The following is a 116,919-nucleotide window of genomic DNA, read 5'->3' as shown; positions in this document are numbered from 1 at the left end:
CGAAGCCCTGCAGCCCTGTGCCTGAGGCAGACGCCCACTCGCCCAACACGAGGCACCCTTGTCTCTTGTTTCAGGCCTGTGGGTGACACCCACAGACTGAAAAACCTGGGTTGGGGTGGGCTGACCTCACTTAGATCATATATATATGTGAACAGCTTTGAGAAATCCAAGCACAGTAACCAGTTGGACTTAAGGGAGAGAGTGAGCAGGCGAGGAAGGAACAGGAAAGTGAAGAGGAGGCGTGAAGGAGGACGCCAGACAACTCACTGATGGTAAAACGTGCTCATGACGTTAATAGTCAACCTTGTTATATTTAGCACTCCTACACCTTCCTTTCAGGATTGCAATAGCATAGATTCAGTTATTTCTGCATCAAATGCAAATGCTATTTTGCATTTCCATAATGGAAATGTAATACCAGTCATGAAACCCACTGAGTCTGGGATGTGGGGAGACGCCAGGAAGGTACCAGGAGCTGTGGCCTTGCAGGTGACCCTGCAGGGGTCTCATAGCAGGAACAGCTGCGACCCTCAAATTAACCTCCAGAGCCCATAATCGATTAAAATGAATCACACTGAAACTTAAACCAAATATTAAGTCAATCTTCTGAATACCAAGGCTCATCTTAAAAATAAGCAGGAAAGAGAAGCAGGATATATCCAAGGCTTGGGGTGAAAGGCAGGGGAAGAGAAAAGGGAAAACATCCCAGGTTGGAGTGTGAGAGGTTCTGTGAAAGCACAATCATTTCAGGGGATCCCAAGGAGGGGAGGGAAGGAGGCCACAATCAGGAGAGCTCTGATCTGAATGATTTTTCTGGCCAGATTTGTCTTAAAACTCAGCTCTGGGCGTACGGACACTCCCATTAGCCTCAAACACTACCCCAAGACCTTTCAGGAAATTCTTAGAATACGAGTTAAACCCACCCTCTGCAGTCTGTATTTTAAGGCCCACCAACATCGGCTTCAATCTCCTGTACAGACTCATTTCCTATGACACCCCTGCAGTGAAGTTCCCTGGGATCAAGTCAAGCGGGTGGCCCCAGATCTGCCCGAACAAGCCCAGCGCTTGACAGACCTACTTAACACACATGCCCGTTCTCACCTCTCTGCCTCTGCGGTTGCTGTTCTACCTGCCTAGATGCCCTCACCACCTGGCACACTGCTCCTTTTCAAAACGGCATACATCCTTTCAGATTGGTCCACAGCTAACATGGCCTTCAAGACATGATGCCGCCCCCCTCCCCCCCCCCCCGAGCTTCATTGATTAAGCAAAATGCATTTTTGGAAAACCTGTTACAAAACCCTCTCCCTGCCGTGGCAGCTGTGTGTGCCTCCTGCGTGCACCCAGCACTTTGTTCATCATTCTGCAGCAAGCTCATGACTTTTTGAAGTTGGTGGGGTTGTCTTCTGACCGCCCCCATCCCAAACTAGATTTCAAATTCCTTGAAGGAGGGACTTCATTTTTATTCTTTTCTCTGTTACCTGCATGGCACATTAGCTGGTCCTCAACCCATGACTTGCTGCCATGGGAAACGGGCTTGAGCTGCAGGCTGGGGCGTTGAGGGGCTTCCTGACAAAGGAGAAAGTTAGGGGATTCTCCCCTGGGTGTTTTCCAGTGGATAAAACTTCCATCTGGGCAGAGTGGCCCAGGACGGGGGAAGATGGGGCAACAGAAGGCTCCCAAACGACCTGGTCACTTCGAGAAGCCTGTGGGGCAGGCAGCCTGTGGTGGTCACGGTAACAGTGCGCCTCCTGCTTCCCAAGTTCTCTCTGGGGAGCTGCCTGCAGCTCCCAGGGCTCTGAGAGCAGGGGCTCAGGCAAGGGGTCCAGGGAGGAATGTCCTTTTCGTGGCCTTGGGGTTCAGGTTCCCCTGTCCTCCTATTCCTCACAGAAGTGTTTGTGTTCCTGTTTCTGTCCCTCTCCCTCACCCCCCAACATTCCAGCCTGGGGCAGGGGGAGGCCAGCAGACACAAAGCCCTCTGTGTATGGGGTGGCATGTGTCCCCCCACCCTCCACCCAGAGGACACAATGCCCCTTCTGCTCCCTGCACTCTGCCCCCCTCCCTACCACCTCTCAACTGCACATGCCAGGCTCCAATTGGTTACTGGCTCAGGACAGCCCCCTCATACTGGGGCCCCGGGGGATTTTAAGCAGGTTCCAGGAACCCCCGCTCAGTTCCTGGTCCCCCACTCTCCCAGCCCCGCAGACCCTGCCCCAGCCATGGCTCCCGGGGCTCCCTCGTCCAGCCCTAGTCCTGTCCTGGCCTTGCTGCTCTTCTCTTTGGGTAAGTGGAACCACCTGGCCTGGGGGCCTGGGACTCGGGTTCTCTGAGCAACTGCCTACTGTTCGCCCTGCACTGCTCACTGCAACCAAAGAAAGGATGAGAAGGAGCAGGAAGATATTCTATTCAGAGAAAAAATAGATAGTTTGGAGAGAGGCATCAAGGTATTCTGTGAAGGGAAAAGGGAAAAGAGAATGTAGGCAGCTTCCCTGAGGTGGCCCAGCCTGGATCCAGGTTGGAAACCAATCACATGCCCCGAGGCACTCTGAGGGCCTGGGGGAAGCACTGTGAGGCCAAGAGAAGGATGAGGATCAGATGCCTGGCTTCCGGCCTGGACTCATTGTCCAGTAAGGAGGTGCCAACCCTTAGTTTCCCTGAAAGCACATCCCAGGGATTGCGATCTCAGGAAGGGTCCCGGTTTGTGATCCCAGCTCCTTGGGTCCTGTGTCTCCTGGCTCCTCAGTTTCTCTTCGGGGCCTGATCATCTATTACATGGGTGAAAATGAAGGAGAAAGAGTCTGTAAGATTTTAGGATTTTGTTCATCAAAAGCTGTCTTCCTTCGTAAGTTGATTGACCCCTGCCTTGCCCTGTGGTAGATGTTCAGTGAGCAAGAGAAGGTCAAAGCGGGTTGTTTGAATGGATCCTGCCCTTCTCTGAACGGACCTGGAGCAGTAGGCAAATGTGTGCAGGCGGGCAGGGGTGGGGGCACCACTCAGCTCGTCCAAGGATGTTCTCTTCTGTGAGCTTCTTGAGTCCTCAACCCAAACCTAGACTCTTCGGGGCTGTGCTGAACTCTCCCAAGAAAACGTTGGAGAAGGGCATGGGGAGGGACTGGGGAGAGGGGGTCTTGAAGCACAGGGCAGGAGAGCTCTGTCCCACTCGTTGAGCCGAGCTGAAGGGCAGAGGCCAAACTTAGAACAGGAAAACTAGGAGGTAGACCCAATGAATAACTTCCCTTGTTACATTTGGGATTCCCAAGAAGGCTGTAAGGCAGAGGACCCAGACAGCGAGTCAATGATGTTGCATGCCGAGGTGGGAGATTCAGGACTATGAGGGCGTGGCACGAACCCCCTACATTGCTCAGACAATGGGTCTCCCTGTTTGGCTGCTTGCTCCCCCTCCCGCTGAACAAAAGGGTCTACAGTTGCCCCTGCCCAGGGATGGCCCCCACACATAATCTTTCTGGAATGGCCTTCCTTGTGTGGGTGAGTCCTGGGCGTGGTACTGACCCAGAATGGCCAAAGGGAGGGTGAGGAGGGTCGAAGCCCAAAGTGCTCACATGCAGTCATCGAGCTGGGCTCGGGGTCTGCTCCGCATCCAGCCACCTCCCGCCGAGAGCAGGGTGCGTTGCAGCGGAGACTCCCCCGCAGTGAGAACAGTCAGGACAGGGAAGAAGACTTACATTTTCTAGTTACCTTCATTTATGTTCCATAGGAAAGTTGAGTTTGCTGTACTGTGAAATATGATGTAGCTGTTAAAAATGAGATTGCCTCACCCTGGCTGGTGTGGTTCAGTGGATTGAGCACCAGCCTTCAAACTGAAAGGTTTCTGGTTTGATTCCCGGTCAGGGCCCAGGCCTGGGTTTCGGGCCAGGTCCCCAGCTGGGGGTGCGCAAAAGGGTAGCCGGTCCAATGTGTCTTGCACATTGCCGTTCCTCTCCTTCTCTTTCTCCCTCCTTTCTCCTCTGTCTAAAAGTAACTAAATAAAATCTTTTTAAAAAAAAAACAAGATTGTCTCTATGAATAAACATGGAAACCCCTTCCAGATACATATATTCTTTATATATATAAAGAATGTGTGTGTATACATATACATATGTATATAAGCATATATACCTGCATACCTTGAGTTTATTAAGTTTATATTGAGTTTGACTCATAGAAAAAAGCCACATTAAACTGATGACAGCGGTTACGTCTGGGAGGGGACGACAGGAGAGGAATTGGTGGAGTGGTGTCAGAGAGACTTCAGCTTTATCGCTATTGCTTGAATAGTATGAAAGAAGAACATGATATGTGTTCCCTGTATAATTTATAACAAATTTAAAAACTTGCAGGGCCTGCATCTGAGGGACAGTTTCAGAGTTAGATACTAAGCCAAAGGGACAGTGAGACATGCAGACAAATCACCGCTCCTGGGTGTCCTCGAGGGGCCAGTGGCTACCCCATTCCGTTGCCTCTTCAACACACTGACCAGCCGGGACCAGCACAGCGTTTCCCCCTGGCTGTTCAGTGAGTCCAGAGACTTGGGTTCAGGACGAATCATTGCTGCCTCCACCTCTGCTGTGGCCCCACTGTGGTGGCCTGGACCTCCCCTGACCTCGCCTCCTCATGTGCCTGCTGGGCCCAGGTGGACGTCTGACTCCCCTCTGTGCCCGTAGTGCTGGCCCCGGCCCAGGCCATCGTGGTTTACACGGACAGGGAGGTCCATGGCGCTGTGGGCTCCCGAGTGACCCTGCACTGCTCCTTCTGGTCCAGCGAGTGGGTGTCCGATGATATCTCCTTCACCTGGCGCTACCAGCCCGAAGGGGGCCGCGATGCCATCTCGGTGAGTTCCCCAGCGGGGGCCCTGGGACTGGGTAATGGAAAAGGTGCTTCCGAGATATCGGAAAAGATATCTTTATGAGCCATAATCCCAGCTTGGGGGAACTAAGTGTCAATATGTGCCACCACCACTAGGGCCTCACTGCACTGCACCCGCCCCCAGCAGCACCTCCTGTGGCGAGAGCTACACGCACCCCCTCATTCCTCACAGATCTTCCACTACGCCAAGGGGCAGCCCTACATCGACGAGGTGGGGACCTTCAAAGAGCGCATCCAGTGGGTAGGGGACCCTCGCTGGAAGGATGGCTCCATCGTCATACACAACCTGGACTACAGTGACAACGGCACATTCACCTGCGACGTGAAAAACCCACCAGACATAGTGGGCAAGACCTCCCAGGTCACACTCTACGTCTTTGAAAAAGGTGTGAGAGGAGACCGGCCGGAGTCTGGGGAAACTGGGAAGCAGGGGGACAGGCCGGTGCTGGTCAGGCTCTGGACGGTGGGCAGCAGGCAGTTTGGGCCCCTTCCTCCGCACCTCCCCGGGGCCCGGGAAGAGGTACGCGGCCGGGTCCACGCCCCTGCTAGGTCCCTCACTGGCCTCCCTCCTCTCCCAGTGCCGACGCGCTACGGGGTGGTGCTGGGCGCCGTCATCGGGGCCGTCCTGGGCGGCGTGCTGCTGCTGCTGCTGCTCTTCTACCTGGTGCGGTACTGCTGGCTGCGCAGGCAGGCGGCCCTGCAGCGGAGGCTCAGGTAGGGCCCGGGCCGCCGCGGGGCGGGGCTCCGGGAAGAGGGCCTCCGGCGGGGCCCCGCCCACAGCCTTTCTCGTCCCCTGCAGCGCCATGGAGAAGGGGAAGCTGCACAAGCTCGGGAAGGACTCGTCCAAGCGCGGCCGGCAGGTTAGCGGGGCTCGGGGCCTGGACCGCTGGGGAGGAGAGCCCTGGGCGCCGCCGGGCACAGCGAGGGGGGGCCCTGGTGACTGACCTGCGCCCCTCCCCCAGACGCCCGTGCTGTATGCCATGCTGGACCACAGCAGGAGCGCCAAGGCTGCCAGTGAGAAGAAGTCCAAGGGGCTGGGGGAGTCTCGCAAGGATAAGAAATAGCGGTTAGCGGGCCGGGCGGGGGCTCGGGGGCCAGGGGCGGAGCCCTCCAAAGGCGCTCAGGTGGTGGTCATCGAGATGGAGCTTCGGAAGGACGAGCAGAGCTCGGAGCTCCGGCCTGCTGTCAAGTCCCCCAGCAGAACCAGCCTCAAGAACGCCCTCAAGAACATGATGGGCCTGGACTCGGACAAGTGACCGGCCCAGGCCCCGCCAGAGCTGGGGACCTAGGCTCCTCTGACCCCGTCCAGGGGCTTTCCTCCTTAGCGCCCAGCCCTGCCCCGCCCTGCCCTCACCAACCTGTGAGATGTAAGTTTCGTTCCAAAATTCATTCCCCAGGCACGTCATTTCCTCCCCTACCTTCACCCCCTGGCTTTCTGGGAGCCCAGGGCCTGATCCTAGCCTGCACCGCCCCCAAGGACTGTGTGTTTGGTGCCTGTCCCTCCGGCACCGAGAAGAAAGGGACCTTGCTACCCCGCGCCTCGACTCCAGGCCACCTGCACCCCCACCCCCTGTGCTGCCCAGCCTGCCCCTGGGCCTCTTCCCCCGCTGGCCCTCCCGGCCCCAGGTCAGGCCGTCCAGCTCCACACCCTGTCCTCCTAGCTAACACCTGGGTCATCCAGATCAGACTCTCCTCCAGGGTTTCTTCCAGCTGTTATTTTTGTTTTTCCAATCGTGTTTGTTTGTGCACCTGTGCCCTGCTCTGCCCCCCCCATGACTGAGTACCAATGACGTCATGCGGATTTTGCAGTTCCCCACCCCCACAAAATCCTTCTCGGAGAGCCAGCAGAGGGGCCCCTCACCCTCAAACCCCAGCTGCAGGATTGGTGCCCTGACCACCCAAGGGCCCTGTTCTGAGACTCCAGGTCGCCTTCACGGGGAAGGAGGGGGACAGTAGATCCTCACAGGTCAGGAGGTGAGGAAAGGGGGCCAAGGGGCCTCAAGAAATGGCTTGAAAACAGCCACACGGAAAGGAGGAACAACAAATGGGAAGTAGGGAGAAAGGGAAGAGGCTGCACTCCCAGCCACAGGGGATTTTAGGATTTTTCTACATTCTGTATATTTCTTCTCAAACCCCCAAATGCCCTAATATGTTTAATAAACACTGACATTTCCAGAAGCTGCGGCTTCATCTCCAGTTGCCTCATTCCCCGGGAATCACCCCTGCCTTCTCCTGTCCCTCCCCTCCCCCACTCCCCGTCCCCCTCAGCTGGTGTCAGTGAAGAACTTGGCTTTGGGCTACTTATGGGCTCACATAGTATAACAAACTGAACTCTGAAACAGGCTCACAAGACACGTTCCAACATCTAACAAACACCCAGTAGGCTCATACTATGTGCAAAGCTGTGTGTCAAGCTCTGCGTTTACTCTTGGGGAGAAGATGGTGAAGGTGCGGAGGCAGCAGCTCCCTGGGGTGCTTCCAGGGAGATGTGGGGCTTGGGGGTCCAGCAGGAATGAGGAAGCTGCCAGGGCCAAACAACTCTTGCAAGGGCAAGAGGGTTGAGAGAGAGACAGAGGAGGGTGAGAGGGCATTTCAGCAAATGGATGTGAGGGCAGAGGTGAAGGCAAGAGTAGGAGATGGAAAAGAGCCAGGTGGGAGACGCCGATCCCGCACTGGGGCAGGACTAAGAGGCCAACACCCCGTCCCTGGCAGCAGGTCGTCAGGGAAACAGGATCCTTGTCCCTTTAGCGGCCTGACTTTCTCCCAAGGTCACCTCCCACTTTGGACTTTGGGAACGTATCCCAGAGCACCCGCCTGCACAGACGCCCAGGCCACTCCACCTTTGTGGGGATTGCAGCCCAGCTCTGGACACGACACAGCTGGGAAATCACAAAAGAGTGATCAGGGACACAGATGTGACAACTGCATTTGCTTTCTTCTGTGCTGTTTCTAGCACCTGTCTCTTCTGCTGAGCACTTAGTCTAAGAGCGCTCACACCCAGGACGTGGAGGTTCTGCTCACAGAACAAAGTGCTGAGCCCGCCCCTGGTGACCAGTGTTCAGGATGCTGTCCCCAGCCATAGGACCTAGAGGCACGGGGGACACAAACGTGTGCCAGGGCTGCAGGAGGAGTTGTGGGCTGTAGAGGGGAGGCTCTGTTCGAGTGCCCTGGGGCAGGAAGAAGTGAGCAGCAGGCAGAGAGGCCAGGCTGGCTCAGAATCATCGCTGAGAATGATTCTGAGAATGGTTCTGCCGAAGGGGTCTAACCTTTGCTACCCACCTTAAAATATGAATGAGGAGGTGGGAGGTGGGAGGGTGGGGTGGGGAGAGGAAACTTCTAGAGCAGGAAATGGGAAAGGGAAGGAATCATTTCAGCACCAGGGCCCAGATCATCCCCCCAAAGCACGGAAGCCTGCAGGAGAGGACCTTACACCAGCCAGCTCCCCGCAGCCCACTTCTCCAGGAGCCAGGAACCCTGCTTTACCTTCCAGAGAACGAGGGGACAGGGACTGCTCCTGTTGTACCCGCACATGCTGGTCTCACAGCAGGTGTGGCAATGAGATTACCCTTTTCCGTGCCCATGAGGCCAGGACTGAAAGCCACCATCGATGCTGCGCTGCACTGAGAACAGATTCCAAACGCAAAACTTCCTTCTTTGCTCTGCACAGGAGAAGGTACTTCCAGGAACAGAGGGCCTTCCTGTGCTTCTGCGCTCAGTGCTCCTAGTGCCCTGCAGCGGGGGCACCTGTAGGTGCGGGTCAGCTTCGTGCTGTGGGCAGGTTCTCGTCCAGGGGTAGTGCCCCTCATTTCCTATTCACAGCTGTGACATGGTTTCAACTTCTGCATTATTGAATCAGCAGAGGAAAGAACAGGAGGACAGTGGGGAAGACAGAGCATTCCTCGCTTGATCTTCAAGCATTTGGTTCCTGTTTCAATGTATAGAAGCCATTTTTCAACAATGTAAAGTCACTTGAAAGCCATCATTTTATTAAATTCATGGTTTAAAGTCTTCATTGTGACCCAGAGTCATCTTCTGCCACTACATTTGATAAACAGGTATGTGAGGGGTAGGGGGAGGCAACATAGCAGCAGGTGCTGAGGTGGTGAGGCTGCAGATGAAGACCATGTGGGTGGGGGAGCAAGGTGAGGGCCTAGCCAGGGGGCTACAGGGAGGGGTGGCTTCGATGTGAAAGTGCTCAGGCCCCTGTTCTCTGTGTCTTCACACCATGACCCTCTCCCGGGCCAGCCCTGGACAACGTTCACAATCCTCCCAAGAAAAAACAGAAGAGATCAAATGACTCCACTTGAGGGTTTTAAAAATATTTTAATATAATTATGAACCATGCTAAAATCACACAGAGTGGCTATTCCACTTCAGTCTTGACCACACAGTAGGGCAGGTGGGGGCTACGGGTCACTTGGTCTGTGTGAGGGCCGGACGTGGGGCTTAGAGGAGGCAAGTCAGCAATGCCCTACGGATCTTCCACAGAGCATACTTTCACCCCGTCGCTCCTTTTCCTCCCCAAACCTTCCCGAGTCCCCATGTCCTTGCCTCAGCCCCTCGGGTCCCGGCCTTGAGGTGAGGGGCCATCCCTGGCCTCTCCCAGCCCTACTGCCTTCTTGGGACTCAGCACAAGCTCATGTGGGAGGTGCTGGGCACAGGTCTGTACTGGGACAGACCAGTCCCCACTGTGGGGCAGCATGGAGGGGCGGGGTAGTGGAGAGGGTGTGAGGGGGACAACGTGACCTGAAGTGAGACTGTGGTGACGACAGGCGGACTGGTGCCTAGGTCCTGCCCTGGGGCACCCTACTTGGAAGGCTTTCTTCTACCTCCCCCATTCAGGGGTCCCCCCGACCCCATCAGCCTCAAAGCCCCTTCCACTTGCACCTCACGGGACAGCACAGGTACTGGTCAAGGAGGCTTGTCCCAAGCAGAAGCCAGTCTACCCTCAGATGAGGGGCTGCCAACTAGAGTCTTCACCTTCCCTCCGTTCCTGGTGCCTCTCCTGCCATGATGGCATGAGCGGGGCCACAGAAAATAACATACAAGGGTCGAACTCGCCTGCACAAAAGGCTAGCGGGACAGAGAGACGCAGGGGTGTGGGAGTCAGAGCAGCAGGGTGGGGACAGAGGGAGCAGGGTGAGGGCAAAGCTGCTGCTTCACGAGCTGGGGTCCTTTTTCCTCTTTTGGAACCTCCGGAACTTGCCCTGAATGGCCAGGGCGGCCTTCTCTGTCTCCGGGGCCGTCAGGTCGATGTCAATCTCCTCCTCTTCCTCGGCCTTCTTGGCAGGGCCGGCCTTTCCTGCCAGGCGTCAGAGATGCAGGAGTGAGGAAACCCAGATGGCCCAGCCACTGGCTCCAGGGCCCCCTGTCTGCTGGGCTCTGGGAGGTCTTCCTATCTCTGCTGACTCCCTCGAGTCCAGAAGCCCTGGCCATGTAGCTCAGTTGGTTAGAGCACGCACCAAGGCTGCAGGTTCGATCCCCGGTCAGGGCACATATAGGAATTAACCAATGAATGCATAAATATGTGGAACAACAAATTTCTCTCTCTCTCTCTCTCTCTCTCTATCCTTCCTTCTCTCTCTCTAAAAATCAATCAATAAAAATTTTTTAAAGGAAATTTGAACCTGGGAACCTAGGCTGAGAGTCAGTTATAGTTACTTGGGGGTTTTGCTACTCTTGGGCCAACAGAATAAATATCTACTCTCACAACTTGTTCCTGAGTCCTACAATTCAGAGTCTAGGGCTCATGCACAGTCCCCAGTTGCCCCTCCATTTCTGATGGAGACACTGGCTGGACCATCTGATGAGTAGTTTCCTACGGTTGTGCCTGTCTCCTGCCACTCCAGAGTCGGTTTCTGGAGTCTAAGAGTAAATATTGCTAGATGGACTTCCCAGGAAAGAGTGTAAGGAAGCCTGTGGAAACAGTAGACCTACCCTGGTGCCTTGTTGCACTCATCCACATTGCTGTGACATCTGACTTCAGGTGCTCCAGACCTATAGCCCTACCTGTCTTCACATCCCCATGTCATCCACGTGCTCTGCAAACTGCCACCCCAACCCCACTCACCCTTTTCCTCTGGGCTGGGTGCCTGGTTGGTTGCTGGGGATGTTTTGGTGTTAAGCTGGAAAAGAAAAAATCGGAATATTAGATATTCATGGAAGTATTAAGGTGCCACTGCCTTAGACTGACTGTCATCACTTCCAAGCCCTCCAATTATCAGGTGCACTCTCTGGTTTTCTGAGAAAGTGGGTATTGAGATTAGAGAGAGGTGGAAAGGTCATCAAGACCCACAGAACCAGTTTTTAATTGGTACCAGGGAAACTGTGGAGGACAAAACAGATGAAAACCTTGTCCTCATGGAGTTTACATTCTAGTATATAGACAAATGAATAAACAAAACGATCCTATGTTAGATGACAATAAGCGCTACAGAGAAAAGCCAGGGAGGGAAGGAGAGGTAAGTGCTGGGGTGGAAATGAAGAAACACTTTTCTACACAGAGGGGTCAGGAAAAGCCCCTCTGGAAGCTGACATTGGATCCAGGGCTGAGGGAAGGGAAGGAGCAAGGGGCCCTTGGGGTGGGGGTGTGACTGGCCCATGTGAGGAACAGCAGAAACCAATGCAGCTGGAGTGGAGACGGGGAAGAGGGAAGGTGGGTGGAGGTGTGCAGTGATAACTGGGGGTGGGCAGATTACGTAGGGCCTTTCGAGTCTCTCTAAGGAGTTTGACTCTTACTACAAGTGAGACGGGAGGAGATTTCATTTGCGTAAAAGGGGTTCAAGAGAGGAAGTAGAAAACCCTGTTGGGAGGTTATTGCAGAAAACCAGGCAAGGCTGACAGTAGCTAGATTGGCATGGCGGCAGCAGACTGGTGAGAAGTGGCTTGATCCTGGGTATATTTTCGAACTATGAGCCATGTGATTGATTGATTGGACAAGCAACATTGTGAGAGGAGTCAAGGGTGACACCCAAAGGATGACTTCATTTAGCCCGAGGAACTTAAAAACACGGAGTTTCCCTGTCCTGAGATGGAGGAGACAGCAGGAGGAGCTGAGAGGGCCAGGAACTTGCTTTGGACAAGTCTGCACTGCCCATTGACTATGGAAGGGGAGACGTTTCCATAGGCTGCTGGACATTCAAGATGAATGAGAGAGAAGAGTCTGCCCTACAGATAGAGATGAGGAATTATTCGCACACAGACAGCATTTAAAGCCATGAGACTGGGTGAGATCACTGAGGGGTGAGCTCAAATGGAGCCGAAAGAGAGGAGAAAAGGGTCAAGTCCTGGGATACTTAGTGAGTAGAAGTTATAGAAATGAGGGGAATACTCAATAAATAAAATTAAAAAGAAGTCAGGTGGAGAAAAGCTGAACGATGGTGGCGACTGCACCCCAAGTGAAGAAACATCTCATGGAGAAGAGCGTGGCTGTGTCTCACCCAGAGGTATGTACGGTGGTCCCAGGAGCCTGGGGATGCAGAGCACTGGCCACTGGGTTTTGCCACATGAGAGCCCTGCTGATGCCAACGAGAGGTGTGACAGTGGAGGAGGCATCATGAAAGACAAGGAGGGGAGCACTGAAGCAGCACACAGAGAAAGGCCCCAAGAAGCTGACAGAACCCAGCTTGCATTGTGCAGATTTTGCCATTTCTACCCTATGTTTGATAAATACGTATCAAGCACTTGCCTGTGTTCAGCACAGTTCTAGGCACTAATAGGGCATAGAAAAAACACAAGATTCATTCATTCAACAAATATGCCAGCATCCAATACATACCAAAAATTGTTCTAGACATTGGGGATACAGCAGTGCACAAAATAAAGTCCCTGAACTCATTAAACAATTGTGACAGTTAGTGACAAGTGCCCAGAAGGGAAATAAACCAGAGTACTCGAGGAAGGCCTCTCTGATGAGTGACATCAGAGCGGAGGGTTGAGTGACACATAAGGGTGAGCCACGTGGGTGTCTGGGAAAGAGACCTCTAGGCAGAGGAGGCACGGAGGGGAAAGTCCTGAGGTGGGCTTGGAGCCCACTAAGTTCCAGGAAGAGCAAGAACATGGAGGCTGAGCTGAGCATGGAAGGGAGAGAGCATAGGAGTGCAGCTGGTGGGGAGCCAGAACAGGCATCTCTTAAGACTTTGGGTTCTTTTCTGGGTTGATGGCATTACAGTTAGAGGCAGAGGGAAACATTGGCTGATAGTTTTAAAGGGTCACTTTGGCTGCTGGGTGGTGAATAAACTATAGAGAGGCAGAAGAAAAATAAGGGGCAGTTGTACCAGCCGCACCATGGGGTTTGGCCCACAGTGGTTGTGATGGAGGCGATGGGGGAAAGAGTCAAACTTGAGACCAAGTTCATGGTGGAATAAGTTGGAGTTTTTGATGGATGTGTGAGTAAAGATGGCTCTGTCAAAGAGCTTTGCCTTAAGGAGCAGCAAAGAAATTTGAGAACAGCAGAGGAAGAATGTGGGGTCGTGAGAAGGAGTTTTGGTAATATTTGGGAGTGATTTACCAGAGAAGGAGAGAGTGATGCCCTGAAGAGGCAAAAGGAGATGAATCTAGTGCAGAACCAGAGGGCTGGCCTCAGAGATGGGACCAGGCCACTGACAATGTAGGCGTGAAGGCCCAGAATGTGGGTACAGATGCAAGAGAGGTGGCAGAAGTGATGGGAATGTGTGAGAGTCCTCTTCTGATGGCTTCTGTTCTCCCCACGAGGCTAGAGGCAGGTTGTCAGCTTAGAGGGAAGGTGGGGCAGGAAGTATAATCAACCCCTGTATCCACGGAGGCTGCACTCGAAGAGCCCCAGTGGATGCCTGAAACAGCAGATAGAGCCAAATCCTATATGTACTGTATATATTTCTATACCTATACACCTATGATACTGTTTAATGTCTCAATTAGGTACAGTAAGAGATTAATAATAATAACTAATAATAAGATAAAATAATTACAACAATATACTATAAGTTCAGTGAATGGGGTCTCTCTCTCTCTCAAAATATCTTACTGTGCTGGACTCATCCTTGTGATGATGTGAGACAACCCAGCATCCATGTGACAAGATGAAGTGGGTGGGTCACAGAGCCACAGGGGCACCGTGTCAGGCCACAGAGTGACATGAACACAAGCAGTGCCACACCACGACTGTGGATCTGGTGACACAGGCAGCTCCTGAGTGACTAATGGGCAGTCAGTATATGAAGTGTAGATGCACTGGACACAGGGACAGGCTCTGTCCTGGGTGGAACAGGGCAGGACAGTACAAGATTCCATTGCACCACTCAGCACAGCATGCAAGTTAAAACTTAGTGATGTTTGTTTCTGGAATTTTCTAGTTCATTTTTCCTGACTGTGGCTAACCATGGTGACTGAAACTGTGGAAAGTGAAACCATGCATAAAGGGGCTACTGTATCACAGGTCCAAGGAGAGAGGAGGGACAAAAAGACATCTTGGTGAGCCAGAGGGAGAACAACAAGTGGTACTGGAGGTTCATGGGCATGAATGTGGAGAGAGACCAGTCCAGACACTGTCCCTGTCTTCCAGGCTGAATGTGGAAGGAGGCGAGTAGTACAGAAATAACACTTGCCAAGCAGTTATGTGCCAAACACCATCCCATGGATTTCAGGATTCCCAGAAATCTCCGAGACATCAGCCCATCTCGTAGTTGAGGACATGGCTAAGAGATGGTAAAGGTCGAGCCCCAGATCCAGCCAGCAGACTCCACGCTGTTAACCACCAGGCTGCGTTGTCTGTTGCCAGACAGGAGGCAAAGATGCTAGTGCGCACACAACACCTGAATCGGGTGGGAAGCAGTCGGATGTGCTGTCAACTATTCTCTCCTCTCTAATAAATTTTTCTTGTAAAGAGTTAAGGGGAAATTAAAAGAAAATAATAATTTAAAGTAAAGTGAAAATTATTAAGATAAAAATGCTGATGCAGTGCTGTATTTGACAGGGAAAGTGTCCTTAAAGTAGGTTTCAAATTTAAAAATTGTTATGTGGGCCTGGCTGGTGTAGCTCAGCGGATTGAACGTGTACCTGCAATCACAGGATCGCGGTTTGATTCCCAGTCAGGGCACATGCCTGGGTTGCAGGCCAGTTCCCAGCAGGGGACTCATGAGAGGCAACCATACATTGATATTTCTTTCTTTCTCTCCTTCCCTTCCCCTCTAAAGATAAATAAATAAAATCTTTAATAAAATTGTTAGGTGGATAGACAATCCCATCCTTTTGGATGTTACTGTGAAAACTGGGGCCGAACTAGGACGGCTTCATTGATCACATATGATTTTCAAAGGACAGGCTATGTTGGTCACATTTATATCACCTTTTCAAGTTTTGTGATTTATTTGTATATTCCTAGCATTCTTCAAATACTGGAGGTAGCAGGTAGTTATAAAATAATTACCTAATATTTTTCAAAGTAGGCTATAAATGGATATGGTCCAATGTTTATAAAAGACATAGATTGCTCATCTGTACCTATACATTTTTACTTAAAAATCTGGAAGAACATGCACAAAAGTGTTTCTGAAACACTGTGAATATCCTGCTCATCCCCCTCCGACCAGAAGACACATTCCGTGCCATGAGGGGCTGTTCCTCAGACTCAGGACAGTCATGACTCTTTCCCTCCCCACGACCTTCCTGTGATCCAAACACTATTTCCCCCCACACAATCAATGTAATGGCCCAGCAGTTGACTAGGTGACACCTCCCACTCTGGGGGCCATCACCATTAGGGGTTGGTCCGTACTGCAAAAGCGTGACATGGATGGGTGTTTGGTGACAAGGTGACAGTCATTGTCCAGACAAGAGGTCATGACCATGAGGCCAGCTCTTTAGTGCCATGACCTCTGACTACAAGTCAGTCCTACTTTCTCTGTTGCCAGCAAGCCCCTGATTCTCCCCTTGCTCAGAGCATTTTCCCTCTCTCTGACTCAGAGCCTGTGCCCTTAACCCACCAGTTCTTTCCTCTGACCGCAGCCCTGCCCTTGGAAAAAAAGTAGTAGCCCTGACTCTCAACGCCTCCCCTCTCTTCAGCTCTGCTTTCCTTCCACCAGCTAACTCTAAGAGGCCACTGAGCAGGCCACCCCTTTTCTTCCGCCCTGCCACCTGCCCCGTTCCTGAGTCTCTCCTGAGGTTACTGACCCCGGAATGGAGCCATGGCTCAGCCACTGTTGGGCCCCCAGGGGTTCACAACTCCATTTGGCTTCAATTTATGAGAGATCACTGTGGAGGTAAAAAAAAATAGTCATTTAGCTCTGGCTGGTGTGGCTCAGTGGATTGAGCGCAGGCCTGTGAACCAAATAACCGCGGTTCAATTCTCAGTTGGGGCACATGCCTGGGTTGCAGGCCAGTGCCCAGCAGGGGACACATGAGAGGCAGCCATACATTGATGTTTCTCTCCCCTCTCTCCCTTCCCATCTAAAGATAAATAAATAAAGCCTTTTAAAAAAACAGTCCTTTAAATATAAGAAAACTCCTATTACCCATAATACCCCTTGAAATCTACCATGTACCTTCTGCTGAAGAATAGGATGTTAGGGCTCCTACCTCCTGTCCCTCCTGCCTCCACCCTGTCCAGCCCATTCTCAAAGCAGCCACTCTCCACACTGGGTTTCTGGACTTCATTGTTTGTGGTTTGCTGAGGTTGTCAGCTTCCATCCTCTGTCTCGTGCCTAGCCCTTTCCTGGTCCCTGGTCTATGCTCCAACTCTCCTGTGTGTCTTCCAGAAACTCAACAATTTTAAATGAATCAAGTCCTCTGGCACACCCATCTGCAAGCCACCAGACAAATCATACTTCAGGGAAATCTAGGAGGCATGGAAGTCCACTCTTGGTGAACAAAACCCACATGCCCTATTAAGAGGGTCTTTTATAAAACTCATACCTCCAGGGTGTCATGCTAACCCCCAAGAGCTGCAGCACATGAGTGTCTCTCAGTCTGTCTCTCTCAGACTCTTGCTCTAGCCAGGTATGGATGACAAACCCTTAGGTGCTCATCTGCTTTTTTGATACTGAGCTATTCTGACCAGAACCAACAGCTGAGAAATGGTTTGGCAAGTCCACTTCCCCTCAGCTCATCAATCACATGCTTCATTCTTACTCTGGGCCAACCACTTTCCCAGCACTTTATAGCATTAACACAATGAAGCCTTACAACAGCCCTAGAAGCAAGGCCCTGTTACTATTCTCATTTTACAGATGGGACATTGAGGTCAAGGTTAACTTGCCCAAGGTCATGCAGCTAAGAAGTAGCAAAGCCAGGACTGAACCCAGACAGCAAGAGGCCAGATTCCCTGTTCTTGAACATTATGCTATGTCCCAACCCCCAGCCAAGACGTGGGCATGTGCATGCATGTACACGTGTGTGCAGACACTGGAGGAGGATGTTCGGTGTGAGACTAAGTTAATGACAGGAGCTCACCCCCAGAGCAGAGTGATCCCCAGGTTGGAAGGAAAGTCCAGAGGGTCACAATCTTCTCCTGTGCCCAGCCAGGCAGCTGTACTTAAAGGACCAGTCTCTCTGGCACAGTCCCCAACTTTTTCTTCACCTCCACTCTCCCAGAACATGGGGAACAGGGTCCTGTCCTCCCATGACGTGGAAATCTCACATCGGAGAACCTGATCCTAGACTATTCCTGCTCTGCCCATTGAGCTAACCACCCTGATTCTGGCTTCACCTTGGCGGTTGGTCATTTGGCCTCATGACACACCCCAGGCTGGCTTCCGGAGGGAGAGCTATGGCTGCATGTGTGTCCTTCACTCCCAGGGCCAGAGGCCACAGGGAGGGATGCGACACAGCAGTAGCCCCCTGCCCTGTCCCATTAGAGTCTGCGAATTCCATTCGCAGGATCACCCCACTGGTTTCCATTTCAAATGACTCCCTTGCTTACGTTCAAGCCTGTCATTCCTCCTTTCTAGCGAGCTTGGAGATTGATTCGGTTCTGCCTCACTGCCCACACAGGACTAAATGTCTCACTTCTCAACATACACCCAACACTAATTAGCAGCTGTGAGGCCCATCAACTCCTGTCCTCCCCAGAGGGCCCTAGTTTCTTTCCCTTCCTGTGTTCCTCTCCCCCTGCCCTCTGGGCCTGAGGTGGCGTCAGTGTTCCATTTCATCCTCCCAGTGGTATCTGCCAGTTCCCCCTGAGTACAGTTCTGTTTCCTCTCCATTTCACAGTGTAGGTTCTCTCTTCCCAAGGGAAAGGAGACACAGGAGGGGCCCGCTGGCTCAGAGGCTGTTTTCTTCAGATTTTGAGACTGCAGAGGGGCCCTAACACAGCAGTACCCCTTTCCCTCTCGAGGCCAACTCCAGTTCTTTGTCAGCATTCAGAGGATGCCTTATTTCCATCTGAGCTTCAGGTCTCATTCCCCTTTTGTCTTTCTCAGGAATCTTTACAATCAATTCCCTTCACTCTCTTATACATAAAACCTGTCCCTCTCAAAAAAAAAAAAAAAAAAGCCTTCCTCACCCTGGCCAGGTGGCTCAGTTGGTTGGAGCATTGTCCTGTGCACCACAGGGTTGTGGATTCGATCCACAGTGAGGGTAAATAAAGGAGGCAACTGACCGGTCTCTCTCTCTGTCTTTCCCTTCCTCTCTCTAAAATCAATAAAAAACATACCTTTGGGTGAAGAAAAGAACAAAGGGGAAGGGGGAATTTCTGGATGATGGAACCGCTCTATATCTTGATTGTATAGAGATATATGTTACATAACTGTATATGTTTATCAAAATTCATAGAACTATACACTGATAAGGGTATGTTTTACTGCATGTATATTGTGCCTGAATTTTTTTAAATGGGGCAAAAAGGTTAAGGAGAGGTCAACAAGCCAAGGAAGAGTAAGAAAGAGCAGCTGGAAAGGTGAGTGGGGTGGCTGTGGGGGCGGGAGTGGGGGAGGGGCCAGGGCCTCTTCTGTCTCTCTCCTTTTCATGGCTAGACTTTCCAGAACACTGTGTCTCCACCTCCTCACCTCCCACCCTCTCTGCCACCTGACTTCTTCACCCTGGCTTCCACTCCTACTCCACAGAAATGGCTCCTCTTCAGGAGCCAACTCTCTCCATGACAGCAAGCCGGTGCAAAAGTTGCAGGCCCACGTGGCCCCAGCCCTCGAAGTGTTCAGCACTCTGACTCAGCTCACTTCTCCATGGCTCCTGGGACATCAAGGCTGTTTCTGGATTTTCTCTGGCCTTTCTGNAGGGGCCAGGGCCTCTTCTGTCTCTCTCCTTTTCATGGCTAGACTTTCCAGAACACTGTGTCTCCACCTCCTCACCTCCCACCCTCTCTGCCACCTGACTTCTTCACCCTGGCTTCCACTCCTACTCCACAGAAATGGCTCCTCTTCAGGAGCCAACTCTCTCCATGACAGCAAGCCGGTGCAAAAGTTGCAGGCCCACGTGGCCCCAGCCCTCGAAGTGTTCAGCACTCTCACTCAGCTCACTTCTCCATGGCTCCTGGGACATCAAGGCTGTTTCTGGGTTTTCTCTGGCCTTTCTGGACACTCCTGCCCAACACTGAATATTAGAAACTGTCAAGGTTTAGGGATGGGCTCTCCTCTGTTCTCTCTTCCTAGATGATTTAATCTGTACCTGTGACTCTGGTTATCATTTATACCTGCACCATCCAATAGAACAGGGGTCAGCTAATTACAGCCACTGCCAAGTCTGGTGTGCAGCCCATTTTTGTGAATAAAGCTTTGCAGGAACACAGCCATGCCCATTGTTTACCTGTTATCTGTGGCTGCTTTGGCACTACAAGAGCAGAGCTTAGTGTTTGCAACAGAGACCATGTGACTCACAAAGCCAAAAATATTTATTATCTGTCTCATTCCAGAAAGAGTTGGCAGACCCCTGCAACAGGACTCTCTGTAATGATGGACATGTTGTATATCTGTGCTGTCCAACGTACAGCATCCACACGGTGCATGTGGCTATTGAGTACTTTGAAATGTGGCTGCTGAAACTGAGGAATAAAACTTATAATTTTATTTAATTGTAACTGATACGCTGGTAGTAATGAATAACTTAAATGGTGGGTGCCATCGTGAACAGCATGGATGCCCCTGAGGATGCAAATGCACATCTCCTCCCCAGATCTCTCCCCTGGGCTTCAACACACTTTCACGTGGATGTGTTACAGAAACCTCAAACTCGACACATCTCAACCTGAGTTCTCAGTTCTACCTGCCCAAGCTAGTCCTCTGCAAGTGTTCTCTATCTCATCCAGTTGCACAAGCCAGAAACCTAGAAATTGCTCGACACCTTTCTTTCCTTCCCATTGCCCATCCAATTCAATATGAAGTGCTCTTGACGTTCTCCCCCAGATTATCTCTAACCCATTCGCTTCTCTCCACTGCTCTCACCTAACACAGCAGACCACCACAGCAGACCAGGTGGTCCCTGTGCTCTAAGGATGAAGAACAAAATTCTCAATGCAGTCAAAGCATCTGACATTATGCAGCCTCTGATCCCCTCAGGAACTCACCTCCAGAACATACCATGTGACTTCCCACCTCATGGTTCTTATCCCTGCAGCCTTTTTATCTAGCTCATTTCTAGCCCTGGCTGGTGTGGACTGGAGTATCCTCCATACACCAAAAGGTTGCAGGTTTGATGCCCAGTCAGGGAGCATACAGGAGGCAACCAATCTATGTTTCTATCTCATACCGACATTTCTCTTTCTTTCTCTCGTTCTCTCCCATCCTCTAAAAGCAAGGACAAAATGTCCTCAGGTGAGGGGAAAAAATTTGTACTTGTCCTTCAGAGCTCTCCTCAAGGGTTCCTTCTTCCAGGAAGCTCTTCCTAGCTCACCAGATGAGGCGAGGCCTCACTGTAAGTTTCATTGCACTGGTATTGCTCCTGGGTCACATTCACTGATAACATCATTAAATGATAACTTTGTGGTTAGAGACTGAAGACTGTCTGCCTCCTCCCTCGAGAAGAAAATCCCAGCGAGGGCAGGTGCCACTGTGCTCAGGCCTCACACAGGCCTTGTACTCAAGTCTGGGAGCAAAGAGTGCTGCCACCAATTTCCTTTGCTGCCTCATCTGAAACCTGTCTGTTTTCAGACAGCAAAGGAGCTCCATTGTGAGACTAGTTCAGACTACAAAGGGTATCAGAAACCTGGTTGTTTCCCTGGCTGGTATGGCTCAGTGGATGGAGCACTGGCCTGTGAACCAAAGGGTCGCTGGTTTGATTCCCACTCAGGGCACATGCCTGGGTTGCAGGCCAGGTCTCCAGTACAGAGGCAACCACATATTGTTTCTCCACCTCTCTTTCTTCTTCCCTTTACCTCACTCTAAAAATAAATAAAATCTTAAAAAAAAAAATAAACCTGGTTGTTGCTTTACCTCCCTTCAGCATATCTGCTTGAAAAAGAGCTGGGATGTAGGGGAAAAACTACTCTCAAGGTGTGTAGGTATGTTTCATGTTACCTGTTTAATAGGTACATGCATCGGTCCAACCTCCCTGTCCCCACCTGCACCACCCAGATTCCATCTCCCACTTCCCACTTGTGTGTCACTTATAGCAATTGCAACCTATATATCACACATAGTAGGTAGTCAGTAGATGCTTGTTTACGTGAATTAAAAGTTTCTCAAGCCTCTAGTTCCTGAAAGTAGCAATATGCAAAGTGGGTGGAGTCAAACAGGTTTGGATTCGGCTCTGTACTGACTATCTATTCAGATCCCAGCTCCAACACTCCTCACCATGACACATGGGGTAAGTCACTTAGCTTTGCTGTGCTCAGACCTCTCATCTGCAGGAAGTATCTATCCTGAAGGGTGAAAAGAACTACAGAAAGTGTCTATAAACACCTAGCATGTATTAAAATAAATAATTAACAGCCCTGGCTGGGGTGGCTCAGTGGGTTGAGCACTGGCCTGCGAACTAAAGTGTCACTGGTTTGATTCCTGGTCAGGGCACAAGTCTGGGTTCTGGGCCAGGTCCCCAGGTTGGGATGTGCAACCGGTGGCTAATCAATGTTTCTCTCTCCCTTCCCTTCTCTATAAAAATAAATAAAATATTTTTAAAATAAATACTTATCATTGTAACGTAATGGAACTTGGGTTGAATACAAGAAAGGTCAAGTTCCTGGAGTGTTGCTTGGTGACATTCCGAAGGTCAGAGAGTACAGCTCCACAGGGCACACATCTCCACTAGGTGAAACCTGACACCTAGGATTGCTCGAAGGGCCCTTGAGGCTCATTCTGTGACCACAGGAGCTTCATAACTGATCTCTTTTTACCCTAAACCAAACCTCCTAGTCTTCCCAATGTCTAGCTCCAAAAGTGCTGACAGTGGCTCTAGACCTCTGGTAAAGGACCCAACAATAGTTTGCTTGGACAGAAGCTGTATTCTGCACAGCAGCCATGCACATCTGTAGTCCTGGACGCCTCCCAGGTTAGGAGAGGCAGAAGAGGACCCCCGCCCCCAGTACAGGAGCTCCACAAATGTTCACATTTCACTTGCAAGAGCCCTGAGACACAGAGCACGGGGAAGCAGATCAGCCCTTGGAGCAAATAAACCACACGTCCTTGATCAAGTTCTTTCATCCACCTTCACATCATGATGACTCTGTAAATTTGCTCCTTGCCTCATAAGGGTAGTTTGTGAGTATTGTCTTGGCAAAGCATCTAAAAATAGTCAAAGCAGTGGCAACTAAAATGTTGCTTCCCTATCGCCACTACTGGCAGATAGGTACCTGCTACTCCAGGCCTACTCACCCTGCCCCCTTCTCTAGCTGTGCTTCTCACTCTTTGTCTATTTCATCTTTAGGGGTGTTGCCACAGCAACCACTGTCACCAGAAGAGGCAAGATAGTGTCACCCACACTGCTCCAAGCAGCAAGGTAGAGCTAACCTTGGGAAAGGTGACCTAACAAGATTTCCCCCTACTTCTCAGCCTGCTGGGCTCTTTAAAGGGAGATCCCAGACCTTTAACTGCAGCAGCAGCAGACAGGAACGAAGCAGCACGTCACCCTACCTGGACAGCACAGGCCCTATATCTGCAGAGTACAGCGGGGATGCCGTGTGACAAAAACACATCATGTGCACACCACAGCGGCACTGCTAGAATCACTTTGTTCACATGAACAGCCACAGGTACTCAGAATCCCTGGAGTCCATACTCCAGGGCAGGGAAACCTAAAAAGAGCCTGAATCCTAAAGACCCTAAATATGAACCCAAAAGGACCCCATTCTTGCCTTTGTACAGGCATGAATCCTAGGCTTTGTAAACCCCCCGCTTGCTTTAGAGGCACAGAAAGTGAAGGGAGACAGGAGTTAGTGCATCTGCTTCCAAGTGGAGACGAAGAGGCCTCTGATCCCTGGGGGCCCTCCTATCCCTGCTGATAGGTTCTCCCCCAATGTTAAATGACAGTCACTGCCAAAGGACCTTTGAGGCGTCTCTGTATGCCCCAGTGCCCCTGACAGACCCTGCCCTGCTGCTTTGGGAGCACTGCTGGAACCGGTTCAAGTCTTTCAGTGCAGCAGCCGGCTGCAGTCAAACAGCTTCAGAAACTCGTTCAAGGTCACCCTCAAGATCATAGCAGAAATAGAACTAGGAATCCTTCCTCCAGGTTCTACAGACACACATTCTTCTCCTAATACATGGGACACAACCCACAGATACCTTCCATCTCATATGCCTCCTAAAAGGAATTGACCCCCCAGGCCCCTGGTGTGTCCCTCTCCCCATTTCCTAGAATAGCAGTCCCCCCACTGGAATCACAGGCAGATCCCATAGCCTTGCCAGTTCACAGTGAGTCAACAGCCTCAGCCAGTTCCCCGCCAGCAGGGGCTGCCACAGTTTAATGAGTGGTTATTTGTGGTGTTCTGCACACAGCTTGGAGCTGAGCCTTCACCCCATACTGAGGGGAGTGGGTGGGGGAGAGAGCACTGCCAAGGCATTATTTATTACTATAATCTTCAATGTGCATTCCCCCTGCCCCCCGGCGTTAACATTCCAAAATAAATGGATTCAGCCCCCAGCAGCCTTTGAAGCAAACACCCAGCTGGAGGCCTCTTTGTGGGAGGGAGGCAGCACCAAGGACAGCAAGTTGGTAACCCACCCCTTCTCCTCCCTGGGTCGGGACTGGGAGACTCAGTTAGGCATGCCTGCAGGAGACAGCCAGATGGAAGCGGTAACCAATTCAGGGAGAATGGGACAAGGTCTAGGTTTCGAGTGAGGCACTTGTTTCTGGGCACCTGTAAGGATCCAGATCTCTTTGAAAAAGTGGTTTGGTTCTGATTCTGACTTGGCTTACTCATGCAGGTAAAATATGCTGGGGCAAACTGAGCCATTCTGAGCATCAGTTCTGGAGGACAGACTTAGAAAATCATGCACTTAGGATTCCAAAATCCCAGCAGGCTCTCACCACTTACTTAGCCAGTCTAACACATCCTTCTTCCCCCCTTTCTAGTTTTCTCCTCCCAGTGCCTTTGTACTCTCCTTGGAAGTCAAGTGGCCAAATACAAAAGGACTTTATGTGTCCAGCACGCTTGCTCATCAGGTACACTAATCTTACTTAGACAACTGCTTGACTGCTCTGGGTCCTGTAGGTCAGACACTTCGGAGTAAAGAAATTGCTCTCATTTCTTTCTTTTCAGAAAAAAGGCCTGTGATCTGGTCCTGGATACTCAGTGGTTATGGGAATCAATGATGGACACCAGAAACGAAGGATACAGAAAAGGAGGCCTCCAGCTCCCTCTTCTTTCACTCCTATTCAGTTATCCCCTGGGGCACATTCACTGTACCCGCTGTGTGGGGGACCAGGCATCCTGTAAGGATGCACTTGCCTGCCCTGCCCAGTATTCTACCCAAACTTACCCCATTGATAAATATCATGCTGGATTGGCCTCTCTTCTCTGTCATCTTGCTCAGCATTTATTAAATCACACTGCTTAGCTTTCCTATAGAAAGTCTTTGTAATATATTCCTTAAAAGTTGCATATTAATTAAATCATTCTATATTCACTGGGGTAACATAATAAAGAAGTCTTATGACAAATTCTTCAAGTCAGCAGTTCTGTGCCTGAGGCAGTGAGCTACATCTTTTGATGAAGATTGCCGGAAAAAACCTCAGGGACTGAATGCATCTCCCCTTCCCATCCTTCACTGAAACCAGTGAAAAGTTATTCAACTGGAGGAGTTAGACTGTGATTCACGGCAATCGAGTTCTGCCTGCAGCTGTGAATACAGACAAGCTAGCGAGGAGTCCCTGCAGCTCTTCTGCGATATGAAAATGCTCGGCTGCAGTGCTGAGGGACAGCAAGGAGCCACCAAAGCAAAGTGGAGCCAAGACCCTCTCAGCAGCCCCAACAGAATCTCTACACTTTTAGTTGTTTGGGGTCTAGAGACTACTTCTTCAGTTGAAAGGACTCTTTAAAGAGATCCCAAATCCTCTCATTTCGTGCAGTTTCTCTGAAGCAAGAAAATAAGCTGGTGAGGGATGTGAAGCTTATATAAGATTCAGGTGCATAAGGCTTTCCTGGGCTGGACACTTCAGCTTGAGCGAGGAGATCCCAGGGCTGCGCTGAAAGGACCGAAGTGGGATGGAGTCTCCCTGGGGCTGCAGAGCTCTGGGCAACACTTCCGCTTTCCATCCTACTTTACAAGAGGAAGAAAACAGGCTGGGTCCTGGCCTCTAAGGAAGCAGAGACCCTCTGGGGATCTGGTTCAGAGTCAGCTGGCCTCTGTGTACAGTCTGGTGGCTGCTTCTGGATTTTACAAACACTCATCCCCAAAGCCAGGTTCAGCTCTGTACTAGGGGGCAGCCTCCATGGTAAATTGCTGATTAGAACCAGTTCCTCCCGCCCGGGGGAGGCCGATGAGTGCTGACAGCTCATCTCCATCCGAGGGTCCCACTCTCCTTTAACTGAGCTCCCGACTGAGGTTAGCCGAGTGTGGCTGCTGGGTGGGGACTTCACTCTCCCTTCAAACACCGCTGTAACAGCTTTGTCACTCCACCAGACATCACCCTAAATGTCAGCCCCTGGAGGGAGTCCTGCAGGGAGGCTGGGCACTTCCCCAAAAAGGCTCAGGCCAACCACACTGCTGCGTGTTGGCATGGCCTTCGGATCACACACTCCCAGGGGACGGCTGGAAATGCGGCTCTCAGATTTAGAAACACTCGAGGGGCTGCCGAACTCCAGAGCTCAGTGACAAGAGGCCAAAGAAAACCTCTCTTCTCATATTAGGGCCGAAAGAAGCGAGGGAACAGAGCGCCGGGCCACGTGTTCGTTTCTCTGTGGAAGGCCGCGTGGTCGCAGCCACAGCCAGCCACTTCCGTCCTTCCTCAGCCCCCAGACCCGCCGCGCTTTCCAGGGCAGACCCCGTGGACATGGCAACCAGGACAACGCAGTGCTGGCCCCGACCGCTCCCGGCAACGGCTGCCAGCAGAGCTCCTGCTGAGGACGTGACCTGGGCCCCAGGGTGCTGCTGTCCCCGCACGCCCCGACCCCCGGAAGCCTCGAGCCCGCCTCCTGCAGCCTCCGACGTGGGCGGCAGGACCAGGGGGCGCCTGCCTCGTGCCAGGTGCCGCTCCCGTGTCCGCGTCCGTGCTCGCGGGGAACCCGGAGCGACGGGCACCGCCGTCCCTTTACAGACGAAACGGCGAGAATGAGGCTCCGAGCCCGGGCCAGCCGGGCGGCAGAGCGGGCGGCCGAGGGGGTGGCACGCGAGGTCCGGGTGCCAGGAGGGGCTGCGCGGCCGCCCCGCCGAGTTCGCCGGCTGGGGGCGCCCCCGCTCCTGCCCCGACGCCCCCCGCGCCCCGGCAGTGCTCCCAGGACTCGGGGCGGCCGGGTGGGCCGCAGGGGGCCGCGGGCGTGGCCGGCAGGGGCGGGTCTGCTCTCCAGGGCACCTTCCCCGGGCCCTGACGGCCGGGCCGGACGCCGCCCGCGGCCGTGGAGGGGCGGCCCGGGACGGGGACTCGGACTCGCCGGCGGTCTCCTCAGAGCTCCGGGAGAAGGGAGGCCGGCGGCCCGGGCGCGAGGCGGGGCGGCGGGCGGCTCGCGAGGACCTCCGACCGCAGCGCGCCGCCCGCCCCGTCGCCGCCCGGAGCCCCGGGTGGGAGGGTCCCGCGGCCGGGGTGCGCCCCCTCGCCCCTCCGAGGCACGCCCTCGACCCCCGACTCCCGGGGCCGCGGCCGGGGGCGCCCGTCCCGCAGCGCCGCTCACCTCGCTCATCGCGGCGGCGGCGGCGGCTGACGGAGCGGGCGGCACGTGCGGTGAGGTGCGACCCGGACGGTGGCGAGTCGCGGCTGGGCTGCCGGCACGGCTGCCGGCCGCCGGCGGGGCGAGGAGAGTCCGTGCGGGGCCCGGGCTCCGTGCAGGCTCTCGGCTCACTCGGCGCCGGGCGTCCGCTCGCGCCCCGGCAGTCCTGTCAGAGCCGCTCCGCCGGGCGCGCCGCGGGTCCCGCCTTTTATAGTCAGCTCGGGACCCGCCTCCAGTCCGACCAATAGGAGCGCCCCCTGCCGAAGAGTGACAGCGCCTCGCACCCAATGAAGGCAGGCTCGGAGGCCTCCTGCATTTCCAACTAGGGTAAGCGTCGGAGCGCGGGAAGGAGGGGGGACCGGAGCGGACGCGAGCGCGGAAAACAGAGCGGGGGAGCGAAGGCGGCGGGGAAGGGGCAGCACTCGACGCAGGCAGAGCGAAGGAGCGGCGAGTGCGCCGGAGGAGGCGAGGAGAGAGGGCGCTTGGGAAGCCGGAAGCAGTGAACGAAGGGGGTGTGGCCGAGAGACGTCGCGGATTAAGACTTGGTGAGAGGACGGCGGGGAAATCGCAAAGTGTCTGTGATTGAGAATATTGTAGACCCTAGGAGTAGAAAGACATTTAGGGTCCATCAATCCTACGTCCTACGTAAGGAAAAAAGAAAAAAAAAACCCTCTCCAACCAAATGGTGATCCCCTGATGTTCACCGCCCCTCCCGAAAGCTTATGCTACTGAGTCCAGCCTGGCCACGTGCCGGGCGCTGGGAGCGCGCTGCAGAAAAGGGACACGCACCGATGGCCTTGCACCGACTGCTGCCGTTAGAATAGGTTTCGACGGGCAGGTTCTATCTCCCAGAGTCTCGTTCGTTTCTTCCGGCAAGTCAGGTAGCCACCCACCGGTGGCCCGCGTTCCAGGGCCAAAGCCAGCCCCCGCAGACTCGGCCCAGGTGTGGGGAACAGGTGTGAAAGTCCAACCTACGTGGATTATTTCTCAATAAGATGGAGCTTTACTGAATAATCAGTGTGATGTATAAGTTTTAAGGGAAAAATATGGATAAAGCAAGAAGAAAAGGAAGAGAACGTCTGAGTAAATGTCATGAATATCTAACCTTCCTTTCTGCTTCAAGGAAAGCCTTCCAATTCTCTTGCCCGTGGCACTTCTAGGCACTGTAAAATCTCTTCGCCTACGTACAGCTACTGTCACCCAAAGCCAAACACTTTCCTGTTGATAGTTTCTTTCCCGGCCTGTAATAGCTGAGTCGTTCGTAGCTGAGCTTCTCCCAGCCAGCGACCACGGCTCTTTTCTCAGCAGCAGATTCAGGGGAGACCTCAACAGCCTCCCTCCAGCTCCACCCTCTGTGCCTGCACGTTCCCTGTGCCAGGTCGGAAACAGAGAAGATGAAAAAAGGCCGTGTCTTCCCCGTCCACGTGGATCCTCTGACTCTCACTTTCTAGTGGGAATCTGGTACCTAAGTGACTAGTTTCTGGTGGGGGGAGGGGGACACTCCTACGCAGTCTCTGCAGTCCACTTCTCTGGCTTCCCTCACCTTTCTGATGAATGGCCAATTAGCATGGAAAAGGTTGTCCTTAGTGCAACAGACCTCCCCAAAGTTGTTAAACAGCTATGCAAAGACTATAAAGGGAATTCAAGATCCTACATCAGAGGTCAGCAAGCTTTTTCTGTAACAGCCAGAGAGTAAATGCTGATGGTCTCTGTTGAAACTCCAAGTCTTTCCTTATAGTTTGAAAGCAGTCATAAACATGTAAGCAAGCAGGTGAGGCTATATTCTAGTAAAACTTTATTTTTGCACACCAAAGTGTGCAGTTTATATAGTTTCATGTGTTATGAGGTATTCTTTTTCTTCTTTTAACAATTTAAAGACTTTATCTGTTTCTTTATTTTTTTAGAGAGAGGGGAAGGAAGAGAGAAAGAGAGGGAGAGAAACATCAATGAGTAGTTGCCTCTCATGCACCCCCTACTGGGGACCTGGCCTGCAACCCAGGCATGTGCCCTGACTGGGAATTGAACTGAAAACAATTTGCTTAGCAGTCTGGGTGCTCAATCCAGTGAGCCACACCAGCCAGGGCTTCTTTTAAAATTTTAATTTGAAAAAACAGCCCTGGCTGGTATGTCTTAGTTGACTGAATGTCAGTCAGCCTGAGAACCAAAGGGTCACCGGTTTGATTCCCAGTCAGGGCACCTGCCTGGCTTGCAGGCTGGGTTCCTAGTAGGGAGCATGCAAGAGGCAACCACACATTGATGTTTCTTTCCCCCTCTGTTCCTTCCCCTCTAAATAAATAAATAAATAAAATATTTAAAAGAAAAACATTCTTAGCTCAAAGGCTGTGTAAAGCAGGCTGCAGGTCACATTTGACTAACAGGCCACAGACTGCCCACCCCTGCCATAGGTGATTAAGTGCCCAAGTACACTGCAACAGTAAGTTATAGAACACTAAACAGTAGTAGGTCCAAGAAGAAAGACATTGTTCAGGGCCTGAAGATTCAAAAGCTTTCTGGGGAAAATGGGGTTGGGTTGGACCTTAAAAGAAGGTAGAACTTAGACCAACGATGGAAGGGAAGGAGGAGGAAAAGACGAATCTATCTGGCATCTGCCTATAAGAGAAAAATGATGAAAGAAGACTGAGGTTGAGGATGGGGAAATTGTGGGGGACATATCAGAATGAGGAACTTAAAGCTGACCCTCATAGAAATAGCATGTTCAGATTATTGTTGTTCCAGTCCCATGTTCAGGGAAACATAGGACTTCTCTGACCATAGAAACAGAGCAGGAAGACGAGACAGGGATGTGTCACTGTACAAAGTGTGAGAGTCTGGGTGAGGGCAGTGATGACAGCAGAAGAGAAGGGACTTGGAGAAATACAAGACGCAAAGGACCTCTTGGTCACTAACAAGAGGTAGGAGAGGACTCAAAGTGACTTTTGGAATTCAGGACCAGAGAGTTTGGAAGGTCTATACTCATGCATTGACTGTGGAGCATACAGTACGGGCAGGATCCATGCTGGGCACTGGGAAGAGGAGACTCACAGGACACAGAGCACACGGCCTAGGAGGAGACAGTCACGTGACTGCGAAGGCACGGTGCGGCTACAGGTGCTGAGGCAGAAGTCTGGGCAAGTGCAGTCAGTGTCCAGAAAAAGGAATCGAATGAGATTCACCCCTACCAGGCACCAGAAGAAACTACTAAGAATAGCAACGTCCCCCGGAACCGGGGTTGTAGGTTTTGGAGACGTTCACAATCCAAAATGACGACAACTGAAATCAGGAATGTAAAGGTGTACTGTAAGCTGTGCTGTTACAATGTCAGTTATTTTTACGTTTTACCAGAGCCTTGTGAATAGACAAACTGTCAGGGAGGAACATAGAAGAAGAAAGGCAGGGCGGTAGAAATGGAGCCTTAGAGAAAAGCTTATAGTTTTTCCTAACTGGTAGGCTTAGGAAAATGGGAGACTCCATAATGGAGAAAGAGAAAAAGAGTTGGTAGAAATAAAAGTGGAGAACCAGGCATGCATAACATCATAGAGGCTAACGAGAAAGATTTTCAAAGAAGACAACCTTATTAGTGAGTCGAAGCAGTAGGGAGGTGGATTGCACCTGGAATTTAACAGGCTGTGGGAGAGCACTAGTAAATGTAGACAAAGAAGACTGGGACCGGGTTATAAAGGGCAAAGGGAAGGAGGAAGCCTGAACACTGCAAGGAAGTGACTGTGCCAGGCCCTGGGGGTGGGCAAACAGGGCCGAGCAGACCCGGACTGCAAATTCCAATTCGTGGACACCCGAGCGAGGTCGCTGCGTGTCAATGCAAACATGGCAGGTAGGAGCAGTAGGTAGGAGCAAGTCACAAGTCGGAGAGGAGTCAGGAATCAGACTAGAAGACAAACGAGTATCTGGTCAGAGTCAGGGCAGCAAAGGATAATCAACTAGGAGAGAAAGCCCCTGAAGGGAACAGGAATGTATCCAGGTGACAGCCAGCAGCCAGGACCCCACTCCTCTGGGACAGGCCTGGCACAAAGCAGATAGCTGTTAGACATTTGCTGAATGAATGAATAACTGCAACACAGGTAATAACATAATGCCACATGGAAAGAGCATGAATTTGGAATCAGACCTTAATTCATACCCTTGCCCATTAATTTATAAATTCCATAAACAGCCCTGGCTGGTGTGACTCGGTGGATTGAGTGCCGGCCTACGAACCAAAGGGTTGCTGGTTCCATTCCCAGTCAGGGCACATGCCTGGGTTGTGGGCCAGGTCCCCGGTGAGGGGTGTGCAAGAAGCAACCACACACTGATGTTTCTCTCCCTCCTTTCCCTCTGTCTAAAAATAAATAAATAAAATATTTTAAAAAAATAAATTGCATAAACGCTCACTATATGTGCCAGGAGTACACAGACCCTAAGGATCCAAAATAAAAGCCTTAAACAACTCACAGGTGATTGATACTGCTCTGCAATGTGTGGGTGCTGTGGCAAGTGCGTGTACAGAGGCACAGCTCTGCTGCCAGCCCCCACCCTACCCACCCTCCCTCCCCCAGCCCCAGAGGTGACTCTGCTCAGGCCTGAAGGGCAAGCAGGTCAGATCAGGAGACGCAAGGGAGGGCCCAGGTGAAGATTCCCACTAGACAGAATAACGAAGGCAGATGTTTGGAGGTCAGTGGGCACAGCACGTTTAGGAAGCTCTAAGGCTTAAGCACATCTACAGCCAAAGCGTGAGGCATCAGGTCGGGCAGGGAAGTGGGGTTGGAGAGATAAATAGGGGCCCAAGCACAAAGGACTTTGCATGTCATGCTGAAGAGATTGGATTTTATCCTGAAGGTGACGGGAAGCCAATGAAGAATTTTAAGCAGGGAAAAGACATGATTAAATTTGCATTTTAGAAATAGCGAGAGCATGGAGGATGGGTTGCAGGAGAGGAGGCTGGTAATGGGGAGAATGATGAATAGGCGACCGCATAATGAGTGGGAAGTGATGGGCACCCAGACTAGCTAAGAGGCAGCGGGCAGGCATGGGTCAGGAGACAGAAAGGACAGGGGGTGACGGAAAGAAAATGGGCCCTGCCCACCCCCAGACCTCTCTCCTGCCGACCACTCCCTGCCTTAAATGCTACCCTCCAGCAAGAAAGGCCTGCTTGTGGTTCTGAAAGAGAAAATCCACTTTTCTCCGACTGGCTTCTGGGACTTCTCTGATTGCAACCTCTTCCTGAACAAGCCCAGTCCTCATTATCCTTATAAAAGTCAACTCAGCTCTGGCTGGTGTGGCTCAGCGGATTGAATTCCAGCCCGAGAACTAAAGGGTCACTGGTTCAATTCCCAGTGGGAGCACATGCCTGGAGTAAGGGCTAGCTTCCCCAGTAGGGGGCGCATGAGAGACAACCACACATTAATGCATGGTTTCTCTCCCCTTCTTTCTCTCTCCCTTCCCCTCTCTCTAAAAATAAATAAATAAAATCTTAAAAAAAAAGAATCTCAAGACAGCAATATCCATTAAATTGAGCCCAAGACCCCTCTCAGCGCAGGGTGTGACGCAGGGGTGTGACACTCTGGCACAGGAGTCCCAGACCAACCCAGCTGCCTCTGATTTATTAGAGACCAGCATGTCCTCAGCCCTCCCTACTTAGGAAGTGGGACCTCGGCCTAGGGTGGTCCTCATTAGACCCCAGTCTCTCAGAACTTCCCTTCGGGGAGCCTTGTGTAACTGTCCCACCTGTCCATTAGACACCACGTATGAAAAAAAGCTTGCTGTCTCCCCTCTCTGCCTGGCATGCCCAGCACCCACATACAGACTGCTGATCTGGCCTGAAGCTCGGCAGTAGCAAAAATCTCCACAGTCTGATTAGAAGCAGCTCGGAATGAGTCATGAGTTCCCCACACACCAGGGCCCCTCCCCATGTACCAGCAAGCAGCACCACAGGCATGCTGGGAAAACCGCCCCAGGCCTTTGCCCTGGGTCCAGAGTCTGCGCCCTTCCCAGGCCGTCTGAGAGGAGGCCACACACAGCAGCAGTTCCTTGTTTTCCAGGTACTGAGGGCCATAGCCCTAATTCTTACACAGGAAGCTCCTGAGATCAAGGGGAACACAGGGCAGAGTGGGAGTTTCAGGAGACGAATCCCGGGCCAGATTCCACGGCCTGCAGGTGACATGACGCCTAAGAGAAGGCAGAAACTCTTCTGGGGGCCAGAGACCGGAAACAATAAAATACAGATTAGGCAGGGGTTGGGCCCAGGGCATGCCCAGGAAGGTGGTCTGCAGCAGGGGGAAGGTCAAGGGAGTGGCCCGAGCAGACGAAATGGCCACTCTTCCCACATTCAGGGGTTGTGACAGTCACCTCAACGCCAGCAGTCATGGGCAGTGGGGACGCTGTGCCGAGGGACTGTTTGGTGCGGGCACTAGGCCATGGGCTATCACTTCTAAGCCCTGGCCGTGGGGGTGAGTCTCCTCCCCAGTGGAAACAGCCCTGCCACCTGCCTGAACTTGTCCAGCTGTATCCCTCCTGCATCTGGGGCCTGACACCGCGGTTAGCTCTTGACAAGTCGCCGCACTCCACACTACAGGTGGCGTGATAACGGAAAGAAGGCCGATGTTTGTCCCATGGACACGACTGCTCAGTCAGGAGCACCAGGCTTTCCTGAGTGGCCCTGTGCCTCCATGCCAGTGCTACAGGGCAGGTGCCATGTCCACCCAGAAAGGCCTGTGGGCACAGCTCAGAGTAGCAAGCACCAGTCTCAGTTGCCTTTCCATCGGGAGCTGCAGGGTCTCCCAGGCCTAGAGGTGCCTCTGCCCAGCCTGCAGGGGGCGAAAGAGCCTGGAGGCCAGAAGGAAGCAGAGCAGTGAGTTGGCCCCTCCTGTCCGTGCCAGGAATCCCCAGACCACGTTTCTCTCTTCTCCCTGTCCCCACAGAGCAATCAGCATGAGCTCCTGGCACATGCAAGACGAGGTCGCCACTCTGCTCGAAACCTCCAAAGGAACCATCTCCCTTCTGGGCCGTGATCCCACATCCAGCTCCTCCATGCTGCCTCCTGTGACTCTGTCACCCTCGCTCAGCGTACCCCAGCCTCTGGTGGGCCCTCGGCCACCCCTGGGACTCTCCTCGGTGCCTCTGTGCTTGCCCTGGCCATTCCCTCTCCCGGAACGCTCTCCTGGAATGAGTGCGGCTTTCGTTTGCTCTTCTGTCTCACGTATGGTGCCTGTCACTTAGAAGGTACTTGATAATTGAATTAATTACTTATGGCTCTTTCTATGCACCAGGTGATGAGGCAATGCTCCCAACAGATGGCGCAACCGGGTTCCACACGTCAATCCGCCCAAGTTCACTCAACTTCAGGGCTGCAGCCAGCATTCACACCTGCCCCTCTGCCACCCAAATGTTTGCCGTTTCCATGACCTTGGACCTGTCGCTGGAATCTCAGCTTGTTTACACTTCCAAGAAACGAGACTCACACCTACGAATAACAAATCCTGTGTCTACCCATAGGATTGCTTCATCCTATCAGATTCGGCCAGACAGCTTTTGAAATCACAACGCTGTTGGAACAGAAGGTGGTGCTGAACCAGGTATCAAGAGCCCACCTTCTTCAATGATCCCGTGGAAGCCAGGCCTCTGCACACCACCCCCAGCACAGCGCCTTGCCCTCTGCCGCTGGGCTCGGGAATGTGGGCAGGACCCCCAACATCTGGAGCCTCGGGACTCCCTCCCTGCACCCTTCACTGGGCAGGCTGTTTGGGGTCAAGACCAGAGGCCGGCAGCCCTCGGCTGGTGTCCATAGCTTTGTCACATATCTTGCCTGGGCACAGTGACCCTGCCTGCAGCAGCCCTGGCCCTGCAAAGGCATGAAGCAGGCCCAGGACTTCTCGAGAACCCAGCTGAGGCAGGCTCCTCAGCCCCGGGCCCTTCCAAGGCTGGGGACACCAAAGGGACAGCCCCGACCCTGGGCCTCGCTTGGCTCTGTCCTCCCACCCTCCGCACCGCTATCTATGCCCACCCTGACCCCCACACTGCTCCACTTTGCAGCACAGCATGTCCCCCAGCTCACCAAGGACCTGCCCCACTTCCGGCGTGTGATCTCTCCCTACCTTTCAGGAAGAACACACTGCAGTAAATTATAACCCCCACCCCCACCAACAGAAACAAAACAAAATGAGCCACTGACCCAGCTAACCCACCCCTTAGCCTCCCCAGGCACCAGACCTTGAATTGCCAACTTTGTTTTTGTGTCTCAGTCAAAAGCAGGAGGTCCTGGTGCCCTGCCCATGCAGGACCAGGTCTCCCTTCTCAGGCCAGCAGAGGCTGAGATCTGTTGAATTCACTCAGCACAACTTTCCGTCTCCAGGCACAGCTTCCTCTGTGCATCTCTTGGCTACATGGCAGGACATGGAGCCCAAGGTGAGACGGTGCTGAAACAGCACGAGATGTGTGTCCTCGTGGTGTGGTTCCAGGCAAGGGGCCCGAAGGCTCCTAAGCCCCGTCTCTCTCCAGGGGGCTTCTAGAAAGGGTCTTGAGAGCTCCTCTTTCACTTCCACAGAGTATCAAGGAGACCACAGCTCCGGGAGCCTGAGTGTGTGCTCCTAGCTGCACAGCCCTCTCCTCTCCTGTTGAGACGCCCCCAATTCAGAAAGTTCCTCTCAACACCTCTGCCCAACTCCCAGCTCTTTGTATCCATCCACCCTAGGCCCATTCCTCCTCCAACCTGCCCCTCAAGCCTCTCCCAGACTCAGCCCCCTGGGGCGCTGTGCAGGCCCACCCAGCCCCACCTGCCTCCCTCTTGCAGACTGGCCAGGTCACCCAGAGAGGAGATTGACCAACTGCAGGAGAGGCACTGGCTCCGCAGAGCTACATGCAAGGCCAGCAGCCTGGCCCCAGGGTCCAGGTCCATATGAGGGATTGGGGGCTTGGAGGCTGCCCCAGGTGAGGAAGGGGCTGGGCAGACACTCAGCTCAGCATGGGTGCTTCTCTGCCTTTTCCTTTGGGAACCGAGATCCCCTGGGGTCTCCTCCTTCCCTCCTGTCCACGCACTCCAGCACCCACACGGCTGCTGCCGCCGTTCTGGCTCGCTGTTTCCAGGTTTTTTATTCAGTAGAGATGCGAAGTAGTTGCTCAGTCTGTATCGCAGCATTCCTGAGGCTGATGGCACCCTTCCCCTGCCCCATCCAGCCTCCCCAGACAAGCAGCGCTTCCGGAGGTCTCAGCTCTCTCCTGGGCCTCTGCCCTCCTCTTCACTGGGCCAGTCCTCCCACTTCTCATGCCCTTGAGGGGATGCTCATTCACAGCTTCACAGCCAAAGCCGCTGGCTCAGCATCCATCTCTCCAGCCTCTGAGTACCCTGCCCCCACTCCTGCCCACCCCTCCACAAGCCAGTCTGCCCAGAGAAGGATGCTTTAGATGGCAGGACACACCCACCTTCTAGAACCTGCTCTAGAAGGCCAGACCCTCAGATTCCACACAGTCGAAGTTCTCACCAAGTCTGGGGCTTTCTCCTCAATGGGCCCTCAGAGCTCTGGGTTCAAGAAAGACAGCACAGTGAGTGAAGACAGTGCCAGAGGCCCCTTTGGGACCTTTGGAACCTCTGAGAAACCTGTCGCCCCAGAACATGGCTTTCTCTAGTGGTCAGACCCAGCTTCACTGAGGGGCAGTCTGGAGGATTTGGGGGGTGAGGGGCAGGATAACACTCTCAGTTGCTGCATGTCCTTCCTTTCCCTGCGACCCCGCTATTTCCTCCTCCAAAGGGTTCTGAATGCAAAGCTGCTGGGCCCAGCGGCTGTGCTCGAGAGCACCAACAGCACCAATGGACACCAGGCCCAGCACAGCCAGGGATGTCTGCCAGGATCGCCTGCTCCAGATCTGCAGCTGGACACACGGGGCTGGGAAGGGCCAACATGGAGGCTGGGGCCTGGAGAAGGGGAGCCCCATGGTTCCCAGGAACGACTACGGCAATGACTGCCTCTTCACACAGTCGTGGGGGTGCAGGGTGTGGCCATGGGGGTGAAGTCGTTCTCTGGAAGCACAAAAGAAAGGGAAGGAGGTAGCTCCTTCTCGAGTGCGCGGCTCCACTTTCTGAGGTCAAGTTGGATCCTGGCCTTGGAAGGCCAGGGACAGGGAACAGGGTGGGCGCTGGTCCCATGCAGAGTGGTTTGCTCTGAAGGGGAAGAGGGGAGGAGCTTTAATCCACAGGGACATGAAGAAGGGGGAGTGTGAGCGAGACAACTGAGCTGGACTGAGGCTGATGGACCCCTTAACCCTTCTCCCTCAGTCCAGAGCCACAGTGTGGACAGAGGGCACACGCTGGGGGCAGGGGGGTCCTCAAATCGCTGCCTCCTCAGCTCCCTTGTGGCAGCTCCAGTTCTGAGGAGGGCATGGTCCTGTCCCGTTTTCACCCCTGGGACCTGTGGGTCGCCCAGCAAGGTGGGCTCTGGAGAGGGGCTCGGTCTCCGGCCTGGGGCACCTGACTCAGCGGCGGCTGCGGCAGCCACTGCCTCAGCCCACAGTGACGCTGAAGCCGCAGTGGAACCTGTTTCGCCAGTGGTTGAGGAAGGCTCCGAGGGCGAGGGTGACGGGCAGCGGGGGCATCTTCTTCTCCAGCACCGCCCCCACACACCAGTTACTGTCCACCAAGCCTGTGGGGGAGGGAACGCAGACGAGGTCACTGAGCCGGCTCAGGGAAGAGAAGGGGTCAGTGGAAGTAAGGCGGGGCTTCCCGCCCCCCACCGGCCACCCCTCGGGCATTGTCTCAGGCACCCTCACCTCTAAACACCATGTTGGCCTGGGGCAGACTCAGGTGGTAACCAAAGGAGAAGGTCGTGTCTTGTAGCCTGGTGTTGGCCTCAAACTCCACTCCGACCTGAACCTGAGGACCACCAGAGGGCAAGGATGGGAGAGGGACGTCTGTCGGGAAAGACTGCAGGGGCCTGACAGAGGTCAGCAGGAGGAAGCGCGTGTGAACTAGGTGTGAAGCGCGGACAGGAGGGACAGGGGGTAGGCAGGGCCAATGGAGGTCCAGGGTGGGCCATGCTGGGTGGCCGGGGGGCCCACCATCTCACCTGTTCATTTGCCCTGTGGTAGTAACTGGCATGGGCCCCACCGGATCCCACATTCAATGTAGCCACCCAGTGCACAGCTGTGAAAACCAAGGGCATGAGGAAAGGAGCATTGCAACAGCAGGGCGCCAGCCGGGAAGCCCAGCCACACACCCCATACCCCTCCCACACGCCCCATACCCGAGTACTTCCCAGCCAGAGTCAGGATGGCCCCCTCCTCGCCTGGCCGCCGGTGATAAACGAGCTCTCCTCCCAACACCAGCCGACGAGTGAGGCTCTGCAGGAAGTGCGCCACCACGATCACTGGGCGGGGGACACGGAGTCAGCCCCGGACACAACAGCGGCCCCCCTCTGCCCCAGGAACCCCACCCCAGCCTGCCCCCGAGGTTTCTTTTCTAATCCCTGAGCTGTACGGATGATGAAGGGGCATCGCCAACACGAGCAAGTGGGCAGCCAAGACCAAACGAGCCCTGACCCAAGTTCTCACCCGACTCCCCGATCAAGTCAGGATTCCCCAGGGTCAGTGTGGCCGTGTAGTCATCACCCCGGTACTCGCCGTCAAACTGCCATGTCAGGAACTTGGACTGCTGCGTCTGGGTGGCAAGAGCAAGCAGTAAGGTCCCCCTGTCTCTGGATCACCATTGCTTCTGCTCTGCCCTGGAACCCTCCAGCAGGACATTCACGGAGCAAGGAAACCCTTGGCTGGGGTGGACACCACGGGTCACCTGGAAGACAGCCTTGGCTCGGAGCCGTTCTGCCAGGAGGAGCAGGACCTGGGCGTTGAGACTGCCGCTGCTGTCCAAGTCCCCTACCACAGTGGGGAAGACCTGTTGAAGAGCACACACAGCTGGGGTCCCCTTGGCCCAAGTCCTGAATGGCTCCGAGCGCCCCCTGGGGACACCGCAGAGAAACACTCCTGCTCAGCAACCCAGTCCCTACCCTCTGCCATTCAGAAGAAACCCAGCCAAGCAGGTAGGCGCCCTGCGCCTTCTTCCCCATAACTACACACTCCCTCCTCCTCTAGGTGGGCTTTTAGGGAAGTGGCCCAGGTGTGTGGAACCCTCACCTCAGTGGGGCTAAGTTGCCAGTCCCCTGCATAGGCTGTGTGGAGGTGATAGCCAGGCAGGCCCAGAGCACTCAGGTGCACAGTGTGAGCCACCTGAGGAAAAAGGAGCCGGTGGGAGACAGTGTCTCCATCCCTCATCTTGCCCTTCAACCTCTACCCATCCAGGCCTTTTAAGAATCCCAAATATTCCAGGCCCTGGCTGGTGTAGCTCAGTGGACTGAGCACAGGCCTGTGAACCAGAGGATCGCGGTTCAATTCCCAGTCAGGGCACATGCCTGGGTTGCAGGCCGGTTCCCTGCATGCCAACTCCCAGAAGGAGATGTACAAAAGGCAACCATACATTGATGTTTCTCTTTTCTCTCTCTCTCCTTCCCCTCTAAAGGTAAATAAACAAATAAAATCTTTTTAAAAAAAAGAATCCCAAATATTCCCACATATACAGAGGGTCACCTGGGTAAAGGCAACAAGTCCCAGGCCAAGGAAGTTAAAAACGTCCCCTCCTTGCTCCTCTACCCCGTGAGGCCTGGCCAAGGCAGGGGTACAAAGGGCGAAAGAAGAGGAGGGGACAAGCAGTGAGGAACAAAGTGGGAGCACCTGGAAATGGCTGCTCAGAACCTTGTTGACCACGAGCTTCACTCCCTCCATCTGTCCTGGGAATACATCTGTGGGGGTGGAAGTGGGGGGCTAGTAAGCAGAGACAAGGAACCCCTCCCCCAAGAAGTAGTCCCCGTTCCATCCGTTCCATCCCACAGAAAGAGCTTTGGAGGAACTGACCTCCTTTCAGATCCTGCAACGAAACGCTCCACTCCAAGTGCTGGGCCCCGCTGGGGCACCCGGCCCAACCTCAGCAGCTGTGATCTCCCCTTTCCCGCACACCCAGCACTCAAGACCCTGCCCTCCGCCACGCCTCCAGCTTGAGACACCAAATGCCAAGTTCTCACCTTTGCACAGGCGGTGCAGCTCATCGAAGCTCCCGGGGTTGGGCAGAGGTTCCTCTCGACGGGGGCCGCGGCGGGGCAAAGCCCCCAGCGGGGCCAGGCCCAAGGTGTTCCCCATTTCAGCCCAGAGGACAGGGAGGGGCCGGGCTGAGCCCGGGAAGGGATGCTCTTCCTCCCTCTACCCGGCACGGGCCCCACCCCCCATCACCCAGCTTCCCAGGCCCCGAATCTTCCACATGATCCGACACTAGCCCTGGAATGAGAAGGTGGCGGGAAGGGCACCGGTGGGGTGAGTGAATCCCAGGCACAGCCCCGTCACATCTTTGATCCCTCACCCCGACCTGTCACCCCATCCCTTCCCCCACTGTCTAGCCTTAGCCCCACCACAGAGCCCACCCGGCTCCCTAGTCTTTCTACTCTTCATCCTTAGGCCCCAGGGCGAGGCTTGCAACGAAGCAGCAGTCCTTACCGTCTCAGACCCTCAGGCTGCCCCTTTCCCCCCGGCACACCCCGGTCATCTTGATGGGGGCAGCCATCTTGAGTGATGGCAGAACTGCGGCTTCACGCTGCTTTCTCGGCGTGGTCACGGACGCCATCTTGGAGCCGGGCAAAAGAAGCCTTTAAAGACCCACCCTCCCTTGATTGGGCCCCGCCCAATCTATTAAACATAAGCCGCCTTGATCTCCCTGGGGCCAATGGGAGAGGCGGAAGCAGGAGAGTGGCAGGCCCCGCGTCCAAAGACCTCTAGCCCGGCGAGGCGGGGGGCTGAGGGTCTTGAGGTCCGCTCCCGAACCTGACTCAGGCGATGATGGCCTCTGTCACCCCGCCTGTCAGAGGTCCAGGGACCTGGGAGCGTGCAGGGCTCTGGAGGGAGCATCTTGGAGCTTGGGTCGCTGAAGCTCCCTCCGCCATACAGCTTGGAGGCTTAGCCCTTGAAGAGTGGCGGAGGGAACGACAGGAGGGCTTCCTGCGAGCCTGGGTTCAGTTGCCCCTCCGCGCCCCCACCGCGTGAACCCCTGGGCCCCCTCCCCTAGCCTTGCACCGTGCGCTGCGTGGGCGCTGCCCGCCTGCCCGGCCGCCCTGGGACACGGACCCTCAACCCTCCTGCAGGTCCACGGCTCCCCAGCTTCTCTGATCCTCTCGCAGTAGAACTCGGGGTAAGAGCTTGGGCTGGAGGAGCAGGGGCTACAGCCTCGCTCCTGACAGAACTGAGCCCTGACCCAGCCGCCCCGGTAGCTGATCCCCGATTCTCCAGACAGAGCCAGCAGATAAGACCCAGATCCATGGACCCCGCCCCAAAGTGCGCCCCATGCCAGGGCCAGGCAGGAGTCAGAGGATGCCTTCCAGTGCCAGGGGCTCTGCGGGGAAGTCAGGGGCTCTGGTCACCATCCTCACTGGTCCTCACATCTCCAACCCATCTCTCAGGAATGTCCTACCTACACTTTAAGGGCCAAAGGATGAAAGATGCAAATGCTGACCACCCGAATGCCTTGGGCCTGAGAATGTACTCCCCTTCCTCTCAGTGGGGGCTGGGCTGGGGCCTTGGTCAGAGGGACACTGTGGCCCCTGCTAACTCGTGTCGGCTGGCTACCACCTAAAACTGATAAGGTGATACAGCAACCAGGGACCTTCAATCTTTATCCTTTAACCTTGACCTCCTTTCCTACCAGAGACTCCCTGTAGGGTGGGGGGAAGAGCAGAGGCTGCTTTCTGACTTTGACTGAGGGGAGGGTATGCTCATTGGTCAAAACACAGGTCATTCTGGGCTCTCATGTTTCCTGCCCCCGCCTACGCGGTCTCACTATACATTAACTCAAAAAGGGACAGAATCGATCACCTGCCCTCTGACCCTACCTCACACTTCATACCCTTTCTTCTGGTCCCCAAAGCCTCTCTGCCAAGTGGCCATGAAGGGGGTCTGGCTAAGGAGATGAAATCCACCCATAATGGGACAAACTTACTGAGGGCTGAGGGCTTGATGTGTCAGAGCTCTCTAGAGAAAACCCAGCACTCCAAAGTCCTGCAACCCTCAGAGCCAAGACTGCTGCCCCACTCCCCAAAAGCAAACCTGTAATGTGCCCAAAGGATCCCCCCTGGGCCTCCACAAAGGCCGGCCTGCCTGCCTCCCACACTGTCACCACGCATCCCCACCCACCGTACTTGTCCTCTCCTCCCTCATTTCTCCCACTTGTTTACTCTAACTTGGCCCCTGCCCCATGCCTCTCCATGGTCTTTGTCACCTGACAAGGGGGTGGGGAGGCAGGCAGGTATATAGGCCCTGCCTCCCCTGCTAGGCCAGCCCCAGACGCAAGGACTGAGGCACTGACCAGGTAGGAAGCAGTGGCTGTGAGGAGCCTGCCAAGAGGACTAGGTTTTCATCTGGGGAGGGATGATGCCAGGTTGGAGCTGGCACCTAGGTAGGGGTCCCTGGGGAGGGGCGGGGACCCACTGAGCTTCAGTGTCCTCCCCCACTGCCAGGTCTGTGCAGGCCGCCCTCCCACCGCTCCACCATGAAGCTGCTGGCACTCACGGCACTGCTCCTCACTGTCTGCAGCCTCGAAGGTGAGTGTGCTCTGGAGCACGGTCCCTGCTGCCCATCTGCCCGCCCTCTGTGCCCAGGTGGAGCAACCACAGGGCTCAAGAAGAAGACCGTTCCCTCCCTAAAGCCTGGAAGTCCCCTGCAAAGGCCTGGCAGAGGGGTAGCCAGAGGCCAGGACTCCTGGCTGGGGGCCATCTGAGAAGAGGCCCCTGTGTTTCTGTGTGTGCGCAGGGGCTTTGGTGCGGAGGCAGGCGGAGGAGCCGGGTCTGCCGAGCCTGTTCTCACAGTACTTTCAGACCATGACCCAATATGGCAGGGAGCTGGCAGGGAAGGTCAATGCCCAGCAGCTTCAGGCCCAGGCCAGGTGAGTCTCAGCAAGCAGGGTTCAGGGCCCAGGGGCCCTGGGGAGAAAGATGGGAGGGTGGGTAGTCCCACAGATGATGGAACTCGGGGTGTGGGTTAGGGAGGATGAGCTGTGAATTGGAGAGAAGAGTTGCCTGGTCCGCCCAGCCCCCGCCCCCCAGTCTTGTGGGCAGCTGGGCCCAGCAGCTGGGCTGTGGGTTTCTATCTCCGGGGTGTGCTCCTCTGCCCCTCGGAGGGCTTGCCTCTGCTCCTAGGAGCTGCCAGCATGGACCAGGCACGGAAGTTTGGGGTCTTGGGTCTCACCTCCACCACCACCCAGGCCCCTGCCAGTGCCACAGGTCCCTCACACTGACCTCTAACCCTCACAATCCAGGGGTTACTTGGAGGAGACACAGGAGAAGCTGACACCCCTGGTCAAGAAGGCTCAAAGTGACCTGTTGAAGTTGCTGGATTACTTCATGGAGTTCACACCGCAGGTGGATGCCCAGCCAACTGCAGCTGGCCCCTAGAGTACCCCCTGGCTAGGCCCCCTCCCTCCCCACTCCTTGTTTCTACAATAAATAGGAAAGGGAGCCAGTCTGTGGTGAGGCTGGCATTTTTGAAGAAGGAGGAGGAAGACGGAGAGAAACCCAGTGAGGGGGCTTGGGTGTGAAGGGTGGAGAAAGGGTCCAAGAGACAAAAATCAGAAATGATGGAATGGGGTGTGGAGGAGCCTTCTGCGGGCTGGGGGCGGCTTCGAGTGGAGACTGAGGAGGCTTTGTACAGACGAGGAATGGGGAAAGGAGACGTGAGAGAGTCACACACTGTGTCCCTGGCAGGGGACGGGGAATGAGGACTTCCTCAGGATTTCCTCTAGATCGGTCAATGGAGAGGAGAAGGCTTCCAAAAAGTGAACCCAGATGGGTCATCCAGAGTCCTCCCTTCCCTCCCACCCCCCATCCTGCGGGAAAAGGTGGGGCTCACTCTCCCCTGGGGCCTGCTCTCACCTGGACCGCTGTCTGGGGACACCTTTCCACACCCCTCCCACACGCATCTGGGTGCTGATGTAGCCCTGGCCCCCTGGGAGCCTGGAACCAGCAGACAGGAGTCAGTCCAAGGCCTGGCAGTCCTCCAGCATGGTGGGCACGTGGGGTGTGAGAGGCTGGGAGCCCCAACGCTGGGTCCAATCAAGGTGGACCTGAAAGCAGGCTGGGTGGGCATGCGGGGCTCACGATCCCAGAATTAGGGTAAGGGAAGCTGAGGCACTTTCAAGAAAAGTCGTTCTCACTTAACCTCTGAAACAGTTGCTTCCCTTCCCGGACTCACTTCTCTTTTCACATCTCATCTCAAACGACCTTCAGATGAGGCTCCAGTTTCTCCTGTGTCTTGATCGACCTTCAGTCTGGCCTCCACGACCCTCACCCTGCATGACCACCTTCCTCCCCTTCTATCCCAGTATCTGCTTTTCTCTCATGGGCTGATGCATGAGGGGACAGTTCTCAGTCTGTCACTGGCAGGATGATCTTGGGCAGGTTAAACTTGAAAGAACCCGAACCCTCCCAGGGTTAGTGAGGGTCACACTTTGACAGGTGTGACTCACTGTGACAGGTTTGACTCACTGTGAGAGCAAAGCGCTGCTTGGCGAGGTGTGGCCAGGGCTGATCTGAGAGAGTCCCCTGCAGGACTGGCACTCGGATGGGATTCAAAGACTCACAGGGTGTCCTGCCCCCTGGTGGAGCTGGACACGGGCCAGGCCCTGACCCGGGGGATTCCTTTGCCACCCACCCCTGTGCTTGAGGAGCTTGCCCCCACCCAATCCTCACCTGGCTGGCTAAGGTGCCTCTCTCCCCAGAGCCTACTGAAGACCACTGTTCCCATACGACCTTCCTTTAGGAGTGTCCCACAAGCCTCCATCACACCGTTCCTTCCTGAGTATCTGACTTTTTGGTCAGGCTAATGCCCATGGACACGGGGAACTGTCCCACAGGACTCCGTGATATCCACTGCAATCAGACTGGTCACTCTTAGAGGCTGGACAGCCAGGCTGCCCCACAACCCGGAACTCATTTTAGGTTTGAATGTCTCTGAATGTGCCTGGAGCCCCGACATAAAAGTCCCTGCTCCTGCTCCATGCCAGAGAGCCTGGGGTCAGGGGTCGAGTCAGTGCTCCTCACAGGCCATTTACCCCTTAAGCCAGCAAAACAGCCTGGTGTCTGACCCTGGGCTCTGTCAGGTCAGGAGTGGGGTCTGTCTCACTCCCAACGGCCTCGTCTTCAGTGTCCAGCTTAGTGCCTCACAGAGGCCAAGTATGTGACTGATGAATGAACGAAGGACTGGAGTCCATTCCACGGCTTTATTGGTGTTGTCCCTTTTCCATTGTTCGGCGGGCGCTGAGGGTGGGGAAGCAGGGAGGGCACAGTCACAGGGAGACTAGGACGTGAACATTAACGAGGAGCGTCTGCCCACAGGCCTTTGGCAGGGAGGACGAACCAGGGGGCCCATTCACAGGGGCACAGCATCATCACGGGGGCAGGTCCGAGGGCATTGGTGGCAGGAGGCATACTTGGTGCCACTGGTGGGGCTGGGCGGGGAGCCAGGAGCAGGAGGAGGAAATGACCAAGGGTGTCTGTCTGCAGTTACTGTGGTGGTTTCTCATGCTTCAGAGTCTCATATGTCTCCTGGCTCCGGGGGCTCAGGCCCTGGAGGTGGAGGTCAGAGGACAGTCAGGAGCTTGGGTCTAGCCCAGGGCCCATTCCACCCATCCCTACAGATGGTGCCCTTCCAAAAGCCACCCAAAGTCCACCCTCTTCTGCTGACTTTGTGGGACAGCCTGGGACTCACCGTGTAAATGCCTTCTGACTTCTGTGGAGGCAAAGGAGCAAGGTGTCAAGAGACCCACCCCTCCTTCAGGAACCGCACCCCCCCCTCGTCTTTCTCTGCACCCAGCAGTGGTCACATGTCACCTGTGATTTGGTTGGGTGGTGGGGTGGGCAGGCTGAGATGGGAGGGGGGTCTCTGGAGCTTCTGCAAGTCAGCACCTGAGACTCATGGGGGCCACAGACCCCGAGGCCACAGCCCTAGAAGGGCTGGGTCAGCAACCCGTTGACACCCAGGTGTGGGGGGGACGGGGGCGGGGTAGGGGTCCATACCTGATAGGCTGTAGCTGCCTTTCGCACCTGGATCTGGAGCAAAGGAGAGGTCGTCAGCAAAAGTTATGCCAGTGGCCCATCCCCCTCCCCTCCAAACTCTGTGGGTCTCTCAAGCCACGCCCCCACCCGCCCCCACCCACCTTGAGTCGACAGTAGAGCAAGGTGAGGATGATGCCGTAGAGAAACAGGATGGCGTCCAGGATGTAGCAGAGCTGCGGCTCTCCCAGGGCCTCTGAGGGGCGAGAGGGAGCCCACGGTGCAGGGGTGGGGGTGGGGCGTCAGGACGGGCAGAGGTCTAGGGGCTCGAGCTCACGGCGGGCGGAGGGAGCTCCCCGGAGAAGATGGTATCTTCCCGCCTGGATTCCTTTCTCTAGCCCTCCCTCTCCGCCTTCGCCCTGGGCTGGGGGCCCCAACTCCGAGCCTAGGGCTTGGCGGACTCGGAACGCAGGCACACGCACAGGAAGCCGGGGACCTTCCTTCAGCCCCCAGCCCTCGCCTTGCAGCCCTGCTGCGGGCGCCTCAGGCCCCACTGAGCACCTAATAGCCCTCAGGGGACGCTTCTGGGTGCGCTGGGCGAAGACCAAAACCTCAGACGAGGAGGGGCAGGGTGAGGGGAAGGCAGTGAGAAATTTCAGAGAAGAAACCACAGGGGTGTCTCTGCTCAGTCCTGTGACCTGTGGCTGAGAGCTGGACAGGAAGGATGTGAGCTGGGGCAGGGAGGGAAGGGAATTACTCTATTATTGGTCATCCCCCCCGCTGCCCGGCCTTCTGCACCCCCACCTCCACACTCAGATATGTCCGAACAGGGCTGCTGCCTTCCCAGGCCAAGGGATGCCCAGGCCTCTGCCCCAGCACTCCAGGAAGGACCCCCAGCTCGGGGCCCCTGCGGGGACTGTGTGGGGACTCTACCCTGTTCCCACACCCAGTGCCCAAGAGGAAGTTTGCGCAATTTAGAAAATCAAATAGGGTCTGAGCTCCTGCCTGCCCCATCCGCCCTGGCCCACAGGACACGGGCTCCGGGCCTCTGACTAGTGACTGTCTACAACTCCGTGTTCAGAGACGGTCTTTCGCACATGTTGCACAAATCTCAAAACTACCCTGGGCGAGAAATGTCGTCGCCATCTTACAGATGACGAAACCGAGGCCCAAGGAAGACAAGACACATTTAGGGGCACAGTTGAGCAACAGTTGGCAGGCAAATCCAGGTTTTCTGCCTTCAAAGCCTACGTGTCTCAGCCCAGCTCCCTCCTCCACTCTGATCCTTCCACCTCCCCCACTGGGCCGGTGCAACCTCCCATCCCTTTCAATTCCCCTGATTTCCCTTCAGTTTCACTAACCCCCATCCTCCCCAAACCCCAACCCCCAGCCGCAACCATCCTTCCTGAAAACATTCACACATGACACCCAGGGAGCAAGGGGAGCAAGTGAGAGTGGATCCACCGACTGCTGGGACCGTCCGCTTCTGCCTCAGTTTCCCCGTGGATGCTCAGGTCCCTGGAACTGGGCACTGCCTGCTGCCCACCCACCTCCTGTTGGCAGCTGACAGGAGGGGAGACCCTCAGCGACAGCCCACAGAAGCAGCAATCATGCCTGTTTGTCCACCCTGGCCTCCCCAAAGGGACTTTGTAAATATGACAACTAGCTAGAGGTCATCTCCTAACGGACAAGGCCAGAGGCACCCACAGGAAATTCGGCCTTTCCCAGAACAGCTTCTTATGTCACACACACTCCTCCCCACCAGCTGAAGGCTTGGGTGCATCTGGATCCCAAAAAGCTGAGACTGGCACGAGAAAGGAGGCAACTGACCCCAGACAGGGACTAGGGACCAGGGACAGCACAGGCCCTGTCTCAGGGTCTCCGGGCCCTGCTGCCCGCACCAGCCGCACTCCATGGGCCCTGCCTCACCTGCCCACCACACACACCCTCCACCCACACCTGGGGGCTCAGCTCACTGTCCCTCTCCGAACCCTCTCACCTGCTGGTTCCACCAAAAGGAGTAAGAGCAGGACCGCTGCCGGGACCATGTTGGCCAGGGCTGAGGGGCAGCAAGCGGGATCGCGGCTCCGAGGGCGCAGCTGTGCTGGGTGAGCAGCTCCCTGACCACAGAGTTCCCCCCTTCCTGCCACGCCTCCCCCAGTGCTGGCCCCTTCCCCTTCCTGCGAGAGACCAGGCAGCTCCCGGAAGGGCCAACTAAGGGAGACAGTGATCTGGGCTCTTCCGCCTCGGTCATCCAGTGCCCGAGGCTCTGCCACCACAGACAGAGGGGACTTGCCCGGCTTGGGAGAGGCTGCTGAACCCGCCTCCTCACCACAGCCCCACTCAGAGACACGTCTGTGACCAACTGACACCTGAAGTTCCCCAGGACCCATGACAGTTCTTTCGCTCCCACCTTGAACATTACCCCCAGCCCTGATTTGAGGGGTTTACCAGTATGGGGGGGTGCTGCAGGGTCTGGGTATGGCGGGGGGAGTACTAAGGAAAAGAGGAAATGGGGAATGGAGAAGTGGGAAGGACAAGAGTCAGGCAGGGGTGGAGACGAACAGGAAATAGTGCTAAGAACGGAGTTGGAGGAGTCGGTGCCAGGTTAGCAAACAGTGAAGTTTCCCATGAAAATTAGGGACAGTGAGATATTGAGAAAGACATACCAGATGTCTTGGCAGAGGGGCCAGAAGGTGGCTAATTTATTATAGTTTCCCCTTTTCTAGCACACACACAGAGACCCTGACAGCTGAGTGTCATGCCCACACACAGCCCCATCTGCGGTGACGACAGGCTCCGCACAGAAAGCAGGCGGCGGGGGGATGAGCGTGGCTGTCCGCTCACCGGTCGACCTCACCAAACACGATATCCTGAGTCCCTAGGGGGTGGGCGAGAGGAGAGGGTGGTGTGGTCCAGGGTCCAGACTCATTTCTGCGCACAGAGCAGAAGGTCTGAATCCATGCCCAGGGTTTACGTGGAAGAGGAAGTGTCCAGACTCTGTCCCCACACAGACAGCGCCCCCGCCCCACTGCAGGCCTCGTACCTATGATGGCGACGACGTCTGCCAGCATGTGTCCCTTGGACATCTTGTCCAGGCCAGCCTGCGGGCCAAGAGCAGCAGTGTCAGAGGGCAGTGTCAGGCAGGCTTGTCGAGGCCAAGGGACATTCGGGGCAGTCTCAGTCACAGTCAGGCTCGACTGCACTAACCGGCAGCAGGACCCCTGGGACTGGCTCTTACCAGGTGGGCGAAGCCAGGAGCTTTGATCTTGCACCGGTAGGGGCGGCTGCTGCCGTCAGACACCAGGTACACCCCGAACTCGCCCTGTCGGGGAGAGGGGAGACTGCCGCTGCTGCAGGAGGAGGTGCCCCTCTGCCCCACGCCCTCCCTCACTGAACTGTCTGCAGCCAGGCAGCCCTCGCTGCCATTTCCTTCCCCTCCCCCTCACCTTGGGGGCCTCGATGGCGGTGTAGGTGGCGCCTGGAGGGACCTGGTAGCCCTCAGTGTACAACTTAAAGTGATGAATCAGGGACTCCATCGACGTCTGGAGAGGGAGAGGGCGCTTCAGTAAACCAGCTCCCAGCTGTCTCGCTGGCCGCCCCGGCACAGGAGCTCCCGCCACCCGCCGGGAGACTCGGAGTAAGAGAGGACACGGGGGGCGAGCCCCTCGCACAGGAGGCCTCTGCACTCAGACCGCAGCCAAGGACACCCCTCCCCAGCCTCTCGCTGCAGCCACCTTCATCTCGGCTCTCTTGGGTGGAGACACCTTGGCGTCATCAACCTTGATCTCCCCAGGAGGCATCTTGTTCAGACACTGTTCCATGATCCGAAGGGACTGGCGCATCTCCTCCACCCGGCACAGGTACCTGAAGCAGACCCGTCGGGATTCCAGCAGAGTCACCATCGGAGGGCCAGGCGCACACCCTCGGCATACCTGGAAGGTGCTAGGCATCGCCCTCACCTCCCCGGCTGGGCGCCAGCCGCCACAGACAGCCAGAGTCTGCTAGTTCTCGTCTTGGGCCGTCCCCAAGCCCTCTCCTGCCTTGAGTAGGCCTGGCCCCGTGGCAGGCCCCTCTGTTACCACCCTCTGAGACACCTCCTGGGCTGTGGAACAGGTGGGAGTCAAACAGACTCAAAACCAAAACAGCAGCAAGTCTTATTCAAGGTCAGCAAACAGGGATGGGATCTAAAGCTTAGGAGGTAGGGGGAAGAGCCTGCTCTGGTCTCAACTCCCAGGGAATAATCAGGGGGCTACTCTCTGACCTTCCTGGCTCCGCCTCCTTGGTGATACCACACAGCCCCAACTAGTTCTACCCAAACCACGAGGACGCCCTGAGGGGAAACTCAGGTGTCAGCCATGTGGACCTGCTGTGAGAAGCACCAGTTTCACACACACAAGAAGGAAAGTAGCTAAAAGGAACATTCCAGGCCCCCCGCTGGACCAGGAGCGAAGGGGGGGTTTGGGCCTCACCTGTCGTAGCAGTCGCCGCGGGAGCCGATCGGAACATCGAAGTCTACCTGGTCATAGACGTCATAGGGCTGGGTCTTCCGCAGATCCCACTGGATGCCGGAGCCTCGCAGCATCACCCCGCTGCGCAGAGCGCACGGTGGCAGAGGTCACTCCAGGCACACCAGGAGAGGCACCTCCCCGCTCAGTCTCCCGATCCCTCCTCCCCCGGGAGAGACGCCTGTTGCCCAACCTGAAGCCGTAATTCAGTGCGTCCTCTGCAGTTACGACCCCAATGTCCACTGTGCGGTTTCGCCAGATCCTGTTGTTGGTCAGCATCTGTCAGTCAAGAAAACGCCCTCAAACTTCACACACAAATGTCTCTTTAGAACTCGGGCCCAAAACCCCACAAGTCCTTTCTGGGGAGAAAGGAGGGACTTTTCCCAACAACACCCATCTTACCTCCTCCACCTCATCGATCCGAATAGAAAAGTTCTTAGAAAATTGATAGATGTCGTCCATAAGCCCCAAGGGCAGGTCCTGGAAGCCCGACAGAAGGCGACACTGAGCAAAGCATGGGCCTATGGCCAGGGCAGTGTTCCCATCTGCCGGTGCTGCCCCCCAGTGGCCGCGGAGAACAGGGCAGGGACTGCAGCCGAGGGGCAGGCACTCACCTGGTGCACACCACCTGGGCGGATATAAGCTGCATGCATCCGGGCCCCTGACACGCGCTCATAGAACTCGAACATCTGTACAGGACACCCAGGGAGCTGTGGACACAGGCCTGGGCCCCTGCGTCCGACCGCGTGGTGGTGCACCCCTGCCCCTCCCAACAGAGGCCCTTAGACTAGAACCAGGTTAAAGACCCCTCCCCCTCAAATGTTCTGGCCGTGTCCTTTCTCTTTCCAACCGTGTTTCTTTCGCCTACCTTCTCCATTGCCTCATCACATCTTCATTCCCACTCTCCCCTCATACCTTCTCCCTTTCTTCAAACATCCAAAAGAATGGGGTCATGGCCCCAATGTCCAGAGCATGTGTGGTCACAGCCATGATGTGGTTCAAAAGCCGTGTGATTTCCCCAAACAGCACTGCAGAGAGGGGGAGACAGGGACAGGGACCCCTGCTGAGACCAGCCCCAGGAGAGTCCAGAGTCTCCTGCTCTGAGCCGAGACTGTGGGGGGGGGGGGGGAGGGAGAGGGGGTGGGCACGGGGGAGGGCCCAGCACACCTCGGATCCACTGCGCCCGTGGCGGGGGCTGAATGTTCAGCAGTTTCTCCACAGCCAGTGAGTAGGCCTGCTCGTTGCACATCATGGACACGTAGTCCAGCCGGTCGAAGTACGGGAGGGCCTGGGAAGATGGAGGGGTTGGGTCCCCCTCAGAGCCAAGCAGATGCCCAAGCAGCAGCAGTGTGTGGGGAAGGGACCCTGAGTTGCCTGCCAGCCTCCTTGGCAGAAAACTCCCACCAGGAGCAGTTTTCAGCTACCGAAGGCACCTGACCCAGCAGAGCACAGCCACGCACGGCGCTTCCAGCGCAGATGTAAGACAAGACACCCCCAGACGCGGCAAAGCAAGATGGAGTGACTGTTGAGTATTTCTTCCCTTGGTTTTTAACAGAACACGTTAAACAGTAAACTGATTTAATTTAAACAATGTAGCTGCTACTGGCTCACTGAAAATTTAACAACTGTCCCATGACCCAGGTGACCTGGGTCCAAGCACCATACTGCCAACCATCCTCCAGGGGTCACTGTACCTAGAAGTGGGGACCTAAGGAAGCTGGGATTTGCTTCTGGTAGGGACGGCTCCTCCCCCGGAATGCCAAGACACCAAGTCCCCACTGTCAGCTTCCAGGAAGGAGGCAGAGCCGAGACACACCTACTCCTGCTCCTGGGGACAGCCAGTTCCTGTCCTGACGTCACTGTGACGTGGGACAGCACTACAGGGTTAACTCCATTGACTCCTGGGCCGGAAGCCACTGCTGCCAGGAGTCTCCCTGGAGAACCGCAGTCAATCTGGTCAGCTGGCTGTTCATCCCAACCCACCATCCTCTTAAGGCCTTTCTTCACGGCAGAGAAAAAAAAAAAAAAACACTTTGAATTCCTATCCTGATCCAACTTCTTCAACTCCAACATGATTCTCCAAAAAACGACTCGGTCACAAACTCCCTCCCGGTCACTCTGACTCACTGGGTATTTCGACAACAAACTTAGATGGCTAGACAATACAAGAATCAGCTATTAATCCTGGGGAGCTGACGTCTCTCTCTTGTGTCCCTGCCCCCAGGGACCCCGGCTTTGACGTCTGACAGCGATATAAGAGCAGGGAAACTGAGGCACTACAGGAAGGGCAAAGGGGCAGCCAAGTCAGACAGAGAAAAGCTGGGTGTGTAGCTCTGGCTGCAAAGCATTTCTGCCAGATAAACCAAGTCCAGATGTCCCAAGTCACGCATTCCCTGCAACATCCCTTCCTCCTCCCAACCAAGACCGCCCTGATAGCTGAAACAGGCTCCTGTCCTCAAAACCCCCACTCCCAGGAGTCCCGCAGACAGCAAGCTGGTGACGCCCAGGTCTTGTGCCCAGGGCCCCACATGCCCTCACCTGCAGGTAGGTCTTGTACTCAATGAGCTTCTCGGTGCCTCGGTGCAGCAGCCCAATGTGGGGGTCGCACTTGCGCACCATCTCCCCGCTCAGCTCCATCACCAGGCGCAGCACGCCGTGGGCTGCCGGGTGCTGGGGCCCGAAGTTCAGGGTCAGGTTCGACACTATTGTGTCCTTTGGAGGGTCCACATCTGACAGTGGGAGAGAGTTCAGAGCCAAGTGGCAATTCCCTTGAGAGCGCCCAAGAGGCCGCAAGGCTCAGCCTATCCCTGTCCCTGTTCTCTACCCTGTGGGCTTCCTCATCTTCGGGAGGACCATTGGTAGGAAAAGGGAAGGAAGCTTGAAGCTTTCTGAGGACAGGGACTACAAACCCACTCTTCCCACCTTGCCCAGAATACCCTTTTAAAAATAATAACAATGTGCTCTGGCTGGTGTGGCTCAGTGCATTGAGCTCCGGACTGTGAACCAAAGGATCGCCAGTTCAATTCCCAGACAGGGCACATGCCTGGGTTTTGGGCCAGGTCCCCAGTAGGGGGCACATGAGAAGCAACTACACACTGATGTTTCTCTCCCTTCCCATTTCTTCCCCCCTCTAAAAATAAAATCCTAAAAAGTAACATTAATTATAAATGACATTGACATGGCTCTCATCATGTGGCCAGCACTACTCTAAGCACTTTACTTATTTTAATTAATTCTCATGACAACCATGTATTAGGGGCTACAGTTACCCCCACTGTACTAGTGAAACTGAGGCCAGAAAGGATAAATGACTTTGCATTAAGTGTGTTGGTGGCACAGCTGGGACTACTAGCTCGGCCTGTCCAGCCCCAGGGCCCCGTTCTTATCCACGAGGACGTACTGACCTCCCAACACACCTGATCATGGCCTAGACACACGAGTCTCGCTACTAGTAAAATATAGGCCTGACCCTCAAGAAGGCTACAATTTGATGTGGGAAATAAGTACATGTGAGAAACTAGTAACACAGCTCAAACTGTTAAGTTACTGATTGAGTGGCTCAGCCATTCAGCACTTAAAGGGAAGAAAGAGCACTGTGGGGACTTGAAGGACCAGAGCTGGCTCTTACATTCAAATGACTCGGGGAGGCAGAGAGGCCTCCCAGCTGTGGAATCAGCAATGCCAGGTACCAGGAAGGAAGAACCTGGATCAGCGTTGGCAGGCAGCCTTACAGAGGACTTGCCATATACCAGTCACCACACTGAGGGGCTCACGTAACTGCTACCTCATTTAATCCTAATTTTGTAAGGCTGCGAAGCAGGCACTTTATTCACTGATAAATGGAGAACTGAGATTTGAAACTAGAGCCGAACTTTTGAAATTCTTCACTGTAGGCTTTGGAGTCAGGCAGACCTGGGTACAGTTCCACTTGGGTACAGTGTGTCCCTGATCCAGCTCCCACCTCCCTGGGACGCACCAGCTTCCCTCTGGGATCTGTCATGAGGGCTATGTGAGAGGATGTACACAGAGCACGTAGTCCATGTGAGCACCCAGCTACTGTGACTGTTTTCAACAAGTAGCTGGAAGTGCCTTCAGTGGTTCTTGGGCATGAGAATGACTGATGTGGTAAAACAATGTGCGGGGACGATGAAGGCAAGATAGCTGGACAGGAAAGAGGGTGGGGGCAGGGATCCAGAGAAGAGACTCTTGAAACAATCAAGGTCTGAGAGAAAATAAACGTGAACAAGGGAGAGAGGCCCAGATGTAAAACATGAAAGATGTAATGGACACACTGGCTCAGAGGGCAAGAGATAAAACAGAGCAAAGGCAACTGAAAAGTTTCGATTTTGAGCCACAGGGAGACTGGCAGTCCACTGGCCAGACTCAGAAAGTCCAAGTGAAAGGCTGGCTTTGACGGAGGAAGCATGTGTGCTCAGGAAGGTTCCCTGAGTGCAACAGCAGGAAAAGCCCCTTGTCCAGCCAGGGAGATGGACACACGCTGAAGATGGAATTTGGTGGGGACGTTCCAGGGTTGGCTGGAACCTACTCTTCCTTTTCTCCTGGAAAGTTCTTCCGTTCCTTCTCCACTTGTCAAATACCTGCTATGACCACCATTATCATGTCTGTAGAACTGCGTGGTGAAAAGATCAGAAAGGCTGGGGGCTGGGCACTCACCATTCCAAGGTGGAGGCTTCCAGTGGGCTGTCTCCTTGGTGGGATACATGATCGCTCCCCCAAACTGCTCTGCCCACTGCACATCTGGCTGCCACTGCCGGGCACCCCTAAGGAGGTAAAGACACAGGGCTGAATAGCGCCTGGCTCCTGTCCCCACTCGCTCTGGAGGGGTGGGGGGTGCAGAAACCCAGGCTAGGTCACCTGCACGGCGTAGTGTACCTTTGGCAGTACCAGCCGGACCCCTAGACGTTCCATCCCCCTTTCTACTTCCAGAATAGCTCCATCCACGACCCCGTGCACGAAGGCCGGGACCCCAGCTCCTTCAACGTCCCTTCTCATTCAGACGCCCGTCCAGCTGAGCTTGAGTGCGAGAAAGCCTCTCTTTCAAGGTCAGCGGGTGACACAGAGGACCTGTGCCGGCTCTGCGGCTTGGCTCAAGTGTGACCAGAGCGACGCACAGGGCCGGCGCGGGGTCACCATTTGGGTTTCTCCTACGGGACACTATTTCCACGGTGAGGGGCAGGGTCTCCCCGCCCCTGATTTCACCGCTGACCCAAAGAGCTTGAGAGCCTCCTCCCTCTTCCAGGGCCGGCGCCGCGGCACCTGGAGCCGGAGACTGCGAGGGGTCACAGGCCCGGGTCACCCCTTATTAAACGACCTCAGTGGCCGTGGAGACCCCAGTCTTGGAGACAGCGCGACGGGGGGCTGCCCTGGGTCTCACCTGCTGGGCTGCACCGGCAGCCGGCCCCCAGCCCCCGGCCGCAGCACCTGGGCGGCGGTGCCCCCGATGCCCCGCAGAGCTCTTAGCGCCGCCATCTTGCCCACTGCGGACGGCGGGAGGAGGGCCGGGCGGAAGCCCCGCCCACGCACCTCTGGGCGGGCTTCGCGTCTATCTGCACAACGCGGCCACCATCTTGGAAGCTGGCAGGATCGCCGACCTGCACTGGGAAACATCATGTTCTGCGCTTCAGCCTCCCTGTGGCTTGAATAAAGCGGAGGGGGGAGGCTATTTCCTCTGCTCTCCACCGGCTTTCTAGACGGGAGCCCAGGGAACCTTGCACTCCCGCCTGCGCCGCCCCTGCTCTCTTGGGGTAGCCCCAGGGTTTACCAATTACCCCGCACCTGAAAGCCAACTCTTTTGCATATGTGGCACGTGGCTTAGGCAGAAGGGCCCCGAGTTAGGGCTGGGCGGCCCGAGGGCTCCGCCAAACCCACTGGAAGGAAGAGCAGGATGCCAAGGCCACCAGCATTGGAGCTCTGAGGGGGTGATGGAAGGGGCGGTTTCCTAGAGCGACCTGCTGTCTTCAGACCCAGACCCAGACTCAGACCCAGCCAGCAGCCTAAGGGGTGCCTCACACCCCACTTCCAGCCTGGGTCGGTCTGTACCCCCTCTCTTCCAGACCCTGACTCGGTCCTGGACAAAGCCACAGAAATGTGATCACCACCAGGCCTCCGACCCCCATGCTGTGCTGAGGAGACAAAAAAGAGCCTTTCAGCCCTGGAGGCGGGTTCTGTTCTCTCCATCTGCCCCCAAGCCCAGCTCCAGCTGGGCCACCCCTGAGTTTGCACATCCCCCCACCCACTCACCCTGAGCCCCGAGGGGTCCGTGGCCACAGCCCATCAGCACTGCAGCAGGGTGGGGCGGACAGAGCAGGAGGGAGACAGAGACAGGATTCTTAGCTGCAGAGAAATTAGGGCAAGCCGACACCTAGCCTGGGAGTTGACCTAATGGGAACCGTACCAAAGGCTGCGGTCATATCCCTGACTGTAGGAAATGCCTGGGACCTGGGCAGGCTGGACTGCCCCCCCAGAGCCAGGCAGAGGCCTTGCCCACCCATTCCCTCATGCCCCAGCCTTTCTCTGGGCCTCCTCTCCTTGTTGACTTAGAACGGTGTGTGTGGGGATGGGGCAACTGCATCTACTTGCCCTAATCCAACCTGGCAGAAGTCAGGGTGGACTCTGGGCTGTTTGGCCCTAAAGGCAACTTGAGCTGGAGCTGGGACTAGGGATCCTGGGGGGCTGCCTAGGACACTGCATCTTTTGTACCTTCTCCCCGCTGCGGGCACCCCCCACACACTGCCTGTGACTCTAAGGCCCTTTGTCTCTCACTGCTTAGTCACCCGCTTTGTCCTCCTCTAAGAGTGGGGGGGTGGAAAGGGGCAGTAGGAGTCCTCTGGTGATAGCGCCTCCTGCCCCTGCCCCTTCTGGTCTTCCAGCCTTTGTTTGACTCCGGCAGCCCCAACCCCCTCCACTTAGGACCAGGGTCAGGGCCTGTGGTGGGTCAAGGGTGGGTCTGGTAATTACAGGACCGTGGGTGATACAGGAAGCAGTGGGAACCAGGGCAGGTATTAGTGACCTGAGTGGGAAGGGAGGGGGAGGAAGTACTCTGGCGGATATGGTGTGGGGACAGGAGGTGACAAGGCAGAGAGTGAATGGACGAATGGCGGCAGGTGGTCATCTCTGGGAAAGGGAAGGAGCTGCTGACTGCGCCCTTCTTCCTGGGGATATCCTGGGGAAAGGAGTGGACACCGAAAGGGGTGGGCAGGCGTGGCCTGACTTTGGTACCCCTTGCTCCTTGCCAGGAGAGCCCACTCCCAAGACCTGATGCTGAGTGTTCTCCAGACCAGGACCAAGGCCTCCTTTGCTTCCTCTCCCTGAGGCTGCCTCTTCCTCCCTGCGGCACTCTCCCCACCTCGGGCATCCTCGCCTAATTTCCCTCTGCAAGTGGCCTCCACCCTCTCCCTGTCCCACTGGAATGAGAAATAAAAGATGACTGGGTATTCCAGGAAAATTGGGTTCTCAGGGCAAAGTGAGGCCAGAAGAGAGAGAGCCAGGTGGGGGTTCCCTCAGACAGCCCACTCTGGGGTGCCCCTGGGTTTCTGAGACTGGAGGCTGGGGAAGCAGGAGAGGGGCCAAAGTCTGGGAGGGCCACTAGGAGTCAGGCCAGGGAGTGGGGAGTCAGGAAGTGAGGAGGGGGAGCCCGGGTGGAGTGGAGGCAGATGGAATGGCTGTTCCAGGCCTTGGAGGGGGTGGGCGGTGGTAACTCAGGATGGGGGACCCTGAGGGAGAGAAGGGAGTTGAAGAAGAGGAGGTGCCATCCCGGGTCTTCTTCCTATAAAAGGACAAGTGGTGACCCTCCCACCTTGTTCTCGGCCCCTGCCGTGCGCCCGTTCCAGGCAGACTCGTCCTACCCTGGGCAGTAAATTCCTTTCAAAAAAGGTTTTATTTATTTATTTTTAGAGAGGGGGGAAGGGAGGGAGAAAGAGAGGGAGAGAAACATCAATGTGTGGTTGCCTCTTGTGCACCCCCTGCTGGGGACCTGGCCTGCAACCCAGGCATGTGCCCTGACTGGGAATCAAACTGGCAACTTTTTGGCTGGCACTCAGTCCACTGAGCCACACCAGCCAGGGCAAGGCAGTATATTTCTTAATCACTGTTTTCTCAGCCCCATCCCCGTGCTGGACCCTGGCTGGACCATGTGAAGCTACCTCTGTCTTTGCTCAGCTCCTGACGCTTCCTTAACTGTTCCCTCCCCTCCCCCTTGGTCATTCGGGCTCCCTACCCCGGAAACCTGCCTCCAGGGGCCTGCAGGACCCCTGAGAAAAGGGAGGCCAGGCCAGCATAGTCAGTGGGAGCCAGAGTCCTCCTGGGACCTGGTCCTTTCTGTGTGTGTTGGCCGGTCCTTTCCCAGACTTCCCTCTTGGGGTTTGTCCACCAAATAGGGAAAGAGACAGCTGAGTGCCGTTGGTTTTGGGAAAAGGCGATGTCATCAGCTGGCCCAGTGCCTGTGACCCATCCTCCATCTGGCTGCATCTGGCTGCTCGGGTCCCCCTCCCCCAGGGCAAGTCCCTTTTTTTTTTTTAAAGGAAAACAAAAACTAGTTTTTTGAAGAATGAGACACCCATCTGAGTCCCACCAAAGGAGCTGAATGGCTTGCAGCTCAGCCAATCGCAGAAGCTGGGGGTGCTTAAAAGAGCTGGTGGGGTGAGTCTGGGAAGGACCCTCAGGGAGACCCACAGACACAGAGGCGGGAGAGAGGGCGGGAGAGAGACAGAGACAAGGGCCCAGAGGTGAAGCCAGCATCTGGGGGCTCAGAGAGGGGCCAGAGACACTGGGGGAGGCAGAGGCAGGGGAAGACAAAGACCCAGGACAGAAGGGTTTGCAGGAGCTCGGCCACTAGGCACCTCTCCCAAGCCAGGGGGCAAGTTTTCTCCATCTCTCTAAGGGTCCTCAGCCTTCTGACCCTGGCCCTGGTCCAAGCCCAGGCTGCAGAGGGGCACTTTCCACAAAGCCAGGGTGTGAAGGGTGAAGGACTCAGTCCCTGCCAGCTGCAGTACTGTGTGCCATGTCCCAGACAGACCCGAGTCCGGGGAGGGGCTGGGCTGGCTGCTGGCTGAGGGGAGCCGGCACCAGTCCTCTGCTCCTGCTCCCATGGCTGCTGCTGACCTCCCTCCTGCCCTCCGCCTGGCCGGCCAGCCTCCTCCCCTGGGAAGAAGAGATCGTGTTTCCAGAGAAGCTCAACGGCAGCCTCCCGCCTGGTCCCGGTGTCCCTGCCAGGCTGTGGTACCGCCTGCCCGCCTTCGGGGAGACACTACTGCTAGAGCTGGAGCAAGACCCGGGCGTGCAGGTCGAGGGGCTGACAGTGCAATACCTGGGCCAGGCCCCGGAGCTGCTGGGTGGGGCGGAGCCAGGCACCTACCTCACCGGCACCGTCAACAGAGATCCGGAGTCGGTGGCATCTTTGCACTGGGACGGGGGAGCCCTGTTAGGCGTGCTGCAGTATCGGGGCACCGAACTCCACCTCCAGCCCCTGGAGGGGGGCACCCCTAACTCCGCTGGGGGGCCTGGGGCTCACATCCTACGCCGGAAGAGTCCTGCCAGCAGCCAGGGACCCATGTGCAATGTCAAGGCCCCTCCAGAGAACCCCAGGCCCACCCCGCGAAGAGCCAAGGTAGGACGCCCCGGAGTCTGTTCTGCAGCTACTTCCCGCCATGTCTGTCCCACTGACCTCTGTGTTCCCTCTCTCCACCCACTTCCACTTCTGGTCATTCTGCTTCTCCCCTCCTATGGCCTGCCTTTCCGCTTCCCATGAGGCTTTCTTGGGAAGAGGCTGGCTTCTCCCTGCCCTGACCCTTCTGCTGGCCAGACCCTGATCCCCAGGAGGGTCTCCAGAGGTGGTCAGAGGCCCTATGCTGGGAGTATCCCCCTCCCCACCCAGCCCCACCTGGCATCCAGCTGCTACCACCCCCAGGGAGAGGACTCTCCTCACAGTCCCTGTTGGCTCTTTTCTGCGCCCCAGTTTTGATTCTCTCCCCCACCCCCCACACACCAGCTGAAGGAGCGAGCTTTGCAGCCCAAGGGCTTGGCTTCTTTGCAAAGAAGCTTTGCAATGCTGCTTTGCAAAGTATCCTGGCAAACTGCACCCCAGGGCAGGAGTGGACCTGAGGAAAGGCATCCCACGCCTGGTCCACACTGGCTGACTGCAAGGCGGACTGAGGCTCCGTCCTTTCCTTTCGTCCCTCCCACTCCAAGTCTCCCTCCCTCCCTCCCTCTCAAGCGTTAATCCAGACCAGACGCTCCCCCCACACCCGCCACGCTGAGATCTGGCCCCAGCCCTAGATGCTGACTGAATTGTTCCTGTAACCACACGGGACAGACACGTCAGCGCAGCCCCCCAGCCACAGCCAGCCCAGTGGCTTTCACCTCTGGGGCCCAGGCGGGCCTGGGGGGTGGCCCACCCCCTCCCCTCTCCATGTCTGCACTCACAGCTGATTACTCAGAGTCATCAAAGAAGCCTGGGGCTGGGGGTCAGGAATCTGGGGGGCAGGGTAGGCACAGCCCAGCCCTGCGGAGCTCCAAGTCCAGGAGGTGCTGGGGTGGAGACACTTCCCAAGGTGTTGGGGGCTCCTTCAGGGTCCTCCTCTCTTCCTCTGCAGCGCTTTGCTTCCCTGAATCGATTCGTGGAGACCCTGGTGGTGGCGGACGACAAGATGGCAGCGTTCCACGGCACGGGGCTGAAGCGCTACCTGCTCACGGTCATGGCGGTGGCGGCCAAGGCCTTCAGGCACCCAAGCATCCGCAACCCCGTCAGCTTGGTGGTGACCCGGCTGGTGATCCTGGGGCCTGGCCAGGAAGGGCCGCGGGTGGGGCCCAATGCCGCCGAGACCCTGCACAGCTTCTGCGCCTGGCAGCGAGGCCTCAACCCCCCTGAGGACTCTGACCCGGCCCACTTCGACACAGCCATTCTGTTCACCCGTCAGGTGAGGCCTTGCAGGCTCTGGGAGGCCCCACTGTGTGGAGCAGGGTAGAGACCATGCCCCACAGGTGTGCGAGGGACCCCAGCCCCTGCTAACCTGGGTCCGGTACAGTGGGCCTGGTGTCTCAGTTCCTCATGTATCTTCTGTGACCCCTCCGCAGGACCTGTGTGGGGTCTCCACCTGTGACACCCTGGGCATGGCTGACGTAGGCACCGTGTGTGACCCGGCTCGGAGCTGTGCTGTTGTGGAGGACGACGGGCTGCAGTCAGCCTTTACTGCTGCCCATGAGCTGGGTATGGGAGCATTGGGGACTCACGAGAGTTATCGGGGGTGTGGGAGGCAGGGAGGAGACAGTGAGCGCCCTGAGGTGCAGATGGGGGTGTCTCAAGGTATTTCCTCTTCCTCTCCAGGCCTAGGCCCGGGGCCAGAGTCCTCTGCTCTGAGTGTGGACAAAGCCTTAGGTTTTCCTGTTAAGTGAGATAGCGTGTTAACCTGTTGCTGCTCTGTGTGTGAGAGTGTGAGTGTGTCTGTGTGTGAGAGTGTGCGTGGAGGGGATAGCACATACTGAGAGTCAGGGCTGGAATGGGTGGATTCAGGGCTGGGAACATTGGCTACAGGGAAAGTGGGTCAGGAGGGGCCCTGGGTGCATTCTGGCAGGAGGGGAGGCGGCCCTTTGGTGGGGCTACATACTGAGGAGACCTCGGAGCACCAGTGGGGATGGGGCGGGGTGGGACCATCCACAGTGGTACCAGGTTCAGGGGGCCCTGCAGCCCCCAGCGGCACAGGGCAGGGACTCGGGACTCCAGCAGGGCCTCTACTGTCACAGGCCACGTCTTCAACATGCTCCATGACAACTCAAAGCCCTGTGTCGGTGTGAACGGGCCCGGGAGCACCTCCCGCCACGTCATGGCTCCTGTGATGGCCCACGTGGACCCTGAGGAACCCTGGTCCCCCTGCAGTGCCCGCTTCATCACAGACTTCCTGGACAATGGCCATGGTAGGCAGGTGTCGGCAGGGGCACTCCCCTTTCCTGGGCTGGACGCAGCAGTTTCTGCCCCCAACGCACAGGGGCCCAGCGGCCCACCCTGCAGCGTGGGATGGAGTGAGGAACGCTGCTGTCTCTGTGTGGTTCCCACTTCCTCCCAGATTCAACGGCGCACTAAGGGAGGCAGGTTTTGGCTCAACAGAATTAGAACTGACCTTCTGAGGGTCCTAGCTGTCCACCACTGGTCCTGGAGACAGCTGCCTTGTCACTTGAAGTATGCCAGCCCAGTAGGGTGACCGCCCACCCCACCAGTCAGCAGGCTGTTGGAGCGACACAGACTCAGCAGCTCTGTCCTTGGTCAGAGTAGGGAGGAGGGTGAGCACCTTGCCGCTCTCCTGATTCTGTTCTTCGGACAAGTGTGGGTGCGCGCCTGGACGTGTTCCTCGGCCTGCGTGGCTGATCTCTGACAGGCATGATAATGGTCACTGCCTTATGGGCGCTGGGTGAGCTGCTGGCCGACACTCATCACATAGCATGTCCTGTAGACTGTAGCTGCTATTGAAAGCTTCCTGCAGGCCTAGGATTGGGGTCCTAGGGTCCATGGGGCCCCAGGGAGCCCGAGCTCTCAGAGGGCACCCTTGAGGGCTGCCTTGGCCCCTCTGACCCCACCCCCCAACTCCTCCCAGGCCACTGTCTCTTAGACAAGCCAGAGGCTCCCTTGCACCTGCCTGCGACTTTCCCTGGCAAAGACTATGACGCTGATCGCCAGTGCCAGCTGACCTTCGGGCCTGACTCCCACCACTGTCCGCAGCTGCCACCGCCCTGTGCTGCCCTCTGGTGCTCTGGCCATCTCAACGGCCATGCCATGTGCCAGACCAAGCACTCACCATGGGCGGACGGCACCCCATGTGGGCCCTCACAGGCCTGCATGGGTGGCCGCTGCCTCCACCTGGACCAGCTCCAGGACTTCCAGGTGAGACTCCAGCAGGGGTGTGGCAGAGGGCCCAGGGGCCCAGGAGGGGCCATGCTTACCTCCCTGCCACTCTGTGCTTCCGTAGGTCCCGCAGGCTGGTGGCTGGGGCCCCTGGGGTCCCTGGGGCGACTGCTCTCGAAGCTGCGGGGGCGGTGTCCAGTTCTCCTCCCGGGACTGCACGCGGCCCGTCCCCAGGAATGGTGGCAAGTACTGCGAGGGTCGCCGCACCCGCTTTCGCTCCTGTAGCACCCAGGACTGCCCAGCAGGCTCAGGTGAGGCTGGGAGCAGCTGGAGCCCTGTCCTGGCCATGGAGGGCAGAGACTTTGCCCTTCAGGGCCCTCCCCTGGCAGTCTGGAGGCGGGTGGAGGTCTGAGGGGCAAGCGCAGGGCTGGTGGGATGGCGTGAGGGGTAGGTGGCCTGACCATGCCCTTGACCCCTTACAGCTCTGACCTTCCGAGAAGAGCAGTGTGCTGCCTACAACCACCGCACCGACCTCTTCAAGGGCTTCCCGGGGCCCATGGACTGGGTCCCTCGCTACACGGGGGTGGCGCCCCGGGACCAGTGCAAACTCACCTGCCAGGCCCGGGCTTTGGGCTACTACTACGTGCTGGAGCCACGGGTAAGGGCAAGGATGCCCAGGCAGGTCTGGGCTCACCCCGTCCCAATGGTACCTTGGCTTTCTTTCCTTCTCTTTTTTAATTGATTGATTTTAGAGGAAGGGAGGAAGGGAGAGAGAGAGGCATTGATTTTGTCGTTCCACTGATTTATGGATTCATTGGTTGATGCTTGTATGTGTCCTCACCGGGGATCGAACCTGCAACGTTGGCATGTGGGGGTGATGCTTTAACAACTGAACAGTCCTCTGCTGCTGGCGGCCCCATGGCGACGCCAGGCCAGCCCAGAGGTCCATGGGACTCTCTCTGCTGTGGGCACCTGGCAAACAAAGCCCAGGGGCTGGATAAGTGGCCCATCAGGCAGTGCTGGCTTGTCCCCCTCCCTCGGCTTCTCCTCCTCTCTCCCACGCCCTGGGTTGTAAGAATGCAAATGGGTGGCCTCTCAGGCAAGTCTCCGACCCCCTTTGCACGGGCCCCTTGCCAAGTCACGGGGGTGCCTCAGCAGCTCAGGATGGCCAGCCCGTCACTAGACAGGCCTCCAGGACACAGTGACCTCCCTCTGCTCCCTCGCTGTGATAGGACCAAAGGGCCGAGGCTGAAGGAGGAAGAGAAACCCCAGCAGTGGCCTTGCTCCCTCCACCCCTGTGCTGGGGAAAATTCCTGCAGGGTGGCTGCCCTCTAGCGTCCGTCTGGGCAAGTTTAAGGCTGGGTGTCGGACTCAGGCCCTGGAGTGTTTCCCATGTTGGCTCTCTGCCTGCCTTCCAGCTGTGTCACCTTTGGACAAGTTCCTAATCGTCTAGAACCTCGGGGTTCCAGCTCTAGAACCCTTAAGTTGGGGTTGTGAGATGTACTACATGTGTTTAGACAGCACTTAACACAATGCCTGACCCAGAGACAGTACTGTGTAGGTGGTGGCTTTTATCCTTCTCATTGTCCTGCTGATGATCTTGCCTTAAGGGGCCTTTGGCTCCCCCCAACTCCAGCCACGGCGCCCCCACCCCCACTGTGGGGTATGGGTCTTGCTCAGTTACCAGCCCCTCTGGACGTGGGAGGAGTCATTTTCATCCCTCCTCCTCTTCTCTTCAGGTGGCAGACGGGACCCCCTGTTCCCCGGGCGGCTCCTCAGTCTGTGTGCAGGGCCGCTGCATCCACGCTGGCTGTGACCGCGTCATCGGTTCCAAGAAGAAGTTCGACAAATGCATGGTGTGCGGTGGGGATGGTTCTGGATGCAGCAAGCAGTCTGGCTCCTTCAGAAAGTTCAGGTTCATCTGCTGTCTCCTTCCTCCTCCCACCTTCCTGAACACTATTCTGGGCCGGGGGGTGGTGGATATGAGGAGAACGCAGCACCGTCTCCCCTCTCCAAGTCTAGTGGCAGAGACAGTCCTGAGCGCCCAGTGACGGTGGTGTCCCCCACCTGCCCAGCAGGCTCCCCTGGATCAACAGTGGGAACTGGAGAGCCACCAACGAGGTCAGGCTCAGAAGCGAACCTCAGTGAGGGGACAGCATGTGTAATGTCCAGAGGGCAGAGGGCAGAGGAGCATCTGCAGGTAGCTGAGATGAGGCTGGACACCTCACTGGGTCTGGGAATTCAGCCCTCCATGCACATATGTGCATACTCAGACGGGCACACTCACACATGTATGTACACACACTCCCCCCCACACAAAGCTCGAAAGGCTGAGGCGATTCAGGAGGTCGCTGAGCTCACCTGGACCCCTTCCACACAGGTATGGATACAACAATGTGGTCACTATACCGGCAGGGGCCACCCACATCCTGGTGCGGCAGCAGGGCGGTCCCAGCGTCCGGAACCTCTACCTGGCGCTGAAGCTCCCTGACGGCTCCTACGCCCTCAATGGTGAATACACGCTGACACCCTCCGCCACAGACGTGGCGCTGCCCGGGGCTGTCAGCCTGCGCTACAGCGGAGCCAAGGCGGCCTCTGAGACACTGGCTGGCTATGGGCCACTGGCCCAGCCCTTGACACTGCAGGTCCTGGTGGCTGGCGACCCCCAGGACACACGGGTCCGGTACAGCTTCTTTGTGCCCCGGCCGCCAACCTCCCTGCCACCACGCCCAGCTCCCCAGGACTGGCTGCACCGCAAGGCCCAGATCCTGGAGGTCCTCCGGCGGCGGCGCCCCTGGGCTGGCAGGAAATAGCCTCATCATCCCGGCTGCCCTTTCTGGGCACCGGGGCCTGAACTCAGCTGGGAGAACGGGGCTTCACGGGGCCCCACGCTGGACATGTGGGGAGGGGTGAGCCCCACAGCAAGGATGCGCAGGCTGGCCCTGCCTCTGCCCAGTGGTCCTGCCCTGGCGGCAGGACTGTGAATGAAAGGGGCTGGGAGGCAGCCTCCTGTTGGAACTGGCCCCTCGGCCCTGCTGGTCACAGGAGGGAGGGGAAAGCAGGGTGGCCTTTTGTATTTATTTAGTATTTATTCAGTTTTATTTAGCCCCAAGGAAGGGATCCTGGGGAAACTGACCCTAACCCCTTGTGACTCTCACTCTGGCCAGGAACCCAGGGTGCAGGTGACGACCTTGAGTGACCTGTGTGTATGTGCGGGTGAAGGAGTGTGCGTGTGCTAGTGTGTGTGCGTGTGTATGAAGCGTGTCCTGCCCACTCTCCTCTCCCGGAGACATACCTCCTGGGAAAGGAGATTCGAGATTCGTGGGTGTGGCGGGTCTTTGTAGAGTAAGGGATTATCACATTTTAAAATATAAATTGAGCTCTGCTATGTATGTGCCCCTTTCGGAGGGAGATGTGGCTGCATCCTGGCTCCGAGTCAGTCTCCTCAGCCTTCAGTGATGGCACTGCCCTTGGAGGTGTGTCGGGCATTAAAGTGATGTAAACAAATGAGGAGCATAATGCCCAGCAACTGTCACCCCTCTCAGTCCCTGCCATGTCTGTGGGGGTTGCTGGAAGGCAGCAGAGAGCCATGTCAGCGAAGCCTGCCCTGACCCCTGGCTCCATTCCTCTGGCTGGCGGAACCCTCGATTCAGAGTGACTGTGAGAGAAAGGGTGACTCTGTCCCTGACCCAGAGGTTCCCAGTCACATGAGACAAAACAAGCACTTGACCCCTAGTGCACTTGACAAGGACATGAAGGGGCAAGATCCCAAGAACCATTTACTTGGACACAAACAAGTGCTTAGGAATGAGCGTGACTTGGGGGTCTGGAGGAAATGCTGGGGTAGAGAGCGCTTTGGAGCTGGGTGGGGGCAGGGGTCTGACCTGTGGTTCATCGTATCAGCTAGTGGCGCTGGGTAACTCTCTGATGCCGATCCTCGGGCTTGCTCAGATGTACGAGGGGGCTAACAATACCGGATCCCAGAGGGTGTTCCTGGAAACAGACGTTACAGTATTTTCAAAAGACTGAAGACTGTCCCCGTGTGAGTGGATATCTCTCTGAATCCTGAGTGACAGCGTCCCCAGACGGACCAATGTAAGCCCTGCCTTTGATATAAACTCAGAATGGAATTTAATACGGATGCAGTGTGGTTTGGTGTGGAACAGCCAGGGGGGTGAAAAGGAGGGCGAGAAGGAGCTGAGAGGGGAGCCAGCAGGGGCAGACCACTCGAAGGGCAGTACGCTACGAGGGACATTTCTACTTCTGAGCATGTGACTTCTGTAAAGAGCTTGAACCCTGGGCGGTGGCTCCGTTGGTTGGAGCATTGTCCTGTCCACCATAGGGTTGCGGGGTCGATCCCCACATCAGTGTTTCCCTCTGTCTCTCTCCCCCTTCCTCTCTAAAATTAATAAATATCTCCTGGGGTGAGGGTTTTCCTATTTTTAAAGAAAAAGCTTGAGCAGTCCTGTGTGTATCATGAAGGGAGCAGGCTGGGAAAGGGTGGCAGGTGAACCCTGCAAGAATTTGGAGTCTCGACTGGTAGTAGCTGGACTTCCAGGGGTGTGGGGAGGGACTGGATGTGGAGGTGAGGGAGCAGACTCCGAGAGGAGGTGACAGAGGGGAGGACAGGACACTAGGGAGGCCTCACTTGGCCGTGGCCGCTGGGGGTAGGGAGCTGGGAGTGGGGCCCAGGCAGGTTGCGGAGGGCGTGGAGACTGTGTGCCGCCCTCACTGAGTGGGGCCAGGCCTTACACAGCCCCCTGCACATTCCCTAGGCCCTATGGGAATGGGGCCACCCCGCTGTCTTCCTTCCAGTACTCATGGCCGCAGGCTGCGCCGGGCCCTGGCTTTGCCTGCTGGGGGCCAAGGCCAGAGTGATCTTGAGCGGTTTCCTCTGGTTAGCAAAATTAGACCGCCGATAATGTGAGCAGGAGGAAAAACGGGACCAGAGCAGGAAAACCAAAAGCGGAGGCACTGAGGCATTGGAGTACCTACGTGGTTTTAGAGCGGAAGAGAGGAAAGGGGATGAGCCGGTGAGGGAAGGGCCAGTGAGGCGGCGCGTGCCCCGCCCCGGGGGAAGTTCCGCGGAGTCCGGGAAGGCACGCGTGCGTGCGTGAGCTTGAGGCAGCCACTGTGAGATGGGCCTGCTTCCACCCTGAGATTCTCTGTTTCTGTGGTTACAGCAGAGGAACCTGGGCGTGTGTCCAACCACCACCTTGGTGGGGGATGGGGGTGGCGGCGGAGCCGGGTTTCTGGGGGTGCTGTGGGCGGGGCCACTCACTCACACGCCCACTCCATCCCAGCCCCATTTCTTAACCTCCAGATAGCATTACAGTATCTTGTTTTCTGAAACACCAGATTGACAGTAAATGACAAAACCAGTAGTACCTCCTTGGCCAGGGCTTGTGGTTTTTAAGAAACCAGAATTCAACGTATCAACACTTCATTGGCTAAGAAGATGCTTCTGAGCCAATCGCATACGTTTCCCACTGACTGGGCGGAAGCCAAAGCCACTGGCGCAGCCTTTCCCGCTCGCTGACAGCTGGGGGAAACCGCGGGTTCTAAAATGCACAGGACGAGTTGGGGAGGGGAGGGAAGCCCAACAATGGAACAACTTCCCTAGACAGGACCTTATATGGGGATAGGCCTGGGGGACTCCAGGAAAGGGAGGGTAGGAAGTAGGTTTAGGGCGTCCCTCATACAAGCCTTTGGACGTAAAATCTCAAAAGCTCACGTGACACACACATGTCTAACTCCACAGAGACACACAGCACATTCTCCGGATAATGTTGATGCCAAAAAGCATCAAGAGGCTGAAAAGTTGAGAATTTTGGCTTGGAAACGAGTCTGAGGAAAACATATTTATTAATCTAATTTTAAAATTTATTTATGGGGATAAACCATTGGGTTACAGACTGTCACAGCATCCGGGAAGAATGCCGATTTTGGAGTCAGACTGAACCCTAGCTTTCATGGGACCCTCGGTGTCCTTATTTGTAAGATGGGTGTCCTATTGCCTTCCTTGTGTAGAGGTCAGAACCTAAGAATATGATGGTGAGAATTCTCAGCCCTGTGTCTGGCTTCTAGTAAGTGTCCCACCTGCCGATTCCCTTCCCCTCCCACTCCTGCATTAGCATGGGAGAATAATTACACCAGCGAACTATTGGGGTCGGATCTACAAGGGGCTCTTTTGTAGAATGTGTGCCCAAAGGTCTGGGTTTTAGTCAGGGGGTGATAAAAGAGAAGACATGGTCCCTGTCCTCAGAGAGTCCGTAGTCTGGTGGCTGAGTCAGCTAAGACAAAAATTCCAGAGTTCTGGTGGGTGCCGTGAGAGCACAGACAGGGGACGGAGAAGTGCTCCTGGTGGGGGGTCTCCTCCCCTGCCAGAGTGTGCGGTGAGCTACGGGGGTTCTTTGGTGTGAGTAGGGTGGTGCTGGAGGAAGACAGCATTTCTGCTGGCTCAGGTTCTTTTCAGGTACGCAAAACCTCCCTGATGGAAAGAGAGAGTGGCCTTGAAGCTGCAGCGTGGCACCACCGTAAGGAGCTGAGCAGGGCTGGATGGGACTGTTTTGGGAGAAGCCACCATCGAGGTGGGATATGTTGAGTGGGAGAGAAAGAATTCTAAAGATATTTAAATGTGTGTTGACTCGTTCCCCGTTCCACTCCCTCTGCTCACTTCTGATGTTTCCTGGAGAAACTAAATAGAGATTTAAATGATTTTAAATTAGTGTTTGTTTGGGTTGGGGTTTTTTTTGGGTGTTTTTTCAAGGCTAGATTTCTTTTACGGTGTTGTCATCTGTCCTGATTGGACCACTAGGGGCCCAGGATTTATTCAGAATGTAGAAAGGCAAGAAGTTGTGATGAAAACCAGCATATTAGAATCTAAGTTTTCAGAAATGTAGCAGTTCCAGGTGATGATGAAGTCCTGGGTGTGGCCGGGGTGGAGTGGAGTGGAGTGGAGATGTAATTTCCTGGAAACAGGATGCAGGGCAGTTGTTGGAAGACCAGAGGCAGAGATGGGGATTTAAGGTGGAAGTCAGCGTTACAGGAGCAACACCACTGAGAACCACATTTTAATCCCTTCCACTGCACAGGGAGCTCCTTAAAAGCCAGGGCCTCTATTCAGCATCATTTTTGTGCTGAAAATTTGATTGTACTGGATATCTGCTGTCTGCCAGCACTTTCCCATAGTTCTAATTATTACAAAATCCGTTAGATGAGGTTTATCTGTAAAATGACAAGTATATTGCTCAACATCACACAGCCCGTGGGCTTCAAAGCTGGTGTAGCAGGCAAGTCCAGGGTTTTCTCATTTTGAGCCTCCACAGGTGCCTCAATTCACTGCATCTAAAATTTAACTTGTCTTCTCCACCGTTTTCCCCAAATGTGACTATTGTAAGTTGTTTTTTGTTAAATGGTAGCACCATTCATCCAGTGATCCGCATTAGAAATCCAAATCATCTTACCGGGGCAGGGTGGTTCAGCTGGTTGGAGCATCATCCCATAACAGTTGCCGTTTCAATCCCTGATAGGACACATACCTAGGTTGTGGGTTCAGTCCTCAGTCTGGGTGCAAATGGAAGGCAACTGATTGATGTTTCTCTCTCTCCTCCTTCCTTTCTCTAAAAATCACTGAACATATCTTCAGGCGGGTATTTAAAAGAAAAAGAAAAAGAAAAAGAAGTCCTCTAGCTTCCTGACTTGGCACAGTTGGTCAATCCCCTGCTAAAAGTTCTTAAAGGTATCCTGTGTCAAACAACCTCAAAGAGTCAGTAGGCTTTGGCTTGAAATAAACGATGCAGATTTATTTAAGGGTATTCAGGCTTGCAAACCAGAAACACAACTAGGCAATACCCAGAGTGTTCCAAAAAGGAAAGAAACGTTCAGAGTTCTCTCTCTCACTCTCCCTTTCTCTTTCTCTAAAGTCAATCAAGGAAAGAGAGAGAGAGAGAGAGCGAGCGAGCACCCTCACACCAGTGGGAGACCCAAGCCTGTCTAAAGTTTGGTCAAGTTTTTGTCAGTGCACATGTAAAAATGAACACGTTAAAGATTGTGACTCATGAAGGAACAGGAAGATATTACAACTGGTTCAAAAGGAAATCTAAAGAATAGACACATTTATAGATCAGGAATACAGAAATGAATATGAAAATGAAGGCAAAACGTTCTTTTCCTGCAACGTTTCCTGCAAAACGTTCTTTTCCTGTGGGTAGTACAGGGTTATTCGACCCTCCATCAGCTCGGACACGAGAATTTGCGTGTTAATGAGTTACCCGCGCAGAGTGGTAAAATAGCTCCATGGAAACAGGCTCACCAAGCAGCTAGATGTGCTGTGGACACGTCCCTCAGGCTCCCCGCCAGCGATCACTTCTCCTGGGAAACCTTTCTGCCATCTCCACCGTGAATGAGCTGCAGTTTCTCCGACGGCGAGCACGCCGAGGCCAGTGTCCTCAGTGTGAACATCTGCTCCTCAGAAACAATATGCTAATGGAGTGGTGGAGGCCATTAAACGTACTGCATTTTAATGGAGCGCCCACTTCAATACCACGTTAAAACACGCACAGCCCCCGCTCCACACTCGGTTTCCTTCCTTCATTAACAATGGTTTCCCTCCGGAGGCCTGCAGGATACCGTGAGGATGCAGAGGTGCACCAGAGCGCTCAGCAACCTTGTACCCCGAGCAAGGATCTGCGCTGCCGCTAAGTGGCACCGGGGTGCCAGGGCGCCCCCGACACGTCGGCCTCTCGCTCAGTGCCGGGGCTGAGCTAGGACAGCCGCGTCCGGCCGCTGTTTTCCAAGCCCCAGGGGTGGGAAACGGCCTCCACTCGCCGGGACCCCGGCGTCCCGGAGGCCCCGCCCGGTGACGCGAGGCCCCGCCCTCGCCCCGCCTCCAAGATGGCGGCCGCGCAGCCTGCCCAGCTGTCAGGCTGGCGGTGACGACGGGGAGCGGTGGGCCAGGTAAGCGGTCGGCGGGCGGCGGGGGCGAGGCTGGGGCCCAGGTGCGGGCGGTCTGGAGGACGAGAAATTTGGGGCCCAGGCGGCAGACGCTGGAGTGGAGCGGGTCCCGGTGGAGCAGGCACCGAGGCCGCGGGGCTCGCCGGCGAGGCAGGGCGACTGCAGGAGGAGGTCCGGGTGGGACGGGGCGCTGGGAAAGCCTCCGTGGTGACGGTGACGCGTCACGGAGCGCTGGCCGCACCCCTCCAGGTAAGCTGGCCCAGGTACCCCGACAGGGGCCGTGCGGCGCTCCCCCCGGCTCCCCGCCCCGCTAGGACGACGGAGGTGGAGAAGGGACGCCTCCCGGGCCCGCGCGCCGCGGCGCCTCGCGGGCTTCGCTCGGCGCTCCCTGGGGGTCACGCTCCCTGCACCTGCGGAGCCCGCTGCAGGCGCGTGAAGAGCGGGAAGGAGCCCATTGCCTGCTCCGCCCGGGTAGTCCGGAGACCGCTCCACAGCCCCGTCTGCCTGCCTCCCCTGCCCCACCCCCGCGGAAATACTGCCTCCATTGGTGGCCTTGCCCCCACTCCCCAAACAGGTTGGTCGGGGTGGGGGTTGGGTGAGGATGGAGCTAACCTGACACGCCAGGGTTCCCCGTGGAGGAGGCCCGGGGCCCAGCACGTCCTGCTCGCCCCCTTTGCTTTTTCCAGCCTCTTTCCCTCACTTTCCCTGCCGGGAGACAGGCCACCCCGACTCCACTGCCCTTCTGAGCCTGGGCTGTCATCCTTGCCCGTTTTTGTTCCAGCTGGTCCCAGGATCCCAGCTGCAGGCCTGGATGGAGGCTTTCTCCGTCCTCTGTGGCATTTCCAATTTTAGATAATGCCTCACGTCGCTGCTCCCCCCAGACCCCCTGGAGGCCCCATGGTCTGGAGGACGGCTTGAACCTAGGTGAGTCTTACTCTCCCTTTCCGGGGGACCGCAGGCTCTCCAGAGACGCCTCTGAAATACATGTGGCATTCCTCTGACTTGGGGGTGGGGGCAGAGCGTAGCTAGCAGGAGTGGGTTGGGGAGGGTGGAGGAGAGTGAGACTTGGGCTGGAAGTGACAGGTGGCAGGACTGTGTGTGGTTAAGGTTGTGGCCCACCCCGCGCCCTTGCATGGTTGCACATCTGCATTGTCCCTTCTGTGACCGTCTTCTCTGGCTGTTTTTCCTCTTTGCTGTGCCCCAGGCCTCACTGTCACCCCTGCACGATGTTCTGGGCTGGCTTGTGCCCCTCCTGCCTGCCCCCAGAGCTCTTCTCTCTCTCTCCCCAGGCCGCACAGCCCAGGATGCTGCGGAGGCTGCTGGAGCGGCCCTGCACGCTGGCCCTGCTTGTGGGCTCCCAGCTGGCTGTCATGATGTACCTGTCCCTGGGGGGCTTCCGAAGCCTCAGTGCCCTATTTGGCCGAGAGCAGGGGCCCACATTCGACTATTCTCACCCCCATGATGTCTACAGCAACCTCAGTCACCTGTCTGGGGCCCCTGCTGTTGCGCCAGGTGGCCCTCTAGCTCCTCAAGGTCTGCCCTACTGTCCAGAACGGTCTCCTCTCTTAGGTGAGTGAGGAAGGGAGGGTCAGGTGAAGGGAAGGCCAAGAGTGTTACTGGGGCTGGAGTGGGACTCAGAACTGGAGGCTGGTGGAATTGGAAAGTGGGCTGCAGTTGACGCGGTGGTGCGTTTGGACTTGGAGTTTGGACTGGGCTCTGGGGTGGAGCCAAAGCACTCCCCGGCCTGCCTCACTAAGAATTTAAGCGTCCTCTGTGGATGGGTCCTGTTGTAGTTCATTAATTGGAAGTCCATCTGTTCTCTCCAGCCCCTTAATGTGGCCCCCAACCCTGGGAGGCAGGAGAGTTAGGGAACCCTAAAATAAGAAGTCAGGCTAGGCAAGGAGCCTGCACTTCCCAGGCTTTGTAAAGCTGTGCCACTGGTAGGGAAATCAAGGCCTATGAGGTTTCCAAGGGAGCCGTTGGGGGTTGCAGAGCCCCAAACCAGGATGACCAGGGCTAGAGGTGATCCTGGTCCCTGATGGTCCTTCTTTACTCCTAGACCCTCTAATCCCCGACTTGCCATCCCTCCTACAGTGGGTCCCGTGTCCGTGTCCTTCAGCCCAGTGCCATCGCTGGCAGAGATTGTGGAGAGGAATCCACGTGTGGAAGCTGGGGGCCGGTACCGCCCCGCAGGGTGTGAGCCTCGTTCCCGAACAGCCATCATTGTGCCACACCGAGCCCGGGAGCATCACCTGCGCTTGCTGCTGTACCACCTGCACCCCTTCCTGCAGCGCCAGCAGCTTGCTTACGGCATCTACGTCATCCACCAGGTACCCCAGCCCCCACATGTCATCCACCAGGTACCCCAACCCCCACATGTCATCCACCAGGTACCCCAACCCCCACGCTCCAACTTTCTTATAAGGAAGCCTCAGGTAGATGCCACTCCACTCTGCCATGTGGTCGCTGGAATAATTTTGAGAGGGCCCGACTGTTGAGTGTGGGCAGACCCCTGGCTCTGCTGTGCCAACACGCCAGCCCTGTACTTCTCACTCGATGTCGGGTATTCCCTGTGCTACACCCTTCCAGGCTTTTCCTTTGTTGAATTTGGAATTGGACAGATCTGGGCTAAAACTGTAGCTCTGCCATCTGTTCCATGTGTGACCTTAAGCTAGAAACTTAACCCCCACAATGAGGCCGAGTGGCAGCTGACAGACACCTGTGCCACGTGGTTGGTGGTGGTCAGAATGTGATGCGGAACAGCAGCATGCGTTAGGCACCTACAGCTGCTCAGAAAAGTGCTGTTGAATGAGAAAACTTACGACGGTGTGTCTTCCTCTTCATGCGCGTCGCCCCACCTCCCACGGTTACGTGTCAGCCTCCTCTTCCCCACGCCGCCCCTGAGCAGTCTGCTCCTCTGCTGTCTTTCAGGCCGGAAATGGGACATTTAACAGGGCAAAGCTGCTGAATGTGGGTGTGCGGGAGGCCCTGCGTGACGAAGAGTGGGACTGCCTGTTCCTGCACGACGTGGACCTCCTGCCGGAGAATGACCACAATCTGTACGTGTGTGACCCCCGGGGGCCCCGGCACGTTGCTGTCGCCATGAACAAGTTTGGATACAGGTAGTAAGCATGAGAGGGTGCTGGAAGCAAGGAGACCACCTCCAGGCGGAGGAGGCGAGCCGAGGGGTGGTGGGTAGGAGGTGTCCCAGAGGACTAGTGGAACCCACGGGCATTTCTCTCCCTAGCCTCCCATACCCCCAGTACTTCGGAGGGGTCTCAGCGCTCACTCCTGACCAGTACCTGAAGATGAATGGCTTTCCCAATGAGTACTGGGGCTGGGGCGGTGAGGATGACGACATTGCCACCAGGTCAGACTCCCCACCGCTGCCTCCCTCCCTCCCTCACCCTGACCTGGACACTGCTGTCTGAGGCCATGCCTGGCCATGGCCCTTCCACGCTCACCTTCACGTGTGGGCCCTGCACTGTGCTGTCCCTCTGCCTAAGTCTTTTCAGTCCTTCATGTTGTGCTTTGCATGTTGTGCCCGCCCCTTCCCCACCCTCCTTCAGTCTCCTGGACCCGTACACTTGAGCACCCCAGGGTCCCAGGATGGAAAGGCGCCTACAGACAGCCTAGTCCTCCTCTTCGCGGGGGCTGCTGCCAGCCTGCTTCCTGTGGGGCTGGGGGAGCGGGCATTTGGGAAGCCCAGAACCCGTTTTCCAAAGCCTCTGCCATTGGCATGAGGCCAACTCCTTTTTAGTACGGGTAACATTTTGACCTTCAGCCTCAGCTGACCTAATCTCATACCTGTGGTTTGAATCTTGGGGCTTGACCCACTGGATGCATTGCCTCCTCTTCCCCTTGTGTCCTCTGGGATGACATCGCTGTGAATTCCTGTTCTGTGTGTGAAGAACCCGAATCACCATCACTGCTGGCTTCTGTGTGTCAAAGCTAGGCATTCCTTTCAGTCCAGGCCAGGGTTCCACCCGCCACATGGAAGTGGGTGGGGCAGGTGGGGAGGCGGGGCCACTCAGCCATTCTTCTCAGTAAGACCGCTGAGCTTGGGTCTGCAGCTCGGCCCCTTTCCACAAAACTGCTCCTCTCCTGGCTCTTCCCACACTGCAAGGGCAGCTCCTGGGGTGTTCGGGAAACCAGGGTGGGAGGTGTAAACCTACCTCTGCCAATTGCCCCGGGGCACCTGGCACAGGGGCCCTGAGGATGCAGACATGGCAGCTTTTATGTCCCCTTCTTTCCCTTTCACTTCCTCTCCCCTCCCAGGACTTGGCACCAACTGTACATCATTAACTTTTTTTGTTCAACTGGTAATAGTTGTTCTCTATGTAGGGAACCCTGCCATCCCTTCCTGGCTAGCCTTAGCTCTTCCTGTGCAGCTGTCAGCAGCTTTCTTCCAGCCTGGTCTTCCAAGGTACCCACACTTTCCCCACAGGGTGCGGCTGGCCGGCATGAAGATCTCTCGCCCCCCCACCTCTGTGGGGCACTACAAGATGGTGAAACACCGAGGAGACAAGGGCAATGAAGAGAACCCCCACAGGTAGGCAGAGGGCTGCCTGGGCACTGCGATCGAACCCCACGGTTCTGCTTCCACTCGGAAAACTCCTACAGGTCCCTGGGTTCCTGGATGTTCCTCCCTGGGTCTTAGTCTCTAACCTCTGACCCTCAGGTTTGACCTCCTGGTCCGTACACAAAATTCCTGGACACAAGATGGGATGAACTCACTCACATACCGACTACTGGCTCGAGAGCTGGGCCCACTCTATACCAACATCACAGCAGACATTGGAACTGATCCTCGGGGTCCCCGGATTCCCTCTGGTCCCCGTTACCCACCTGGCTCCTCCCAGGCCTTCCGTCAAGAGATGCTGCAGCGCCGGCCCCCAGCCAGGCCTGGGCCTCTGCCTGCTGCCAACCACACAGCCCCCCGGGGCTCACACTGACTCTTCCTGTCTGCGCTGGTCACGAAACCAGATCAAGGGGGTTGGACTCCCCACCCTCGCTCCTCACTGCTCTTGGAGGAATGTGGGGGACCAACTAGTGCTGTGCAGCGGGCAGGGGCCTCTCCTCACTGCTGGACTGAAGCCGGGCTCCTCTAGACCTGGGGGTTCCTCTTTCAAGGGGCACCTGCCAGGTCTTACAACTGTGAATCCTGGATGTCATGATTTTATGTGATAACTCCTGGCAGCCCCCTGCCCCTGGAGTAGGAACAGGGCTGGACCCCAAGTCCCTCCTCTTCCTCGGAGAGCAGAGAGATCTGGCTTCTCCTGGGACTTCTGTGAATATTTATTCTATTTATGGTTCCCAGGATGTGCACTGGTGAAGTAAGCCACTCCCTGGGGACCCTCCGCCCATGCTGGAGTAGCTGCCTCTTCTGGACCTGGCTCAGGGGCTGGGGTTTTGATATATTTTCTAATAAAGGACTTTGCCTCGCCTCTGCTCCTGCTTCCTGCTCCCCAGGCACCCTGGCTGGTCTCTGCCCCCACCCCCGTGCCAAGGACAGAATAACCGGACCAAGCCAAGCTCCAGCAATTTTTATTTTCATGGGTGAGAGACTCCCAGCCAGCAGGGGCAGGAAGGGGTGGGTGTGGGGATCAGCTGTCAAGTTCTGAGCCCAGGGCCCGGGCAGCAGCCCGGCGCCCACTCTCTATACAATCATTGAGAGCAACCCCCTCATAAGAGGCTCCAGCCAGAGTCAGGGGTAGCCTGTGAGCAGCCAGGAAATGGGAAGCTGACTCTGGAAAGGACAAAGCAATGTCACTGCTGGGGGTCTGGCTTCCTTGGCTGTCCTCAGCCCAGCTGCTCTCCCAACTTACCCAGTTTTTTCCAGTGGCCTAGTGTATACTGGGGAATGCAGTTCTGGGGACAAGAGAGGAAATAAAGGGAAGAGTTTATTACTAATGTCCCAGGACTTGGTGGGTGATGACAAAAATACCATTCCCTGCCTTTGACGCTTACAGTGGGCAGCCGGGGGCAATTTATTCCAACTCACCTTGTGTAGATGGACCAAGCAGTGACTTGGTGGCTCTTTTAGTCCTAATTGTGTGGCAGCTGCTTCCTGGGCCTTCTGCTGGAGCAGCTCCTGAGATGAGGCACAGCCCCTGGCTTTCAGGGTCTGTAACCAGGAACCTCCCAGCATCACCTAGAGAAAGGGCATGGCACTGACCTATACTGGGCACAGAGGAGCCGTGGAAGCCCCGCCAGGCGAAGCTGCCCCTCTCACAGTCACTCGGAGGCCAGGGGGGTTCCCGTCCTGCTCGGGGAAAGCAACCGAGTCATATACGATTCCCAGAGTGCCTGGGTCTTCTGAGGATGGCACCAAATGTCCAAATCCCTGAGAAAAAGAGGAGTTGGTCAGGAGGGAGGGGTTCCAGCTGGGCCCTTATGTCTCCGCTCCTGTGTCACACCTGGACAGGCAGATGGTCAGGAGGGAGGAGTTCCAGCTGGGACCTTGTATCTCCCCTCCTGTGTCACACCTGGACAGGCAGACGGGCTCCTTGGTACTGCAGGTTCACCACAGCCACTGACACCGCAGCGATGGTGCCCAGGACACGCGCAAGAGGTGTAGCCTCAGCAGGGAGCAGCTTGCTGAGCACTGGAGGGAGCCGGCAGAGGCCTGCTCAGGAGGCATTCCTGCCACCGTTTCATCTACCCTCCTTGGAACTAGCCTCCCACAGGGTGGTCAATGCAGGGGCACAGGCCCAGAAATCTACAGCCGGCCTCACCCCGGATGAAGAAGATGAGGGCGGCTACCCCATTACCTGAAGCTGGAATGGCACTAATAACATGGTCAGCCTCCAGGCAGCTGTCCCCTAGAGACACCTGGGAAGATGAAAACATTTGAGGCAAACAGAGGTAATGGGAATCTTGCCTCAGCTCCCTGGGCACCCAAGTGGTAGGACAGCCTGTGTGGTTGGCATGGAAATCACCCCACGGTACTCCAGGAAGTAGGCCAGACAAATCAGTGATCCACTCTGAGCTGCTTAGTGGAGCTGGGTTGCTCCTTCCCCAATCTGTCAGCCACTTGTAAGCAGTACTACTACCCCTGGGCTTGCATCAGATGGGTCTTGGAGGAAGGTCCACAAATACAGCCCGAGAACCACAAATAAGGCTCGTATTTAAACTGCTAGAGTAGGGAAACAAGGAGCAACTCCAGCCCTGCCAGCCCTGACCTGGCAGAAACACTCAGACAAAGATGGAAGCTCCAACAGAAGGTTCATTACACTCCAGGGACTCTCCCACCTTCCAGCGTCCTTCTGCCTGGAGACTGAGCCCACAGACCGGCTGGCCTCTGAGCACAGTGACCCCTCCATTGGTCAGGTGGGTGGTGAGCGCCTGGGGCAACGTCTCGAGCCCTCCTCGAAGAGACCACTGACTCCAGTGCTCAGCGCGGGCCTGGCGTATAAGCCCTGAATCAGGCTGTGCACTCTGTCCTGCGGAGGAGGAAGCAGAGAGGAGTCAGAATAGCATTCCTCCCCTCAGTTCCTCACCCCTACAGTCCTCAAGGTCGTGCCCCTGGGCCATGCCCCTCTCACCTGCCCCCAGCAGCAGTCCCAATAACACAGAGCCATGGGTTCGCTCAGCTTGGAAGAGACTGGGAAAGCAGGACCTCACACTGAGCTCACGGCTGCTGCCGGCAAACACTCCACGGCACAGGCTGTCCATGGCCAGAGACGCCACCTTGGGGGTGAGACCGGGACTCAGAGGCAAAGGAATAAGCCACCCTGAATTTTTCTGCCCCTGCTGGCAGGCCTGAGGCGGGACGGGTATGGAGGCTTGGACTGGGAAGTGGCTCCACTGTCATAGAAGCATGAGGAGAAAGGCATTCAACCCTACCCTGAGTCGTGACCACTAGGCATGAAAAGACAGAGTGGGCACTTCCAAAGAACACAGAGGAGCCCCGGGTGGCGGGGGCTCCACAGCAGGTTTAGGAGGGGGTTGGGTGCCTTCAGGCAGGGTCACCTCCGGTCCAAGGCGGCGCTCAGCAAAACTGTGCACAGTCTCATCAGGGTCTTTGCCACAGGGTGCGGTCAACTCCCTCAGCCCAGCCCAAAACAGAGGTTTGGAGAACGGAGGTGAAGTGCGGAGCAGGCCCCTGCTTGGAGGAAGGCACAGTGAGGAGGGCGCTGTGATTCCGGCGCCAGCTCCAGGGCTCATTCCATTCACTTGGCCCCTTTGGCTTGGGACCGCTGACAGATGAGTGACGGAGCGCAGGGAAGGGGCGGGAGGATAAACAAAGCAGAAGGACTAGTGGTCAGGGGGTGGTCACCTGAGGCCGGAAGGCAGGGCGTGCAGGGCGCCGCCTACATACAGGAACCTGTTCCGGGCAGCTGGATGGTCCCCTCGGACAGGCAGCACCTCCGAGTCCAAGCCAAGCTCAGAAACCTGCTCCCCACGAGTCCTCGGGAAGAGGAGAAAGTAAGGAAAGGACTGACCAAGTATACTTCCTTCCCCGCCCTATCATCTCATGAACCCCCTCTGCTCCGGGCGGTCCACGGACTCTCACCAGGAGCAGGGTCCGCGCTCCCAGCGCTCCTGCCGCCCGAATTCCTCGAGGCCCAAGTTCGAAGACAGCACCACCGGGCCCTCGTACGGAGCGGATCCAACCTCCCAGGCGCTCGCTGCCTTCCACCAGGACCACCTGGGGCAAGAGAGGTGGACACTGCAGCCCGGCCTTCCACCCCAGGTCCGGAGGGGCGGAGGCAATGCACTCCCTCTCGCTGCTGGCGGGTTCAGAGAGTAAAAGAGCTCCCTGCGGCACGTGGCACTCACCTTGGGGGGACGCGCAGCCCGGCTTAGGTGGTAACTGGCGGCCAAGCCGCTGATGCCTCCGCCCAACACGACCACAGTCCGGCCCATTGGGAGCCTGGGGGAGGAGGGCGAGCGTACAGGCTGACCCTGAAGAGTCCCACTGGCTCCACGCTCCTGCCCTGGCCCCTCCCTGTTTTCCGGGAAACTAAGGCAGAGCCCTTGGAGGGGGTGGTGGGAGCGTGGGGACCCCGCCCGGGGCGCAGGACTCGCCCACCAGAAGAACGAGATAAAGTAAGCGAGCGGCCGGTGCAGGCCCACAGGCTTCCCGCTCAGCTCCGCCGGGAGATACGGGCCGCACCCGCGCTATCAGCGCCCATGGTGCGGCCCCCACCCTTCCCCACGCCTCCCTGGCACAGTCGCCCACGCCCCGCCCCAACTCTGCGGCCCCTCGGAAACTCTGCCTGCCGCGCTCTCTCGCTGCGCTCGCCCGGGCGCAGCGTCCCCCGCTTCTGATTGGCGGATCCTGGAAGGCCCGGATGATGTTCACCAATGAAAACCCCGAAGGGGCCGCACAAGTGACGGACCTGCAAGCGAACCAGCGGTGCGCTATGGCGAGCAAGTGGCATGCTGTGGCTCTGCGTCCCCGGCCCGGGCGGCGGAGCTGTGAGCAGGTCCGCTCTACCTGCACTGGCTCCGGGCCCAGCCTGGTGAGAGTCCGGGAGGACGGCCCCTCGCGCCTGCGCTGTAGGGAGTGGCAGGGGACCCAGAGGCTGGCCCATGGGGACGATGCTCCATAAACAGCTCCTGCTGTTAGCGACGGCCCGGGCCTGCGGGATTCCGGGCCACCGGGCAACGCACCAAGTGTTTGTCAACAGGGGTCCTGGGGTGCCCGGCCCCTAAGGGCAGCCCCTTCGCTGGCATGAGTCTCACGTTTGTCTTGGGAGGACTCCAGTTCGGCCCACCCCCAGGCACAAGTACAAAGAAGGATATCAGTTTTTCCTAATAAATTTATTCACAAAAAGTGAGATTGTATAGTCCGGGGTCTGTACACGGGGGCGGGACTGGGGACCTTTGTACACAGGGCTGAGAGACAAGGGGACCTCCAGGTGGAAGGGTACTTTTGAATAAAAAAAATAATGGGAGCTACAACCACCCCTCCCCCCTCCCCATTAAAAAGACACAAAAATAGACGTCTCTGAGGTAAGCGGGGAGCCTGGGGCCGAAGGGTCTTGAACAGGTTTCACAGATGCCAGGATTTGAAGGGGTGTCACAGGCCCCGGGGCGGCTCCTGCGTCAGCTGGTAGAAGAGCACGTAGCCCTCACTGGACGCCACCTGGTTCTCACTGACAGGGGAGACGCTGGGAAGGAGGGGGAGGACACAGTCACTCCTGCCCACTCGGTGGCCCTCGCACCACCCCTGGGAGGGGACCAGGAGCCAGCCCCTCGGGGCACTATGCCCTCCTGGGGCGTCACAGCAGAAACGCAGGGTCTGTGCTCACCGAGAGTCATTGTAGACGTGCCAACCCGTCTGGCATCGGCACAGGGCTGTGTAGTGGCCATAGTGGACGCTGCCCGAGTGGTTGCAAAGGGCGTACAGTTGATATGTGGGGCTTCCTGCGGAGTCAGAGTCCCTCCATTTGCAGTCATGGCTGCTGGCTCCCACTCTTCTCCCTCCCTCCGTGGCACTCCTACGACCTTCCCCACCGGACTCACCGGCTTTGTCACTGGCGAAGTCCCCTAGGCTCAGTCGCTGCAGCGGGAAGTCTACACCTACGGAACTTTTCTTGATGGAGCCTCGGGAGGTGGAAAATCGGTTAAGATCTAAGCCCTGGTTAAGGAGTATCTGGAGGAGGCAGAGGGCCTTAGATGGGACTGAGGTCTGGAGCGCAGTCCCCTCCCCTCCTGAGTGGTACCAGAGCTTGTAGGGGAGGGGAGAGGGTTCCTAAGGGAAATTCGGTTCCCAGATATCCAGCCTCTGCAAAAGTGGGAAGTGAGAAAAAGAATGGATGGAAGAAACAGGATTTGAAGATCAGGATACGGAGCACGAGGATCCGGGGGAATCTCTGTACTGTCAACTTTTTGGTGCTTCGTGTTTTCTGCCGACACCGATCACACACCTGAATGAATATCAAATCACCTAGTTACTGTGCTCCTCACCTCGAAGGGCTTTTCAAGCACTGAGCACACACATTCACTATGCCCCCCCGCACTTCTGTGTCCTCTGGGCCCCCTTTGCCTACAAATACAAGGGCTCACCCGAAACTCCAACACAAACCCAGACATGAAAATGTCATCCTGCGGAGGAAGGCCACATGCACCCCCTTCTACCCATATGGGTAGAACCCCCTCCCTGACTGCATCCCATCTGGACCATACGTACTGGGGCATTTTCCGACTCAAGCTCTTCTTCCTTGGTGAAGAGGCTGAAACAGTCCCGCAGAGACACTTTGCCCCCAGCGAACCCTTTCTGGAGGGAAAGGGGAATGAATGGAGGGTCAGCCTGCTCTGGACTTCCTTTCCCAGCTCTTCTCAATCAATTCCAGCTGCAGTTCTGCTCCAGAGACCCAAAGGGCTCCCTCCCACACTCCGGGGGTGGGCAGGGTCACTGAACCCATGTCCCATCCACCCCGGAATCCTCTGGAATCCCACCTTGGGGATGGGCAGGGACAGGTCACAAAAAACCTCGAAGGTCGTGGAGCGATACCCACAGGCCTGGCACTTCAAGCAACTTTTCAACTGTCCCACAAACAGGTCTAGACAGAAGCGAAGACAAGAGAAAGTCACTGTGGGCAGCTCAGACACCTGCTTGAATTGTCTCACCCTTTACCTGACCTTCTTTCTCCACACTCCCACTTCTAACAAGCCCCTCACGCCTTTTCCACATTTTTGTCCCCCAGCTGGTTCCCACATCCCTTGGTATTATCATTTTCTTTCTCCCAAGCTGGCAACCACCACCCCATACCCTGCTGCCAATTTTCCCTGTTGCTGCGCCCTGCTCCATACCCACAATCTTGCTGTCCTCTCGCTCCAGGTAACGCTTCCACATCAGGTTGGCCCGGTCATCATCACTACACAGGGGAAGGGAGATGGGGAGCGCCGTGAGACAGCAGGAACGCTGGGCACCCAGATACCATGAAATGGCCCGCGGAGCCCTGGACCCCACCACACCTCAGCTCCTCTAAATTTCATGGCAGAGTTAAAGGAGTAATGAATGCTTCAGAGGACTTTCTGGGACAGCCAAGATGGGAGGAAAAAAGGAGTGTGGGCAACGGAAGAACATGCTGTCTTCCTCCACTGAGCTCCAAACCCTTCATGTGCCTTCTTGTAAATGAACTACCCCCTCCTCCCGCAACACGGTGACACCCCTAAACTGCCCTCTGCCACCTCCTGCTCTCTGCCCCTCACTCTGCATTGCTTCTCAGCCCATTCTCTAGGCCATGCACTTCCCTGGACCCTCCATCCTCAAACTCAATCGGCTCTGTTCTGTGAAGGAAGAATGCTGCAGGTGAATTACTGGGGAGAAGGGTGAGGACACCCTTACCTCAAGTCCGGCTCCTCCAGCAGAGCTCCACCACGGCGTGGTGCAGAGGGAGCTGGGCTGTTGGCCAGGATTGCTGGAGCCCGGCGGCCTCGTCGGTTGATTTCAAGGTGTAGCCGCTCCATGAGGAGCTTCAGAAACTCCTGAGCATCCTGCTGGCTACAGCCAAGAATACGGGCAAGGGACCCATCCCCTCAGTCCACGGACACCATGTCCCTCCAGACACAGATCCCCACTCCCTGGATGAAGAGCACCTCAAGGCTCAGAATGCTGCTGCCAGGGACCCTGCTTGGCCCTACCCCAGACATGACCATAGAGGATCCCATACCCTCCAGCTCTCCCACCTGTATCCAGAGAAAGAGGGGACGTATTTCTGGAAGACAGCTCGGAATCGAGTAGGGTTCACAGCTTCACAGGAGTCGGGGTGCCATAGGGCACCAATCACATCCGCAAAGGCTATTAGGGTGGGGATGGGAAAGGGAAAGGAAGGTTAGTGGCCGGAAGAGGCAAAGGAGAAGAGGCTCAGAGGTGGAAAACCACTTCACGAAGTTGGCGCCAGGAAAAAGATGCAGTGCCAGACTTGAGGGCTGGGGCTTCTAGCACTGGCGGTTGGACCCGCAAGGGGTCGGGGAGAGGAGGGCTTAGAAGGAGGGACAGAGGTTGCTAACCCACCTTCAGTGAGCTCTTGGGCTCGGCCCCCTCCAGGCACCTCTTGCCGGAAGTCCCTTCGCAGGCAGAAGTCCCGGAGGGGACGGGTGCTGCTCAGACACTGAAGCACGGCGTTCAGGAAGCACTGGGGAGCGGCAGAGACATCCCATCACCTCCCCGGACCAGTGCCCCAAAGCCTTGGGAGAGCTTCAGCGCTCACCTCCCTGGGCAGCAAGCTCCCACCCGCAGCACCGACAGACAGGGAGGATGGAGCAGCTCTCACCGTGTTCCCCAGGTTTCGGAGGCCCACGTGCCCAGAGCCCAGGAGCAGCGTGTGATGAGCCTGGAAGGTCAGAGCACCATCAGCACCTTCGCACATGCCCATCCCACACTTCACCCCAACACTCCCCGCTTCCCCTCTGGTGTCAGGGTCTCCATACCTCACTGGCCATGAACAGCAAGCCCATCACAGCTGAGTGTACCATGGACTCGGCCACGGCAGTCCCGCTCGTACCCCACTTACTCCTCTGCCCAGCTAGCCGGCGCTGCAGCTCCTGGGGCAATTCCCCAAGCACTGGCATGGTTGCCCAGCTGCTCCCCACCCCCACCTTGCTGCCTCCAAGGCCCCCTCCTGCCCCCGTGGCCCCTTCTTGCACACTTTCCTGATGGCTCCAAATGCAATCAGCCTAGCTCACTGAGCTCGGGAAATGGGCAACCACACTAGCTCAGATCTTCTGAGCCTGCACCTCCTCTGCTCCAGAGATTAATTAGGCCTAGGCAGGGTCCTAGGAGGGAAGGCGTGGCAAGTGAAAGGGAGGGCCTGGGGGGCCCAAAGGAGCATTCCAAATGGCTGGGTGAATTTGTTAGGGACTGCGTGGTACACCAGGCTGGGGAGTGACAGACAACCCTGAAAGGGTACTTAAGTAGGGGAGAGGGTAGTACAAATGCTGTAATGAGGGGCTAAGAAAGGAACTTGGGAAAAGAGGAGAAGAAAAGCCATATGACAGCAAGAAAGCTGGAGGAACGTGGGCATGGAAGGCCACGTGGGCTGGTAGGCAAGTCCTCACCATCTTGTCATTGGAGTAGAAAGGCTCGGAGGTCCTGGCAGATACCATGTGGAAGGTGCCATGGGAAGTAGGGGGCTCCGTCCGTATGCTGAGCAAGGTGGGAGGCCCAGGAAAGCCCCCGAGGCGGCGGAGAGAGGTGCTACGCCTCAAAGTGGGTGGCTCAGGCCTGAGTGCCAAGCGGCTCAGTGCAGCCCCGAGCTCTCCAGCGCCTCGGTGCCCTCCCAAGGCAATCCCCATGGGACGCAAGTCTCCACTGCTCACAGACTTGGAACGGGCTAGGTTGGTCCTGGGTGGTGGCAGAGCCACAGCTGGGGGTGGTGAACCAGGCAGGGGAACTCCATGATCTGCCCGAAGGGGGCCTCTGGGACGAGGGCCAGAGGTCCGTGCTCGTCCCAGCTCCAGCTTCTTCAGCCGTTCTTCGGGTGGGCCTGGCCTGGGAGGCAGAGGCCTTAACATTGGGTTCTGCCCAGGGGCTGGGTTTCGGCGCTCCTTGCTGCGGGCCCGGGGGGCGAACGGCAGTTTGGATCCCACTCTGGGTTGGACATTGACAGGTGGCTCTCGGGCCCGGCCCAGGCGGTGCTCAGAGGCCTGGGGCATTGTGGACACCACAGGATGGACCTGGGAGAGGACAGGGTCAGCATATGAGCATGGACGGAAGCTAGGCTGCCATACTAGCACTGAAGGCAGGAACCATGCCTATCACATCAGTCACTTGTATCCCCAGTACCTTGTGTAATGCTTGACACAAAGAAAACACTTAGTATTCGTTGACTAAATGAATGAGAGATAGCAGCCCAGGGCTTTGACTTGATATCCCTCACCACCTTCCTGCAGAACACAGCTTTACTGAGAAGCCAAAGACAGCCCCAATCTCAGCTGTCATTATCACCTGAACGCTCCAGACAAGGGCCCCATACCTGAGGAGTAAAGTGGCATGCGCCCTGAGTCCCTTAGGCCCTATGGTCAGTGTAGGGGCAAAGACAGCAGCCAAGAAGACAGCATCCCACCCTCAACCCTGCCCCTCCGGGCTGCAAAAGAAGCCGAATAAATGGGTGACTTGCGACTCCCTACCCCGCGCTTGAGTTCCAACGGGGAGTCGGGGATCAGGGGCCGTGGGGAGAGGGAGGGAGGGCGGACACTCCCAGACCCGATCTCTGCACCTCTCGCACAGCGGCTGGGCTGCGGCGGGTCCGCCCCCCTCGAGGGCAGAAAGGCCGAGGCCGCTGATTGGCTACGGAGTACGGCGCTTATTCCCCGCGGCCCACGGACACGGTCCCTCCACCCAAGTCTCCCAGGCCTGCCCGGCCCCTGCGCCTCCGCCTTGGTGTAGGGTGTCCTCCCGGGTCCCGGGGCAGTCTCCTCCCGCCCCTCGGCGTAACGCCGCGGCCTGTACCTGCTCCCGGTGAGCGGCGGGGGAGCCCGGCCGGGGCCAGGCCCCAGCTCAGGCCCGCCCCCCACTGCCCCCAGGCAGCACCCCCGCGGGCCGGGCTGCAGCTTCAGCCGCAGCTGTCGCCCAGGTCTCTCCCGCCGCCGGGGCCGCCGCCATCTTTGTTGGTCCCACCCGCCACCAGCTGCCGGCTTCAGCGTACCTCACGGCGCCTGCGCAGCCGCACTCAGAACCCAGCTCCTGCTTTTTAGGCGCTTGCGCGACCCCGCCCCTCGGCTCCGCCACCGATACCATGGAAACGCAGCCAACTTGAGGACCTCCAGGCAACAGCCCTACCCAGAATTGTGTTTACATCGATGCTGCAAACCAAGCCCATGAAGTATAGGGTCCCGTCACCCCATTCTGTGGCCTACAGGGATTTGAATCTGACAAATGGAGCGTGGCCTCCAGACTTGCAGCGCAGATCCTTCCCGGGGAGCTGCAGGGCGTCGGTTCAGCAGTAGGGCCAGAAAGATCCCTGCAGACAGGGAACGCTGGCCTTGCCAAACTTCTTCTCCGGCACCTTGCAGGTCGAAGCCTGAGGCTCCCCGCGAATGGTCAAAGGAAGAGCTCAGCAACAGGAAGAGCAGTGAAGCCTTTTCCATCCATTCCCCAGCTCCCAACCAGAGAGCATCCTCCTCCTGACCCCCACCCCCCAAACTAGTGCAGTTGTACAAGTGTCTTGGCCAGCTCACCCACGCAGTTAACAGCCACCAATGAGAAACACAGGCCACCAGAGGAAGCAGCTTTTATTGATGAGTTACCTCCAGAAACCAAAAAGACTATGTACCTACTTTCCATCACCCCCTACCCTTTCAGGACCTCTCTTGAGGAAGGGATATATACCAGTAATGGATTTCTGGTTTTCCAAAGCCTCGGGTTTTCCCCTCCCCATGTAGTCTTAGAAATTCAGTAGCAATACTGATTTTTTCCCTCCAGTAATGCAGCTACTTAGTAACAATTGTGGGTGGAGGAGTGAGGGAAGCAGTTAGATGAGTAAGGAATACACAGGAAAGCAGGAACATAGCCTATCAAAGGTCCCTCTGTCCAGCCTCAGTGGCTTGATCCTTCAGTTGCATTTCTCCTTATGCTGAATAACGCCTTTCTGAATCAGATCTGGGATCTCCACTGCCAGCCACGGACCCAGCTGCAATACAAGAAGACCCTGTGAAATTACTACCACCCAGGCATGTGTCTTATTCCATCAGAAGCTCCTTCCTAGAGAGAGTCTAGAGGAACATGCCCAAGGGAAAACACTGTTGTTCCTTGTTTATTCTTGTTATCCTGCTCAGGGCCTGACCTCTTTTCCCCCTTTATAATCAAATACCCCAAACTTACCCCCAGAGCCATGAGATGAGCTAGTCCAAACTTGGGCACGTTCCTGGCCCACAATGGCTTAAAGTGATCGGTCAGACATATTTTGCCACCCCTATCATAGGGACAAGAGGGAAGAAGGTGTTGACATGCAAGGTTTACCATGAAGTATAGCAGTCTCTGGGGAGCACAAGACTACTAGTGATCCAAACTGAGAACAAGGTCAGCTAAGTACTTTGCCCAGGCTTGGTAGAAGGAAGCCTGGAGATTCTCTAGGCCAGCAGGTTCTGGTGCAACTCCTGCCTCCCAGAGCTCCTCCCTAAACCCTCCTTTGACCCTTTCCCATCTCCTGTTCAATCCTACCTGTACATCTTGGCTGTTTTTCCATCCAGTTCAGGGACTGCAATTTCTGGAGCAGTAGTAGGATATGTGATAGGAATCTGGAGGAATAAAAAGAGAATCAGGATAGAAAGGAACTAATACAATCAGACACACATTTCGTGGTTGAACTTAAATGTTTGGCAAACTCCCCAAGGAGCATGTGCACACCAGGATTCTGGCCTTGGAGATTAGCCACTGTATCCTATGCTTGCTTCAAACCTCAGCTTCTCCCTTTCATTTGAAAAGTTTTCTTTGGTCCTTTCAAGAAATGTTACTTTGTTAATCATGTAATCCCTTCCCTTCTACTAACCTCCATATTTCTCCCTCCAACATACTCACGTCAAACTCAATGTCAAACTCATATTTAAGGAGATCGTGGATGTACCAGCACTTTCCAAACCACCTATAAAAAAGACCAAATATTAGTCCAATTTGACTGTTCTTCTCATACTGAAATGTATTCTTGGCTTAGGTGGCCAGTCTTCCATGGGAGACTCACGGGATGGGAACTGGGAAACTCAGGAGCTGTGGCAGTGGACACAGCCAGTATGAGGCAGGGAAGGCCTGGCAATGAGCTCTGAGACACTAATATGCTAAAGCCATGTAAGATTCCCACCCCGATACCCACCAAGAGGGTCTGCCTACCGAGTCCCTTCCTTGTTGGACTCCAGTCGGAACCAATCAGTGTCTGCGTTCTTGTTGTTCTCCACATACTAAAAGCAGAGAATTAGGTCTTTGAGGGGGAAGTTGGAGCCAAGGGCAGTCCTCCTTCCCTCAAAAGAAAAGTATGTGATTACTTTCTCTTAGTACACTTTTCCAACTTTTTTATGCCGTAAGCAAAACTGAAGACAAAGCTACATTGGTAAGCAGGGGACTTGCCCAGAGCAGAGAATAGAATGCTTGGGTTCCACTCAATTTAACACAAAAGGCTATAGCTTGGGTTCTCTTCTCACTTCTGTCAGTGTCTGCCCTCAGCCCACAATTCAGTTTATGGGGTACTCCCTCCTTGGAGGACCTCATATAGTCCTGGTTCTGACTAGCACCCACATGCTGATGACTTCCAAATCTTTACCTTTAATCCAGACACTTTCTCCGAGTTTCAGACTCCAGTATCCAACTATATACTGAAATTGCTATCTTTGTTTCACAGGTACTTCAAGTGCAGCATTTCCCTCTGTTCCTTCAAACTTGTTTTCCCAACTGCATCAGTCTCAGGTGGTTACATCAGTGTTCACTTGGTCACCCAGGCCAAACACCTGAGAATTATTCCTGACCCTCCCTCTTCCTCACTCTAGTCCACCAGCCCTTCACAATGTCCTGCAGATTTCACTTTCTGAATATCCTTCAAATATACCTCTCCTTTCTATTCTCACTGCAACTAACTGCAGAATTTAGATCACCTTTCTTTCTCCTGCACTAATGGAAGTCTCCTAATTGATCTCCTACCTTCAATCTTATCCCTGTCAACTATATTTTCCTCTCTACTGTCGTTGTTATTGGCCTAAACCCAAATATGATCAGGCTATTCCTAGCTAAAATCTTTAAAGGTATCCCAAGGCCACCAAGATAAGTTCGAGTGCTCAAACCTATCTCTCAAGTCTTGCCCACCACTCCCTGCCACACTTTTGATGCTGTAGCAGTTCTGAGCTAGTTGTTTTTCTTCATACACCTCATGGCGTTTCTAGCGTCTTTGCCTTTGTTCATTCTCTTTGCCATGAATGTCCTTCTCTTACCCTCATGCTTTATCCAGATAATTTATGTTTACCCTTCAAATCTCAGCTCAAGCACTGACTCTGCCAGGAAGCATTCCCTGAGCAGACCCAAACTGGATCAGGTAGGTACCTCACCTCCTGCTTCAAGACACCCGAACAGTTTCTCGGCCTCCCTCTCCCTTAGGATCCTTTTCATACGTACTAGATGTACAATAAAGGTTTAACTTATTTATTCATTCATTTATTTTTAGTGCATGAATGCACGCGGCAGGAAACAGACCACTGACCACTTAAACTTTCTTCTTAGAAGGATGGGTGGTTAACTGAGGGCATGGCAAGTTCCTGACAGTGACCTCAGCTTCGCGATTCTGCAACTACCATCTTCTTGAATTTCCAGCCCTAATGTGTGTTCCTCCCTCAAGAGTAAAAGAGGGAGCAGAGACGCGGACCGGGACCTAGACCACCTCCTCACATCCAGGAGAGCAACCACCTGGAAATAGAGGGACACGTCATCTTCCTGGGGACGTATCCCTAAAGTGCTGCTTTAAGCCAGAAACTCTGGTCCGACTGTGGCTCCCAATGCGGGTCTCTTCCATCGATCCTCCACCATCCTAAACCCCAAAACCCCCGATCCCGCATTTCTCCAGTTTCTATGAATTTGGGAGCTAAACTTTGAAACCGGAAGTGGCTTCCACACGGAGCCTATTCCTAAGCACACAAGATTACCCGCAACGCTTTTGCGACGCGGCTGGCTGCAGTAGCACAACTAACCCGGATAAGAGACTGATACTCTTCCTTGAGTCGCTGCACCCACAGCTCTCGATCTCGAGGTCCAGCGTTAGTCTTCAGCACTGGGATCTCGGACACGATACGACGGGTGGCCTCGTCCGCCATCTTGGTCAAGGGCGCAGGAGAAACGCGGAACTGGTTTTACGTGTCGTTTTACATTCAGGGCGCCGCCATCTTTACTAAGGGAAGATGAGGGGTTCAGCTGCCTTAACACTTCCTTGACTGCGATTTTTATTTTCCAGTAACGAGGACAAATTTGTCACCTGCTCGTGGGTGCTACGGGAAGAACAGATGGAAACGATTCCTCTGTCCTGAATATGGCACCTAGCTCAAAGGTTAAAAAAAAAAGACCCGCAGATTGCTGAAAGCGTGACTTCCGCTCATGCTCAGAGAAGTAATCAGAGAAAACGCTTCCGGTCACCTCCTCAAACTTGGAGAGTTTGCAGAATTTCAGGCCTTTCGTTCTAAGCTCTGTCCAGGCACTGTCTTCCTGAAATGCCCGATTCACATATTATCGTGTCTAATAGCTTCTTTAGCTTCCAAGTAATCGGCCTGAGGAAGCGGGGTCAACTCAAAGTATAGTGTGCGGTCTCGCCCCAATAATCAACACAGTCGAATTAGGGAATTAGTAAGTGCCAAGAAGGAAGACGTAGTTAGTTTACCAGAGCCTTTTTTTTTTTTAAGTCTGGAATTAACCCATCTAGAATGGAATCATATCTCTATCTCTAAGGCATGGCACACAGTAGGTGCCCAGTAATCTTGCAATTTTGTATCTTCCAGTTTTTAGAATCTAAACACATGGGTTTTGGCTTAAATTTACATATCTTGTTTACTGTTAATCGTTCTAGCATGTAGCAATAATTTTGGATCGGATCCTATTAATCATCAACTTCTATAGACCATCTACAAATGTGATAAGTACACTACAAATTAATTTCTAATGGCTGAAACCTCCAGTACAATGTTGCGTAAAGGTTGAGAGCAGACATTCTTGTCTTGTTCTGAATTTAGGGGGGAAAACCAGCATTCATTAAGTATCAGGTAAGCTGTAGGCTTTTCCTAGATGCCCCTTATCAGGTTAAGGAAGTTCTCTTCTATGCCTAGTGTTGAGATTAATAATGAAGGAATGTTGGATTTATTCTAAATGCTGTGTTGAGATTATGTGGTTTTTGTTTTTTATTAGCATGTTACATATTTTCTTTAAGATATTAGATACTGGATAAGTGTAAGACAAAGCTTTTTAGTATCTCACTGGAGGTTTCTCTCCAGGAAGAATAAAAGTTAACTGTCTTTTGAGTGGTTGCCACTGTGGTGTGGTACAGAGCACAGAGATTTGGAATGAGGCTCTGAAATTTGTCATAAGACTTTGGAGATGGGAGAGAGGAACATGGTGACATGTGCGTCAAAGGATACAAACTTAACCATTATAAGTAGAATAAATTCTGAGGATCCGTTGTAAAACAGGGCTACTGTAGTTAATTTATTGCATACCTGAAAGTTGCTAAGAATTGATCTTAAGTATTCTCACCACAAAAAAGTTACGTGAAGTGATGGATGTGTTAGTTATTTTGATTGGGTAATCATTCTACAATATACGTATGTAAAGTTGTACACAGATTATCACTTTATTTGTTTTTTAAATTTCATTTATTGACTTTAGAGAGAGGAAGGGAGAGAAACATCAATTTGGTGTTCTACTTCTTTATGCATTTATTGGTTGCTTCTTGTGTGTGCCCCGACCTGAGATTGAACCTGAAACCTTGGTGTATCTGAATGACACTCCAACCACCTGAGCTACCCAGCCAGGTTCCCTTCAAACTATCACTGTAAATGTTTTATTTGTCAATTCCTCAATACAGTTGAGGTATAGGGTCTTTGGAGAATTACTAAACTCTGTGAACTACATTTTTTCTCATAACTTATTCATACCGTAATTTACTAAGCAGACTGTCATGGATGGATACTTAGGCTGTTTTAATCTTTTGCTGTTACAAACAGCACTGCAGTTAACTGCCTTCTCTGCGCCACATTTTTACGTGTAGTAAATACTACACAACTGTTGCCCCCCAAAACTTGTGTATTGAAAATTTTGTTAAATATTGCCCAATTGCCCACCATAAACATTAAATCAATTTGTATTATAATTAGCGATATAAAAAATGACAAGTCGTCCCCTCAAAAACCAGTGTTCACAACAGAGGTGTATTTGCCAATTCCATGATCAAAATGGAATCGCAATTTTAATGTCCATTTCACTTATTGTAAGGCTTAATATCTTTTCATGTTTAGTATCCATTCACTTTTTCCTTTCCTGTAAATTCTTATTATCTCTTGGCCCCCAAAAGATATCCCTTTTTAAAAAATCATCACTTATTTTTTTATTGAATTTGCATGAGGTTTAAAAAAATCTTTATTTTTAAAAATCTTTTAAAAAACCTTGCTGATATATTTTTTAATATTTTATTTATTTTACTTTTAGAGAGGGGACTGGAAGGAGAAAGAGTGGGAGAGACATCAATTTGTGGTTGCCTCTCATGTGTCCCCCACTGGGGACCTGGCCTGCAACCCAGGCATGTGCCCTGACTGGGGATTGAACCAGCAACCCTTTGCTTCACAGGCCCGCGCTGTCTACTGAGCTACACCAGCCAGGGCACTTGCTGATATTTTAATCTAGATTATATTAAATTTAAAGACAAATTTGGGAAACTGACATCCTTGTTTTCTCCACCCAAGAACATAATGTTCCATTTGTTCAAGTTTTTTTTATGTAGCTAGCATTTAAATATTTTATTCATACAGATTGTGTTCATTATTGTTAAGGTTATTCCTAGACATTTTTTCTTGGTTTTTATTTTTAGAGAGAGGGGAGAGGGAAACATCAATGTGTGGTTGCCCCTCATGTGCCACCTACTGGGGACCTGGCCTACAACCCAGGCATGTGCCCCGACTGGGAATTGAAGTGGTGACTCTTTGCTTCAAAGTCTGGTGCTCAATCTGCCAAGCCACACCAGCAACGTTTGGGTATGTTCTTCTATTGTATCTTTAACTTACTGTTTGTATATATAAAGGGCTATTTATAACAATTTTAAAGTTGATTCTTTTGAGTTACTTAGGTAAAGAAGCTATTATGTAATAATGATAGTTACATTATTTTAGCTATATAAAAATATGTATAAAGGCCTGGCTGGTGTAGCTCAGTGGATTGAGCGCAGGTGTGCGCACCACATGATAGCGGTTCTATTCCCAGTCAGGGCACATGCCCGGGTTGCAGGCCAGTTCCCAGCAGGGGACTCACGAGAGGCAACCATACATTGATATTTCTCTCCTTCTCTCCCTCTCTGAAGATAAATAAAATCTTAAAAAAAAAGAGAAACTAGCCCTGGCTGGTGTGGCCCAGTGGATTGAGCTTGGGCCTGCGAACCACATGATTCCAGTTCGATTCCCAGTCAGGGCATATGCCTGGGTTGCGGGCCAGTTCCCGGCAGGGGACTCACGAGAGGCAACCATACATTGATACTTTTCTCCTGCTCTCCTTCCCTTCCTCTCTAAAGATAGATAAATAAAATCTTAAAAAAAAAAGAAACTAGACACTGCAGATAATGTCACATTTTTGTGCTTAATTACCAATTTATTCATAAAAACATGTTTGGATTTTTTACTACATGAAGCTTAATTGCTCTAAAGTCTTTTTTTAAATTTTGTTGATTTTTATTTATTTATCTTTAGAGGGGAAGGGAAGGAGAGAGGGAGAGAAGTATCAATGTGTGGTTGCTTTTGGTGTGTCCCCTGCTGGGAACTGGCCTGCAACCCAGGCATGTGCTCTGACTGGGAATCGAACCGCAATCGTGTGGTTTGCAAGCCCGCACTCAATCCACTGAGCTACAGCAGCCAGGGCTCACACATTATTTTTTAAAAGATTTTATTTATTTATCTTTAGAGAGGAAAGGAAGGAGAGAAGGAGAGAAACATCAATGTATGGTTGCCTCTCGTGAGTCCCCTGCTGGGAACTGGCCCGCAACCCAGGCATGTGCCCTGTCTGGGAATCGAACCGTGATCGTGTGGTTTGCAAGCCCGCACTCAATCCACTGAGCTACACCAGCCAGGGCTAATTTCACACATTATTTTTTAAAAAATGTATATTTAGCTAAGTCTTGGAGGAAAACATGAAGAAATGAGGTAATGTGAGGAGTTACAATTTTTTGTTATTTGTAAGTTCATTAATTAAATAAAATAGTAACAGAATTCTTAGCATTTTAAATAAATTCAGGGCCTGGATGCATGGTATTCTAGAAATCAGAAGCCTTTTTTAAGTGAAATTGTATCTCCTGTAGGTAATCTGGGGAATTTACAATATGGCAAGTGTCTGCATTTTCAAAGAGGGAAATTTTTAGTGGAGTTCTGGAAACTAAAAGACTAGGATTACTGACTCTTAGTTACATTATAGAGCAGCTATTAAAGAGTGATTTATGGGCAATGAAGAAAAGCAGCAATCCTCAGATGCCTAGTTGTTTGTCACAGTGATTCAGTCTCCCGAAGTGTCAGATCCTCTGTGGCCTTTTGCAGGTGTCTTCTTGGCCTGGGACACTCCTCCCCGGGCTCTGCAGCATAGCTGGCTTCCTCCTGCCCCTGAGGCCCCAGCTTCGTGCTGCGTCTCCAAAGAGAGGCTTGCTCTGATCACTCCTTTTTCCACCCCAGCATCCTGTCCTTTCCTTCACAGCGCTTCCCTCAATTTAAAATGTCGTGCCCACTTTCTTAGTGGCTGTCCACCGTGTAAACCAGGAAGTCGTGCCTGTCTTGTTTACCAGTGTGCCTCCTATCACACACGCCTGTCCCAGTACCCAACCTGTAAGGGAATGACTGATGACTTTCCTTGCCAGTGTTACTGGGTTAACTAGAACATCATTGAGACAGTATATCTTGATTTCAGGAAAAACATGTTTTCTGATAGGTTCTTTGAAAAAGACAGAGAATGGGCTTGAATGTAGGAGCATTTTTAGTTGATTGAACAACCCACCACAGAAGACTTGGTAGATTGTCTAATCAGCTGGTGGGGTTGGTAAGACGGGCCTGTATTCTATCCTGGCAGGCAGGGTGTCCAGTGACTTAGAAGTTATCTACAGGGGGCAGCAGAGAGCGGTTATAAAGAAAGGTTGAGAAGCATCTTGGACAGCAGAGCATTAGTTTCCAGTGACTCATTGTGGGCCCTACTCTTCTACTGAGAAACTGGGAGGCACTGGAGTTCTAGGTTGAAGCTCAACTGAAATTAGGAGCCACTATGAAGCCTGAGTCACTAAGGCAGCCTGGAGTTGGGGGAACCAAGAACTAGAGAGGACTGTCAAGGAAGCAAGTCCCCGCGGGATGAAGTTCAAGAGTAAAGCCCAGGCAGGGACGCGGGCTCAGTGGGCATGGAGGTTAAGGGGAGACTTGTGACAGTGGGCTGCTAAAGGGGTGTGGACTGAGCTATCTGGTTTGAAAAGATCGTAATTCTGGCAGAGACAGGGAACAGCATAGACTGGGACAAGCAGCCTTAATAGAGCTCAGATCCAGGAAGATGAGAGACCTGCTACACTTTGAATTGGTACCACCAGAGACCTGGAAAAAATAGTTCACTGGGACATGGTAGCTGTCTGAAGGGCTGACAATGAAGTATGATCCAGGGAGAAAAAAATAAGACCAAAAAGTGCAAGTTACAAAGAGGAAGATTTTTGGCTCTGGCAAGGTATCTCAATTGGTTAGAGCGTCCTGACATGCCAAGGTTGCAGGTTTGATCCCTAGCCAGGTCACATACAAAAATCAACCAACAAATGCACTGATAAGTGGAACAGCAAATCAATGTCTCTCTTTCTCTCTAAAAAAAAAATCAATAAAAGGTAGATCTTTTCTAAATACAGAGCAAGGGCTTTCAAATCTCCAAGAATTACAGTGAGTTGAGAACTATTTCACACAACATAGTGGAAACAGGAGATGTGAACAGTCGCTGAAGGGTGTCAGCCTAGAGTGCAGTGAAGGGAGAGGTGATTGTGGGAATGATGTGCCGAGAAGCAAAAAACGGGGCAGCAATCGGGGGCAAGGTGAAGGGCCAGTCTTTGAAAGCTGGAGGGATGTTTTCTCAGCTGAGGCTTCTAGGAAGACAGACTGGAACTGACGTAAAGGAAGGGGAAATTCAGGTTTTTTGTTGAAGCCAGAAGTGGGTAGAAAAAGAAGACAAGGCAAGAAATAAAGTTTTTGTTTTAACTATAGAGATGGTATACAATTTAAACCAAGGGTGAAGAGCTGTTTAGCTACGGCTAACCAAAAATCTTAGTGTTGGGTCCTAGCATGGCTCAGTGGGTTGGGTGTCATCCCCCAAACCAAAAGGTCACTGGTTCAATTCCTAGTTAAGGCACATGCCTGGGTTGCAGGCCAAGTCTCTGTTGGGGGCATGTGAAGTAACCAATCAATGTTTTTGCTGCCTCTCTTTTTTGTTTCCCCTCTCTATATAAATAAAATCTTTTAAAGAATCTTAGTGTTTGAAAGTATTTTTTCTCAGTGATGGGCACATGAACACCAATCTCTCTACACAGATGCCCTTGGTTCAGCTAGTATTTAACCCCACTTCACCTTTGGAAATCTGCTCAGCCCTGTTGACAGGACCTCTCCAGCACCTGTTAAATTCCAAGGCTTTGCGTTCAAAGAGTGAACTTGCAGCACCCCCAACCCTCATCAAAAAACATTCCCACAAATGTGCCATGAACATTTGCTTAGGAACACACCACTGTACAAATATCTGGAAGTTGTAAAAAATTTTTTTGAAGATTTTATTGCTTGCTACAGGGGAAGGGAGGGAGAGAGGGAGAGAAACATGAGATAGCTGCCTCTTACACGCCCCAAACAGGGGGCTGGGTTTCATCAGCTGGGGACCTCTCACTTTGTGGGACACACCCTCAACTGGGGACCTGGCTGGGAATCAAACCAGCAATCCTTTGGTTTGCAGGCCTGCGCTCAGTCCACTAAGCCACACCAGCCATGCATAAGCGCAGTTTATTCTTGTTATTATGTATTAATAATTGTAGTATTTTCCATGCTAACAACTGTAAACCTACTTTTGCCCCACCCTGTACTTTGTGACTTTCCAGTCACTCTATTCATTTCTATCTAGTTTCCTACCGACGATCTCTGAAACAGATTTCTCTAAAATTACTAAATGACTTAACTTGTTGCAAAACCCAATGGACACATTTTAGTCGTATCTTACCCGAGCTGTCACATTCAACCCTTTGACCAGCTTCCTTGATATCTGCCTCCTGGTTTCCTTCCTTTCTGTCTTTGCTCCTTTTCTCATGTAACCCTGAAACGCAGGCATTCCTCTCTCTAGCCTATTGTATTCACTTCTAGGGCTTCACCAACCATTTCTAGTAACACACACACACACACACACACGCACGCACGCACACCTACCCACCAAACCTTTCTTTTGGGTTCCAAGCCCACAGGATCTCATTCCATTGCCTAATAGATAACCCAGGGCACCCAAAACTCATCTTCCGCTCCAAAACAAAAAATGGCACTATTACTCCCCACCTGTTCAAATCAGAACACTGGACAATATCCCGCATTTCCTCCCTGATCCGCACACCCATTTCCAATCTATTTCTCCCATTCCAGGCTCCCTTCTGGCCACCCCTGGGCTGGGTAAGGGCTTCGCAATTGTTCTCCTTGCTTCTAACTCCGTCCCCTCCAGCCCACTGCTGTCCCCAGTGCACTAGTGATCTTTCTAAAGTGCAGATTTCTTAGTGATTGTTCTCACCTCTGCTAAGGCTCTTCACCGCCTACCCGTTGCTCTAAGAATAAAAACAACCGATTCACAAGGCTTTGTGTACTCGAGTCCCCCAAACTCACAGACCATTCCCGGCTGACCAGGCTCCCAGCCCCAGTTCCCGACGGTCCAAGGCTTAGCTCGGGCGACGCTTTCTTCAGGGCGCAGAGGCTCAAACAGACGAACTCTCGGCGGGCAATGCGAGAGGGACACCGAGCAGCGCCCGGTGCCGCGGAGCCAGGTTCCTGGACGTCCGGGTTAACAGGAAGCTCAGGGCAAAGGTCGAGTCCTCCTTGCGAACCTCCCCCCGTCCACCGCAACCCGATCCGTCCCATTCCGCCCTTATGCGTCACGACCGCCAGCCCGCCTTTCCGTGGGTCTTCGAGTCGACACCGGCAGCTGTGGCGCCACTGATGTTCCCACACTCACGAACGCGACCCTCTCTACCCCCTTCCGCGGCCCCGCAGCCGCTACCGGCCCAGAGACGTGCACGCTGCCAGGTTGCCCTAAAGCAAGATGGCCGCCAGCCTCCATTCTGGCCGCCGAAGTGAAGCCAGGCCCTGTCTGCGCCAGGCCGCGGCCGGGCTGCCCTCACCTGGCATGGCTCCTCGGCCCGTGCCCTACTGTGGCCCTGAAGCCGCCACCAGCTGGCCCACGGCGGGCGGGATTCCGGAGGCGCTACTCAGAACGACGCCTGTCCCCGCCCCGCCCGCCCCGCTCCGCTCCTCTCCCCCGCCCCACGCCCGCGCCGGCGGCGGCAGGAGCCCGGATGCGGCGCCGGGAGACGGCGGGGGGAGCGGCGCAGATGGATCCAACATGGCGTCGCCGAGCCTGAGCCCGGGGTGAGGCGGCGGGGCGCCCGGAGCGGGGAGGGGGCTCGAGCAGGCGGGGCGGGGCCGGGCGGGGCCGCGAAGGGCTGCGGGCTGGAAAGTGAGGGGCGGCGGCGACGCGCAGCCCGAGGACCCGGGGGAGGGAGGGGACGGCGCTGCCAGGTGGGGGAGGGGCGCGGCGAGGGGCGTGCGGGACGGCCGGCGGGGCGGGGGCGTCCGCGGGCCGGGCGGCGGGACGGTGGGCGGCCGGGCGGAGCGGGGCGCTGTCCGACCGGGCGCTGGGTTGGGGGCGCGGGGCGGAGGCGGAGGGGAGCCGGGGTGCGGAGGGCAGGGCTGTGGCGTGCGGTCGGGCGGAGGCCGGGAGTCCCGCGAGGGGCGTTGGAGACGTGGGCGGCGGAGGGTCGGACTCGCGACGTCTGGGGCAGGGCTTGAAAGTGCTTCTTTGGGGTGGCAGGGGCAGGGCCCGCGGCAGGACTCGGGTGGAATAGGCGAGAGAGGAGGTTTGGGGAACGGAGAGCCTGCCGGTGTGACGAGGTGACGAGAAAGTTTGGGAGGGAGGGCAGTGGGCCGGGACGCGGGACCTGGGGCTGCGGGCGGGGAGGGGCCCGCGGCTGCCTTCGCGGGGCGGCCCGGAGCGGAGTTGAGGGCATCAGTTGCAGCCGGTCCCCGCTGGCAGGCCTTCACTCGCGCTAACGTGGGAGGGCAGCGGGGCGGTCAGGTGGGCTTGCAGAACCGGACTCGGCTGAGCGTTCGGCTGCGTTTGGTCTCGAGCGCTGCCCGGCTTCCTCTCTCCTGGTTTTCCCGGTTAGGAGAAGAGGGGGAACCGGGAAAGACGGCGTCCCAGGAGTGTGGTCGGAAGGAAGGACTTTTCTGGGTGTTAGCGGTGCGGGAACGCGGGGAGAGCCGTGCTGGGTCGCCGGAGCCCTGCGTGCGGAGGGGAGCCTCTGCACGTCCGGGAGAGGGACCAGTGCGACGGGTGGCAGGGGGCTGGCGACTTGCCTGCCTTGGTTTCCAGACCTTTCTTCTGCTGTTCGGGTGCTAGGAGGGAGGGGTCAGCGCTTATATATAGGAAACGTCCCCGGTGCATGTCTGAGCGCTGCTGGATGCTGCCCTGCTGGGTACCTTGCTTTCTGTGTTTGGCGAGGGAAAGGGCTGACCGAGTTAGAGTTTGGAGCGCAGTTCTGGTCCGATAAGTGACAGGGTGGATGGGAAGTGTCTTTTTTGGTTGTAACACCTTCCCGGTTTTCCCTAAAGATGAGAGCCAACGTTAATATTGTAACAAAATTAGGCGGGTCTCATAAGGAACTGAGGTTTCAGCTGAGAAGGTGTCAGAGGATAATTGGTTTCCCCACAAGTTGTTGAATTTGGGACCTTTCTTGCCCTGAGTCTGGGAATTTTTGGAGTCGTTTTTGTGTGTAGATTGACTAGTGGAGAGGAGGTGAGGTTTCGGATTAAGCGCGGGGGAGGGTCATCTCCGTCAGGAGGAATCCGGGTTTGTCTGTGTTTTTGCAACCAAGATTGACTAACTCTTTGGGCCTTTGAGGTTTCAAAATAAAGCTTGAAAATTGACCCTTTTCCCTTTTATTTGTTTTTGTTTTGCTGCTGGCTTCCGATCTGCTAGGAAGAGACCTGGAAAATTAACTTCCTGGCAGAGGTAAGTCTGGAACTTTTTTATTGTTTCCAAATAATGCAAAGGATTGCAAATGGCGTGAGAAATGTGTTGGGGTTGAGCTCGGTAGTGGGGAGGACCGCGGGTGAAAGGAGAGTTCTCACCTGCCAAACCGAGTGCATGGGTCTGTTGCAGTAACTGGGTGTTAGGTGCTGGGGAAGGAGAGCAGAGATTAGGGTAGGCTCGCCATTCAGTTTTGTTGTCTAGTCCTCTTGGTCGGCTCTGGAGAGCCAGTTTTTAACACATGGCACATTGCCCTTCGCTACAGTGTCCACTAACCGTTGCCCTGGAAGGTTGCAAACTCTGTCTCCTAGTTGTTCAGAGCATCACTTTTTTAGTTCTTCCACTTAACTTTACTCCCTAAGGGCTTCTGAGAGAGTCAGATACCTGTGGTTCTGTGAAAATGCAGAGACCGTCCCTGGTTGAGATGAGCCTGACTTTGCTGGAAAGTAGAAACCTATGACTAACCAGTCGAGAGGAAATCTGGTGGACAGACTGTCTGCAGGTACCTTGGCTGCTGGGAGCTCCCTAAAGAGAAGACACAAACTACAGCTCTAAGAAATGCAACGGTTCATCAGAGCAAAGGATTGTTTGGGAGAGACTGAAGTGGGGACTCATATTTTAGGTTCTCACATGGACTCACACTGACTGCAGAGTGTGTCTCGTGGCGTCTGTCGGTACTTCAGGCCCCGAGACGCTGCAGTTCTTGCTCACCTGCTGCTGTGAAGGGGTGTGTTCCCCTCGCTGCTCTGGCAGCTGCATCTGGGTTCTCTGTGTAATGTAAGCTGAGTTCCCTTGCTTCATTGCCACAGAAAGCTGTGTGTATTTTGGTTTAAGAGGAAGTTGGCCATGTTCTTTTAATGCTGAAGTTAGATAGGTTCTTGGAACCCCCACCTGGGTTGCTGAGTGAGTGAACTCACTGTCCGAGGTGATAATTAAGTGGCGAGGGCTGCCTGTTATCCAGCCTCCTGACTTGTCTCCCAAGGATGTGGCCTTCATTTTGCTTCATTGAATGAGTCTGATTGGCACCCTAACAAGGAAGGGTCGGCTGCTGACCTAGTCTTAGGACTGCAGAGCTGGCCCTGAGGGTCAAGCACAGGATCCCTTGTGTCTGTCTGTCTTGCACAGGGTAGCACATTCTCTTATCCTTGGCCCAGGTTGAACTAGGTCAGATGAGACCTCCTGGGATGGGGCCGAGGGCGTGTAGCCCCACCACCTGCCGTTCACCTGAATGGCAACAGCAGGTGCTGGAGACTGAGGTTGGAGTGGGATGGAGCTCTTGGGTGCCGGTCGGGCTTGAGAGTTAGACCAGTCTGTGTCTGGCTGTCTTCTCCTGGAGTTGGGTGGGCTTGGGTCCCAGCAACCGAGCAGCGTTCTTTTCCAGACCTCTGGTGGAGAGTAGCATGCCGTCTCTCTTCCCTCAGACTCTTCATCCTGCCCCGTGGAGAGGAGGGTTTCTGGTTCTCAGAACTGTCAACATTTTGGGCCAGACAGTCCTTTGTTCTGGGCCACTGTGCTGTGCATTGTAGGTGCTCAGCAGCCCCTGTGACCTCTACTCACTGCTTGCCAGTAACCGCCCCCCCCCCCCCCGCAGGACAATCTAAAACATGTGCATGCATTGCCGAATGCCCCCTCAGGCAAAATCGCCCCTGGTGTAGAAACAGTGACCTTGAAGCTCTGATCACTTCAGGCACCGTCAGTGATCTGTCCTGGAATCTAGAACTTAAAAGTGGCTGTTTTTTCCCTCAAGTGTAGGGAGTTAACCCTCAGAGGATTGAGGCCTGTCACAGAATTGTATCCATTGCTGAGTAATTAGAATGATTAGGACTGTAGTGCTTTTCTGTGTTCTGCCTCGTTTCCAGGGGCCTGTTACTTAGGGCCGTGTTTCCTCACTTCCTGGGGTTTATAGTCAGGACACTTTGAATTGGGAAGGGCTGCAACGGCTTGGCCTTCTTACTGGCTGAATGTGAAACCTGCCCATCTGCTTTTTTGGGAGCCTCAGAGTCAACAGGTGGCCAGAGGGAACAGGTGGGTTGGGGGACAAGTAGAAGTCACCGTAGCTCTGAGGAGGCCTGCTTCTCCTGAGTGGCCTGCTAGCCAGGAGCTGTCCGTTCCAGTCTCCTGTATTCGCACCCAGAGACTGTGTTGGGGCAAACGGGAGGGAAAGATGAGGAAATTCAGTCTAGACTTAAACAGCTGTTTTCCCAGCTGTTTCCCTTGCAGTGGGTGGGGCATCTCCTGATAGATATGGGCTGTGTTTCCTATCCACACACCAGAACCCATGGGGTTTTGCTCAGCGATGCAGGAGTGGACCTCTCTGTTCTCAAGTGTGTTGAGTTTCGGTGCTTCGGTGGTTAGGGTCACTGAGGCAGAGAGGACCAGGCTCCACTGGCTCTTGGCTATTCTGAAGTAGCTTCTTCTGTTCTTCCTCTTAACCTATTTTCAGTTTCTTGGTGTTTGAAATGGATGGACCCTCTGTCTCCTTGTGGAGTGCAGCGCTGTGGGTTGGGCTGTGCTGCAGTGTTGGGAGGCTGCAGCTGGCCGGAGCATGTGCGTGGTAACCGAGTTGCATGCATCTATTTTGTATGAGGTCCTCTCAGTCTTGGACGTATCTGAGTGCACTGCTTAATGGGTGTTGGATGTGATGATCTGGAGACAGTTCAGCCTGGGTGCCAGGCCCTGTCCATTGCGAGGCACTCAGCCCCCTCGGTGTGCAGATTGCGGCAGTGCACTTGGGCAGGTCGGGTACCAGCAGTAAGCAGTGCTCTGTGGGAGCGCAGGAAAGGACCCCTTACCCCAGCCCAAGCTCCCTCTTAAAGGGTGAGGAGGAGTCGGCCTCTGGGAAAGCATCGTGGTGGGGGCATGGAGTCCGAAGGAAGAGAGGCATTCAGGCAAAGAGGATAGCCTTTGGACGGCACAGAGAAGTGAATTGCATGATGTATGTGAACTTTTAACAAACTGATAAAACGTTACAGAATAAAAAGTGGGTTATGAGGTTGGAAAGGTAGGTAGGGCCAGGTCTTAGAAGGTCTGGTGTGTTGTGTGAAGAGTTTGGGCTATTCTTGTAGGTAACCAAGGGGGTGAAGATAAGTGTTAAGCAGAAAGTGATGTGGTCTCTTGTGCTTTTCAGTTAGCTCATTTACCTGGGTGTGGTGGTAGGTTTAGGTGGCTTAAGACTGATGGCAAACAGAGCCCGTAAAGAGGCTGCTGGCAAAAGTCCAGGCACGAGATTTCTGGGACCTGAACCAGGGCAGGGCCATGAAGGTGGGAAGGTAAGGCAGGTCTAAGCAGCGTCACCGAGGTGCCAGATGAGCGGGCAGCTGGAGGTCGTGGCCACAGGGGTGGTGAGCAGGGCTGGACCTGGGGGTGGTTGTTGGCTGGGTCCTCAACATCACCTGGGGTGCTTGAGGAACTTTGTGACTCAAATGCCGAATCATAAAATGAATGTAGGGCTGTGATTGGCCCGTGACAAGGGGGTTGGTAAATGACAAACATGAGGAAAAGTTAGAAGGCAGCCCATCCAAATGGCATCTGAGCATCCTGGGGTACAAGGAGAGCAAGAGAAGCACAAGAATGCTTGACATAGGAGTTTGGTGGCCCTTGGCAGACAGCAAGCTCAGTGGGTTAGAATGTCGTCCCCATGCGTTGAGGTTGCAGGTTTGATTCCCATCAGGACACATACAATCAACAACCAATGAATGTATAAGTAAGTGGAACAGTAAATCAGTATTTCTCTCTCTCTAAAATCAATCAATAAACTTTAAAAAACACATAGGAGCCCTGGCTTGTGTGGCTCAGTGGATTGAGCTCCAGCCTGCGAACCACAGGGTCGCCAGTCCTATTTCCTGTTGGGAAGCAATGCCTGGGTTGTTGACCAGGTCCCCAGTAGGGGGCGCACGAGAGGCAACCACGCAGTGATGTTTCTCTCCCTCTCTTTCTCCTTCCTTTCCCCTCTCTCTAAAAATACATAGAATATTTTAAAAAAATTAAAAAACATTGGTTGGTAATGTTTCTGGATTTAAATTCATGAGGTTTGGTGTATTTTACTGACTAACCTTCTGAGCAGTTGTGTGTCTGGACTTGGTTGGATTGGAGGAAACCTAAAGATAGGTTTATGGAAGGATGAGTCGGGGCTACAGAGGTTAAGGATGCTGATTTCTTTCAAGTCCCTTTCAGGACAATTTATGTGAGATTCACAAAGTGATTTCACATGTGTTTGTCCATCAGATCCTTACCAGGTCTGAGCAGTGGTCTCTTTCCTGCCTGCTTGGTAGATTGGGCTGTGAGACTTGCTAAGGTCACACGCCGGGCGGCATGGCCTGTTAGTGGTGCAGACAGAACGGAAACTGGTTCTCACTCCGGAGATCTTTAGTTGCCTCCTCTCAGCCCCCAGTTTACCTGCAGCAGCTCCCATGTCGAAGAGGGAACTCCACTTCTGCTCAGTTGTGCCTACATTTAAGAAGTGAACTGGTAAGCCCTGGCTGGTGTAGCTCAGTGGATTGAGCGCGGGCCTGCGAACCACACGATCGTGGTTCGATTCCCAGTCAGGGCACATGCCTGGGTTGTAGGCCAGTTCCCGGTTCCCGGCAGGGGACACATGAGAGGCAACCATACATTGATATTTCTCTCTCTCCTTCCCTTCCCCTCTAAGATAAATAAATAAACCTTAAAAAAAGAAGTGAACTGGTTGCGGGAGAGCACAAGGGACCAAGGGCACTGTGTTGGAGATAGGGGACACTCAGAGTGACATCTAAGAGCAACGCCTGCTGAACGTGTGGCGTGAAAATCCCACATCGCGTCTTCACGTAGGTGGAGTGACTCCAGCTCCCCACTGGTGTCATGGACTCGGCACCATCTGTCATTGCGGGCAGAGCTCTAGGCCTTAGTTTTTAGCACACGCTCACTTGGCGCTGCCCTGTGCCAGGCGTGGCATTAGCACTGGCAGTGCAGGAGCGGATAAGACCAGTTCTTGCTGCTGATGAGCTCACAGGCTCTTTTGTCCTCACAGTGTAGTGGGGCTTGTAGGTGCTGAGCAGGGATTCCGGAAAGCATCACACACCTGAGCCCCCAGCATGGCGGGCCTGAAGCGCCGGGCAAGCCAGGTGTGGCCGGAAGAGCGGGGCGAGCAGGAGCACGGGCTCTACAGCCTGCACCGCATGTTCGACATCGTGGGCACCCACCTGACGCACAGAGACGTGCGTGTCCTGTCCTTCCTTTTTGTGGACGTCATTGATGACCACGAGCGGGGCCTCATCCGAAACGGACGTGACTTCTTATTGGCACTGGAGCGCCAGGGCCGCTGTGATGAGAGTAACTTCCGCCAGGTGCTGCAGCTGCTGCGCATCATTACTCGCCATGACCTGCTGCCCTACGTCACCCTCAAGAGGAGGCGGGCTGGTGAGGGGCAGGGGGTTGGGGACACGGGCATGGGGAGGAGTGCCAGTGGGGGGCAGCACTGACCCTGGGGGTGCCCGGGGCTGTGACGAGGCCCGTTGGAGGGGTGGACCAGGAGGAGGGAGGGCCGTGTCTTCCCAAATAACTCCCTCTTCCCCTGCAGTGTGCCCCGACCTTGTAGACAAGTATCTGGAGGAGACATCCATTCGCTATGTGACCCCCAGAGCCCTCAGCGATCCAGAGCCAAGGCCTCCCCAATCCCCTAAAACAGGTGAGAAGGGTATTAACTCCCCCAACTCCATTATCAAGAAAGGGCACACGGGCCGTGACCAGTGTGGCTTCATGGGGTGGGCGTCATCCTACTGAACAGGCTTCCATTTCCAGGCGGGGGTGCCTGCCCTGGTTGGGGGATGTGTGAGAGGCAGACCTACCAATGGATGTGTGTCTCCCTCCCTTTCTCTCTTCTTTCCCCTCTCTCTGAAAATAAATAAAATTTTAAAGAAAAAAGAGAGAGGACATGGAACCCATCATATTCCCAGCTTAAAATGAAAGGACACTACCTCCCCCCATAGCCCCATAAAAATCAGGGGAGGTGCAGTTGTGTCCCCTGGATCCTGTGATTGTTGTCACATTGTGTCCTAGGTCACATCGTGGATCCTGCATTTCCTGCCACGTCTAAGTGATTCCTTCCTCATTCTAAGAGGAGTGTTTGAGCTTCTGCATTTACCGCACTGCCTTCTCCCCTTCCCCCCGCCAGTGCCTCCCCACTACCCCGTGGTGTGCTGCCCCACTTCGGGCCCTCAGATGTGTAGCAAGAGGCCAGCTCGAGGGAGAGCCACACTTGGGAGCCAGCGAAAACGCCGGAAGTCAGTGACCCCTGACCCCAAGGAGAAGCAGACATGTGGTGAGAAGTCCACTGGTCCCAGAGGCATGCTCTCTCTCTGTGGCAGGCTCCCTTAGAGTGCTGGTGCAGGGTGGGGCTGAGTGTCTGGTTAACACCAGAACACAGGGGCACCGGCACAGCACCCTCGCTGTAGGCAGCCCCTGGTTGCCCTGGGTGAGGGAGGGTGTGGGTGTCCTGTGCTTGTCCACCAGGGAGATGCCTCCCAGTGGCAAGGTGCTGCTTGAGTGGCGGGATAACGGGGCTTGGGCACCGCCGCTCCACTGTGGAACCGCCCACATTTGGGCTGGTTCAGGGGCACCTGGAAAGGGGGGAGGGGCCGCCCAGTGCTCCAGCTTCACTGCTTTGCAGCTCTTCGAACCTTTCTTGAAAATTCATCCCTCAAGGCCATCTCTCATGCATCCCTTCTCTTCCCTGCAGACATCAGGCTGCGGGTTCGGGCTGAATACTGCCAGCACGAGACTGCTCTGCAGGGCAATGTCTTCTCCAACAAGCAGGACCCGCTTGAGCGCCAGTTCGAGCGCTTCAACCAGGCCAACACCATCCTCAAGTCCCGGGACCTGGGCTCCATCATCTGTGACATCAAGTTCTCCGAGCTCACCTACCTCGACGCATTCTGGCGCGACTACATCAATGGCTCCTTACTGGAGGCGCTTAAAGGCGTCTTCATCACAGACTCCCTCAAGCAGGCAGTGGGCCACGAAGCCATCAAGCTGCTGGTGAACGTGGACGAGGAGGACTACGAGCTGGGCCGGCAGAAACTCCTGAGGAACTTGATGCTGCAGGCCTTGCCCTGACCTTCCCCCTCCCGGGACTCCTCCTGGCACTCACCTCTGGAGCGCACATACTGTCTGGGTTTGTTCTCGCCCCTTCCAACCAATCACACCCCTGCCTTTTTTTTTTTTTCTTTCTTTTTTTTTTTTAAGGAAAAGTCAAAGGAAAATGGAAGTGGTGTTCCCCACCCCTCCCTGCACCCATGTGCCTGGGCTTCCCATGTCCCTTCCCGCTCAGCCTGATGTGTCTGCAGCCACCGCGCCCCGGGCCCTGAGACAGGTGTGCAGGGAGAAGCCAAGTCTGCAGGACAGTGTGTGCAAGGGGTCAGGGTGAATGCTGCATCGGGGCCCTGAGGGGCTCTCCCATGTCCGTCTGACACACTAAAGGGCTGTGAGTAAGGAAGCTGTGTTGTGTGGAAGGTGAGACTCTGAAGTGTATTTTGGAAACCAATCACCATCCTCTCCCAAATTACAGTTTTTTAAAAAGAAGCTGTGGCCCTTTCCACTCTCTCCTGGCCTCTGGTGCTGCTCCTCTCTGCCTCGCTCCCGCCCTTCCTGGGCGTGGCCTTGCCTCTCCCCCATCCCCCACCGTCCCCCCACCCTCACCCTCTTCACAGAGGTTGGGTGAGCTAGATCAGTCTAGTCAGCCTGGCGTGTGTGCACACGCTGGGGGGACGGGGGTGCCGAGGCACAAACACTCCCCCTGAAAAGTCGGGGGTAGCATGACACTTGCGTTCCCTGAGCAAGTGAAAATAAGTAAGGTGCCCTGCAGCCCTTCCCCCCACTTGCTTCTGGCTTGGGCAAAGGGCGTCACAGGGGAAAGTGAAGTGATTCAGTATCGGCCCTTCTTTGTCCTTCCCTGTCCACATGCACTGAGTGTTGCACTTTCATCTGGGTAGGAGGCGTGTTGGATGAGCCAGCGGCCTAGAACCGGGGCCAAGTCCAGCGGGCACACCACCATCTCCTTCAGCTCCCAAAGGAGGTGTCCAGACACAGACTTTATGATGATTATATTTTTTTCAATGCTAGTGCTGCTCAGCCCTCAGCATAATTTCAGTTTTCATGAAATAAACAGTGACTGTATAAAATTCCACCTTTTTGAAACTAAAATCTGAGCTTAGGTGACTTCCTACTTTCCCAAGAAGCTGAGCCTCTTCCTGAAGGAAGAGGATCATGGTTCTTCCGTTGAGGGGAGGTGCACCCGCATCCCACCTACACAGGGCAGCAGCACCAGCTCAGAGTGGGCGACCCAGGTTGCCATAGAGGTCAGGCCTGCGGTGCTGGAACACAGGCAGGTGTTGGCGCAGCTGTCGCAGGTAACCAAGGTCGATTCGGGCAAGGCAGAGGCCTGGTCCCTCAGAGCAGCGGGCCACCACCGTTCCCCAGGGGTCCACTACCATGCTGTGGCCGTAACTGGCTCTCTTCTCATGATGGCGTCCACATTGGGCTGCTGCCACAACATAGCACTGGGTTTCGATGGCACGGGCCCGCAGCAGCACCTGAGGAGATGTGGGGCAGCCGGTAGGAAAGTACTACGCCAACCTACCCATCCTGACCCTGCTGTAATTGCCGAGGACTGACGGACAATGCTGACTACTGCTGAGCACACGGGAGTGAGGCCAGGATCTAGGAATGAGTTTCCCAACTAGGTGGGAAGGCAGCGAAAATCTAACCTGTAGGGCCAAGGAAGAGGGTGAGGTTGAGAGAAGGCTCGTGTGTCTTGATGAGGCGCTCTTACCTCCCAGTGGGCCGGACCTGTTACAGATCCGAAAGCTGAGGGGTAGGTAAGTATTTCTGCTCCAGCCTGAGCCAATGCCAGAGAGAGTTCTGGGAACCGTATGTCATAGCAGATAGCCAGACCAACCTGGAATGAAAGAATTGCCCTGTTTGTCATAGCATTTAGCCACACCTGCGCTACCCTGCTCCGTAGGGCGTTTGATGTATGACCACATCTCAGTACTCCTATTCCTCTGGTTCCTCTTCCTCCTCCCCTCACTGCTCTCACCTTGCCCGCTGGTGTCCTGACAGGCAGCTCGAGACTGGGCCCAGGCATGGTGGAGTTGCTTTCACGCATTGGCCCCTGCCCTGGAATGTCTACGTCACACAGGTGTGTCTTCCTGTAAGTGGCCACTACTGACCCTAGAGGAGGAAGGAGAAGGAATATCTGGTGCTGGTGCTCAAGAAGCCAAATTTGGCTCCTCTGCTCCCAAGGAGGAGCCCTTGGCCAAAGAAGTAGAGTTAAGAAAGCAATTCTGGAGAAGCTTGGTTTAGGTAGAGGAGCTTGGCAAGAGGCAAACAAAAGAGTTGTGGACTCTCACCCTCGCTGTTCAGAAGCACATGGCAGTTGTAGATTTTCTGAGTCTGCTCCCAATCCTGGCCACGCTCGTGGAAACCACCCAAGGACAGCCAGAGTCCACATTCCCTGGGGGGAGTGGACACTGGCACTCTTCCCAAAGCTCCACCCTCACACATAACAATCCAGACACTGCCCAACAAAGCAGACTTCTCCCTCCCCCCTTTCCCGATACCTGGCAAGCTGGGTATATTCTCCCAAAAGTGTCCCTCCCAGCGGCTCAGACAGGTGTAGAGTCTCCGCAGGGTCCCGTGCAATGAAGTCAAATGCCTCTGGCAGGAAAGCCAGGCAAGCGCCCAGTCTGGCAGCCTCTCGAACCAGCTCAGCACAAGCTTTGAAGTTCTGCTGCTTGTCTGGTGTGGATGTTACCTGGCACACAGCCACCAGGGGCATTTCCCAGGAGGAAGAGAAGCTAGCCATGGCTCTGGGCCTGTGAATGGTGCAGGTGGGACTCAGGTTTCCCAGCATGGGGAAACCCAAGTTCAATGGCAAGGGGCTCAAGTGGGGAAGCAGGAAAGCTGGGCTTCCCTTTGGCTCTGTTCTCACAAGGCACAATGACCAACCCATCAAATGTCTGGTGAATGGTAGGTACCCCACTGTTTCCCATCACCATTCATTTCATATTTATTGAGCATCTACTATGTCCCAGGCACTGAGGATACAAAACTTGTTACCTGGACCGAGCACAGAGTACTGAGCGTTGAGGTATCCGCAATCCAGGCCACCGGGACAGGAGGTGGTGAGGAGGCCTGACCAGGAAGCTGAGCCTGAGGAAGAGATGAGGCTTAACCCCTCCCTCACGCAACACTGCCAGAGTTCTCTGACTTCTTGCTCCACACTGTGAGGCTGAATTGGGGCCCTGCCGGTGAAGAACCCGCCCCCAACAATCTTCCAAACACACATTAATTGTGGGCTACAGGAAGAGATGATGAGGTGGGAAAACAAGACACCTGTACTTCCAGCGACCTTGCATTGACCTGAAGCCCTGTCCTTAAGCCCTGTCCTTTGCCAAGCACTTGCAGACACCTCCCAGCAACTTCCCCGGTTCCCCCTCTCCTCTGGACCGTGCATCTGCACAGCTGGATCGCGTGCCCAGGATCTCTGCAGTACCCCGACCCCACCGCCGATCGCGCTCCGCCCCCCTCTCTGCTCAGCTCGCCCTCTCCCGGGATGGTGTCTCCGTGGCACAGGTGAAGGCACCGCTGGTGGGAGCCACCACGCCCGCAGCTCAGGGAGCAGGTCCTACATGCAGACACAGCCAACACCATCCAATCTGGAGAGCGTACAAGAGGCGGGGGGATGCAGGGAGGGGGGAGTTCCGAGCGAGGAGGCGGAGCCCCGCTTCCGGAAGTGACCTAAGCGCCGTGCCGCGCCGCGCCGCGCGCCGGAAGCCCCGCAGGCAGCGAAGATGGCGGAGAGCAGCGGTCGCGCCGGGAAGAGCAGCGGGAGCGGCACAGGGAAGGGGGCGGTGTCGGCCGAACAGGTGAGCTGCGGAGAGGGCGCCAGAGGGCAGCCCGCTGGGTCCAGAGAGGGAGCCCTCAGCTGCCGCAGGTTATTTCTCCAGGTTCGCGTTCGCGTGGGCAGGCAGGATCCGGGAGAAGCCCGGAGGGCCTTGAAAGCCACGTCCATCAGGTGCTAGGAGAGCCCCCTGGAAGGGAGCCGGAGATGCAGGGTCTGGAAGGTTGCTCAGGTCTGAGGGGAGTTGAGTCCACCCTCTCCCTGCTTCTTCGCGCCCCGCGACAGGCCGTGGCTGGGCACGGCTGCTCGTAAGGAAACTCAGGGGATTAGTCTGGGGCTGGCCGTGGAGTCGGCTACCTGACCCTGAAAGTAAGTGGATAGTCGCAGTCACTGCAGAGCCACGTGACGCACACACTGGATTAGTCCTGCGTTTCGTACTATTTTGATTCGGGAATCATTAGATTGAATTTCTTTAGAGATCAAAAACCCTTTTCCAATCCGAGTGTGCATTTCCCTCCAGTGCCTAACATCCGGAAACATTTCATAAACTAATCAGAAAACCCTTTGTGCTTGGGCACCATGGTTTGCTAACCTTGGCTAGTGTTTAACAGAGATGAAAAGAAGTCTACATAAGACAGGAAAACGTAGTTAAACAGTAGCTTTTTTAATTATATATTCTTTTACCAGTTATTTGTTGAACAATTATTCAGGCAAAGGTATATTTGCATGAGGATTTTTAAAACTGTCCCTTCCTTGACATCAAAGAGTTCTAGCCTGTTTGGGGAAGATAAGTTATACAAAATGGTAATACGAAGCAGAAGAGGTATAAAGTGCTATAGGATTTTGAGGAGGGAGGAAGAGAGTTTCAGAGTGGGGGAAAAAGGGAAGGGAGAGGAACCTAATGCTTTTTGAGGTTCTGCCATGTGCCAGACACTCTGCTGGGTACTGGGAAACAGAAGAATGAAATAGACCTTGTTGTAAAGTTAGCTCACAGACTCGTTTGAGAAAAGACAAACCAAGCCATAAGATTGACAGCGTCCCACACAGGTCTTTGTTCTTGGCAGGTAGTGGAGAGACCCCTGTGAGTAAATAGAATCTTTGCATGGCAAAGATTTTGGGGCTTTGTAATTTTTTCCCTTTAAATATTTTATTTATTTATCTTTAGTGGGGAAGAGAAGGAGAGAGAGAGAGAAATATCAATGTATAGTTGCCTCTCATGCGTACCCTGCTGGGAACTGGCCTGCAACCCAGGCATGTGCCCTGACTGGGAATTGAACCACGATCCTTTGGTTCACAGGCTTGCGCTCAGTCCTCTGAGCTACACCAGCCAGGGCCATAATTTTTTTTTAAATCCTCACTAGAGGACATGCTTACTGATTTTAGAGATAGGGGAAGGGAAGGAGAAACATCGATCGGTTGCCTCTTGCACATGCCCTGACCTGGGATGGAACCTGCAACCCAGGCTTGTGCCCTTATTGAGAATCAAACCTGTGACATTTCGGTTACAAGATTTTGCTCCAACCGAGCCACTCCAACCAGGGCAAATTTGGGACTTTTTAATGTAAACAGTGAGGGAGTCACAGAAGGATATGTTATACTGTTCATTTGTTTTCTGTTATAATTTAAAATATGTGCATTGTGGGAAATGTAGGAAACTCAGGAAAAGGAACAAAATGAGAAATAAATTACCCATGATCTCGCTATTGAGAGAGAACTGTTATTGTTTTGGAGTATATTTGAGAGTATACAGACTCTTAATGGGTTTGTATGTATGTAGATGAAAAGGGAGGAAATGTATATTTTACATGTTTACGAATTTTATAAAATCAGTATTACCCAATATATACTGTTTTGTAATCTGTTTTTCTTTCTTTTTTTAAAAATTATGTTTATTTATCTTTAGAGGGGAAGGGAACTGAGATGTTCCCTCCTCTCCCTTTAGAGGAGAGAGGGAGAGAAATATCAATGTGTGGTTGCCTCTCGTTTGTCCCCCGCTGGGAACTGGCCTGCAACCCAGGCATGTGCCCCGACTGGGAATTGAACTGCGATCCTTTGGTTCTCAAGCCTGCACTCAATCCACTGAGCTACGCCAGCCAGGGCTATAATCTGCTTTTCAAGCCTAGTAGCATATCATGAACATTTTTGTATGTCATCAAGTGTTAGGAAAGTTAAAATGACACTAGTGTATTGGATGGATGCGGAGAGTCCAAAAACAGGGAGACAATCTGGAAGATTGTGGCAGTGGTTGAGATGAGAAGTAGTGAGGCTCAAACCAGGGGGCTGTCAGTGAGCCTGAGAAAATTGGTGAGGTGGGTGCAGTAGATTCGGCAATTGATGCGAAAGAGTGTGATCTAGCTGGAAGCAGAGTTTTCTGTCTGGAGGGCTAGAGTGGTGTCCTTAGCAGAAGCAGGGGAGGCAGGGAGAGGAACCGTTTAAAATGGGGTAGAGGAGGATCAGCTCAGCTCTGAATGACCTGAGATTAAAGTATCCACAGGGCACTTAGGCGAGATGTTCTATGATAATAGCAGCTGCTGTTAATTGATGATCTGCTATATGCCAGGTGGACTGGGAGAGGTCAGCAGGGACCAGGCCTTCATGGGACTTCTTTCTGCTGTGTGGAGTTTGGGTTTTATCCTGATGTGAGCGGTGGGAGCCATGGAAGGTTTGGGTATAGGAGTAATATGGTGAGATTTAAATTCTAGGTCAGTTGTGCTGCAGTGTGGGCGGTGGGTTGAGGGGCGCGCCTGGTGGCAGTGCAGAGCTGGGGCGGGGCAGCTGGGGGACAGTGGGAACCTGTGGGACAGAACGTGGACGGAAGTGCACGGATTGTGCCTGTTTGGCAGGTGTGGCTTAGAGATCCAGTGGGTGTGGATAGTCTGAGGTTAAGATCTCTTCCTACTCTAAAAATCATTAAGTTGAAAATAATAAATGCACCATTAGGCCTCTGGGGAAACACATACAATCATAACATTGCTGGTAGCACTGTAGCTTCATCTGTCCATCTTGAGGGAGCTTCACAGCATTGTGCAAGGAGGCTATAATCATGTTACCACCTTTCTGACTCCATCTTACTTTTGGGAGTATGATTCAAGAAAAGGATGTAATTTTTTTAAATTATATTTTATTGATTATGCTATTGCAGTTGTCCTGGGTTTCCCCCTTTGCCCCCCTCCACCCTCACTCCCTCAGGCAGTGCCCCCACCATTGTTCATGTCCACAGGTTGTGTGTGTAAGTTCTTTGGCTACTCCATTTCCTACCCCCATGGTTATTCTGTAACTACCTATTCGTACTTATTTTCTTTTTTAAAGGTTTCTTCATTTATTTATTTACCTTTAGAGAGAGGGGAAGGGAGGGAGAAAAAGAGGAAGAGAAACATCAATGTGTGGTTGCCTCTCACACGCCCCCGCCTGGGGACCTGGCTGGCAACCCAGGCATGTGCCCTGACTGGGAATCAAACCATTGACCTTTTGGTTTGCAGGCTAGCACTCAGTCCACTGAGCCACACCAGCCAGGGCCCTATTTGTACTTCGTAATCCCCTCACCTCTCACCCATGCCCCCACACCCTCCTCCCATGTGGCAGCCATCAAAATGCTCTCCACATACATGATTCTGTCTCTATTCTTGTTTGCTTAGTTTGCTTTTTTCGTTCAGTTGTTGAT

General features: G+C 54.8%; 15 protein-coding genes and 3 long non-coding RNA genes across 35 annotated transcripts in view; 8 read left to right on the top strand and 10 right to left on the bottom strand.

Moving 5' to 3' along the window:
- Positions 1–2,155: 2,155 nt before the first annotated feature.
- On the top strand, positions 2,156–7,044 carry MPZ (myelin protein zero). The gene is given in 6 exon segments (XM_037035160.1): positions 2,156–2,283; positions 4,662–4,828; positions 5,036–5,249; positions 5,442–5,577; positions 5,663–5,723; positions 5,826–7,044. Coding segments are annotated over 6 exon segments (936 nt in total). The 5' UTR covers positions 2,156–2,219; the 3' UTR covers positions 6,120–7,044.
- Positions 7,045–9,166: 2,122 nt separating this feature from the next.
- On the bottom strand, positions 9,167–27,257 carry PCP4L1 (Purkinje cell protein 4 like 1). The gene is made up of 3 exons (XM_037035035.1): positions 27,047–27,257; positions 10,934–10,988; positions 9,167–10,165 (listed from the first exon to the last, which is right to left on the bottom strand). The coding sequence occupies exons 1-3, from the start codon at positions 27,053–27,055 to the stop codon at positions 10,023–10,025; spliced, it is 207 nt and encodes a 68-aa protein (XP_036890930.1). The 5' UTR covers positions 27,056–27,257; the 3' UTR covers positions 9,167–10,022.
- A 5,736-nt stretch (positions 27,258–32,993) lies between these two features.
- NR1I3 (nuclear receptor subfamily 1 group I member 3) lies at positions 32,994–37,130 on the top strand. The gene is given in 5 exon segments (XM_037035287.1): positions 32,994–34,289; positions 35,424–35,476; positions 35,596–35,902; positions 35,905–35,998; positions 36,817–37,130. Coding segments are annotated over 5 exon segments (1,281 nt in total). The 5' UTR covers positions 32,994–33,673; the 3' UTR covers positions 37,028–37,130.
- Positions 37,131–37,471: 341 nt separating this feature from the next.
- TOMM40L (translocase of outer mitochondrial membrane 40 like) lies at positions 37,472–40,676 on the bottom strand. 3 transcript variants are annotated; one of them, XM_037035019.1, is made up of 10 exons: positions 40,598–40,676; positions 40,132–40,381; positions 39,785–39,852; positions 39,191–39,283; positions 38,850–38,951; positions 38,612–38,717; positions 38,305–38,427; positions 38,128–38,204; positions 37,832–37,934; positions 37,472–37,704 (listed from the first exon to the last, which is right to left on the bottom strand). In XM_037035019.1, the coding sequence occupies exons 2-10, from the start codon at positions 40,244–40,246 to the stop codon at positions 37,565–37,567; spliced, it is 927 nt and encodes a 308-aa protein (XP_036890914.1). In that variant the 5' UTR covers positions 40,247–40,381; positions 40,598–40,676; the 3' UTR covers positions 37,472–37,564. The 3 variants fall into 3 exon arrangements, with proteins under 3 accessions (XP_036890914.1, XP_036890912.1, XP_036890913.1); XM_037035017.1 differs by lacking the exon at positions 40,598–40,676 and having other exon boundaries at positions 37,832–37,948; positions 38,013–38,204; positions 40,132–40,269; XM_037035018.1 differs by lacking the exon at positions 40,598–40,676 and having other exon boundaries at positions 37,615–37,948; positions 38,013–38,204; positions 40,132–40,269.
- On the top strand, positions 38,949–43,602 carry APOA2 (apolipoprotein A2). 6 transcript variants are annotated; one of them, XM_037035031.1, is made up of 5 exons: positions 39,032–39,096; positions 41,554–42,458; positions 42,617–42,690; positions 42,899–43,031; positions 43,404–43,602. In XM_037035031.1, exons 3-5 carry the CDS (start codon positions 42,639–42,641, stop codon positions 43,537–43,539), a joined length of 321 nt encoding a protein of 106 aa, XP_036890926.1. In that variant the 5' UTR covers positions 39,032–39,096; positions 41,554–42,458; positions 42,617–42,638; the 3' UTR covers positions 43,540–43,602. The 6 variants fall into 6 exon arrangements, with proteins under 6 accessions (XP_036890924.1, XP_036890929.1, XP_036890926.1 ...); XM_037035029.1 differs by lacking the exon at positions 41,554–42,458 and having other exon boundaries at positions 38,949–39,096; XM_037035034.1 differs by lacking the exon at positions 41,554–42,458 and having other exon boundaries at positions 39,014–39,092.
- Positions 43,603–45,347: 1,745 nt separating this feature from the next.
- FCER1G (Fc epsilon receptor Ig) lies at positions 45,348–48,286 on the bottom strand. The gene is made up of 5 exons (XM_037035025.1): positions 48,134–48,286; positions 46,299–46,390; positions 46,159–46,191; positions 45,851–45,871; positions 45,348–45,708 (listed from the first exon to the last, which is right to left on the bottom strand). The coding sequence occupies exons 1-5, from the start codon at positions 48,180–48,182 to the stop codon at positions 45,646–45,648; spliced, it is 258 nt and encodes an 85-aa protein (XP_036890920.1). The 5' UTR covers positions 48,183–48,286; the 3' UTR covers positions 45,348–45,645.
- Positions 47,256–70,795, top strand: LOC118979104 (uncharacterized). Its single transcript, XR_005064844.1, has 3 exons — positions 47,256–47,334; positions 58,145–58,150; positions 70,782–70,795. It is a non-coding gene; the product is annotated as an uncharacterized LOC118979104 (long non-coding RNA).
- On the bottom strand, positions 48,810–56,160 carry NDUFS2 (NADH:ubiquinone oxidoreductase core subunit S2). Its single transcript, XM_037035011.1, has 14 exons — positions 56,038–56,160; positions 55,317–55,423; positions 53,181–53,371; positions 51,810–51,930; positions 51,558–51,670; positions 51,257–51,331; positions 51,045–51,122; positions 50,836–50,921; positions 50,607–50,726; positions 49,872–50,001; positions 49,584–49,679; positions 49,376–49,459; positions 49,181–49,238; positions 48,810–49,015 (listed from the first exon to the last, which is right to left on the bottom strand). Exons 1-14 carry the CDS (start codon positions 56,130–56,132, stop codon positions 48,978–48,980), a joined length of 1,392 nt encoding a protein of 463 aa, XP_036890906.1. The 5' UTR covers positions 56,133–56,160; the 3' UTR covers positions 48,810–48,977.
- ADAMTS4 (ADAM metallopeptidase with thrombospondin type 1 motif 4) lies at positions 59,285–67,887 on the top strand. The gene is made up of 9 exons (XM_037035003.1): positions 59,285–60,267; positions 61,253–61,576; positions 61,734–61,866; positions 62,400–62,570; positions 63,245–63,531; positions 63,617–63,803; positions 63,975–64,150; positions 65,232–65,407; positions 65,873–67,887. The coding sequence occupies exons 1-9, from the start codon at positions 59,662–59,664 to the stop codon at positions 66,303–66,305; spliced, it is 2,493 nt and encodes an 830-aa protein (XP_036890898.1). The 5' UTR covers positions 59,285–59,661; the 3' UTR covers positions 66,306–67,887.
- Positions 70,796–71,270: 475 nt separating the features above from the next.
- On the bottom strand, positions 71,271–72,172 carry LOC118979106 (uncharacterized). The gene is made up of 2 exons (XR_005064845.1): positions 72,124–72,172; positions 71,271–71,955 (listed from the first exon to the last, which is right to left on the bottom strand). It is a non-coding gene; the product is annotated as an uncharacterized LOC118979106 (long non-coding RNA).
- A 155-nt stretch (positions 72,173–72,327) lies between these two features.
- Positions 72,328–77,894, top strand: B4GALT3 (beta-1,4-galactosyltransferase 3). Its single transcript, XM_037035016.1, has 8 exons — positions 72,328–72,450; positions 73,229–73,371; positions 73,737–74,016; positions 74,542–74,777; positions 75,379–75,569; positions 75,695–75,817; positions 76,895–76,999; positions 77,129–77,894. The coding sequence occupies exons 3-8, from the start codon at positions 73,752–73,754 to the stop codon at positions 77,400–77,402; spliced, it is 1,194 nt and encodes a 397-aa protein (XP_036890911.1). The 5' UTR covers positions 72,328–72,450; positions 73,229–73,371; positions 73,737–73,751; the 3' UTR covers positions 77,403–77,894.
- Positions 77,895–77,978: 84 nt separating this feature from the next.
- PPOX (protoporphyrinogen oxidase) lies at positions 77,979–81,658 on the bottom strand. 5 transcript variants are annotated; one of them, XM_037035005.1, is made up of 12 exons: positions 81,232–81,655; positions 80,966–81,100; positions 80,729–80,889; positions 80,422–80,554; positions 79,995–80,139; positions 79,702–79,892; positions 79,221–79,281; positions 78,936–79,054; positions 78,683–78,793; positions 78,452–78,601; positions 78,276–78,318; positions 77,979–78,196 (listed from the first exon to the last, which is right to left on the bottom strand). In XM_037035005.1, the coding sequence occupies exons 1-12, from the start codon at positions 81,316–81,318 to the stop codon at positions 78,054–78,056; spliced, it is 1,479 nt and encodes a 492-aa protein (XP_036890900.1). In that variant the 5' UTR covers positions 81,319–81,655; the 3' UTR covers positions 77,979–78,053. The 5 variants fall into 5 exon arrangements, with proteins under 5 accessions (XP_036890900.1, XP_036890902.1, XP_036890903.1 ...); XM_037035007.1 differs by having other exon boundaries at positions 80,729–80,847; positions 81,232–81,654; XM_037035008.1 differs by having other exon boundaries at positions 80,729–80,844; positions 81,232–81,654.
- A 541-nt stretch (positions 81,659–82,199) lies between these two features.
- USP21 (ubiquitin specific peptidase 21) lies at positions 82,200–88,055 on the bottom strand. Its single transcript, XM_037035004.1, has 13 exons — positions 87,857–88,055; positions 86,464–87,081; positions 85,680–85,739; positions 85,421–85,541; positions 85,093–85,204; positions 84,752–84,907; positions 84,214–84,278; positions 83,860–83,963; positions 83,591–83,677; positions 83,249–83,327; positions 82,924–83,031; positions 82,710–82,824; positions 82,200–82,568 (listed from the first exon to the last, which is right to left on the bottom strand). The coding sequence occupies exons 2-13, from the start codon at positions 87,058–87,060 to the stop codon at positions 82,478–82,480; spliced, it is 1,695 nt and encodes a 564-aa protein (XP_036890899.1). The 5' UTR covers positions 87,061–87,081; positions 87,857–88,055; the 3' UTR covers positions 82,200–82,477.
- A 565-nt stretch (positions 88,056–88,620) lies between these two features.
- Positions 88,621–92,442, bottom strand: UFC1 (ubiquitin-fold modifier conjugating enzyme 1). Its single transcript, XM_037035026.1, has 6 exons — positions 92,068–92,442; positions 90,230–90,297; positions 89,924–89,987; positions 89,567–89,643; positions 89,228–89,318; positions 88,621–89,036 (listed from the first exon to the last, which is right to left on the bottom strand). Exons 1-6 carry the CDS (start codon positions 92,188–92,190, stop codon positions 88,959–88,961), a joined length of 501 nt encoding a protein of 166 aa, XP_036890921.1. The 5' UTR covers positions 92,191–92,442; the 3' UTR covers positions 88,621–88,958.
- A 3,870-nt stretch (positions 92,443–96,312) lies between these two features.
- On the bottom strand, positions 96,313–100,340 carry LOC118979103 (uncharacterized). 2 transcript variants are annotated; one of them, XR_005064843.1, is made up of 5 exons: positions 99,872–100,340; positions 99,320–99,476; positions 98,836–98,892; positions 98,681–98,685; positions 96,313–97,621 (listed from the first exon to the last, which is right to left on the bottom strand). It is a non-coding gene; the product is annotated as an uncharacterized LOC118979103 (long non-coding RNA). The 2 variants fall into 2 exon arrangements; XR_005064842.1 differs by lacking the exon at positions 96,313–97,621 and having other exon boundaries at positions 98,565–98,892.
- A 293-nt stretch (positions 100,341–100,633) lies between these two features.
- DEDD (death effector domain containing) lies at positions 100,634–109,606 on the top strand. 4 transcript variants are annotated; one of them, XM_037035021.1, is made up of 6 exons: positions 100,634–100,722; positions 102,332–102,364; positions 107,388–107,776; positions 107,937–108,044; positions 108,531–108,677; positions 109,095–109,606. In XM_037035021.1, the coding sequence occupies exons 3-6, from the start codon at positions 107,452–107,454 to the stop codon at positions 109,469–109,471; spliced, it is 957 nt and encodes a 318-aa protein (XP_036890916.1). In that variant the 5' UTR covers positions 100,634–100,722; positions 102,332–102,364; positions 107,388–107,451; the 3' UTR covers positions 109,472–109,606. The 4 variants fall into 4 exon arrangements, with proteins under 4 accessions (XP_036890916.1, XP_036890919.1, XP_036890917.1 ...); XM_037035022.1 differs by lacking the exon at positions 100,634–100,722 and adding an exon at positions 100,836–100,872; XM_037035023.1 differs by lacking the exon at positions 100,634–100,722 and adding an exon at positions 102,178–102,202.
- An 834-nt stretch (positions 109,607–110,440) lies between these two features.
- NIT1 (nitrilase 1) lies at positions 110,441–113,146 on the bottom strand. 3 transcript variants are annotated; one of them, XM_037035012.1, is made up of 7 exons: positions 113,047–113,146; positions 112,475–112,567; positions 111,976–112,230; positions 111,766–111,869; positions 111,453–111,586; positions 111,186–111,311; positions 110,441–110,946 (listed from the first exon to the last, which is right to left on the bottom strand). In XM_037035012.1, coding segments are annotated over exons 1-7 (978 nt in total). In that variant the 5' UTR covers positions 113,049–113,146; the 3' UTR covers positions 110,441–110,682. The 3 variants fall into 3 exon arrangements, with proteins under 3 accessions (XP_036890907.1, XP_036890908.1, XP_036890909.1); XM_037035013.1 differs by having other exon boundaries at positions 113,017–113,072; XM_037035014.1 differs by lacking the exon at positions 113,047–113,146 and adding an exon at positions 112,893–112,988.
- A 32-nt stretch (positions 113,147–113,178) lies between these two features.
- The window catches only part of PFDN2 (prefoldin subunit 2), a 13,191-nt gene continuing 9,450 nt past the window's right edge, over positions 113,179–116,919 (top strand). Inside the window, exon 1 of the mRNA XM_037035027.1 lies at positions 113,179–113,283. Coding sequence (XP_036890922.1) covers positions 113,209–113,283 — 75 coding nt within the window. The 5' untranslated portion in view covers positions 113,179–113,208. The remainder of the gene's footprint in view (positions 113,284–116,919) is intronic.

Source organism: Sturnira hondurensis, unplaced genomic scaffold (assembly GCF_014824575.4).
Source record: "Sturnira hondurensis isolate 20B ecotype Veracruz unplaced genomic scaffold, ASM1482457v3 Scaffold0022215, whole genome shotgun sequence".
NCBI classification, from domain to species: Eukaryota; Metazoa; Chordata; class Mammalia; order Chiroptera; family Phyllostomidae; genus Sturnira; species Sturnira hondurensis.
This window is presented reverse-complemented; position numbering and strand designations above follow the sequence as displayed.

Excerpts from the sequence above, each read along its gene's own strand:
- PCP4L1 (XM_037035035.1), bottom strand. Across the intron at positions 10,166-10,933 it reads ACCCAGCCCAGAGGAAAAGG|GAAAGGCCGGCCCTGCCAAG; the intron begins GTGAGTGGGGTT and ends GACGCCTGGCAG.
- APOA2 (XM_037035029.1), top strand. The coding sequence starts at position 38,999 with ATGGCTCCGAGCGCCCCCTGGGGACACCGCAGAGAAACACTCCTGCTC. Across the intron at positions 39,097-42,616 it reads GAAGAAACCCAGCCAAGCAG|GCCGCCCTCCCACCGCTCCA; the intron begins GTAGGCGCCCTG and ends AGGTCTGTGCAG. Across the intron at positions 42,691-42,898 it reads CACTGTCTGCAGCCTCGAAG|GGGCTTTGGTGCGGAGGCAG; the intron begins GTGAGTGTGCTC and ends GTGTGTGCGCAG.
- TOMM40L (XM_037035017.1), bottom strand. The coding sequence starts at position 40,246 with ATGGGGAACACCTTGGGCCTGGCCCCGCTGGGGGCTTTGCCCCGCCGC. Across the intron at positions 38,952-39,190 it reads GGCAACTTAGCCCCACTGAG|GTCTTCCCCACTGTGGTAGG; the intron begins GTGAGGGTTCCA and ends GCTCTTCAACAG. Across the intron at positions 38,428-38,611 it reads TGACTTGATCGGGGAGTCGG|TGATCGTGGTGGCGCACTTC; the intron begins GTGAGAACTTGG and ends TCCCCCGCCCAG.
- FCER1G (XM_037035025.1), bottom strand. The coding sequence starts at position 48,182 with ATGGTCCCGGCAGCGGTCCTGCTCTTACTCCTTTTGGTGGAACCAGCA. Across the intron at positions 46,391-48,133 it reads CCTTTTGGTGGAACCAGCAG|AGGCCCTGGGAGAGCCGCAG; the intron begins GTGAGAGGGTTC and ends CTCGCCCCTCAG. Across the intron at positions 45,872-46,158 it reads AGGCAGCTACAGCCTATCAG|AAGTCAGAAGGCATTTACAC; the intron begins GTATGGACCCCT and ends TTGCCTCCACAG.
- NDUFS2 (XM_037035011.1), bottom strand. The coding sequence starts at position 56,132 with ATGGCGGCGCTAAGAGCTCTGCGGGGCATCGGGGGCACCGCCGCCCAG. Across the intron at positions 53,372-55,316 it reads GAAGCCTCCACCTTGGAATG|ATGTGGACCCTCCAAAGGAC; the intron begins GTGAGTGCCCAG and ends TCCCACTGTCAG. Across the intron at positions 51,671-51,809 it reads ACGGGCGCAGTGGATCCGAG|TGCTGTTTGGGGAAATCACA; the intron begins GTGTGCTGGGCC and ends CCCTCTCTGCAG.
- ADAMTS4 (XM_037035003.1), top strand. The coding sequence starts at position 59,662 with ATGTCCCAGACAGACCCGAGTCCGGGGAGGGGCTGGGCTGGCTGCTGG. Across the intron at positions 61,867-62,399 it reads TACTGCTGCCCATGAGCTGG|GCCACGTCTTCAACATGCTC; the intron begins GTATGGGAGCAT and ends CTACTGTCACAG. Across the intron at positions 64,151-65,231 it reads ACTACGTGCTGGAGCCACGG|GTGGCAGACGGGACCCCCTG; the intron begins GTAAGGGCAAGG and ends TCTTCTCTTCAG.
- B4GALT3 (XM_037035016.1), top strand. The coding sequence starts at position 73,752 with ATGCTGCGGAGGCTGCTGGAGCGGCCCTGCACGCTGGCCCTGCTTGTG. Across the intron at positions 74,778-75,378 it reads GCATCTACGTCATCCACCAG|GCCGGAAATGGGACATTTAA; the intron begins GTACCCCAGCCC and ends GCTGTCTTTCAG. Across the intron at positions 75,818-76,894 it reads GATGACGACATTGCCACCAG|GGTGCGGCTGGCCGGCATGA; the intron begins GTCAGACTCCCC and ends CTTTCCCCACAG.
- PPOX (XM_037035005.1), bottom strand. The coding sequence starts at position 81,318 with ATGGGCCGGACTGTGGTCGTGTTGGGCGGAGGCATCAGCGGCTTGGCC. Across the intron at positions 79,055-79,220 it reads TAGTGCCATTCCAGCTTCAG|TGCTCAGCAAGCTGCTCCCT; the intron begins GTAATGGGGTAG and ends GGCTCCCTCCAG. Across the intron at positions 78,319-78,451 it reads GCTTGGTCCATCTACACAAG|AACTGCATTCCCCAGTATAC; the intron begins GTGAGTTGGAAT and ends TCTTGTCCCCAG.
- USP21 (XM_037035004.1), bottom strand. The coding sequence starts at position 87,060 with ATGCCCCAGGCCTCTGAGCACCGCCTGGGCCGGGCCCGAGAGCCACCT. Across the intron at positions 85,205-85,420 it reads AGCCCAAGAGCTCACTGAAG|CCTTTGCGGATGTGATTGGT; the intron begins GTGGGTTAGCAA and ends CCACCCTAATAG. Across the intron at positions 83,032-83,248 it reads CCCCCGGATCCTCGTGCTCC|ATCTTAACCGATTTTCCACC; the intron begins GTATCCTGATCT and ends ACCAGGGCTTAG.
- UFC1 (XM_037035026.1), bottom strand. The coding sequence starts at position 92,190 with ATGGCGGACGAGGCCACCCGTCGTATCGTGTCCGAGATCCCAGTGCTG. Across the intron at positions 89,644-89,923 it reads AGTTTGACATTGAGTTTGAC|ATTCCTATCACATATCCTAC; the intron begins GTGAGTATGTTG and ends TTATTCCTCCAG. Across the intron at positions 89,319-89,566 it reads AAAACAGCCAAGATGTACAG|GGGTGGCAAAATATGTCTGA; the intron begins GTAGGATTGAAC and ends TCCCTATGATAG.
- DEDD (XM_037035021.1), top strand. The coding sequence starts at position 107,452 with ATGGCGGGCCTGAAGCGCCGGGCAAGCCAGGTGTGGCCGGAAGAGCGG. Across the intron at positions 108,045-108,530 it reads TCCCCAATCCCCTAAAACAG|TGCCTCCCCACTACCCCGTG; the intron begins GTGAGAAGGGTA and ends TCCCCCCGCCAG. Across the intron at positions 108,678-109,094 it reads CAAGGAGAAGCAGACATGTG|ACATCAGGCTGCGGGTTCGG; the intron begins GTGAGAAGTCCA and ends TCTTCCCTGCAG.
- NIT1 (XM_037035012.1), bottom strand. Across the intron at positions 112,231-112,474 it reads GTACTCTGTGCTCGGTCCAG|GCCCAGAGCCATGGCTAGCT; the intron begins GTAACAAGTTTT and ends CACCATTCACAG. Across the intron at positions 110,947-111,185 it reads CAGGTCCGGCCCACTGGGAG|GTGCTGCTGCGGGCCCGTGC; the intron begins GTAAGAGCGCCT and ends ACATCTCCTCAG.